Consider the following 106,257-nt stretch of genomic DNA (forward strand, 5'->3'; position numbering starts at 1 on the left):
TGCAGATTTTATTATTCTTTTTATTTAGCCAAAAACTGTGCGACGTTTCGACCTGGGTTGGTCTTTTCAAGTGGTAAGTGGCTTGAAAACTGAGTATAATCATGTTTCACGTTTCAGATATAAAAGCTGAAACGCAAAGCTGCACAGATTGGAATCCGGATGGTGTCTCCCCACAACCTGGATCAGACGGACCGTGGACGCATTGAACACTGAGGAACAGGGTGCGCATGCACAGCATCCATTGCGTAGCAACATACAAATGCAAGAGGAACGACTATCAAGAACATACCAGGATGAGTCAAGGGATAGGTGAGAGGCTGCGAGAGACCGTGATGACGTCACACAGACATCGCGTGGCAACGGGGAGACAACAAACCAGGCTCCATAACGTGATGACGTCGGAGGACGCCACAACGCGATGACGTCAGACACGCTGGAACATTTGATTACATTAGAACTTACCATTGGAGGACAGATTGCAGCAAGTTGATCCAGCTGAAGAAATGAGGAAGTATAAGGACACAGTGATTCAAGGCAGGTGTTTAACATCACCAACAGAGAGCACCATGGGGGTTTGCAGGGGTATAAAAGGCACTTTAGGACACTCAGTTTTCATGCCACTTACCACTTGAAAAAGAGAAACTCAGGTCGAAACGTCGCACAGTTTTTGGCTAAATAAAAAGAATAAGAACATCCGCAGTGCCCTGTGTTGTCCTTTTTTCGTATCATGCAAACTGGATTACCAACAGGCCCCCCCCTGAGCACAGGAGCACCGGTATTTATATATTTTACATTTTTCTTGTATGGAGTGCAGCAGATATCCTTTATTTCATGTTGACTTTCCTGTCTATTACTGCTAGCACCCTCGAACTTCCTTGGCAGCATATTACATATACTGATTAGCTTTAAGCTTTTAATTAGTATCATCATTGTTGGACCAGCCTTTCACAGGTGTGCCCGCCTTACCTTTTGAAATCCTTTTTCTCATTTGTTTATAGTGGACATCCCTTGGTTTTAAATTCATGGAAGGCTTGGTTAATCTGTCTTCAGGTTTAACAAACAGAGCAGGGATCAAGATTTTTGACGATGACTAAATAAACAGAAAATTATGTAAGTCAACGCCAGAGGAGGCCTTTGGTCCAGATAGAACGATTGACCATACCAAAGATTTAGAAAGGTTGAAAAATAAATAAATAGAATTATATTCTCATCGTAATACCTGTATACAGAGTATTATAAACAGAAACTTATTCCAAGAGGCGTTAGGATTAGAAATCGTCCAACACTAGGGAACGAAAATAGTGCCTTCTGTGAAAATTGGTGCAAAATTTTAAATAAAGCATCATTAGACCTAATTCTGTTAGCAATAGAAGAAGTTGGTTTCCAATTGAGAAAGGTGAGACATGATTTAACATAATCAAAGTGATATCACTCATTAGAAGAGTCGAACACAAAATTACAAAAATGTAAGGAAGATTTGATTAATTTCAGGAAACAAAAATTCAAAAAAGTAGTTAATAACTACAAAGATAATACTGTTTACCAATGGAAAAAAAACAAACAAGAAAGACGCCCTAATTATAAGTCAAGAACCAAGACCTCAAATAGAAAGCAGGGAGTACCCACTAGTGACTCAGATACAGGCTCATCTGCAGAGGGACCACAACAGCACACACCTGGAGGATCTTTTTTAGTGAGAGGCAAAATAGCCCCCACAACGCAAAAAAGACGCAAAACAAGGAGAAGCACGGACAAGGACACCGCCAGTACTTCGGTCTCATCATCATTAAGTACGCATCATTTGGTTATTAACCTGTGTAATTATCAACTGTCTAATATGGACATTTCTATTCTGTGCGAAGGTCCATCATTTGTTCCCACCACCAGGCCAAACCAGTTTGAATTAGAGGTGGAATTATTTAGACTTGAAAGGAATCTTAACCTCAAATCTTTTTTCTCCAGTAGCACAATGGAGGGGCTGGAGCAACAGCAACAGGCACAGGTAAAAAAAAAACACATGCAAACTAAAATCTAGGTTTATAGCACCCTTCAAGAATTCTGCTGTTAATGTTTTCATGAAGTTAGTAAAAAATGATTTAAAAAAATAACTTTACGAAAAAACATTTTACACGTTTCAATTTAACTTTAGGTAGCATGGGTCCCCCTGGTCCCCTTGGTCCCCTTTTGCCCTCCCATGGCCCCTCACAGTCCCATCCGCTGCGGAGGGGCGAGGGTACCGCTGGGAGGTTGCGGGGAAGGCAGGGACAGGTGCCAGTAGACGCAAGGGGAACTGTGGAAGCAGAGGAGGTGATCAAGTCGCTGGCGGCACCCGTTGCATGGTGCCGCTATGTTTGAATGGGTCGCGCATGCGCAGGGACACTTGTGCATGCGCAGAAGCGTAAGACAGCCCGGCGGCCATTAAGGAGCTTTGCACATGTGCCGAAGGCAGCGCAAGCAGAGGTCAGTGCAGGGAAGGTTCCCAGGGGGACTACAACCCCAGCAGCCATTGGGGTTGCAGATCCCGTGGGCCCTAACAGCCAATAGGGCTGCAGTAATCCCTTGCTCACCAAAAAGATACATATCGCGGGCAAAAGACATACTAGTCAGTCGGAGCTGTGACAAGGAAGGGGTTGGTTGTGTGTGCAGGAGTCTGTGGCTCCTGCACTAAGCCAGAAAGCCCCCATTAGGCCCCAGCTAGGCCCCGACTCCCTTCAGCTTGTGGTTGCTGCAGGGACAGGCCCATAGATAGGGACACTGCCCCTGTAGCAATATAGTGAGAGACACCGCCAGGACGCGGCTGCATCCTGGCCTCAGGCGCTCTGGGACCAGACACCTGCCATCAAGAGACTCTCTCCATGGTGGCGCCATCCACCCGAGACACCACCCAATGTGGAGGCTTCGCGGAGGACCTCGTGGATCCTATCTTCATCATCTGCGCGCCCGGGTGTGGACACACCCGGCAGGTACCTTTATCCATCAGTGCACTAACTCAACACTTTAGTGAGGGCAGCGCTGTCTCACACAGTTGGGTGGGTTTGGTCTTGGGGACACTGGGAAGGTTCGGTGTCCAAGAGCACCTCAGCACCTTGGGGACGGTATACCCTATGGGGTGTGGATTTATCGCTAATATTAAACTTGTTCTGCGTCACTCAGTTGGTACTCTTTATTATGTGTCCTGTAACGGGTTTATTCTACTTATAGAATCCTGTACAGGTGGAGGCACTACCGAGCACCGATCCAGGTCCGCCCCAGGTTCCAAGCAGCGGAGGGTCAGTAGTCTTGTGAGCCACAGGTATTGCACCACACATACGCTGTAGCTACACATCTCCCAAGGGGGTGGGGGAAAGTGTGTTACATTTAGAAGAAAAGAAAGTTCTAAAGAGACTGACAGAAAACAAGGAGATTCTTTTTTGAAATAGCAGATAAACTTCAAGTGGATGACGTCATGGCCGTGCACGCCTCCGCACGGGCGAAGGCACTATGGACCTGGCCTTACTCAGCAGCTACAATGTATTTTTTGATTACTAAGGTAACATTACATTGTTACAGTTTGCAGCTCAAACTGCTGGCAACATTGGTAACAAATTATCACCAACAGGAAAGTGTTGCAAATATCTTGCACTGCTGGGAGTTGGGCTAAAACCTGCTATAGAAATCAAAGGGTGCTCAGTATATTAAAAATGGCATTTAGTTGAATAAAAAAAAAAGATTTAAGTATTATCTAATACTACAGAACTGATTTATTTAAAAACCACATCTGTAGGATATTGCTTGACTTGCTCCTTTAAAAGTATATCTCAACTTTGAACAACATTTCACGAAAATGTGGCGTGTTGGGAAATAGCAGAAGGCCTGTGTGTACACTTCTTTTCCATAGTCTGCCGTTGCAAATTGAAGTGTCATATTTAATTACATATATGACCTTTCTGCCTGACAGCTCTGCACAGCTCAGGAAACGGATATTATTTAAAATCTCTGCCATCAAGAGGTCTTCATTCCAAGCTACTGCTTCCCCATATCCACCTGAAATAAAGGTTACATTCATATGCACTGGAGTTCTGGGTAAAAAATTATACAAAAAGGAAACTGACCAATTACTGTAAAACTGATGGGGCTCTGAGTTTTTAGGGACAGGAAAATCTCATGTATAGCTACAGGTATGTTTTTCTAGTTAAATGTGTGTTGCTCTTATAGAAATATGCAGAGTGGAAGAATATAAATGTACCATCGAGACATACAATAATTAAAAGAGTGAATGTAGTTAAATTAATGGAAAAGCTTTCAGCTCAACTGAATCAAAAATTATATCAATTCTATAAGGTGTGGGAACTGTGGCCCCTTTTTTTTTGTAGGTAGAATACTGATCATGGTTGACTGTTATCCCTTGTCTCTTTTACCTTTTAGCCCCTAAGCATTCCCTCGCTCACCTTCCCATTTCTTTCCTCTCTGGCCCCATCTTTATCTATCCTTTTTCGTTATCTTTTCTATGTTAAAAAAAAAAAAGAAGAAGAATTTGAAATTAAAAGAATCCAAAGAGATTTATATATAAAAATTAAATTGATATGCAACATACAGAAAATAGTAAAGAAACATTTTATGAAGATAATTGTTTTTACTAAGATAGATGTATAAATATTGTTCCTTTATCAAAATTGTACATGCAAGTAAGATGTTAATTTAAGTAAAATAATTAAAAAAAATACAAAAAAAAAAAAGAATTATGCAGAGACCGTTAATGATTCAAAATATAGAATAGAGAAGTGCAAACCCGTCACAAAAGCTGGTAACACGTGTGAAATCGTTAAACTTCCCAAATATTTGCAGTTTCAAAAAATAAATTTAAATTTTGCAAAAAAATGCAGCCAGTTGGCAGAAAGAGAGAGGTAAAAAAACAGGCACTCATTTTTAGTGTAACTAGAGGTAACAGCGACACTAGTTGCCATATTCAACTTGTGGCCAGATATATTCAAATGAGACCCATAGAGGCCAAAAATAATTTGCATGCATTTTTCAAGACAAAAGTGGTCTGTTTGTGGGATAACCAGACCTTGGGAGGTGGCTGAAGCATTGATCCTTTGTCTTTCCATCTGTCCTTGTATGTTATTGCTATGAGAACCAAATGATGTCATAACATAATGCACAGAAATAAATTGTGACGGTGCTCGTCTCCAATCAGGAAGCGGACCCGCAGGGCTGAGGTAGGGATGCAGAGTAACCGACCAGCGCCCAGGGACAGAGTCCTGTTAGAGTATCTGAAGTCAGTAAGCAGGCAGAGGGTCAGGGCTGGCGGCAGTGGTGCAAAGTCCAGTAAACAGGCAAAAAGGCAGGCAGAAAGCAGCAAGGTCGGGGTCACGGTCCAGGGTCAGCAACAGGGGAATCCAAACAGACGAAAGAGTAAGCCGTGACAGCGTAGACAAACAGGAACTGCAAACGTTAGAACCTTGCTCGGCGACTCCCACTAGGAACTGCAGCCTTATATAGCAGGCTGCCAGTACCCAAAATGGCCACAGTGAGCAGAAAGGGCAGACGACTTGGAAAACCCGAACTGTAGCAAAACCCGGCACGGATTGAGCAGAATCCTTACATGAATGTAGTGATGAGTGCTACTGTAGGTGCCAACAGCAAAACACGTCTCCAAAAATGGTCAAGTAATCAAAGAAAAACATAAGCTCCTCCACTCAATACAAATACTAGCACCAGCGTTAGCAAAAAAGAGAAAGAGCCTCGCTCTACTATCGTTATTGACTAGTATTAATTAATAGAAAAAGGTGCTACCTAGGAGCATAAATCAGAATAAACAGAGTCCCAAAAGGAAAGGGGCAAATAAATCTATATAAAAGGTGCACACACAGTCTTAGTAATACATGAATAGATAAATGGAATACAAAAATAGCTTTTAATACATATAGGTAACTATATGTAAGTGATTTGTAACTGGATGGAGCAATAAATGATACAGTGTATATACACCACATAAAATATCGATCGCACAGGAAGGGAACCCGCTCGGTATTTATAAAAGATGCAGTAGATAAAGTGTGTAAGGAACCATAATATATGTCAAGTGTGATAAATATATCTTGATAGTATATAGCGTAATTGTGGTTCCTGATATTGATAGAGTGCCTATTACGTAAAACAGACAAAGTAGCAGTTGTACTGAACTAGAGTCTCAATATGTCAAAACAGATCTTAGTTATAGGGATCCCAGGGATGCAAAATAGCAAATATAAGTATAGATAGAGATACTAGTGATCTATCTGTAATGTAAAGCTGTGTAGATCAGTGGTTTTCAACCTTTCTTTGGTTAAGGAACCCTAAAATTAGATTATGACTTCCCCCCCCACTCCCGTCTCTCGCCTTTCAATCCATCTCTCCCTCTCCCCTGTTCGTCCCTCTATATCTCTTCAACCTTTTCACACTCCCACTCTCTCTGTTCCCCCTTACACTCCCTCCCTCTTCCCATGCTCTCTCCCTCCCTCCCACCTCCCGCTCCCTACGCTCTCTCCCCCTCTTCTCCCCTTTCACTCCCCCCCTCTCTCTTAGCTAGTAAAATGACTCCGTTTATAGCTACAGTGTCTCAAATATAACTGCAACAGCAGTAAGGCTAGAGCTGGTAGGATGTTACCATGTCATAGCTATGTTGTATCAATAAGTACTGATATGTAAAGTAGACCCTAATCATATAGACCCAGCATATAAATGCAGTATGTGTAACCTTATAGTAAGTTAAAGGCTGGTACCGCTTTCTCTACTAGCTCAATAATAAATATATGTCCAGTGTACTAAAGAATAGTAAGACTGCTATCTACATAGATATTGCCTTGGTGGCAATCAGATGATGAGATGCCAAAGTGGGATGTCAGACACCTAGCAAGTTAAGACGATGCGCTATCTGAACATTTCGATGTCACTGCCACAGCTTCTTCAGATGTAGCAAGACTTACTGTTTTCAGGGCTGCGATCGGGCGCAGCCGTGCAGTCCGGTAGCCAAGCTGATTGTGGCCCCGAAAAAAATAACCGTTCCGGGAGGATTAACTCAGCTAACAGGGACGGATTAAGGGGTGGGCTGGCCAAGCGCTTTCCCGGAGGGCCAACCGAAAAGCGGTGCCAAGAGAAGCTGCTGGGCACTGTAACAGGGGACTTATCCCTGTTCAGTAATGTTCCTTTAATCTAGCAGTGTGGTAGTTAATTACTAAACGCCACCTGCCTGATTAGATTGTTTACAAAAAGCCTGCATTTGAGACAGGAAGTGACTCTCTTTAGCTCTGACTGAGAGCTGACCTTTGGAGACACCACAATGTCTTGAGTTCTGCCAGCCACACAGCAGAGCTGATTGCAAGACACCCAATAAGACTTCTAAACCTGGATGCTGATATTTTTCTGTGCACGCACGGGTGCGGTTCCAGGAGAGCAGAGAAGCTTACTCTACAGCTGATAAACAGATAAGACTTTCATTATTAAGAGACTGCTTATATCTGCTTATTTTCATGCTATGTGTTTGGGATGGGAGAAATGCTTAACTAATGGAGATGTGAACTAATTGCAAGGATTTCACTAGAAATACTCCCAAGTGAATGGAAGCTTTGTTCCCCCTGTGTTTCGATAATTTCCTGATAAAAAGGAAAAGGCACAATAAAGCCTATTATAATTTCACATTATAACGACTTCAATTGTGTACCTCTGTGAACGTCCGTCTACATTTGGTGTCCGAGGTGGGACAAAAGGTGTCTTTGTAGTTAAAAAGGATATTTTAAAACCAGAGACAGAACATAAAACACAGACAAAGCTCAGTTTTTAGCACATCCAGTGAGACTCATACACGGTACAATGCCTAAATATATATGTATAAATATCTAATAAGTAAAATGGTCTTTTAGTTTGACATTTTTGGCCAAAATTGTTGTAAGCCCCTGAGCCAGCGCCAAGGCAGACCACATATCATGATATGTGGTCTGCCTTGGCGCTGGCTCAGGGGCTTACAACAATTTTGGCCAAAAATGTCAAACTAAAAGACCATTTTACTTATTAGATATTTATACATATATATTTAGGCATTGTACCGTGTATGAGTCTCACTGGATGTGCTAAAAACTGAGCTTTGTCTGTGTTTTATGTTCTGTCTCTGGTTTTAAAATATATATTGCCATGCTCAGTAGCACTCCTCTGTGACACTCATATGCTTATATATATGTTGTGGTCATTTTGGGGGTTCAATAGGAGCTTGTTAGGTGTCCAGTATAGTTAAAAAGGACCAGAGTTTTTATGTGAAATTTTTTGTTATGCTTTTTGCCTACAAACAGTCTAAACACCACGGATGGACTCTTTTCCCCAATCCCAAGAGACTGCTGAAGCAGGTAAACCTTTAATTGCCTATCACAAAGTGTAATACGGTCATTGAAATAGGGGTTTTGCCTTCCAGCCATAGTCAGGGTTCAAGAAGGGAGTCAGCCCTTAAAAAGGGATAGGTGTTTGTTGTTTTCAAAAGTTTCGCTGAAGCAGTGAATACAGATGGTGACCCATGAGGGGTACTGATTTTGTAAATAAAAGTTGCCACACCGCATAGGGCTACCAGCTGTGAATGGAGTATATGCAGAAAAGTGTGAAAATTGATACAAGTCTGTGCTGAAGCAGGGGAATTTTTAGCAAACAAATGCTGAGTGTAAAATTGCCCTATAAAGGAAAAAGGGTTTTCAAAGCCAATTGCTGAGTGTTGAGTCACCCTGCCGGGAATGAAAGAAATAGTCCACTGCAAAGAATGTTTTTTTTCTGCAAGTAAAAAAGTATGCCTATTATCTTGGGAGCAAAACAGACACCCAAAGAGTGAAGTGTGAATGCCATAATACCCAAAGATGAGACTGAAAATTACTGAACTCAGGCAGAAAACCAAATTCTGTTGCTGAAGCGGAGGGATTGCACCCAGCAAGTAAATGGTGTATAGCAAATAGACTTTTTTTTTACCTAGCAACTGCACATCTTGTATACCTGATAAAAGAAAATGCATGCACAGTACAGCTGATATTGAAAAAAAAATTACCCAAGAAAGAAAAGTCTACAGAGATGCCTGTGAGAGCTACGACATCTACAAGCAAAATATGCCCATCTGTAGGACTACCACAATTGGGGGTTCTAGCAAATACAGTGGCAACAGCTGCAATAGCACCTCCTGAGGTCAGGAAGAAAATTACACCGGATAGCCTAAAAATGAAGGACAAGATGCAGCGTTCCTGTAATGAACCCTACCCCACGGAAGAGTGGCCCTTCCAGTCCAATAAAGAGGAAAACATCTCTTACGGGGAACCCAAACCGAGTCACACTCACAAAACACCCCAAGAATGGTGGGGGTGCCTGAACTCGGCACGAACAGAAAAGACCGCTCCCTATGATGACGAATATGATCAGCAGGAGACAGAGCGGGAGCAGTGGATCACCGAATATTTCTGTCAGCTAAAGCAGCTGCAAGAAAAGCCTGGCGTATATAATGAAGCTGCTAAAACTTCAAATGAAGATGGAAACCCCAGTATCCCTGAAGGGACGGTGTCATCCAAATCAAAAAGGAAGAAAAAGAAAAGCAGTTCTTCACTTACCGTGGAAGGACCAGACACGTCCGCAGATCCTGTGGAGGAAAAGGGGGACCGAGTTGCCCTGCAGCCTAGAGAAAATGGAGAATTTGTCCCACGGTTAACCGAATATCCAGAGGGCCCAAGGCAGAAGTCGTGTACCCCAAAGAAGTGTCTGTCCGGTGCCAACAGTGAGGAACCCTCAACTAGTCATCCCAGGGAAGCGGAGCCGGAACCAGTGAGTGACGATCCCTTGACCAGCCCTGAAGACACCCTGAAAATTGCCAGGCATGACTGTGATCTGCTCTGTGAAGAATTAGGAAGAGAGAGAAAAAATAATGCTGAGCTACAGAAGACTGTGCTCGCAATTTATTCTGCGGCCAAGACCGAATTGGAGGATCTCAAGACTGAGCTAGATACTGCATAGGCTACTATCTCCGCCATGGATGAAAAGCAGAACCAATCTGTTAAAATGGTGGCTATGCTAAAGCGGAAGAATGAGGAGGCACTGAAGCAGATGACAGTCTTCCAGCAAGAGGTTCACACTCTTCGAATAGAGCTTGATGCCTCACATCATGAGACCAACAGCTGCCGCACAGACCTGGAAGTTTCCAGAAAGGAACTACACAGTCTCACTGAGGAGCTGGACATTGCTAAAGAAACTATTGGTAATCTTGGTACAGTTCTCAAAGTCTCTCAGAAGGAGCTTCAGACCCTCAACCTAGAGAAGGAAGTCTCACGCCAGGAGATAGTCATTCTCAAAGCAGATGTGCGTAAATGGAAGGAGGACTGCAAAGAAGCCCTGAAGAATACAGAGACTGAAAAAGGAGAAAGTTCAAGATTAAAAAGAGAAAACTTAAAACTGAAAGAAGAAAATTTTCAGTTAACAGAAGAAGTCAAGGAAAAGTTTGACGCAGAGCACCGACTGCAGAACCAACTGCAAGGTCTGCGTACACACCTCCAGTATGCTGAGGAGAAGCAGCAAACACTACAGGAAGAAAAACTGCAGGCTGCTAAAGAGGTAGAAGCACTGCAGGAATGTCTGAATACCCAGTACGTCCCCACAGAGCAGTATGAGGAGCTAAAGGCCACGCTGCATGTCTTCAGAGCATCGTTGGAAGCGGAGCTTCGATACCAGGTGACTCTGTATGAGAGGGAGTGTGAGAAAGTTCAGAAACTGGAGCAAGAGCTGGAGAGACAGAGAGACTGTTCCATTCCCTTGAGTCAGTACACCAAGGAGAAAACAGACGCAGCGGCAACCTTGACGACAAAAATTACAGAGCTCCAGAATATGAAGGAGACTCTGATACAGATTCCTCCAATATGGAAAAAGGTATTGGCTCTGCCCAAGCACCAGTATCCCAGAGTAACTAATGCCCGTAAGGACAAGGGTACAGTGAGAGTTGGGGACTCCACGCAACTTCAAAACAAAATTACGAAGTTTGAGCCACCAAAGAAAGCGCTAGCCAAACCTACAGCTGCCCAACAGGCAACAAACAGAGGTAGGAGTGCAGAATCAAAGCCAGAAGAATCCTTAGCTGAAGAAGCTGAACTGGCGACTCCGTGGTGTGGAGAAGCTGCAGAAAGACCACTTCAAGAGCAGAAAATTCTAAGGGCTAGTCCTAACCGCTCTACAACTGTTGCCATACACTTTGTCTACAAAAAGAGGAGTGCCCGACGCAACAGAAATCTCAAGACCGCGCACGCGATAAAAAGACTTTACGTGGAAAAAGTCCTCCTCGAGCGACTGAGGGGTGCTGATCTCAAGCATCTTCGGGAGGAAACAAAAATAAACTGGAGAAAGGGCTCCAATCCCAGCGGGACAGAGGGTTCTCTTCCTCCATCCACTCTCATTCAAGTCACAGAGATATCTAGAATGAGAGTGGAAGGATGGGCTTTGGCCGTGGTAAGCCCGAGCTTCCCACAAACAGGGGAGGTATGTAACAGGGGACTTATCCCTGTTCAGTAATGTTCCTTTAATCTAGCAGTGTGGTAGATAATTACTAATTCATAATAACTAGCAAGTTAAGACGATGCGCTATCTGAACATTTCGATGTCACTGCCACAGCTTCTTCAGATGTAGCAAGACTTACTGTTTTCAGGGCTGCGATCGGGCGCAGCTGTGCAGTCCGGTAGCCAAGCTGATTGTGGCCCCGAAAAAAATAACCGTTCCGGGAGGATTAACTCAGCTAACAGGGACGGATTAAGGGGTGGGCTGGCCAAGCGCTTTCCCGGAGGGCCAACCGAAAAGCGGTGCCAAGAGAAGCTGCTGGGCACTGTAACAGGGGACTTATCCCTGTTCAGTAATGTTCCTTTAATCTAGCAGTGTGGTAGTTAATTACTAAACGCCACCTGCCTGATTAGATTGTTTACAAAAAGCCTGCATTTGAGACAGGAAGTGACTCTCTTTAGCTCTGACTGAGAGCTGACCTTTGGAGACACCACAATGTCTTGAGTTCTGCCAGCCACACAGCAGAGCTGATTGCAAGACACCCAATAAGACTTCTAAACCTGGATGCTGATATTTTTCTGTGCACGCACGGGTGCGGTTCCAGGAGAGCAGAGAAGCTTACTCTACAGCTGATAAACAGATAAGACTTTCATTATTAAGAGACTGCTTATATCTGCTTATTTTCATGCTATGTGTTTGGGATGGGAGAAATGCTTAACTAATGGAGATGTGAACTAATTGATGTGGCGGCGTCATTTGATGCCACAACGCTGCAGAAACAGGAGGGCGACGCTGCAGGAAGAGGGTAGCAACATTTTTTGTCTGCCCTGGGCGCAATAATGTCTTGATCTGGCCGTGTCTGCGGGTGTCCATGTTTCTGAATGAGACCCGGCAGCGTTAGTCCTGTTGGGCCATCAGAATAGAAGTCGATACTAACCTTTTAGATGAGCTGCCCAGCCGTCTCCGTATACAGCTCTGAAGGTAAGAAGCAGCCTCCTTTCTGTCCAACCCCCTGGATGATGTAGATGCCTGAATATGGGTTTCTACATCATGATGGAGAATACTATAGGACCATATTCAGTCATCTACTGTACATCATCAATGTGGCTGGAGAGGACATTTAACATGACCTCGGCAGACACTGTCTCCAGGGCCGCACACTTTTCACTTTTGTGTCCTCGGCTCCGGAGACAGTGTGTAACCTGTCGGTTAGTGAGGTTGTGAACTACAAAGAGATGCCGTTTGCGGATATAATAAGCCAGCGATATACCTTGGAAAATTAGCTGTTTATACAAAGGCTGCAGAACTAAAGTGCACACTAAGATATTCCTCTATGAACAGGAAACATTACTCGATTAACGATCAGTTGCAGACTTAGTCAGCAGACTTTATTTACATTGTGTTATTTAAAATGTGTTGACTCACCGAAGGATGTGCTACCCACAGTGAGTGTATTGTTAGAAGTGACAAGATAACAGATAAACCTAGTTATCTAAAATTAGCGCTATCACATTATAACACAAAAGCAGCCATTGTTTTAGTGTTTATGTGGAATTCCCCTAGATATATTTCAGCTTTTTACCTCATACTTACTGTAAGCCTTCCTCCTCTTTTGTACTACGTTACCTGACCTCTTACTAAATGGATATCTAAGGATCCCGACCAAGAATTAACCACCAACAGCAATCAGGCAATGGATAGTGTGAAGTCAATAATTCGGGTATCAAGTATACACTTATGCAGTGACGCTTTCAGTAACAATGGTATGAATTCCAGCAGTTTGTCAAAACCAATACTCCTGCAGGAAAACAAGGTCAAGTTTTCAGGATATCCTAGCTTCAGCACAGGTGGTTCAATCAGTCCCAGCTTCAGCACAGGTGGCTCAATCAGAGCCAGAGTCTTCGAGTGAGCCATCTGCGCTGAAGCAGGGATATCCTGAAAACCTGACATGTTGGGGGGAGCTTGAGGACTGGAGTTGAGCGCCCCTGTCCTAGAGTGTGTTTCTCGGCACTGTGATCTGGCCGCGGTGATACCAGAAATCACCGGTGACGCCGCGCAGCTTCAAAACAAAACAATCAAATCCAATGAAAGCGCACATACCAGTAGTGACATAAGCGCCGCGACGAACTGCAAAGCGCCCGTCTCATGAAGAGATTTGAGATTTTGCTTTTCACAGGCGACGGCCGCGTCACGCGATTTGCACGGCCAATCACAGTGCATCTTAAACCAACCAACTGGTCATGTCTCCTCTGCAGAAGCGCTACAAATCGCTTTTGTATGTGCACGTTGCCTGGCAACGTCGCTACGATGATGTCACCGGATCGCTCTGCAGCTTCTGGTATAATTGAGGCCTAAATGTCCCCAGCTTGAGTGTCTGTGAACGGCTCTGAGAGAAGCCGCTTTACATTGTTGTTCTTTTCCATGTCACTTGCATGAAGAGTGACTGAGATCTAGGGATCGTCTCAATGCATTTGAAGTGGGTGAACCAGATTCAAATCCTCATGTCATTGTGGGCCTTTGGATCATATTATTTACTCAGCTGTAAGGTGTCCGGGTGTTACCGGACCTTATGAATGATTAGATATGGTCTTTCCACTCCCTGTGCCTGAGGGGAGAACTACTTTATTGTAAGCTTTCAAGATCCGGGACTGAAATTCTGCGCACAGCACTGTATACACTGAACCACTAAGAGAACAGAATACTGTAACATAACATCATTAAACAGTACTGCTAAAGGATAGTCATTATACAACAGGATTACTTACATGTTGTATCTACAAAGTACAGTCAATATCCACTGATTTATAATCATGTCTTGGAAATGGAAATTTTTTTACTGAAACCGGCATAACGGCCAAGTCTGCATTTTGTTTTTTGTTTTTTTCATTTCTTGTCTGTTAACTCTAGAAGGATATACTGTAAGGAAAAGGAAGTTATACTTTTTAGATATTCTGCATATAAAACTGACCGCTTCATGTACATGTATACGCCAACTAATTGCCAAGTTACAGGAGAAAAGAAACGGTCTGCGGTGGTCGCAATGTTATTTTTTTTACTTTAAGACCTTGTTAATGCTGTTTTTCTTTATAAATCTGCTACTCTGTTCAGGAGATGTTAGCATTTGAAATATTTATTTATAAAATATTTTAGCAGGAAGTAATACATTGAGTTACCTCTCGTTCTCAGGTATGTCCTGGGCACAGAGTTATGATAACAATACATGGTTATATTAAATGAGCAGAGGTTATACATTCAATTCACAGACATTCCATGGACAGTTAGAGATATGATTATGGGTGTGTGTAACAGTCACAGACAAGACTAAAATTGTGTTAGAAGAGGTAGGATAGGCCAGCAATGTGTTAGAAGAGACAATCTGTGGCCGGGTAAGTTGAAACATTTGGTACAGGGGATAAAAGGGCTGGTGAGTTTCAGAATGAAATAGAGCAGCTTTAGCATTACCAAACATCAGCAAACAGCTCACACCCTTTGGCTGCCCTTCGGCTGTCCACCTTTGGGCCGATACAGATGTAGACTGGAGGGGTTCAGATTGAATCCAGCTGCTGGTTCAGAGCCCCTTGTCCTCCTGGGGTCATTAACTTTCCAGTGGGTCAGTGGGTGGGGCCAACGATACACATAGCAGTTAGCAGACGCCGATGTTAACCCTTAGCACGCTGCTTCAGTGCAGAGGGGAGCAGCTCTTGGGGGAACCCTTGCAGGCGATGGAGATGTTGACTGAGGAGGGGGGGGGGGGGGTTCATATGAAATGCCTGGCAGGTTTAAAGGGAGCTCTTAAAGTGCAGCCCATAGGCTACCGTAGTTTGTTTTTTCAGTGCGTGGCCAGGGGAAATATTAAGACCGCCATTTTCACCAGCCCTCTACACTTTGGGGGTCCTGCAACATGTTGTGTGACTTTGTAACACGGGGGGACTTCATGTGAAAATGGAAAGTCTGAAAGGAAGGAAGACAGGAAAAGAAGTGAAATATATAACTGAAATATATGTAGGTTTTTTTGGGAAAAGGAAAAGATGAGCAATGAAATATGCAATTAAATCCCAAACCTTTTTTGTACCTCTTCAGTGCCACAACATCCTGCAAAATTCATTGCAGGCGACTCTAGGTGTGACAGGGAATTCCTGAGCTCCGCTCAAAGGTAAACGACAGTACGTATACAATCCCTCAATTTTCCTATTACGCAAATCTTTTCACCTATGACATGACCCCCGGGACAAGAGGGAACAATGACTTCCCCACAATAGATGCGAGTCCCATGATGTACAGAACTACACAATCGGACAGTGGTGAGAACTGGGCAACCTATATTCATTGCAGCACATATAAAGGGGACTGTGTATCAAGGCAATTTCGGCACAAAACCAGCAGAGTTTCCACCCTGCACCTATAGTTCAAGATATGTTGCCCCAATTGTGTCCCATCTGCCCAGCTTGCTCCATGGGACGTGGCAGTAGGAGGAGTTACATGGTGCTCAGATTACAATAAAATGTATCTCATTCTGTTGCCCTGCCCAGCTTGCGCCATGGGATGTGCCAGGAGGAGGAGTAGGGGAGGAGCCACATGGTGCACAGATTATAATGAGATGCATCACATCCTGCGCCTCCGTGCGCTAGCCTTCTTGCCTTTACCTGCCTAAAAATCGGCCATATGTGAAGTTGATAAGTCTAAAATTCTGCATCCGATGTTAGAAACTGTTCTTACGTACGATGTAACTGTGCTCCAAAAAACAAAAACTGAGACGTGCGTGTAAACATACTTTTCCCTACTGTATGTTGATACATAGACACCTGAATATGTACTTGTGTAAGTAGAGAGAGTCTCCCAGTTTAGGACGTGCTGCTCCTCCAACAGGAAAGTTCCTGGAGGAGGGTGTTTCGTGCGGGCGGGGGGTTCGTGCGTCCACATTTTTTTAGCACTTTGCAGCTAGGTGTTTTAAAACAAGCAATAATTTCAATTCCTGTCTGACCTTGTTTGTCGCCTTGTGATGCTATTATCTTCATACACAACAATGTGCTAAATCTGTGTGCTAATTCATGTACTTTCGATATTGTTTTGGTCCCTGACCCGGTTTTTATATTAATTAATAACGTACATATTCTAATTTAGTGATATGAGTGGGGTTGTGTTTTAATGCCTTTTATACTTTGTGATATTTTGATTTGAGCTGAATAAATACGGAATATAGTTTTTATGCAGAGTTTGGATCCCTTCTGTTTTAGGGGTCTGTTGTTTACATAATTTAGCACCATTTTTCTGTTCAGTTAAAGAGTTCTTTGGAGGTGTCTGGCCCCTTTTCCTTTTCCGAGCTCCTTACCAACTCTCCAATTCGCAAAAACGTATAGTACACCTCAGTGTCAGGCTGACCTCCCTCCACTGAAGAGGTGATGAATGTCTTATGGACAGAAATAAGAGAAATGTGTTCTGTATATATTATTATTTTTTAATAAAATTTGAGCACTCACAGGTTCCCTTCATAATGATAAGGGAACCTTGTAACTGGCGTATGCTAGTTTTTAATTGCACTAAATCACAGAAAGCGTGACGCATCATTCATTTAACTCTTTAGACACAGTCACTTATTTCATTAAGTTTAGTCCATTGGACAATAATACATTGTGTTTATTTTATGTAGGTATCAGCTATATTTGGAGTTTACCTTGACGAGGTTAGTAGACTTGAATCATGTTTTGACCATGTTTTGACCAAAATAACTAAACAACTCCTTTGTAATTAGACTTGGTTTCAAAATTTAGAAAAGGCAACTAAAAAATTGCAAGCCAATTTGGGAGAAGCGCTAGCATGGTGCATTTATGTTCCATAAAAGATATGTACTTTACGTTTATGAATGGATTAGGATATAGTTATTATATTCTGACTTTTTGTTCGGGTGATACAGAATTTGAGAACATGTCGAGGTTGCATTTGCCGGTGGTCCTATTTCTCCAGACTACTTAAAACATTCATTATTTTTTTTTAAATGAATACAAATCAAAAATCACATTGTTTAGAAAAAAAGAAACCTTCATATTTAAAGGCGTTGTATGGATTCAGCTCTTCAAATTTGGCACAAATAAATAGTTTGTAGGTAATAAAACATACATTTTTGTGCAATAAATCCGTAGGTATGAATTCCTGCCTAGTACATCATTATAGCATCTGATATTCATCAATATAATAGTTCATGGCCCTGATTCACATGAGACCTCACAGACTGCAAACTATGAATTGGCCAGTCATAGTAAGTTGAAATAGATCATGCTGTGTTCTACCTCCCACCAACAGGACCCTTAACCACTTCAAGGCTTGCGGAGTTTTCCACTCCTTACAAAGCAATATGTGGATAGATCATTGATGTGTTATGCAGACTTGTCAAAGAAGTGGATGCCTATGCCACATTCCAATCCATAGACTAAGTTTGAGACGAGTCACCGGTGTGGAATAGTGTGCGATATTTCTAAGGCGACCGGGAAGACTCCGAAAAAATTATCATCCAGACACACCACTGTAGAAAAAAAAAACAAAAGAAGGATTATGTTCCATCCCTCATGTAGTGGGACCAAAATTTAGATCTGTTTCGTTGCCATACCCCTCTAGCAAATCATGACTTCACCATGGTAGAGTGAACCTACGGAGAAGTAAACACAACCCCCCCCTTAGAAAACAAGCAACAACAATAAAGTATGAAATTCGTTATTGAACGTAACAAGAACCTGTGGATGTGTGGGGGTTTTATAGCCAACCTAGGTTAGCAGCTGGCCTCAGTAACTACTCTAGTTCTAACCGGACAGTCAGAACCTCTGTGTTCCCCTACTGCGAGGGTAACTGCGGGAAGGATTCATGACATTACATTTTGTGAAAAAAGTTAAGTGTATATTCGCAAATTTCCCAACATTCAAAAACTCAAGAAGCACTTATTTTTAACCTTGCACGTTAACGAACAGTATTCACTCAAATCTTTTGCCAATTTGTGAATTTCTTTAAAAATATGCAGGAATTATGACAGAGACGAACAAGGACAGATTTGCACATCTCTACTTGAAAGAATATTTTAGAAGCCGTCTAAATGTGCCAGAAAGATATTCAACAGTCGTTGTTTTTTTTCCCAAAAATTTTTATTAGGCAAAGTTCAAAATTACAGACATATGGTAAACAGTAGCTGCCTAATACAGAGTTTTTGGAGAATATGATAAACTAGAGCCTTCCATTGCTCAAGAAGTCGACCATCACCCTGATTTTCCTCAAACTGAATTGTTCGAACAGTTTTGGTTCACATCCTGGGGGGAATTTCGGGTTATTTATAATCGGGTGAGCTGTGATCCAGCAGACGAGAGTTTAAACTTTTTTGGTTTTTTAAACTCTGGAGAAAAACTACAGAGATAGGCTAATATTGTATCTAGGAGCAATGGTAGTACCATAAATAACTGCCATTTGCAACAAAACCTATATACATGCAGTGTATCTATCCCTCAGTATACACACATGAGAGTTAATTAGAGGTGAGAAACACCCTTTTCCAAGGGGTTTCAATGTTGCAATTTTGGTATTTACAGAGTTTCTCCTTTGTTTGTTGATTATTCTATCCCTTAATACTCTAACCAACATAGATATGGGCAGTTATTTATGGTACTACCATTGCTCCTAGATACAATGTTAGCCTATCTCTGTAGTTTTTCTCCATTGTAAACTTACATTTTTGTCTGGATGTTAAGATACGAATAGTTGAATAGATTAGCTAATCATACTTACCTTAATATCCCAACTATTCATATCAGCCACAACAATATGGGGATTTTTAATACTGCATCTGTGTTTTTAAAGGTCGATATAGACGTAATAAAATGTTATTGTTTTTGACTTCTGCGGTGATTCTGACAATACTTACCTGTTTATGCAGCAATTCTGCAGGACCATCATTGTGTCCACCAACATACTACATATGATTTGAGTGCTGTTTATAGAGGGCTGCCTTTCTGATCAAATTCTTTTTTTGATCAACACTGTTAAAACCTTCCCATTTATCCAGATCTTTTTTAATTTTCCCAAGTAGGGCCGGGTAGTTATATCTATATAATGATTGGTAGTTTCCTCACTCCCAAATATTTGATATATGAGGAACTCCACCTGTAATTGAAATTTAATTTAAGCAATTTAGCTTCTGGTTCTGATAAATTTAGGTTCAGGGCTTCTGATTTATTGTTATTGATTTTGTAGCCTGAGATTTTGCCGAATTCTATTAGTTCCTTATGGAGATAAGGAAGGGATGTCTGGGGATGGGTTAGGGTCAGAATAATATCATCAGCAAATAATGAGATTTTGTAGTTTATTTCGCCAATTAGTATGCCCTGGATGTTCATGCTATCACGGATTATGGCCGCCAGGGGTTCGATTGTCAAAGCGAATAGTAGGGGAGATAGGGGGCAACCCTGCCTTGTGCCGTTTTTTATATCAAAATTCGTAGCTTCGCTACCTGGGAGTTTAACCGCCGCAGATGGGTTGCGGTATAGTGCCTGGACTCCTTCTAGGAATGTATCTTTGAAACCGAATTTATGTAAGGTTTTAGCAAGGAAAATCCAGTCAATTCTATCGAACGCCTTCTCTGCGTCCAAACTCAGGATAACTGCCCTGGTGTCTGTAAGGTTGATATGATCCACTATATTTATTATTTTACGGGTGTTGTCTGAGGCCTGACGACCAGAGACAAACCCAACTTGATCGATATGTATAAGTCTTGGTAAGATTGGGTTCAATCTGTTTGCCAATATTTTGCTGTACAATTTGAGATCGTTGTTCAGCAAAGAGATTGGGCGATAACTCCCGCATTGCATCGGGTCTCTGCCTTCCTTATGGATAATTGCAAGGTTGGCCAGGGACATTGATGCTGGTATTGGGCTGCCCTCCATAAAGGAGTTAAATAGGTTCAGCAAGTGGTTAGACAAAGTTGGTAGGAATCTTTAATAGTAGACATTGGTAAAGCCATCAGGGCCTGGGGCTTTGGAGATTTTTGATGTTTTTACTGCGTCTGCCAGCTCTTCCGGTGTTATCTTCCCATTGAGTAATTGATTGTCCGCTTCTGTTAAGCATGGGAGGTTACAGCTATCCAGATAGTCCGAGATTGCCGTGGCTGCTGCCGTCTTTCCAGTTCTATCTTGGGTTTCTAGGTTCTATAGATTAGTATAGAATTTTGTAAATTCTTCCGCGATTTTTTTATCGTTATATATTATCTCCCCAGACCTGTTCTTAATCGCAGTGATTTGGGATCTTTTATGGACTCCCCTGAGCTTGCTAGCTAAAAGTCTGTCGGCCTTGTTGCCCTTATCGTAGTATCTCTGGTTAGTCCATTTGAGAGCTTTTTCTACGTCTTCCAGTTGGATATTTTTAATTTCATTTCTAGCAGCGGTAAGGAGTTTGTAAATTTTTCTAGATGGGCTAACAGAGTCGTTGTTTTAAAAAACCATTCTGTATATGGTTGTGGACGTTTGAATAGTTGGTTGCAGGAGAGCTGTCCAGCATGACACAACACATTGAGTCTATGGCACACAAAATGAACCACTGATCATTGTGATATTCCTGCCCACACATATTATAATATTCTCCAGCATCCAGATGGTTAATTGCATTCAGGGAACAAGAAAACCTGAATACTGAGCTTTGCTGGTCATGTCAACGATAGACTTGTTAACCAGAAATAAAATACGGCCAGCAAAGGATAACATGATCTATAAGTAAATTAACTTTGTTGTAACTGAACAGTCAGGGTTTGGCACCAATACAGTAGAAAGCCTCATTTGAACCAGTATTTTTCATGATCCATCTCTTCCAAACATTTGGTTAGATCATCAGTATATGGTTTTACCATTTGCACTTTCCTTCTTTAAAATAGTTCCCAGCGGTTTGCTGTGCATTGGTTCAACTGTGTTCAATAATTATATTAAATATATACAGATTTAATCAATGTATGCCACACGTTCTACAGTAGCTTCTTAAAATATTTGAGATGGTGTTATAAAGAGGGATTAGAGGTGCATTTCCTCTTTGGATCGCTGATCTCTCAAAAATCAGACAGGGAGGAGTGACTCAGTGAGTAAAGACAGTGTTTGAATCCCAGTGTCAGCTCCGTGACCATGAGCAAGTCACTTTATCTCCCTATGCTTCAGGTACCAAAATCTTAGATTGTAAGCTCATCTGGGCAGGGACTGTGTCTGTAAGGCTGTGTCCTCTGTGCCGCTGACCGTGCTTGGCGCGGTCAGCACAATAAATGGGAAGGTTTCCGGCCATGCTCACGCGAAACGCTCAAGGCGCTAATAAGCGGATTCGCGTAGTAACAGATTGCGTTATAACGGTGTTGAGCTGTACCGATCTCTTTATGTGGGAATGGCCCAGAAGTGCTAAAAGAGCTTAAAAATATTTGCTCCCCTCCACCACACTTTTGTGCATTAGATCCACACTCAGGCTAATGGACGCAGTATTGCATCAAGGTGCTGTGCACATGTATCAGGTGGCAATTTGGAAACCGGCAACTGGGAGTCAAAGGGAGTGTGACATTACAGAGGTAGCAGACGCCACTAGCCGCGTGGGAAGGAGCGGTGTTACCACGCGATTGCACCTGCTGACACGTGCCGGGAGTTGCAACATCTGTAACACAAAATGAGATTTACCAAATCTTTCCCCACCCCATCACTTTATTAAAGGTTTTCTTCGTGTCAAAAATCTGTCGAGTCTGACGTTTCTAGGCAATGTACTGTATGTACAAACTCTCTGCCATTATTCCCGCTAAAGCTTTACCTTTGTGAACAAGGTTTTCCATGAAACTTGATTCAGTGCGACTTGTTATACCTTTGAAGAGACCAACATGAGATCCTCAGACAAACCTTTTGATTTCAAAAAGGTGTACACTAAGCTCCGATAACCAATACCAGAGCTATAGCCCACGCAACTGCCATTCAATGTCAATAACACAAGATCGAACTGTAAGGATTCACCAGACTTCAATAACCTACATCATAGTTCCATCTAGGAATAACTCCTGTTGGACTAATAAAAAAAGTGTCACAACTTTGACTACAATGAATCTACACTTCTACAGCAGCTACTGGCACGTCAAACTATACCCTGAAACGTGACAAATAAATGCACAAGACATTTTAAATGGTTTTATTATTATAAACTTAGGCATGGTTAAAATGATTTTTGCATGTGTACTTTGATATTTTCTGAAAAACAAAATATGTAGAACAGAAATGTTCCACTTTTTCTTTTCTTCTAACAGTTTGCAAGGTAAAAAAAAAAAAAAAAAAGGCAAATGTTAATTACAATGTTTTATCGCAGGTAATAAAATAGGCTTACAAAAAAAATCTTCATCTTTACAGGCCCAACAGTTGTTCAACAACACTGACTCTGGTAACAAGTAAGTCCTCTGCACTAAAAATAGTCCTGTGTACACCACGATCCAATATTTTGAATGTTTTTCTGTTACTCGTACAATTGATTTGTAATCACACAAAAAAAACATGTTTCTGATCAGTTAAGTATAGAACTGTAAAATTAAACAAAAAAAACTGTGTGGAGAATTATCCTTATTTTTGTTTTTTCAATGTACACAATGCTGTTCAAAGGACAATATAGCTTAAACCCTGCCCCTAAATAAAAAAAATATTACAATACAATTGAAGAGTGAATTTGCCTAGACTGATTCAGGCAGATCTACAGATCCATGTATTCATGGGTACTGCAACATGATACAAGTAGCCTAGCACAGGGGCAGCAAACTCCAGTCCTCAATGGCCACCAACAGGCCGGATGTTGGGGATATCCCTGCTTCAGCATAGGTGGTTCAATCAGTGGCTGTGCTGAAGCACGGAAATCTCTAAAACCTGGCCCGAGAGGACTGGAGTTGCCCACCCCTGACCTAGTAGCACAGACGTTATTAGACTAACTGAAGGGATGCATGTTGACACAGAACCCCTACTACATAACAGGACCAATAAATCCCACCCAACAAATCCAGTCTGTGGGACACAGCATTGAAACTGCAGTTACCTGTACATATAAATGTACACAAGTATCGTGCCAATACTGTTGCCATCGACTCGTACAATTTCAAACATAAGACATTGCAAGTTGTACTAGAACAATGCCATATTAGAATATTAAATATCACAGTAATCTAAAACCATGATTCCTTTACTCCTAGCAATTAAGAGGTTCATATCAGTAGCCCCTGAAATTTGCAGGCTGCAGATTTCAAATGAGAAAATCGGGAGCCTGCAAAGCTGAAGGCTTCCTGATCTCCAATGAGACTGGTATGGGCCGGCCTTCTCGTGTGCATCTTCAGAGGCCTGGAACTCACTACCGCCAGAACTCAGGTGTTTACCACTGTTTCGGGCTCGGTGTAAGACTTACCTCTTCCTTTTTATATAATCATTTGAAATTTGTTTAACTGCAAAGTATTGAGATGCCCCCTTAAGTGGAGTCGTGGTTTTTACCCCAAAAATAAGTCACAATGATGGAATTGAAGGGTATGGTTGGATCTCTGTAGAATAAGACCAATGAACTGGCTCCTAAACCCAAGTAAGTTCCATTGGTCACAGTGCTTTTATTGAAAAGACTTTGGGCAGTTCTAGCATTCCCGGAATTATCTTCATTACTTGGCCACTTATCTCAGTATGGCAGAGCACTTATTTCTGGCCTGGAAGACACAACCCGTTACATTGTTCAGAATGTGAGATGCCCACTACACATTTCTGCTGCTGATAGGAGGCTCTCCGAGCTCATTCAGACGGGTTTCCAAGAAGTCCACGGACAACTGTGAACAGCATAAGTGACATCTCGGATGCCTAAGGGCAGTGCAACATATTCTGAACCAAAGTTGCAAAGTGCTCTGTCCCCTCTTACAAAAAAGGTATCAAACATAACTGTTGGGGAAAAAACAAATATTACACAAACTCCGGCACTGGGTTTCGGTGCTTTATAGTTACGAAAAACACAGCATTTACACAGGCAGTAATGCAGATAGAGATATATATAATATATACACACACAAAGTATGTACAACACAAAGCTCAATCATTTGTCATGAAACCGTTATTTATAATATCTGTACAAAACAGCTGCAAAAAAACTGTAGCTATATACACATTAAAAAAATACATAAAATATTTACCTTTTAGATCGTCACTTTAGTTTTTATTTTTTTATTCAATCTTTTATCTCCTTCACAAACGGTCAGAAAAATCTGACAATTTACTTGAAATGCCTGTCATGTTAAAAGTGGATTGACCTTTTTCACGGGAACATTTATATACGCAGACATCTTAATGCTCTTCCTATAATGATGACGTACTGGACTTTTCTTACCAAAAAGGTCTATACTTTTAATGGGTCCTTTTTGCTACCCAATCACGCGTCTTCTCTTACCCTTCCACTGCTAAAGGGACCTGTAATGCGTTGATCGTCCCTCTGGCAGCATAATGGTCAAAGATCCCCATAAGATCTTAGCTATTGGATACTTCCCCTGGAAGTTATTGGAGTTTTACATTTTGTTTGACAAAATGCACTGACGAAGGTACAAATTTAGGACCGAAACATCAGAATGGACTTAAATTGTTTCAATACATTTTTTTTTTATGGTACCCAGTTTGCATATTGACCTCGTGCCAATTTTCTGGCGAGTGATGAAGGACGCTAGTTTTCAACCGGAGGCACCCTCACTGCGCCCTATTTTCATACTTGCACTAGTATGTGCTGGGCCTTACCTCGCTTTGTGGTCAATACTTTTCAAAAGGACACAGTGGGGGGGAAAGGGGGAGAGACACCCCATCTCCTTTCTCCACGTCTCAAATAATTTTCACGTTCCGGAAGTTTGAATCTTTTGAAGATCGTCAATTACACAAGCACATTTTTTTTTTAAATAAATCAGTTTCCCCGTTACAACTCAACCCCCTTATAACGCTGTGCTTGGGGTCCAAAGAATCACATCGCGCTATAAGCGCATCGCGTTAGAAATTATGTACAATTGTATGCATTGTACAATAAAGTATTTAAGATAGCAATAACCGTGTCGTAAAGTTTTCATAAATACAAAAATTGGGAGCCACGCTTGCATCGCGTTATAAGCGGATTCGCGTTGTAGCGGATCGCGTTATAGCGGGGTTGAGTTGTACTTTGCGCAGCCCCTTTCATATATATGTTTTCTTTTAAATGTAAACGGTTTATTATAGCCGACTTCCCCCTTACAACGCTTCCTCTTTTTCACGTTGCTTGGGCTTTACGTATAATTACCAACCTTTATAGCATCGATGGTGTTTATTAAATATTATACCCCTATTACTCGTATTTGCCATCAGCCCTTGAGAGCCATGGCTGCGACTCACTTCCACCCCTGATGTCAGGAGACGCTGGATCACCGACCACTGCGAAATGTCTGTAGCAATAGGGGCAGTCAGACTCCAGACAGCAAAATGGGTAGGAGCAATGAAAGGGGACTCGGCGTTACCATCAAAAAGAAGTTAGGAGCAAAGTACAAAAATCCTGGGTTATACCTGGAGGTCAACAAGGAACAGCCCAATTGAAGTGGGTTTCATGCAAAAGGCAGAATGTGCAGAACAGCCGCTAACGAGTTTGTGATCATAGGCCGTTTGTAGATATTTACGGAAAGAAACCTACTCCCGACATGAGCGAAGTAAAACATACATAGAACATAAATGTGCTACAATTAAAAGAAAAACAATTAAAGAGAAAAAAAAAACAAACGGACAGTAAAAAAAAAAAAAAACACACACACACACACACACACACGTTAAGTTTTAGTTTTATCCAAGAGTTTCCTTGTTGCTTCCAGCATCCCATAGCAATGGTAAACCGGTTAGACTAATGTATTGCACAGCTGATATTCTGTAAAAGATGTTCAAGCTTGCACTGGCTAGAAGGGATGTTAATGAGGCAATTTAATTACCCGTGCCCATAATCCTGGTATCTGCAGATAAAGCATTTAAGTTAGTTTAAAAGCCGGGGACAGATAGGAGAAACCAGTGGAGCATGTGCAGTTTTAAAGTCACCGTCCAAATGACTGGTAATATTGGTCATATTATACTGGCAAATACCATTAACCCTACAAGTGCCTTAAGGCTGCCTGTACAAAGAGCGTCAGTGGCGGAGGCAGTTCCCTCATCTATTTAGACGGCAATAACACTGCCTGTTGTATACATTAAGTAGTTGGTGTACAAACTAAATACACAATTCAGCACCAAAAAGCTTCGGTCACAACAATTATTTAACCTTTCACCGAGTTACTGACACAGCTGGCAGCAAGAGAGTTAAAGCATCACCACATTACGCTCACCAAAATCTGCACCTGCTGAAGCAGTTCCAGATACATTGATAACCCTATAAGTGGAACTAGACATATTTGGTACCTATAACCACGCTGGGTTTAACTGGGACCAGTAGGATGCTCCAGTTGCTCCCAAGGGAAATTGCTACATGGACAAATCCGTTTGTGCTTTAATTAACACGGATTCACACAAGAGTAGCAACGCCAATTCTCACGCCGCGCTGCTCACCACACGCACCCAATCTGCACACGAATCCCTGTGCAGCAACCTCTACACCCAGGGCTATTTTCATGGGGGCATTAGGGAGAATCGAGTTGTGCAACCTTTTGGGTCAAATCCCATAATAATTATTACGAATGAGGCTCCAATTCTAACTGGGACCAGATAAATGTCTATTTAAAGTAAACGTGCTTTAAAAAAAAAAAAAAAAAAAAAACATTTTAGAGTAAAAAACAAACAGACAAAAAAAAATCTTTGCCTAGGGATTTCCCTACAAAACCACCACTGTCATAGTCAGGCTAAAATAACTCCATATGCCATTGTCTCTACCCATACCGATGTAGTTGGTCAGGCACTGCAAGTTGTAGCGTTCTGTAAGAACTGCCTTTCTGTGGCTCAATACATCAGCGTGGGTGGTGACAATGGGTTATGGTTATAGCCTGCAGGTATCAGGGAACAACCTGTGCTATACCACATCACTGAAACCAGGCGTTCAGAGTATGGATTCTGTGCTGACACTTCTTGGTCTTACACATTAACACTTCCTAACCAGGAGATTGCACTTTATAAACACAAATCGTTTCTATTCCAAACATTTTGAACCCTGCATCTATTTTTTTTTTGTGCATTCAAAATGCATAAGAAGTGGAACCCTTTACATTTTCTGAACATTTTCCCTTTAAAGTATATATTTTCCTTGAATAACCACGAGTAATTGTGGTAGAATGCCTTCCAATTCCAAAGCATTTCACAATTAAGCTTCAGAGACATTAATGCAGCCCCCTCGGGTGTGGAATACCTTATTCCAATGGAGGCCTATGTGAAAAAAAACAGCAAAGCACAATATATATCATGTAATATTAGACCAGAGAGCAAGGCATATAGATCACCGAGGAAGTGTCACGGCAACTGGAAACATTGTTCCCCTTTTGCACTTCTGGTCATTAACAAAACGTATGTCACTTTATTTAAACTACCATGCATCGTATGTGGGTAACTACTTTAAAGTGTTGGGGGTCTAGCTTTCTAGGATCTAGGAGTTTGCACCAGAGTTATCTACTTTCTTATGTGGAATGTGGCATTGTCTTACAATACAAAAATAAATAAATAATAATAAAATAAATAAAAGGCCCACATTGAATATGCAGTGAAGTTGGTTTTCCATTGCAGGGAAGCTCTGGACCCCATTCAAATGAATATAATAAAAAGTAGAACTCTATATACCTTGCTCTCGTGTGATATTGCATAGCATATGTTTGCTAAAACAGACCATAACTTGCAGGGGAATCTCGGGGGGAAAAAAGAGAAGACTTGAAACATTAAAAGAGGGTGTGGATTTCCGTGTTACAAAAAACAAAAATCGAAGCTCAGATGTATATGGGGTTAGGAGACAGTAGTCGAGAAGGGCTTCAAACCAAACATGCTATGTGGCTGATCTACACATCCCAAGAGGTTGTTCTGCACATTCTGTTACCTTAAACCAACTTGTACCCTTTACTAGAACAATGCATAGAATACCTTAAAGCAGGGGTTCTCAACTCCAGTCCTCAAGGGCCAGCAACAGGTCAGGTTTTAAGGATATGCCTGCTTCCGCACAGGAGGCTCAAACAGTAGCTCGCACTGAAGCAAGGATATCCTTAAAACCTGAACTTTTGGTGGCCCTTGAAGACTGAAGTGGAGAACCCCTGCCTTAAAGGTTTCTTTCATCTTGGGTTTAAGAACCAACATGGATCTCCCAAACAAACTTACAGGATCCACATCCTGCTTTTTCAAGCCCTGGACGGGAAATCCGAAAATAAATGGAGCATAAGAACCATAATGCATTGCGAAGCGGTCCTCTCCTATCGTGTGACGCCGGGGTTGAAATAGAAAATGGCAACAAGTCATTTAAACTATTGACATGAAACAAAATCTAAAGACAAAAACACCCATTATTGTTGAGGATCTTCCTAAAAACAGCAAGACGAGCTTTTCATCACCCCATCATCATTCTTTATCTTTTGGTTATGTACATCTGCAACCTACGTGTAATATATCAACAGGCATTATAGAATTCCTGAAATAAAATATTCCTGTTAATTTCCCCCCCCCCCTTGTCCATTATCGAGATATTTCCAAACAATATTGAAGATTCTTCTTTTTTTTTTTACCTTCCGTTTCACAAACTATGACAAATTCACCCGGAAATGTGGACAACGTACTGGTCAAGGTGGTGTCCCATGATGTAAACAATACAGCAGTCTCCATTCTCTTATGAAGCCGGTAATAACATGGAATCCATATTACAGAAATGGGAGTTGGTCAAATGTAAAATGTCTCACTCCGCCCCAGTGACAATGTGGTTCAAAGAAATTCGACAGAGAAATTAGAAATTCTCCTTGCCCGTTCTAAAATATTCCGGCACTCTTTTAATGACTCAACAACAAGAGTATTCCGAAGAGAAGAATCCCCTTGTCTAGGGTCAAACATTCTAGAGCATGAAGTGAAAGGAGAAGGTTGGATGAAATGTCCAGATCTTTTAGCTCTGTCTTGGTAATCCAGCAGTTCCATAGATCTTCAACCCCACAACACATTTATCCACACGTTACGACGTTATGGACACAACCATACTTCTTTCTCCGTGAGCGGAGCTGCTACGTGAGTTGGATATTCAAAGGCGGTTTATATTTGCTGCTTTCCTCGGTAATGTCCCCGTCCTGCGCTATGACCGTATCTTCATCTACCAGCATCTGGCTGGTAAAATTATTCATCTCCAGAAGGCCACTGGGTTCCACCACCACATTGGAGCTGGAGTGACAAGGGATGGAATACTGAGGGATAGTCTGAAAGTTTAAAGGGAAACAAAGAGACTGTATGTACCCATGATGGCATCACACAGTTTACCTCTATGGCAATCACTGAACGAAACAATGCACAGCGAAGCAGGGGGGGGGGGGAGGGAGGGGGTGTTTTGTTGCAAGAAAGTGGAATAGGAATTATTCTATTTTTCTTTAGAGGAAAAAGTTCAAAGGGGTTGAAAAGTATAAAAATACTGTGCATTCAGCCCTATAAACATTTGAGGAATAAGAGATATTCTAAATTAAAAGTAGCCACTCCGCAAAGACACGTTTTCACTGCTGGCTATGTTGATTTTACCCACAGAATATACATTTTTAAAGACTATCCTTTAACTGGTTTCTGTAATGCTGCCTGGAAGGGTTTAGAAAGCTGATACTGGTTGGGAAATCATGATGTATTGGTAGGCATCTGTTTTCCAAATTGTATGCATGGTGAGAGCAGACACTGAAGACTCTGCACATTGGGCTAACTCCCATAGCACTGCTTAGTAAATATGGCCTGAATGCTTTTAAAGCATTTTAGTTTAGCCTTAATCAATGTTTGCAAGGTCTTCCATTTCTTTCAGGCCACTCACCCAGTAAGTGTACAGAGATAGAAAAGAATCCCCTTATCGCGGCACAAAGACACCCAATAAATTAAAAGTCAATTTTATTTATTAATTAAAATATAGGTGTAAGGGATTGCGCCCGAAACAAAGAAACGAATAGACGTAGAAATAAAAGTCGGATAGGCTTTTCTATGTCTGTTCGTTTGTATCGGTCGCAATCCCTTACACCTATATTTTAATTAATTAGTAAATAAAATTTACTTTTCATTTATTGGGCGTCTTTGTGCCGCGTTAAGGGGATCGTCTCTATCTCTGTACACTTATTCAACCTTCCCCAGTGAGCAACACCCTCATTCAGCTGTTTGGGAATTTTTTTTTTTTTTTTTTTTTTTTTTAAATCGGTTCACTATACGCCTCCCCTCCTTATTACGTTTGAGCGAAGTTTATCTCCATGCTCTCACACGCGTACCTGTGTCTACTCACCCAGTAAAGCAGTTTATAACATTTTAGTGGGACACAAATGTTTGAGTTTCACTTAAATGTACTTGGGAATCGCCGAGTATGGTCATGAAACCTCCTGTATAGCCCCCATGATCACGGAACAGTACAAATGTATTACTTGGATTGTAAGCTCCCCGGGGCAGGGAGTTCCTTTCCTATTGTCTGACTTTATATTGTTGCACTTATTGTACTATAATTCCCTGTAACGTATGGTCGTTTGCCGAGTACGCTGCGGGTGCTATAGAAATATAGATAAACATCCTACAAAGGCTGCAGTTCTCGTCAAGACAGAGGACTGTGTGAAGACCTTAATAAGGCGATTTGGAGCAGCTGGATTCCAAGGTGAAGCCTTAAAATGTATATATCACTTTATTTAGCAGGCTGTATAGGGGAGACTGCATCAGAGCACCTATAAGCAGCAGCCTCCTTGCACTTATAACGGCTCCGCTGCAAGCGGGGGCAGGAAGGGTGTTGCTCAGGGAACATTCAGAAACAGCAAAAAAACAGGGGTGCCCAATGCTACATCAAATTGACACAACATATATGGTAATAAGTATAAAGTAGTGCTACCCCTCATAGAGAAGTAAAAGGAAGCGTTCACAGTTTTAGTGTTAGGACCTGCATTTTTGGTTTACCTTGACGTTTGGTATGCAGGCTTACGACGCTTTGGCCAAAGGCTTTAACTAAATAACCAAAAAATTACTATTATTATTGAAGTATTTAAACTTTATACTTCTTACCATATATGTTTTGTAAATTGGATGTAGCATTGGGCACCTCTGTCTTTTGTTGTATACATTTGCCACGCTCAGTCGCACTCATTTTGGCATAAATATATATATTCATGATGTGGTGGGTGCAGGAGTTTGAGCTACCTGGGAATGTGTGTATGTTAATTCATTGAGAAACAGGAAAGGGAAACCATTGAGGCGCTCGGGCAGCCCTCGAGTCCTGCTGCGGGCAGTCTTACCTGGATGATAATTTCAGAAGGCACTTCCTCAGCTTTCTGCGGCACATTCTGGATCTGGATAACCTGGCTGGCAACCGGAACGTCGACTTTCCTGGTCAGAGGTGGGGGCGGCGGGAGAGGGACCGGTAGGGTAGTGGGCGGAGGGGCGGTGATGATGGGCGCCGGGAAACATTTCGGAGGAGGTGGCACTGTGGCCGTCACTGTGCTTGGTACAGACAACCTCGGTACCTGGGAGGGTATGGAGGCCTCCGTCAACACGGGCATGGGTTTTATAATGGGGGTAACTTTGCTGGGGGGATCCACAATCATGTGTTCCACATTGGTGTCTATGTCTGCCTCCATCATGGACATTTTCAATATATCTGCCACCGACGGCTTCTCCGCCACAGGGGCACGGGGCAGGATGCTTGTAACCGCTTGGGTTAGTTTGGGCAGGCATTCGGTAATGGCCGTCTTCGAAACAGTGGGAGGATGACGTCCCTCAAAAGTGATCTTGGTAACGGCTGATCCTTGCGTTACAATTGGCTGCGGCACCTAACGGGCGGGGAGGGAGAGAGGGGACGCAGGAGTAAATCACACCACGGTAAGAAAAAGACGGGATAGAAAAAAAGCCAAAATGTACATAAATAATAATAATAATAATTAAATCTAGGTAACATGGGATATATGTTTCAGTGTGTGTCTCGTCTATCATAGTTAGCCCCTTGTAAGTCTTCTGCAAACCTAAAGATAGTTTCAGTCCATCGTCAACATTAGAAACAAATAAAACAGCGTTGTTTTTTCTTCTGGGGCTCCACTTTTTAAACGCAGCCAACGTCCGTCTGCTGCTGCCACATTCTTGCCTGGTGGGACTGTCTCTCTAATTGGCACTGGCTTCCTGGATGACTATAGGACTTGACATTTTAGTAGCTGTGCTGGTTCTGGATAGTGTGGGATATAGTGCAGTGATATATAACCATGCTGTGTGCAGTATTAACCCTTTACAGTGGGAAACCTGTGGCAGGTGATGGACGTGTACACGCCCATCATGGAATCCCAAGATCTGGCGGTCCTGGAAAGTGAAGCTTTGTTACAGTCGGATACCTTTTAGAGGATCAACGTTAAAGTTATTCTTAGATGTGTGAAGCGCTTTCAGATCCGCACATGGATGGGAGATCCACGAGTTCTCAAAAGCCATGTATCCTCACTCCAGCTATGAAAAACCTGGCCCCTTAAAAAAGGTAGCACAACCCGCAAATGAATCTTTACTTGTGTAGCGCTATCCATGTACACAGCACTTTCCAGCAGCAATACATGTGACAAAATAATAGTAGGACACAATGGGAATAAGCGCTTCAGACATAAAAGTAACGTTAGGAACAGGAGTCCCTGACCGAGGAGCTTGGAACCCAAGTGGGACATTCTTCCTACTTACAGAGATAGTACAGGGCTGTTATGGTATGGTTGCCTGCAAGGGGTCAAGGTCAGTGCACGAGCGGCCCAGCGCCCGCCAAAGACCACCCACCAAAGACCACCCAGCACCCGCCAAAGACCACCCAGCACCCGCCAAAGGCACAGCACCCGCCAAAGACCACCCAGCACCCGCCAAAGACCACCCGCCAAAGACCACCCAGCACCCGCCAAAGACCACCCGCCAAAGACCACCCAGCACCCGGGAATACAACGGCTGAAAGATACCGAGTATTATTACCTGAGTTGCAGGCTGTTTCTCCGATGAGACCGGCAGCTGCATCTGAGCATGCGAGAGCTGGGACTGCATGTATATCTTGTGCTGGCTCTGCACCTGCTGCAGTTTGGGCAGCTGCTGGGTGGTTTTGACAGCCAGCACTTGCACTACAGTTTGCTGCGGCTGAGTCACCATGGAAGGGAAGTGCCTCTCCTTGACCAGCACGTGGCGCTGCGTGTGCTGCTGCAGGTGCTCCTGCTGGAGCGGGGTGATTTTCTGCTGCCTGAAGGACAGCTGAGCGGTTTGCTGGATCTTGTGCTGGATCTGCTCGGGCTGCAGCTGGATTATCTGCTTCTGCTTGGTCTGCAGGGACTGCACGGTCTTCAGGTGGAGGTGGCCCCCTTCCTGGTGCAGGTGGATCTGCTTCTGCTGCTTCTGGGCCAAGGCGGACCTGTAAAAGAGGCCGGTCTGCGGATCCAACGTGTCCATCTCTTCCACCTCCCCTTCCTCCGTGACGGTCTCCTCGGTGCGCTTGGTGAACGCCGCGTGGCTACTCAAGGCCTGCGCAATAAAATGAGCAAGAGGCTCAAAATCCAGAAAATGACACATTAAAAACCTGATTAAACATTCTGGAACAATATAAAATCAAGCATACGCATAAATCTAGAGTGGTGGTAAATGGCCTTGAAAGAGAAGATTTTAGACATATTTCAATGTTACCGGACATTTATTCCTACAGCCATGGTATATCTTCCCATATGCTACATCCTCAAAGATACAGGATCATTTTAAAAGGGGGGAGGGCGGATATGTGAGGGTGTGCGCGAGGATGATGAGTGAGCGCGCGCTTAGATCTATTTCTGTTTTAACAATTACCAGTTCCGATACTTTATAGCAGGCAAACAAATGGCCCCTTTACACAAAATGTATTTGAAATAAATGTGGCCTTTGCTTCCTTGCAACACTGCCCGCCTGATCACAGAACCTGTATATAGCGGGTCACAAAGCGATGTGCCCATGTGGCGACAGATACCTGCTGCATGATGTGCGTGATGGCTCCGCTGGAGGACGTGGGGATAGACTTCACCACCACGGAGGTCTGGGCTGCGGTCTGGGACTGAGTGACGTGCTGAAGCAGGGTGCGCGGGGTCTGGGACGGCTGCAGGTGGTGGTGCTGGGACGGGTGAGTCACATGGAGAAGGGAGCTGAGGGGCACGTCTCCTGCACTCACGGTGGTGGTGGCCACTTGCCTTGATTTCCCTGCGAGTAAAAGCACAAATGGAGCTGAAAGAGTTTCCGCCTCATCCCAGTCACACACAGACACACAGACACACACAGACACACACACAGACACACACACAGACACACACACAGACACACACACAGACACACACACAGACACACACACACACAGAGACACACGTCACCTTTACGTTAAAATCGCATGAAGGACGACAATTCCCATTTAGCTCTGTAGTATTTAACAGGTGCAATCCCACCGATTGTCGAACGGTTTGCAAAAGATTGGCTGGCTAAGTGGTTCCTCAAACTAATCTAGAACCACAGATTTAGCTTCCTATATTTCCCTTGAAATGCATTTCTTAGGGGCCTCTGAATGGGGGGGTTTTCCTCACCCGCAGCCCACCCTTTCCTTACCAGAGAGATAAGGGGAGGAGGAGTGAGCAAGCTCTTACTGGGAAGACTTGTTGAACACACCGTGATATCAGACAAAATAATTATGTCACCCCATGTGTGGCCAATGGTGGTTGGCCATGTCGGTCCTTTCTTCCAGCTAGTAACAAAGGAGGGAGAGAGTATGGGGTATATCTCCAAGGCTCCTTCATGGGTAGGACCCTGAAAGGTTCGAAAGCTTACAACATATTAACTACTTGTTGGTCCAATTAAAAAAAAGGTATCATACCCCCTAATCCCTCCTTTGTTACTACACTGTATGTGGAAACCCCGTCTGCTTTCAGAACTGCGGTTATGTACTGTGGGCACCTCTAGCCTAAAAAGAACTAGAGCAGTAGTACCACCTAGAACCCGAATGAACCAGCGACAGATACATTTGTTGGTCTAAATCTAGGTGACCGACACTTTTTTTTTGTTCCCTGAAAATACTTTATACTCAAGCCAATTAAAGGCAGTTCAAAAAATTAAATAAGACAATTCAAAGTATTTTAAATAGTAGCCAAACGCTGGAGCTTTTTGCAAGCTTCGTCTAATCCAGTGGGGTTTTTTTTTAACCGCGGTTCCTAGGAACGTGTGAAGGGTTCCATGGGCACCCCTAAAACTTTCAGGTAATTTGAAAATTGAGTCAAATACAGAAGAATTTACAATGCATCTGTTCTCAGACACGCTATTAGAGAGGGTTGGGGTTATGCAAAATTTTACAATATAATTATTCCTAATGAGGGGGGGGGGGGGGAAAGTTGAAAACAATTGGTCTAGTCTATCACAGAAAAACAGTTTCACACACACTTTCCCACTACACTGTTAACCTCTTCTCTGCCAATGCATTGTTGTTCAAGAGATCAACCCATTGCTGCAGAGCCCCCTGGCAATTAAAGGGTTACGGTACCACTCGGTGCAGCATTAATCATACCACCAATAAATTACATTTAACAACATGACGAGACCCCAAAGATTTAAATTAATGCCTGAATAGGGTTACTGGCTGCGCACATCTTTAACCCTGGTTGTGCTGAAAAGCGGTGTAATGCGGCCGTCAGAAGCTTATAGAGGTCCATGTAAGGCTGCGCCTATAGTGCCTTGCTAAGACAACATCGCTCCGAAACAAATACATGGACCCCGTCGCAAGCGCTTATAGTAAGCGCAACGGAGCGACCAAAAATGTTGAAGCCAGGTAAATTTGATTTTTTTTTAGGGACAGTCGCCACATGTGACTGTCTCTAAACCAATTAAATTGCGCGGCCCGCCCCTTTTAGTGACATCACTGGCCTTGTCGCCAGCGACGTTGCTAAACAACAAATTACAACTTTCGGCAGTGGCAACGGCATCGATCGCGTCGCTGTCCCCAGCACTATAAGCGCGGCCTTAAAATGGACAAGCAGCAAAAGGTGACACTGCATGCTGATTTGCATGTCATTTCCCAGAATTCCTGGCTGCAGTGGAAGCATTGTATGCTAAGAGATGATGGGGAAAGCAGGAATGAAGATCTGCCTGAGACGTGTGAACGTGCTCACAAGCGATATATCCAACATATGAACACATGATGTTTAAGTACGTTTTTCCAGTTATGGGATAGTGAAGTTTATTGGAAAGGGAATGTGCCTCTTTATCCGGCCCAGCGCTGGGGGAGGGGGGCGGGGGGGGAATCTCACCACAAGTATGAATAGGTCGGAGGTTTCAAAACCTCAGTCAGAATAGTTACTGGAATTGGGAAGTTCTGCATTAAGGTGGTTATTACCGCAATAAGACGGTGACTATCATTATTGAGATCTCCAGCTCACGCTGTACAAACTCCATAAAGGTTAGAGGAAAATCTAAGGGCTGTCTTCAGTCTCCTCCAAGTAAAATGGTCTGTTGGTGGTCTGTTGGTGTTGGCCTTTATTACAATATTAAAATGAAATGGTCACGAGCAGGTCACCGTGCTTTAAATGTTACCCCAAAATCAGGGGGGGGACAACTCCAGTCTTCAAGGGCCACCACCAGGTCAGGTTTTCAGGATATCCCTGCTTCAGCACAGATGGCTCAGTCATAATGACAGTCCGTAGCCCGGGGTAATAATAAATTATACCTTTTAATTAAAATAAAGATTTTATTTTTATTATATAAAATAATTATTTTATTTTAATTTTAATTATAATGTGTATTGCTATTGCCAACGGACACATACACACACCCCTATACCATACTAAGTGAGGTTATTGGGAATAGGACTCAGATACTAAGTGAGGTTATTGGGAATAGGGCTCAGATACTAGGTGAGGTTATTAGGAATAGGGCTCAGATACTAGGTGAGGTTATTGGGAATAGAACCCATGACCTTTAATTTGCTAGACCAATTCTCTACCTGCTACGCCACAGAATTGGTGTGATGTCACTAACACCAAAACCTAACTTAACATTTTGTACACAGTGCAGTCCACTGCCCTGTGCTGCAGAGGTTAAGTATATGTATAGAGTCTGTAACATCACACCTGTGATGTAGCAGGACCTTCCATTTGCTAGACCAATTCTTTACCCGAGTTCGATTCCTGCATGTATATTATATTAAATGTATTCATGTTCAATTCCCACATGGTGTAGGGGTGTGTGTATGTGTCTGCTAGCAACAAAAGTATTGAATGTTTAAAGAAGAAAAAAAAATTCCCACGTGGTATAGGGGGATGTGTGTGTTCATGTGACCCTACTCTTCCTCTGCTCTCGAAAGTCTACTGCAGGGAGGAGAGCTGCAGAGAGAAATGCAGATGCCGGCAAGTCCTTGCGCGGTGACATTTATGCGATCTCTGTTATAACGCGGTCTCATTCTGTGGACCCGAGGACCATGTTATAACGGGGTTCAGCTGTACTATGTGCTTCATCAACCCCACCCACTGACATGAGGACAAAAGGGTTCAGATTGCCTATGGCGTAGCTAAAGGGCATGAGCCATTTGCTGCCATTCGTTGATGTTTGGTAATATTAAAGCTGCTTTATTTCAGTCTGAAACTCACCAGCCCTTTTATCCCCTGTACCCAATTTTCCAACTTACCCGGCCTTATACTGTAGATTGTAAGCTCCTTGAGGCAGGCTTTCTTCTAATACATTGCAGGCTTATCCTACCTCTTCCAACACAATTGTAATCTCGTCTGTAACCGTTACATACACCAATAATCATCCTCTAACTGTCCATGAAATGTCTGTGGATTGACTGTATAACCTCTGTTCATTTAATGTAACCATGTATTGTTATCATAACTCTGTGCCCAGGACTTGAAAACGAGAGGTAACATTTTACTTCCTGCTAAAACATTTTATAAAGAAAGTAAATAATATTCCCACAGTGACCCTGTCCAAAAACCAAGAATTGTACATTCCTATTTGCCATAATGTTAAATGCAGAAATGGTAAAAATCGCATCAGGATTTACATTCTCATGGAGAAGCCTTCAGTTTAGGCTCAGGCACCCTTGGGTGACCCAGCACACTAGTTTAAAGACCAATTCTATTTTACAAACTAATCTCTGTGTGCCTGGGAGAACAGCTTTGCAAGTCATGGAAGTTTTGGCAACTAAGGGGCATAAATTGAAATAAATACACATTCGTTTCCCTGTTGGGTATGATCCCTGAACAGCAGCCGGCAGCTATCCCACAAACAGCATGAAACGGATTGTATCTGAGTAAAGGCTCCAGATCTTGCATGGCCAACTGCTTTCATTGGATTACAAATTTGCATCTTCAAAGCAGCAGAACACGTAGCACTGCACAGGGAACATGTGCCCCAACATAATGGCAGCGTTTAAATGCCCCAACGCGCCAATAGGAAGCCGTGATGCAATCCCTCGCGACTTCCTATTGACCGCTCGTGACCGGGACATTTAAACGCCAGAGATACCGGCACCGCTTACGGAGGTAATTATCTCTGGAAGCAGGGGGTCCCTGCAGATGAAATTAACACTGTTCAGCTCCTGAGACCCCGTTGCTTCAACCGTGTACTAAAAAAAAAAAAAAAATGCGCAGTTCTACGTTTTGCTGCTTTGAAGGTCCAGCCCCCAACATAACAATGGCATAATTATCTTTAACCGTCACAGTTCACACCACCAGAGCGTTACCGGACCTCAAGGGGCCGACAGATGTGGGGAACAGATGGGGCCGGACCCCTAGTCGGAGTGGTCAGCTCAACCACCCCATGGAAAGCCAGCAAGTGCCCATGACATATCCGATACATCATAATGGCACATTAAAGGTTAAAAGACCTCTATGAGAGAAACATCCGCTTCTACAATTTACCTGTATAGAAACATTAGTCGTATCACAAAAGGAATCGCTAAAGATAAAACACTCCAAGGCATTTGGTTTAAAAAACACTGGTTAAAAAGAATAGGTCTATTTTTATGTTGTCACTCCACTTCATTTAACCCAGGTGGTGGACAACTCTAGTCCTCAAGGGCCACCAACACCGCAGGTCTTCGGGACATCCCTGCGTCAGAACAGGTGGCTTAGACGAAGACTGTGCTGAAGCAGGGATATCCTGAAAACCGTACCAGGTGGTGTTGGTAGCCCTTGAGGACTAGAGTTGGCCTTTCCTGGGTTAACCTAATAAACATGCCCCTGTCCCTCGTTCACTTTGGTCCTTGGTGGGACTGCCCCATTAAACAAAAAATCGGGACCTGCTGTAGATGGGGCGGCATTATTAAAACGCACCAGTGTTATAAAATAAAGCAGCTTGTTCTTTCACAGTCTGGTTACGTTGCCGTGAAGATCTCTCCCCCCTTCGGTGCTGAACGAACAAACATGGCTTGGTGAAACCCTACCTGTAGTTATGTATTCTGCGACCAGCTCAGACTCCACCACGGCGATGGAGGTGCTCTCAGCCGGACGTTTATCTGGGGCCATTTGAATAGGAACAGCCATCTGACTCAGGTCAATGGTCGGCTGCCGGGATTTACAGTCTACTCTCTCTTTCACTGAAGGACAAACGAAGAGGAAAAGCCGCTCGCTGAGCACTGCAGTTCTTGTCAATTGTAATTCCATCACTACCGTTCATTCTACCAACTATATAGATGGTCTTGCAAAGTGCTGCCATCTAGACATCAGCATAAATAGCATTTCATAGCCATAATGAGTGCCTGAGTGAGAGGTGTGATGGAGCGAACATTGCAACCATTGGGAACATAACACGGACATATGAGGAGATCTCACAGTTAGTGGAGTATTTAGCCATATCATCCCCAAGAAGTAATCGATGCCACCCATGATAACCCGGATACTGAAACATTATCTACAGTAAATGGAACACACTTTTCTGAGAAGCATTCAAGTATCAGTGGAGCACAGATAATGCATGAAATGGCACGTTAGGTGAAGCCGTTGGATCCGTGCATGGTGATGAAGATACTCGATATAACAAACACCACACAAATCTTTTTGTTCACACTTTGCCGACCACAAAAAGGTACGGATATGTTGTAAGGTAATGATTTAATGGGGTGTACAAGGAACCCAAGTTATTTATATGGTCTTCAAAATGGGGGAAAAAATACATTTTCTGTAGGGAAAACGGTGTGTGGGGCCAGCACAAGGAGATATCAAAAGCAATAAAGCAGAGTTCCTCCAACAGGACAGAGAATTCTACTCACAAGTCTCTTAATGCCGTGTTTTCCATTTATTTAAAAGGGGAGTGGAGAGTGCAGCATGTCAGGTCCCATACAGAACATTCATCACCTTTCAAAATACACATCACGGTGCTCTATGTATTTGGCGACTTCCTTTACTACGGCATCAAGAGTAAGAGTATCCCCATGCCTCTAAATCCTAGGAATGAGATGGTGTCGCACCCTGGCCGTACCCACCTGTAGTCTGCTGGAGCTCCATGATTGCCTTAATGGTGGAAGTTGCGGACTGGGACTCCCCAGATAGGTCTTGGTATATGATAGTAGGACTGGTCTCCATGGCTATTTCATGTTCTGACCAGTCGTGACCTCTAGAAGCAATGACATGAACCACAGGCTGGGAATCTGAGGGCAGAGAGAAAGGGATTAAAAAAAGGAGCTTATTCCTTACCCCCACCCCCCTCCTGTCCGGCACCCCAGGGGAACCCCTGACGTCGTTTCTGTGTCATATGCGGTTTGCTTGATTTCTAAGGGAGAATGCGTTCTGCGTGCCGGTGGAGCGCTGAATGCAATCTGATCGTGTTAGGAACAGAAGGACTCCTCTTCCGTTCCGTCATTAGTGATGTCACTCCCGAGGCGTGCACGCCAAGGGTTAAATAGCGGTTGTGCCGATCAGGCCACCGACACAGAGGAACTCACTACTGTAGTTTCATGAAGAGCCCATGTGCCGGTTATTACAGTAAAGGAAGCGCTGCTTTCGTAAACCCTACATGCTACATTGTGCAGGAGAGTCTCTGTCAATGTCTTGTATAGCGCATGCGCAGAACGCGCACCCTGCTCCCAGGAGTCACGGTGTTCACTTAACCTCTTCATTACCATTAAGTCATGTGTTCCTGGCACAAGTGCTTGAGATTGAACAGTTTAATGGGTAGTTAGAGGAACAATCCATGCAGTTTATTTTCTCCCTTTCATTTTTTTTTTTAATACAGATTTGAACCATTCATTTCAGATCCGGGGACTCCCCACGCCCGGAGATACTCGCCTCCGAAGGGGGTGCCGGTATCTGCAGTTTTCACATGGGCCTCATGACGCCGCGGCTTCCTATTGGCCCACAGGCTACGGGAGCGTGGAAAAACGCACATAGCGTGAACCCTGGAGCAGCTACCGGCACCCAATACCGCGGCAAGTATCTCCGGAAGCAGGGGATCCCCAGAGCTGAAATTAACGAGGCTCAGCTCCGGAGACCCCCTGCTTCAATCCTCTATTAAAAATAAAAAAAAACACGGCTTGGATTGTCTCTAAGGGGAGGCGTGTGGGCGTATATATATTTGTCATCTGCCCTGTACACTGTACGTATTGGTCGTTTCAAACCGAACAATTTTGTTTTACCAGCCAATGTGGACATGTAAACTGCGGCACCTTGGGAGCTCTGTGAGGACTCGGTAGAGGACGAGCTGCTCTCCGTGTAGCTCTGTGGGTCTTCTTTCACTTCCTGGATGGTGGCGCTGGTCGTCTCCACCACTCGCGAGGCCTGTTGCAGAGTTTCAGTAACCAGCTGCCTGGTTTGCTCACTCATCATGGCGGCTTGGAATGTCATTGGCTTTGGCTTTATGAGGACCTGCAGCAAGAGAGCCCACCAGGAACAAGAGACGTCACGTTGGACTTGGCATGTCGCCAGCACGCAGCACTTTACAGGCCGATAGAATACAATCCTGTTTCAGTGCACAGTACAAGGAGATCGAAGGTGACTAGCCCAAGGTCACATGGAACTTCCCCTTGCCCCATTCGGTTAAATGGAGTTTGGTCAAAATAAGGGTGTCTGTATATGTAGAAAATAGGTTCCTACAAGATGCTGTATGAAATAGCTTGTCACGCCATATGCATATTAATAATAACCCAGAGGGCGAAGATTTAACTACATACATGCAGGTGAGTAAAAGTCAGTGGGAAGGCAGCATCATAAAGCCAGTTAAGACAAAATGGAAACAATTACGTGTTAAACAGCGAGGCTTTTAAAATCGGTACAAAAAACGGAAACCATTTCTTATTGTTATTATATTCATCATTCGTGCGTCTGATATTTAGATCCCACACACCGGACTTGGCCTTTCACACAGAGGTAAGCCGCTCGCAACATTACATAGCAAGAAGAAATACAAAGAGGTCATTTAATGAATGAATGAAAAGGTGCAGATTTCTCCGGGATGGACGTTGCGACGTGTACCTGGGTTTTCCCTTGCTGCCCATACACTATTTTGGTTGGGATGATTTTGGTCGCTTGCTGAACAGCGGACCCCATTCCTTTGGGCTGAGTAACGATCATCTTGGTAATGGGTCTTGTAGCAGTGATGATCGCTGGCTTTGTCCCCGCTGACATTGCTTGTAGAGCTTTCTCCCCCTAAGAGAATGAGAAGGATAAGCATGTGATGTAACTGAGCGAGCACACGGTTCTTATCATTCCAGCCTGTGCTTTACAATACGCTCTGCACCGTAACCGCTTGGGTGTCCCATGGCACAGCGGCTAAGTAATGAGGTCTGGCAACCAAGGGTTGGGCAATAGACATGTCTCACCATGATAAAGATATTAAGACGTTTATTGTGATAACTATATATACTGTGATAAACGTGTTAAAATAAAAGTCTGAAAACGTTCTAGTAAATCTAAATAAGCCGTGTTCTCAAAATAAATACATTTTCTTTAGATTTACTTGAAGACCGTTAATGTCAAACCCTTTCTATGTCAGGGGCACATCACCTTTTCTCACCTACACTGCTCCCATCACCTCAACATCCCCCTTATTCATCCCCCCCTCATCCCATCACTCACCCCATTTAAAAACACATTTCACCAATATTGAAAATATATTAAACAGATTTTTCGACAATTAAGAATTGGTTTTAAGGATTTAAAAAAAATAAAAAAAATCATAAAAGGGTTGAGAGATGGGGTGGGGGGGATGTAGAGCAGGAACAAGATGTTACGTGCCCCAGGGGGAAGGTGGGACACAGGGCGACGTGCCCAAGGGGGAGGAAGGGAAGAAAGGGCGACATGCCCCAGGGGTGAGAGGGAATGGGGTTATGTGGTACATGGGAGAGAGGGGACAGGGTTAAGAGCCCCAGGGGGTGGTGGGGCCCTTATGTGCTCTCTCCCCATCCTAACAGAAGCTCCTCCCATTCCCACAGAGTCTGCATTCAGCAGCAGAAAGGGAGGGGGACTCAGGAGAGAGGCGGGAGAGAGGCAGTGAGAGACGGCACAGCTCGGCTGCTCGCATACGCTGCACTTCCGACCACAGCACCAAGTAACATTGCGATAGTAGGTAAGCTCCCATACCCAAGAGATTATATTATCACGATATTACCGAATTCCAGTATATCGCCCAACCCTACAGGCGCCCCATGATGAAGTAGCTATGTCATGGTCTTTCTTCTTGTTTGCTACAGGAGATCCTGTGGAGCACTAAACACCATCATGTCCTGAAAGGGAACTAAGAGAACTCCTGCTCCCTTCACGCAATCAGTGTGATTAGCGCTGGAGAGCAATCACATGACGGCGACATGCAGGAGGGTTCAACAAAGTGAGTCAGAACAATGACAGCGATGATATATGGGCAGTGCTGCCTTGCTGAAATGTACAATCCTAGATAACGGACATATATGCAACATTCCCATTGGATACTTTAAATAAAGGCGACCATGCAAAGTTTTGGCGGATTTGGTTTATTTTTCTTTTGAAATGAAGCACAAAACCCTTTCCTTTGTGGACTCTACGTGTCCTCTGCTCTTATCCCACCCTGTACTCAGATCCCCCAAAATAGTTAAGAGACGGGGTGCACTTCGGCTGTGCAAACTCTTGTTGTACACATTGTAAACATGGCGAGTTTTGGGGTGTTACAAACTAACTTTAATACACGATTCAAAAACCCTTACAGGTGTCAGATTTGGGTGAGAGGCATCAATTACCCAAGTGTAACTCCTTAGAACAGATCACTGGCATTACTGCACTTTGTCTTGGACTGACCCTTTAAAGCTCCTGCAACTCTTGATTCAGATCTTGCTGTGCAACCAGAGTATACATTTTGTGCCCCACAAGTGATGGGGAAAGTAGTATTAGGCCGCGCGTATAGTGCCCGCGACGCGGGACGTCACCCGTCGCCACTAGCGAAAGTTGTATTTTGGCATCGCAGGCGACCAGGCTATTGATTGGTTCAGGGGCTGTCACATGAGGCGACAGCCCTTGAAAAATCAAATATTGCCGGCTTCAAAAAATCACGTCGCCGTCGCGCTTATGACAAGCGCACGCGGCGGCGGCGGCGACAATGCATTTGTTTTCGGGCGACGTCACGTCGCCGGCACTATAAGCGCGGCCTAAGAATGAAAGATGACCTACTGGAGATTTAGTATTACTGCATACCTAATAAAACAAAGTTAGGGCAAAACTTCCTACTCTGTGGCAATAGTTTTCCAAATCTGAATCTAGTCCCGTCCAATGTAGTAACCATTATAGATATTCCGAACACAAGTCAACTTGTGTGTGCACATTTTAATGGGATAACAGTGCAGTGACACCCACTAATAATTGTATTTTCTGATATTGCGCTGGCAGTGTACGCAACCTAGAATTTTGCAGGAGTCACAGCCGAGAAGAGCTTACAATCTAATTTGGGAGATCAGGCGACTTGCTCAATGTCACAAAGAGCACACACTGGGATTCAAACTCATTTCACCAGCTTCCAAGGCACCGACATTGCCGCTGAGCTTCTGTACACCCTCCGCCCCTTAGAAACACTTCTCTGTGGTGCAGAACCGTTCACATCGCTAAATGCGGATTAAAACCATGGAGAGATCAGAGGTTGAAATAAGCAGAAAAGGCTCTTCTGCTTTCAGAAGAGGACAACAGAACGCACTTCTGGCCAGATCATGTTACTCCTCGCAAGGCAGATGTTAACCAACCATAAGGGGCTGCAACCCTGCCATCCCCTGCTGCAATGAGAAAGTAAGGAGCGTCCTACTTACCCCGGCGTTCAGCAACGTTGTCACCACATTTTTGCCAGGAAGACCTTGTATGGTTGTTCCTTTGCCTGTGGTTTTCTGCACCACTATGACGTTGGGCTTCGAGGTCATCGGGATGGTGGTGATCTTTGTTGTAGTACCTTTAATGAGGGAATAACACCAACATGAGTGATGGTAAGAAAACATTACTACGACCCACTTCTGTCCTTTCAGAACTGTCCAGGGTCTGAAAACACAGCCAATCCAATTCCAAACAAGACGCCTAGTGCCAGCATTCACCCATTTAATAGCTGTCGTTTGACATTGGTTATAGCTGGAGATGCACGTGAACAAATAAAATAGACTATATATTAGAGACACTCAAGTGCCTAATTTTACACAAATTATCTGCGATTGCTCTTCCATGACACTTTAGCTGAAAAACAGAACCCACATGGGATGTGCCATTAAGGCTGCAATACTCAGAATAATTCAGCCACAACTAGTGGGTCATTTAGTCCTAAAAATAAAAATAGAAGCTATTGGGCCTTTTCTTCCTTTCGATTGATTGGGCAATCCATGGTGGCCAAGTTATTCCACCCATGAAAAGCTGCTCTTAAGGGAACAAATAGAAAGGGTACCAAGACGGCAAGAGTGGGGGATCTCAAAGGGCAGGAGTAGGGGCGTCATAGAATGAAACCTATTTGGGGAGTGCAGCAGACTGCTGCCTCAGGACCATCATGTCCAGATGAAGCGACAGTCGGTGCCTGGAGCCCTGTGTTGGGCAAGTACAGTAGATCTAGACAAAATGTTCAAACACTTTTTTCGGTGTATCCTGTTCAGTACCTGGCTGCGAATTCAATATTTTGTTATAACATGTACGTCCTGTAGCCAGAATCCTACTTCCTTCTAGCACACACTTTGCAGCTGTAATAAAAGTAACAGCATTCAGTCCTGGAAAACCTCACCTAGTATATTTAACAACCGTTTAAGAACATACACCCAAGTAAAACCAGTGCTGCGCCGTATTGCATTGCTGGCTTCTCTGGGAGGGAAGGGGTTAAGTTTGGATGTGTGCAGGGACATGGAAACCTGTACAGAAGAAGGATGCCAGCTCGTCATAGAATGGTTTGCGCTGGATGAAAGATATGCTTCCTCCTCTTCGGGGGTTAACCGCAGTGGGAATATTGTACATAGGACTGTGGTAACGTGGCAAGCAAACCCTCTGGTCATTATATATTTCTCATAAGGTTCTCCGGCTTAAAGCAGCAACCCGCCCCTTGGATCTATTTTATTCTTTTATTTAACATTTTCCTTCTTGAAATCTTAACATTTGTTGAGGGTCAAGCAGGAGGGAGGGGGGAGAAAAGAGGTGGCGGGGGGAGGGGAGAGACAAGGGTGGGGACGGAGAGGAGGTGGGGAGGAGTGGGGACAGAGGAGGAGGTAGGGCAGAGAAAGGAGGAGGAGCAGAGAGAGAGAGAGAGAGAGAGAGAGAGAGAGAGAGAGAGAGAGAGAGAGAGAGAGAGAGAGAGAGAGAGAGAGAAGAGAGAGAGAGAAAGAGAGAGAGAGAGAAAGAGAGAGAGAGAGAGAGAGAAAGAAAGAGAGAGAAAGAGAGAGAGAGAAAGAAAGAGAGAAAGAGAAAGAAAGAGAGAACGAGAGAGAAAGAGAGAGAGAAAGAGAGAGAAAGAGATGCTTACACACTAAAAGAAATTGCATAGACACTCGTCTTACATACATGCATAGTCCAAGGATAGGGAACCAAAACGTCAGTCTAATAAAGTGGTTTTTTTAAATGCAATACAAGGGTTTGCACAATTCTTTAACTGCATATACTGCCTACTGACCATTTTTGTATATGGAGCGTGCGCACACACACAATTTAGGACTGAATAAGATACACTGACTGCATTGGCCACCCAAAATTGTAATGTTTATTAAATGAATAAATAGCTGCAAATACTAAGTTGCATTTGTTGTTTTATCTTGCTGCACCCTGCTTTCTATTTCTATGTAACTCACAGCATCTCCCTTACACTTCATCATCTCCCTCTACATCTCTGCACCCCTACCTCTCTGCGCTCCTCCCCACCTCCTGCACCCAACGCATCTTCCCCACTCCAACCCGTTGCCTCTCCCTGCTATTCCCATCGGCTTACCCCCACCTGCCCCCTCACGGAGGTTAGGACCACTACCTCAGCCTCGATATGTCTCCCCCCTTCATCCTACTGCCGCACTGAAGCAGATGCAAGGAGGAGAGAGCAGGACAACTATTTCAGCTCCGATTCAGACCCACAGCTGCCAGACCCACTAATTCCTGCAGGAGGTCGTCCAAATCATGCAACAAAAACCTTAAGATTGTAGTTCAGAGCACAGGAGAGAAAAAAAAAACCTGGAGGCATTGCTAACACAAAAACAGGCCAAGAAAAGATCAGGAGACACAAAGCAGTTACTAAGGAAATAAGAAATACAAGCAGTCCTCGTTTTACAACGAATGGCTTATCCAACGCTATGCAATGGATACCTATATTCATTTTTACAACGCCCAAACTGCTTATCCAACGTTCTTACAACGCTTTGCAAAGTTGTTTATGTGAATATAATATATATATATTATACTATATAATATATTATATTTTTATATTATATTATATATTATGTTATATTATATATATATATAATATAATACAGTATATGCACTATATAATTTATGTGTGTGCTTCATAGCTTATTGTCTGCGTAAAATAGTGTGTATTTAAGCATTAAAAATGCCTTCAGGAACGGAACCTTTCATTTAAACAGTGTTCCTATGGGAAAACGTGTTTCACTTTACAACGTTTCGCCATCCAACGCCATTTTGAGTAACGCATTGTGTCGGATAACCGAGGACTGCCTGTAAAGTCACCCCAAGATGCAAGAACAGAAACGGAACATACAGAACTGTGCAGGACGAGTAACTGAAGATGTAAGAAAATGTAACTGCGACATGGTGCAAAGTATCGAAAAGAAGAAGGAAGTTTAAAGAAAAATCACTGGGACCCTTAATGCAAAACATAATTCCGACGTAATTCTATATACACAGTACAGACGGGCGGACATCATTCCTTAAATCCTGCCCACACACTTACCGGACACAATGTTGCTGCTAATGATCTTGCCTCCCAATGAGGCCAGTGACTTGGGCACGACCGTGATGATGCTTCCGCTTGTGGTCTTGACGTACGTAGCCCCTGGGGTGGCCGCCATACGTGCCCCCAGCGTGGAGCTCAGGGCCGGGCGAGTGTAAGTGGCTTGTGTGCCTAATAAATGGGGAGGGAGGTTGAGACTATGACAAAAGGTAAGAGACAATTCGATAATCATAACATTGCAGAGAGAATCAGACTGGTCTAACTTATAGCAGGAAGAGTACGTAACCTCTCGGCTGCTAAAGGGCCGAGCAATCCACGCAGAGCACTCAGCAGCTACAGCATCTTCCCATTAACTGGACAGAACTAGCAAACGCTCGTTTAAAAGAGCGTACTAGAGACTGCTATTTACATTGGGTAAGGGAGGAATATACAGCTCACTGATCTACCCCAGCAAGTCCAAAAGACCAACGTTAAACATGGAAGACAAAGACGTGGATGTACCCATTGGGCGACAAGGGAAATCCCACGTGGGACTCCGAGGTCCCCACCATCCTGGAACGGCAGGGAGAACCTAGACATGGCGGGTACACCCTGGGAGAATGACCCGCTCATTAAGTGCGATGGGTCAGCTTAAACTAAGACCGCGCTTATAGTGACGGCGACGCGGCCCGAAAACAAATACATTGCCGCCGCGTGCGCTTATAGTGCACGCGACAGCGACAAAGCGACGTCGCGATAACCTGAAGCCGGCAAAATTTGATTTTTCAAGGGCTGTCGCGTCACGTGACGGCCCTTGAACAAATCAAATTGCCGGAATCCCGCGACCCCGCTGCCCGGCGAAACATAACTTTAGCCAGGGCGACGGGTGCCGTCACCCGCCGTGTCACCGTCGCCAACGACGGCACTATAGGCACGACCTAGGGGGGAGGGGTCAAAAGACCTCAAAATAGTTACCAATTTACAAAACCCACCGGTGTATGTTCAGCTTGCTAAGACTACGTAAAAATGGACAACACAGACATTTAGTCAATTCACCGATGTAGTTTTTGCTTAGCGAGTATCAAATGACCGGTGCAATATTTTTTACCCCCAGGTACATTTCTGTAATCTGTTCCAGGCTACACATGGGCAATTACCCCATCACCCTTTCCTATACGTGCGCGTATTCAACACTGCGCTACAGCCACTGGAAATAGGGAGACGCTGGATTTCATGTGAAAATACTGTTGTCAGGTTACATCAAATAAATAATTTGGAGGTACAGCTTGAAGTGCTCAATGTTCAAAAAAAAACATCAGCAACAATAGTACACACACACACACACACACACACACACACACACACACACACACACACACACTTTGTGCCAAAATCCCTAGCTGAGACGCTCACATCCTGTGGATACTGGTGACAGAATGAAGGATCTGTGCTACAGTAACGCTGCCAATGATCACATCTTCCTAGCAAACCGACGGCTGTGTGGTGAGCAGCGTTGGTGCCATGTTCACGTGCCGAGTGCTCTAATCTCTTTGCCAGAAGGTGGTACGCAGGTAATCCGGGAAACCTGCTAAAACCCTTCATCCTAAAAAACACCTCATTGCTTTGAGTTGAACTTGAGCCACAGGCTGCTATTCCTATTCGGTTTAGAAGAACCTCGCCTAGCTCAGCATGTTGGCAAGTGGCTAGTTGATGCCAGCTTTCTCTGTCTCCCTGCTGCATCAAGGCGGCTTCGGAGAGGTTTATCCGGCTTACAAGGTGCAATCCCACGCAGCTGCCAAAAAACAACCTTTTGCAAACCATGTAATCATTTGATCTGAAGTGTTAAAAGCAAAGATTTGGCTTCTTGGGGCTCTGAATAGGGGATTCGACTAAGATTACACAGACAAAGTCCCCTTCTCTTTTAAAGTCTTGTTAAACACACAGGGACATCAGACAAAATGGAGCAGCCAGAAAAAAAAAAAAAAACCCGCCTCGTCTCAACTCACCCGGTTTACAGACAAATTTATAGGTGTCAGATTTGGGTTAAAATAAATAAAAAGCCATCAGTTATGCAAATGTAACCCCTTAACCATGTCACTGCCATTAGTACATTTCGGTATTGGAGGGATTACCGTGTAAACGCCTTCGTCATGCAGTTTACTTTTTGCTCCAGTTGAGTTGTTAAGGCCGTGTTTATAGTAGAGCCGGCAGTGCGTGGGCACGACGTCACTTGCGCGAAACATGTATCGGGAGGCGTGGCCGCGACGCGAGCTGTTCGCCCTCATTGGCTGAACCGCACTCGTGATGCGGACGTCTCGCAGGGAAAACACAACGTTGGAAATCTTTTTTTTTTTTAAATCGCGCGCCTGGACACTGCGTTCGCGCGCTCTCTACGCGCCTTCATTGATCTGCGTATGTTTGCTCCGGCGGCACACGGCGTCGTACGCACACATGCCGCCATTATAAACCCGGCCTAACAGAATACCAAAAACAATGGAAATATAAAGAGATACAGAGTCCGTTTTCAATCAAAGATTGCAGCAAGATGGCGGCACAACAAGAGGATGGCCTCTAGATTTGCCTCTTTTTAAAACTACCTCCACCCTACAATGGTTTGTCTGCATCACACTCCCAGCCCCAAAGCCTTCCCCCTTTGCATACGCCGGTTAAAACAGTCGTGTGGCCTAGCACTTGGACAACAGAGTAACAGTAAGAGACGAGCTTACCACTGGGTGTGGTGACCAGTTTCGTGGTCATAATGGCCCCATTGCTGCTCACCACCATTATGGGAGAATTGCTGCTGTTTGGCAGGGTGGCAGACATCGGTTTGGGGAGGATTTTACTGGGCTGCATCTGCTGAGTGATGATTTTAACACCTGAAACTGGAGAAGGTCAGTCAAATTAAACAAGGGGGGGGAGGGGGAAATATGCACAACACAAATAATAATTGCTGTACATAAAGAAACAATAGTCCCTATTAAAAACGTTGTGAGGTTACTTCCCTTATCACTGATCCCCACACCCCGAGGCCCTTACTGTCCCCCAATATGCTCATTCTGCACTTAGCTTGCATCCTCTTACTAGATTATTACTCCCTGTATTATATGGCCTTTATTTGTACATTGTTGACCCTATATAGAAACAAACACACATGCATGTCAGGGAAGTTCGGAGCTCTTGAGCTTCCCTGACATGGAAAAGCGGCTTCACAGCTCACTGAATAGGGGACCTGAACACACAACACAAACGGATATGGAACATGACGTCTACCCACCAGATTCCTGTTTGATGGGCATCGTGTGCTTGATCCCAGGGGGCATTTGGGATTGTGCGGCAGAAACCTGCTGGGCCACAGACGCCGGCTGAGCCTGTTGTGGTATTTGATGCAGCTGCGGCTTGGGCGATTGCTGGTACTGCTTGGGGAACTGCGCTAGGATCTGGCTAGGAGAAGCAACCAGGCTCTTGGGGGAGGGGAGCCTGGATGAGGCCACTTTGACCACCGATGTTGAGAGACCTTCAGTGGAGAGAAAAACAAAAAAAAAAAGTGTCAATGGTGTGCGAGGTCAGAGGGCACAGCGGCCTTTTCTGGTTGTACAGATGTAGCAGACTGCTGATATCACAGCGTTCCCATAGCATTCAATGTACAGTAGTATTGGGTATGTAGGGGGTAGTAGGGATATGATACCCTTTATTGGACCAGCAAGTAGTTGATGTTACAAGCTTTTGAACCTCTTAGGATAGGACACGATGAAGGACCCCGCGAGGTTAGAAATCTTGTAACACATCATCTACTTGCTGGTCCAATAAACATTTATCTTACCCCCTACTCCCTCCTCTGTTACTACATGGAACAAAGGACCAACACTGCTCCCACTCGCTCTTTCTTTGCCCACTATAGGATCCCGTGGCAGTGATTAAAGAATACCCCACGGCATCCCACTATTACACACCAGCGGGGGCAATAAACGCTGCTACGTCTGTGCAACTACATAAGTCAAGATGAAAAAGCGGTGCAATCGCTACTGAATTTGGTCTACAAAATAAGCATAAAGCGCACACTGCAGTCAGCAAAATCCATCCCCGGTATTTATTTGGAGGTATAGCGAGTATCTGAATTGGTGTCGCCGTAATTAAACCCTTGTCCTGCAAAACGTGACCGGTCACTCGAGCAGTGAAAGGGTTAATTCGGAGTGTTACCACGACAAACCGAAAGAAGCTAGAAGCGGAAAGTTGCCCCCCCCCACCCCCCAAAAAAAAACACACACAAAAAAAATATATATTTTCTATAGGCAACACACGTTAACATTTGGTTAAATGCAATAGTTTAATTTAATTTTGATTTATTATTTGAGATCATGTTGCGGTTTAGTCGTCTCTATTCGAACCCAGGCCACCTCTTTATTCCTGACCTACAAGGAACGGCATTCCTACAGAATATTTTATTAAAGAATCGCATCCGTGAAAAAGGTTGCATTGCAATTTTAGGAAATAAATGTTTCAAAAAAGAGCAATGATCCGTGAGACCCAATGTCATCCCATCCCAAACAGCGGCCCCTGTAAGGCAGGGATCAAGGGCCCTGCGCAGCCGCGCACACTCCTGCAGCCCGAGCGATGTGTGAACTTGGCTGCAGGAGATCACGGACACGTTGCGGGGGCGTCGCGAAGCTGGTTCGCCCTCATTGGCTGAACCAGCTCACGTGCGCTGACGTCATGCGGCAGCCGCCTGAAAATACAAAAGGTGTATTTTCAAAACGCGTCCGCGTCACCGCGCCTGCACACCTGTAGGCGCACACGCACGCGGGTAGGTCCCATAAGATAATAAAGCAGAGTGCTAGCCGGGTGCGCACATGCACGCCGCGATGCCGGCACCAGAATCTGGGCCGATGAAGCACCAAGAAAGAAAGTCGGTGTAATAGGTTTTCAAAAAAAAACATTACTGAAAAAGAAAATAGACACGGAAGAAAAAAGTGGCACGGCTACCACGGAGGACTGGAAGAAAAGCAAATACTGGTAAGAAAAAGGTCTTTCTTCCACGTTCCCACGGTAGCCCTAATGGATGGGATGTGCCAGTATGATAGCTTGAGACTACACAATAGTCGGCAGAAATTGACGTCCAAATTGAGCGTGGGTGAGAGCAGGCAGGCAGGGGGGCGCAGAAAGAAGAGTTCGTGCATCCCTGCCCTAAGGGACTCACAAACTTTTTGAAATTCTGCCTTCATGGTGGGTGGGGGGGGGGGGGGGGTCGGCTGTTTGCCATTTCCAGCAATGGTTTTTCCGATGGAGCTTTGACAATTCTGATTCAAGGAGTATCTGGGAAATAGTTGTTCCAGTCTGTAGGTTCTGGCTTTAAGAAGATCTCAAAGGATCTAGGACCTGAACACCTTCAGGCTCCTTTTTTTGGAGTAGGTCCACGTTTTTCCCTGCTGTCAAAGCTTCAAACAAGTAGCGGCCAGTGAACAATGAAACTAATGTATTGTTACAGGTATCCCGCAGCCTATGTCTTTAGCCACAAGGCCCGTCAAGCCGAGGAACTGCCACTAACCTGTCAAAGTGTCTTCAATGTCATCCTTGAAGATATTAAAGCTCTTAAGGATCTGCTGACAGGGCACACAGGTCATTAAATCTTCTTGTAGGTTGTGACTCCAGGTACGCAACAGTCTGGATAAACCTGCTATAGCCGTGGCCGGTTTGAGTATAGAGCTTACTGCTTCTTAAGCGATCATTCATCCTCCTTTCCATGGGATCCTGAAAAGATGAACCACCCCACCAAAGGGCACCATGGTCCGGTGTGCCAGACGTGTGCCCGACGTGTGCCCGCTGTGTCAATCCTGGGAGTCTTATCCCAATGTTTTGCATCTAGTTCAGAAAAAGGAAGCCTGTGATCTGGACCGTTTGTCGGATTAGCTGCCTGGTCTCAAACTTGATGGATTTAAATGGCATACAAACAGGAACAACGTCTTTGGAAAACCAGCTGGAAAATTTTATTTAAAAAAAAAAAAAAGAAGAAGTGCAATCCCATGTAGCTAGCCAGGAAACAACCTCGTGAAGAATATAACACTCTTATTGTCTTCCCTAAACAGATCCAACTAAGCTCAAAGCAAAGGTTCGACAACTTTCATGTTGAGTTTCTTAGCAGCTTCTGAATGTGGAAGTGTGTCTGAATAAGGGCTGATATATAGAGCGTGCGGCCGCGCGTGCCTATGCGAACGTGCGTGCACGTGCCGCATGCATTTCCTGTATATTGTGCCAGGAGCTGCAGGTAATGTATGTATGTGTGTGCATATATGTGTGTGCATATATGTGCGTTTACATATATGTGTGTGTATGTGTTTACATATATATGTGTGTGTATGTGTTTACATATATATGTGTGTGTATGTGTTTACATATATATGTGTGTGTGTGTGTGTGGTCGCATGGGTTGTGTAAGTGAAAGGAAGTCCTAGATAAGATTTTTTTTAAAGAAAAAAAAACTTTAATAAATTTTTTTTTTACTTCTGCAATCATTGACACACACACACACACACACACACACACACACACACACACACACACACACACACACGGTTTTCCTCATCGTCGCCGCTGTCCGTCGGCTCCCCTCTCCCAGCCCTTGTACAGAAAGGCTGACTAACGTCAGCCAACTACAATTCCGCGCACGGCGCTATAGAACGTGCCTTAAGGGTTTTGTTTACCCTTGGCTCACCCTCTCCTTATCAGAGAGCCAATACAGATAAGCGCAGGAGAAGGGAGGCAGCTCTGGCTATGCAAGCACCTGCTGAACACACAGCGACAGACACAAGGGAGTCAGAGGAAATCAAACATCTCCCAAGTCTACATAACATTAAAAAAATATGTATAGTTACGGGCATTGATCACCTATATTCAACTCGCTTGCATTGGTTCACTTTGGTCATGCAATGGATTACACCTTTAAAACCCCAGTTTACACCCGAAAGGTGTTTGGTTATGGCAGCTGTTTTTTTTTAGGCTTTACCAAGCCTGATTCTGAAAGTGCAGGCTAAGCCGTGTGCTCGACAAAAAGTCCCTCCAACCTCTGCCCCTCAGAAGGCAAGAGCCAAAGGAACATGGAAGCATTTTAAAAGAACTACAACTCCCAGGATTCCACGCAGATAATTCATGGAATTGGTGCAAGGAATATCAACGATCAGATCAGAGATAATCAGAGGGAATAATTATGGAGAGAAGGGGAGAAGATTCAACCTGTACTACATTTTGATTGGGCGAGATACTCATATTTAGCTAGTACAAAAAAAAGTGAAACATTTGCCAATTGTCATGCAAGAGAAATACTAATTCCTCAACCAGCTCCAGTAAAATCAGATTTCTTCTTGGATTAACAACAAACAAGAAAATATGTGGACAAAAATCTAACGGAGGTAATCAACCTGTATGTCCGGCCAACACAATACGACAAAATACAATGAAGAAAACAGGGATACCGCCCCCAAAATAAAGAGGAGCTCTTCAAGTGGGGCTCTACTTCCACCAGTCTCTTAAATCAATGATCATTTATTTGGGGAACAGTGGAGAGTGCCACGTTTCAGGTCCCACATGGATCTCTCATCGGGACACGAAACGCTGCCCACTTTACTGTTCCCAAAATAAATAATTGATCCTAAATACTGCTGTCTGGATCTCCACTTTATTTTTTGGGGCTATCACCGTTTTCTTCCTTGTATTCTTGGGATAAGCATCCCCTTCATGGGCATATCCGGACATAGCTTTCCTTTCTATAGAAAGTGTAGAAGGGCGCACAGTCCTTCACTCATTTCTTTTTGTCTAGAAGTTCGACAATTGGACCGAAACGTTTGACAGTCCAAACTTCAGACTTGAACATCTGCAGTTGCTCCAGGTGATGTAGACAAGGATGTATTTACCTGCACAACATACTGACCACCCCATGAGCTCCGTGATAGGTTAACGTACCCAGTTGGGCGTCAACTCCCATTGACTGCATAAAGCCATACCAAAGGATTGATGAATGCCTGCTGTGAGGTAGTGTGTTGCCATGGTGCTGTTTTCATCTCTACCAAAGAATCTCTGGGACACCTGAATCGCCCCAAAGGCGGCAGCCAAAGGGCAGGTAAAGGGCGTCGCCATTTGCTGCCGTTCGGCTGCTGTTACAGCTGCTCGATGATTGGGCTGGGAGAAAATATTTCAGATGCATATTCATGCATTTCCGCCTCCACACATTACCCGCTCTCACAGATCTACCTCCACATAACCCCACTCCTCTTCCCAAACGCCAACTCCTTCAACTAACCAACAGCTATCCGAAACACACCGACCTTCTCGTTCCCCTGTACCTTGTGTTTCCACTTACCCTTCCTTATAGAGTGTAAGCTCCTTGGGGCAGAGCCCTCCGTACCTACTGTAACAATGTATGTTGGTTACTTATGGTTTTCTCGTCCTCCAACCCCTATTGTACTGCGCTACGGAATATGTCGGCACACAATAAATAAGAATAGTAATAAATCTGGGGGGGAGAGTGAGCATTCTGTACCCGATGTGATAACCCGTGAAACTCACCTTGCCTAGAAAGGAGGAGGAGCTTGGAGCATTTTAGGATGGAAAGGTTTTGTGCTCACCTTGTGCTACTGTGGACATGACCAGGGACGGGCTCGAGGACACCACCGTGGTGACGGCGATGCTGCTCGGGGAGAGCGCGGAGCCGCCGTTATTGCTGCTGCTGATGACCGAGGACTGAGGAGGAGACGGGATCACCACCGGCTGCTTCTGCGTGGCGGCCGAAATGGCAGACGTGGGGACAAGTTTGGTGACCGCGGCGTAGTTGTGGGACTTCGATAAGATGTTGGGGACAAACGTCGAACTCGGAGAGGTCGTCACTATTATCACCTGTGAAACAAAAAACCGTGGCATGGGAAATAAGGACAAATCCGGAGCAATTAAGCGGAACCAAAAAAAAAAAAACTCCATTTTCCCCCCCCTTACAATTGTAAAAATGTCACACCGTTTGCATAACGAGCATTAAATCATTTACAACAGGGGCGCACAAACTACGAGCTGTGGCCGCCCTCTCCTAAGACTCGGCGTCAAATTACGTCGCGGGTCATGCGACGTCACGTGATCCCGCCGCGTCATTGGACTCGCGTTGTCGACGAAGACTGGGCAGAGACCAGGTAAGAGAGTTAGAGGCCTCACGCCTCCCCCGGTATTTAAATGAAATGCCGTGGGGAAGAGCGCGGGACCTCTGTGACCGCCGCGCGCCCCCCTACAGATTCTCAAGCCCCCTACTTTGCGCACCGCTGAATTTACAACGTGATAAAAGTCGCTCCATATCAGAGACCCCTTACTCCATTTCAGATCCATGTCACATTTAGCGAGACCCCAACTTACTTTTTAATTTAAAATGCAACATGTGCATAAACTGACATTTCAATGAAACACGCCTTCCATTGGCCTCCAACAATTGCATTTGGCCAACATTTGATGCTTCTTCCTCTGTAATTTTGCCAAGATCCGACCTTCACCCTGTCAAGCTACTGCCAAAACTCTAATTCCTGCCCTTCTCTCCCGTCTGGGATATCTGTAATATTCTGCTCACGGGCTCCCGACTTTCTCCTTTGCAATCTATCCAAAATTCTGCTGCTAGAAAAAGGTTGCTTTCTCCCAGAACAGTCTCTGCTCACCTCCTCCAACCTCTCTAAATCGAGTTTCAGATCACCTACAAAGTTCTCTTCCTTACCTGTAAGGCTCCCCACTCCTCTGCTCCCCACTACACGAGTTTTAATCTCATACCCTTGCTCTGCTCATTCCTGCCCTCCTTTAAATCCCCTTTCATCTCTAATGCTCTCTCTCCTTACATCTTTTTCCCTCACTGCCCCTTACCTGTGTCACTCTCCCCCACTATGTAAACACCCACCACCTTCAAGACCAACCTTAAAACTCACCAAATTAAAAGGAAGCCCTCCAATAGCCCAGACTCATGGCTAGTGTCCCACACCCAGTTACTCCTACCAACCACGGTGGCCAAGCACTGCCATCTACCGCACTTATTCCCTCACCTGCAGTCTCTGTACGTCTCCCAACATTCCACTTAGATTGTCAGCTCTCCTGGGCAGGGATTTCCTTTCCGATTGTCCGATTTTGTTTGTGCACTTATTGTATTATAATTCCCTGTATTGTATGGTCTTCTGTAAAGCGCCATATAAACATCTACATACATAGGCAATTTCAGTCTCTGCTTGCAGAGGAACCTTAACAAATCTAATCTTTATCAGCAACGCCGGGAGAAGTCTCGCGGCCTCTGTACCCATTCCTAATACAAGCCATGCACATGCGGCATGAGAGACCATTAAACTTTACTTTCATCTTCTGCATAGTGGTTTTATTTACTCCCACAAAACGATTGGGACTTCTTTACATGGTATACATCTTTACTTGTATAGAGCTGTCCATCTACAATCTACATAGCGCTTTACAGCTGTAATACACGTGACATAATGGGAATACAGACATAAAACATTAGGAAAAATCCAAGTGCGTAGGGAGCAGTTACAGAGACAGTAGGAGGGCGTTCTGATAAGTGCGCCTGCAAGGGGCTACGGGCAGTGCCTCCGAGATGCGTAGTATCAGCCAGCGGCGCTACCCATATGCTTCAGTAAAGAGGCGTGTTTGGAGATGGGCCTTTAAGGCACTTGCGGAACATCCTTCAACATTCTCTCCCCAATGACAACAAAAGGCACAAGAGCCTTCCCACCGCCATCTTTCCCCTTCTCCTTAGAGGGCTATCCCAGCCACTGACCTTCTGTGTGGAGGTGTTTGTGGTCTGGGTGGAAGGTTTGGTGAAGGTGATCTTCACCGGAGACATGTGCGGGGGTAAGGAGTTGGCGATGCTCTGCATGATGTTGCTCATCTTGGGGCTGCCGCTCACGGGCACAGTGATGGTCTTGGAGACCGGTGGGGAGGGTTTGGGCACATCCTTCAGCACCACAGGGGACGAGCTGTTCGAGTTTGTGCGTCTACGTTTACGAGGCTTCTCGTCGTCGTCTGAGCAGTTGACGCCTGCAGAGAGAGGGTGAAAGGGAGCTTTGCTAAATACATCGCCGGGTGTTATATAAAGAGCTGGTGGCAGGCGCAGGCAAAATATTAGAGAGAGCGTGCTACCCTGGATTACAAGGGACTCCCAATTGGTTTCTCTCACTTCCTAAAAAGAACCTTTATCTCCAGGTCACAGGGAAAAACAAAAAAATAGGCACACAGTTTTCTGAGAATGAAGATATCCACAAACAAATTATTCAATAGGAACACTATTCTAATGTTAAAATCTACGTAAACGCACGCAGACCCCCCCCTGTAAAATCAGAACCCAAGCCCACCATATATAATCTGTGTCAATAAGGGATTGGGCAAAAGATATAAATCCCCAGTGTGACATCCAATGTCACAAATTATATAGTTAGATACTTCTGGTTTTCTTTTCATAAGCGAGGTTCAGTTCGTTCAATTCTTTGGCCATTTTAAGCCTGCAAACCTCGACAAGGTGTCCCCTCTCTTGCTTGTCCTAACACTACCTGCAGAAGGCTCTCTGTAACCCATCAAGATCAAATGATACATTAGTTGTAGTATATAAATGTTGGGCACAAACTCATTAAAAGGTGTCGTCCCTTGTAACTCCGGCGGCACACGGTTTCATGGACTAGCTGTGGTTGACTAGTGGCTTCAACATGCTTAGAATGTGTACCTTTATTTCCAAGCATTGTGAATCACTTGTACGATTGAAAACGTTTTTCTCCGTTGTTACGGGGCGAGAGATCGGTTATTATTCATGTCATTTCTATAGTCCGATCCAAGGTGGTATGGTGCTCAGTCACAATATGAACTAAAAGGAAAGTCCTTTCCAAATCTTAAGAACACAATGTCCGGATAAATCATAAATCAATAAATCATATCTCCAGTCCCATAATAATATAAATTATATGCCCGGGAGGATTAAGCAACTAGTGGTGCAATATAATTGAAAAATATATATGGTGAAAAAGGCAACAAAATTTTTTTTTTTTTACCCACCATAACTTAAAATGTGATATGGTAAACCTACCCAGCCTAGAAATATTGCCAAGCAAGCATAAAGCAACCTCACACTGATGATGCCCATCAAGGTTGAAACATTTCTGTGAGTGGTTTGACTTGCTTTGCTAGTCCCATGCTGTGCTTAAAAGCTGTGTGAACTGCGATGCATTTGCTTAAATGGGCTCCATGTGAATGGATATTCCAGGCAAAAGGTGACACATTGTGTGCCCATTTGCATGTCATTTCCCAGAATCCCTTGCTGCAGTGGGAAGCACTGTATGCGAGGTGATAATGGTGAATGGCAGGGCTGCAGACCTGTCTAAGACATGTGAATGTGCTCACAAGTGATATTCTTTATTGGAGATAATGGCAAGTCCATAGAGTGCAATTAGTTGAAGAATGACATCCAAGTACAATCTGTGCAGAACGAAGCACAGCTAATGCAGCACAAAATGGAGGATCAAACGCGGGCAACGCCCATAAAAATTTAGCATTTATTCGGCTCACATGGCCAGCTTTATCTGTTAAAGCGGTCCGTGTGAGCCGAATAAATTCTACATTTCTATGGGCGTTACCTGTGTTTGATCCTCCGCTTTTGTGTTGCATTAGCTGTGCTCCGTTCTGCACAGATTCCGCTTGTATTTCTATCACGTCATTGTGACTGATGTATGCCGTGCGGGAAAATCAGGAGAGATAACACGAAATAACACAAACAAAAAAGGTGAAATATATTACGGTAGTTAAACGGCCTTTAAATTACACGGAGTCAAAATATTCTCAAACACACTAGAAGGGGGAAAGTTTGGCAATCTTGGTAATATTTTGTATGTTACCCTCGCTCGCCTCCACTAGAATATATTGCGGAATGCGTAGGTACTTTATAAATACATTATAATTTAAACACTCAGGCAACCACCACCACGATTAAAGAGGCAATCCGAGCGGCCACGTCATCTTTAGAACATAGGACTGAAGCAGGGGGTCTCTGGAGCTGCACCCTGAGATAAGACATCGGTAGTGGGTGCCGGTAGCCGTTCAAGGGATCACGTTATTGCTGCGTTTCACAGCTCCCGCACTCTGCGGGCCAATAGGAAGCTGTGACGTCATCCAGTGCGGCTTCTTATCGGCCCAAGTGACGCGAGAGCTTTAAACTTTGCCGAGATCCCCGGCGCCCCCTCCGGAGGTATGTCCGGAAGCAGGTAGCCGAAAGTAAATGGGGGTTCAGTTCCAGAGACGCCCCAACTTCAATTCTATGTTAAAAAAATTAATTGCAAACCGGAGACGCGGCTGCACAACATATTACACGGATGCTTTAGGCCGAGTTAGGTGCGTGAAGACAGAGCGTGTGGCCTACTGCAGAGGCGATCCGTGGCCTGGGGTTCGGGGGGAGGAGACGCGTGCCCGGTTCCCCTCATTGGCTGAACCGCGCACGTGACCTGGCCGTCACGTGGCAAAAATCAAAAGATTGCGTCTGCTCGGCAATCGGCCCGCTCTATGGCCCGCCTGAGGCACGGCCTTTTCTTCGCGCCAAAGCATGGACGCGGCTTTGCAGCACACGACGCGACTTACTTTTGACGTAGACTGTGCTGCCACTTGGGAGCACGACGACATTTGAAGCCGGACTGGCCGGGCGCGGGGACTTCACGGTGGCGATGCTGCCACTGGGAACTGGGGTGGACGTGGGTGTGGGCGTAGTACTGGTGTAGGAGTAGCAAACCACCACTAGAAGAGACAGAGAGAGTACATTTCATTCCCATGCTAGGACTTCGTTAAGAGTAGACTGGGGAGAAAGGCAAATGGAACCTCCCCGGCCAAATAAAACATGTATGCGTACAGCGTCTTACGAGAGCTGCTCTACACTACTACATCCCGGAGGACACAAACTCAATGTTATCCCAAACACACACTTTGGGGAGCGGACTCAAACCTCAAATGCAAATAGAAGTTTTTGATATACTGCACAATGTGTTTCCTCATTGCTGGGCAGAAAGGCTTCGGATTTGGCTGATATTACTGAAGCAAATACTGTACAAGATTTTAAAAAAATAACACGTGAGTGACATGCAGAGATTACGGAAACGACGCGATACGTCTCATAATCTGTCACGTAACGCTCGTTTCCAGCTCCTTCTATAACCATTCCCTAAAACGCAAGCTGACAACACAACTTGGAGCAAAGATCTCGGGACATTGAAATTTGCCCGGCGCCTGAAACAATAAATCGATCATAAACAATGTGGAATCTGACCATATATAAATGTCCAGTCCTGACGATCCGGTAATCTTCAGATAAACCACACAAACCGTCTCACAACATGTGAAAAAAAGAACACAAGAAATATCACAGCATATAACTGTTAAACACTGCAGCATAAACAATACGAACATTAACAGACTGACAGACTCATTGTTACTATTGTTAGTCTGTCAGTCTGTTAATGTTGGTACTGTTTATGCTGCAGTGTTTAACAGTTACAGTATATGCTGTGATATTTCTTGTGCTCTTTTTTTCACATGTTGTGAGACAGTTTGTGTGGTTTATCTGAAGATTACCGGATCGGCAAGGCTGGACATTTATATATGGTCAGATTCCACATTGTTGATAATCGAATATTGTTTCAGGTGCCGGGATTATTTATTTGTTATACGTCATTGTACCTGACTTGTACTAGTCAGTTTCTTCTCGGCAGCCTGGCTTATACAGTATGTATAAGGCTAAGGCCCCGCTCCCTCAGTCAGCGTGCCCACACTGCATGCAGGCAGCGCGCTGACAGGCAATTGACCGCTACCTGCGGTCTGTAGAGAGCGGGAGCGGGGGGGGGCGTGGTTTGAGCAGGGGGCTCTCGTGCTGTCGTAAGCCCCCTTCCCCCCGTCTATCCCTCTCTCACTCCAGGAGCCCCTCGCACTCTGAAGCCAGGCACAGAGGGAAGGACACACACAGGCACTCACACACACAGGCACTCACACACTCACACAGGCAAATACACACGGGGGGGGGGGTGATTCGGAACGGGGGTGGGGGGGATCGGAGCAGGGGGGGGGAATCGGAGCAGGGGGGGGATCGGAAGGGGGATCGGAGCTGAAGGGAGAATTCGGATTGGCTGCTGGGATGTCACGTGACGCGACAGTCGCCAAAACCACAAGCTCCTTGTAGCTCCGGCTGGCTGACGCGTCACCGCACGCAGTCAGCCACGCCGGAAGGAGCCAGCGGGGGCATCTAGAACGGGGGCAAGCAGCTGGTGGCCGCAGCGGGACCAAGGCCCAAGTGTTTTGTTACCTATCACTGTATATTAGTAACACGTAGTTTTTAGACCATTAGCGCTATTAACACAATCCCTTTTTTACACATTGAAATTTGCACCAATTTTGCATTCATACATCTATTTTGTACGGTTTTCCGAAACTGCTCTCAAACATAGCACAATTCTCCATAATAAGGGTGTCTTAAACCCGTGTAGAGAAGGCCAGACGTTAAGTGCAGCTGGTAGAGTATTTGTAATGCTGAAGTTATTTACTGTGACTCCATTCTGTAAATGAAAGAAAGCATCAGGTCTGCCGTTTGCAAGAGGTTAATCTTCAGCGGGAGGTAAACATTTTAATGACACCAGCAAAAAGCACAACCAGTGATTAGTGTACAAGTCTTTACCAGACCATGCTGCCATTCTAGATAGTCTTCCTGTCACAATGCAGGTCTAGCAAGCCGTGTTCTCGGGCCTGAGCACCAGGTAACCCCACATAACATGAACTCGCCTTACCTTCATATACCTATATACTGCAGATGGTGATTAAGGAGCTCCTTCTTCAGTCCCCCTCCCAAGCACTTTACACCAGACAGTGTGGAACAGTGACCTTGTACTTTGCCAAGAGCAGCACATGGAACTGCAGCCCAGCAAGTGGACAGCGGACATGTCTATCGTCTCCAGCAACACATCAGCACAACATCAGTTTCTCATGCACCCTGATTTCTTAACCCCTTCCCTACCAGAGGGAGCTGCAGGAAGGGGCTTAAATTCGGCTCCCATCTCTATGCAGAACCCAGGGCGTGACCGACCCACCTTCCTTGTTGCCGGTCTCTGCAGGGTCTGGGAGCGAGGAGTTGTGCTGCCCAGCAGAGTTGGCGATGGCGTTGGCAGTGCCGGTGAAGGCCGTCTGCGGCACCAAGCGCGGCATCAACGGCACCAGGCGCCGACCCTCAATGGACCACTCGGCAGAGCTGTTCGGACCAGACATGCTAGAAAATCAAAGGCACGTTCACAGCAAGATGGAAAGTAAAGAAACACCACGTGCTCTACTCAAAGGTCAAAATGCTGCGGGTTACGCAGAGCTTCAGAATGTGGTCAGAGAGGAGAAGGTGACAAGTACACACAGGGTCGCGTCACGGCCCGTGAGAATTTCCCAGATCGGGTCTGGCTTGTGTCAAGAGCTGACTGAAACTGCAACCAAGAGAGGAAAACGGACTCTTCCTTTCTTGACATTTGATGGTTGGGGTGAGAGCCAAACGCTAACAGCTGTTTCGTGTGTGTAGATGGAAAGAGAAAGAAAGAAAGGAGAAAGAAAGAAAGGAGAAAGAAAGAAAGGAGAAAGAAAGAAAGAGAAAGAAAGAGAAAGAAAGAGAGAGAGAAAGAGAGAGAGCGAGAGAGCGCAAGAGCAAGAGAGCGCAAGAGCAAGAGAGAGAGCGCAAGAGCAAGAGAGAGAGCGCAAGAGCAAGAGAGAGAGCGCAAGAGCAAGAGAGAGAGCACAAGAGCAAGAGAGAGAGCGCAAGGGCAAGTGAGAGAGCGCGAGAGAGCGCAAGGGCAAGTGAGAGAGCGTGAGAGAGCGCAAGGGCAAGTGAGAGAGCGCAAGGGCACGAGAGAGAGCGCAAGAGCACGAGAGAGAGCGCAAGAGCACGAGAGAGAGCGCAAGAGCAAGAGAGAGAGCGCAAGAGCAAGAGAGAGAGCGCAAGAGCAAGAGAGAGAGCACAAGAGCAAGAGAGAGAGCGCAAGGGCAAGTGAGAGAGCGCGAGAGAGCGCAAGGGCAAGTGAGAGAGCGCGAGAGAGCGCAAGGGCAAGTGAGAGAGCGCAAGGGCACGAGAGAGAGCGCAAGAGCACGAGAGAGAGCGCAAGAGCACGAGAGAGAGCGCAAGAGCAAGAGAGAGAGCGCAAGAGCAAGAGAGAGAGCACAAGAGCAAGAGAGAGAGCGCAAGAGCAAGAGCGCAAGAGCAAGCGAGAGAGAGCGCAAGAGCAAGAGCGCAAGAGAGAGCAAGAGAGAGAGAGCAAGAGAGAGAGCGCAAGAGCAAGAGAGAGAGCGCAAGAGAGAGAGAGAGAGCAGAAGAGAGAGAGAGCAGAAGAGAGAGAGAGCAGAAGAGAGAGAGAGCAGAAGAGAGAGAGAGCAGAAGAGAGAGAGAGCAGAAGAGAGAGAGAGCAGAAGAGAGAGAGAGCAAGAGAGAGAGAGAGCAAGAGAGAGAGAGAGCAAGAGAGAGAGAGAGCAAGAGAGAGAGAGAGCAAGAGAGAGAGAGAGCAAGAGAGAGAGAGAGCAAGAGAGAGAGAGAGCAAGAGAGAGAAAGAGAGCAAGAGAGAGAGCAAGAGAGAAAGAGAGGAAGAGAGGAAGAGAGGAAGAGAGAAAAAGAGAAAGAGAAAGAAGAGAAAGAGAGAAAGAAAGAGAGATATATATACACACACACACACACACACACACACACACACGTGTGAGTTTCCACCTTTAATTGCCCAAGGCAATAAACTCTAAAGGCCTTCAAACTCCAGCAGATGTTCTCTCTCCAGGCATAGGGAGCAGAGCTCCTAACATTGTGATAATTGCAGGGTTAATGACTCACTTGTGTGCGATGGTTGTGAGCCTCTCATCATTCACTGCTCTCCGAACCTCTGCTCGATGCCGCTCTGTTGAAATGCTTAACAAAAACAAAAAAATGGAATTGGTCTTTGGATTATTACATTCAACGTTATAAGACCTGCTAACCCGAGCCCGTGTCCAACTCTCTGCTCACAAAGAGCTTCGGTGGTTTGTGCATCTTCATTGGCAACAGAAGCGAGACAATAGGACTAAAATCAGGGAGAGATTCACCTTAAAACCTTGGACAGTTCTCCCAGAAGCTCTTTCTTCTCCTTGCTGAGGTCCCCCTGTGCACGGAGGGCGCTGATAACCCCAGCGTACGCCTCCAATTCTGGCAAAGAAAGGACAGACTGAAGTCAGGAGTACCGGTACCATTGGAAGGGGCAGCACCTCCCAGAACAAAGTTCGGCTAATGGCTGGGTCATGTTTAACAGATTCAAATGTACGGGCCTGGAGTGGACATCAATTTATTTTTTTAGACAATATACTCTAAGTGATACAATGTTAAAAACTAAGGAAAATGATTATGTTAGACATCCATTAAATATTTTTATTTCCCATAATGTGGGATGGCCTTTTTTTTTTAATTATTAAAGATAGGTGAATAAGGGGGTACAGGTATTGGCCATTGTGACCAAATAAGCCAGAGATGAATAAAGGCTTCCTACACCTCCCCCGCGGGTAATCCTGTCTAGTCCTCATTGTCCTTATACGAGTCATCTTCCCTACTCATTTGAATGGAACTGAACTCTTCTACAGCGCAAGGAGAAGCATATTAGAGGGGGTCAGACTACTAGGGCATCTAGTGCCCACCAGGGGCCCTAGAAAACCCTCTACCATGGACCCCTTGACTTTTCACCCAGTCCCTCCAACTTTCTCCTTCTCCGCCGTGCCCCCCCCCCCCCCTCCCCTCCTGATAACACTGTGCCGGCTGTGACCTTCAGCTACGGAGAGAAGGCATAGAGGGAGTCAGGACTCAGAATGGTCTGCATGGGCGTTATTCCCCCCAACCAGGAACTTACCCAGTTCCCCAGCAGGCCAACCCACTCCTGAAATAAACCTCTACCACGTGTAATACAATATTCCCAGCAGTACTGCTTACTTGGCCGCCTGCTAGAACCAGTGACACTTGCTGTAAAAGGTGAAATACCCAATGTAGTCGGCGAGAAAAACGGTCGGAAAGAAATTAATATGGTCTAAAAAAAAATCGGCTTTCATAGACTAATCTCACCAATTGTAGCAAAGGTTTTGCCGCTTTCCATTTTGGGAAACTAATTATAAATTGCACTCTCAGGGGCTCTGAATAGGAAAATGTTTTTCAATCAAGTGTTTTCTTTGCCATTAGGCCCACGTCCCCCCTATCCTCAGAGAAACGATAAGGGTAGATTGTCTGTCCAAGAACTGCAAGGAGGAAATGACCTTTCATAGTATGATGCAGAGATCCACGAGACATTACTCCATCCTTCTCACCAACGTAGCTCATAACCCCCGGGTCCCGGAGAAGATAAGTTCACCCCGTTGTATAGGACAATGTCATACATGTTAGTATCTCGTCAGCCGTAATTCCAGTGCTGCAGAGTACTGACCGTTACAACGCCCGGTGAGGCGCCAGCTATGTCACGGCAAAACCGCTTGTCTTCTAGGGTAAGGGTCTCCAAACTACGGCCCGGGGGCCACATCAGGCCCCCCCACAAGATTTTATCCGGCCTGCAGCAACTTGAAATATATATATATATATATATATATATATATATATATATATATATATATATATATATATATATATATTCTCATTATATATTATTTCCCAGTGTAAGCACGGCATCCTTTCTTTGTAATTGTCACATTTCTCTTTTGTTCTGAATCATATCATGCTGATTAGCCCAAAGAGATCCAAATAAAACGTATTCATTCATAAAATATATTGATTTTTTTTTCCTTTGGCCCGCAAAAATGTGTAAAATATACGATGTGTCCCTTGTGCTGAAAAGTTTGGAGACCACTGTTCTAGGGGATGATTGGGCTAACCAAATCGAAGCAGGAGAGGAACGCCCTCCCCCCCCCCTTCAGTCAGTCGGGGAAGCGGTCATGTGACTGCTGCTGAAGCGATCACATGACCGCAAATACCAGGAGGTACATTGGGGTTGCTAGGTGGCTTCTCCAAAAATGCAGTATACAATGGCGAAAGGTGTGACAGTTTCCTCCTCTCCATGGCCCCTACCCCAGGCTCCTGACACCTTCTCCTGATTTGGCTGCTGCAGGGTAACACAGCCAATCAGAATGGAAGAAGCTGCCCACCCCCCTAGCAACAGCAACCCCCCCCTGGGAAATCCCGTGCCCCCCCCCCAAGCCAGTCAGGTCAGTATATCCAGAGGTAATCCCGTACACATACATGGATAGTCCAGTTCATTACTGGACACCTCACAACCCTAAAGGTACATCTGGCATGAAAAGGTTAATAAAAGATAACACTGGGTTGTTATCACGACTATATTCACGACTGCACAAAAGCATTAAGTGTCCCAGGGAAAATAACAGTGGTACAGAAACCCTAACGTGGATTTGTGTTCTCTCACTGAGGGAGGATCCCGAGCCACTGGCCAAGATCCCTCTACCACCATCTCTCCCCGTCATCGAAACGCTCTGCAATTCCAGTAGGAAAACAGACTGCCTGCATATTTGTGTTTATATGGCAACAATATACACAGAGCTTTATTAAACAGACAGAGTACAGGAAAATATACCATAAGCGCACGGTAGGAAATGAATCCCTGCCCCAGAGAGCGGGAAGTGCAAGTAGCCGTTTCCCCATAAAAACACAATTGTATGTATAGACGCCACTCATAAATCCTCAGCACATTGCTGCTGGTCAGTGTATATCTGGCACCTCTCCTCTGAGGCCGGGATAAGTGGCAGGGGCTGTGGGATTCCAGAATTTGACCCTTTCCTTATAAAAAAGAGGCCAGCAAGGCTTTGCAGACACAGCCCTCGCCCCACTTCCCATATCCTTCGTGGCTCTCTGAAGGGCAGGGATGGCCAAGGGGAAGGAGAACACTTGATTGACAAACGACTTCCCCAATCCGGGGCAGGAGGAAAAAACAATACAAAATCATGCCTTTAAAAAAAAAAAAAAAAAACACATGTTTTCATCTCTTTAGGCATGGTTACATAGGTCTACGGAAAAGAAGGAGTTTGGTCCGGGGGCGTGAGCATTCAACTAAAACAGGAATAAAATAAAATACATTTATATTTAAAAAAAATTTTTTAAAAACTAATAAAAAAAATCCTGTTTCAGTTACTGTAATAAAGCATTAGTCGGAGTGCGTGTTAACCTTTTTACAGCCAGCAATGCAACACAAAGCAAGAGAGGTGATGATTGCCAATGGCTGGCTTCCAGCCACAAAACATAACGCTGTATACACACGACGCAGACTCCTGTGCTCAGCAGACACAAACCCTCACTGTGTTTACAGCTAAACACACCGAGCCAGGCCTGCGAGAGACGTCCCAGCTCCCTCTGCTGGTCAGCACTACGCATGTGCACATACCAAATGGGCAGAACCCGGGGAGGGGGGAGAGAGAACTGGGGCTGATCCTTACCCAGCTTACGGAGAATCCTCTTGCATTCATCCCTGCTGAAGTCCAGGAGAGTTGGCCACACCACAGGCATCCTGCCCTACTCCACACACCGCCCTCCCTGTAACAGAAGAGGTTCACAGGCTGCTTACTAAGTACATAGCCTTGGGCATCAAGTAAACGTGTACGTTATAGCTTCATGGCTGACAGCCCTAGAAAATACATAAGTGCAGCCCTTGTGAACCACCATGGTAGTTACATATTGTATTTATATAGCGCCAATGTACGCAGCACTTTACAATACAAGGTAAATACATTACAATGGGGAGAAGTGCAACAGATACATGACAACAAAAGGGAGACCCTGCCCCAAAAGATATTATAATCCGATTCTAAGCCACATACTGCACTAAATTTAATTGCAGATATAAATATATAGATAAGCAATGTTACTTTCACTCACTGCCAAGTCTAACATACACATGCTGCAAATTAAAATGTGGGACGTAGATAACAAGAACGGACGAGGAGGATGGGGGGGGGGTGATGGAGGAAGAGGAGGAGGGGGTGATGGAGGAGAAGGGGGGAGGAGGGGGGGGTTTGGATGATGGAGGCGGGTACCTCTCCTGGAAGGCACAAGATCACAACAGAGGCAGGATGGAGAGGCAGCGGGTGGTTACGTCACCATGGAACGCTCACACCGCAAGGTTCTTAACCTCCCGGGGAACGTTCGATCATGGAACGTTCGGGGAGCCAGGCAGCGCAGATCCGATTTGTTTGATTGCGGCTCCCGCTGTCAAGATGGCGCGCCGGTGACATTGCGCATGCGTAAGGGCTGCTGGGAGTTGTAGTCCCGGCTGTCGATTGGCTGCGAGTCGGAAGCTCGTGACGTCTTTTGCTTACAAGGTTACAGTTTCTTTGTAAGCTCTGGAAGGAAGCCGGACAGGGACAATGTAGTTATGTTGTGCTTGGGAGCTGCAGCGCCTCTTAGATGTTACTGCATGTTGGGAGGGATGGTGGGCATCCCTCCGTCCACCCCCCCCTCAATGGTTTTGGTATCTGGAGATTGACATCTCTGTGATTGTCCAATTATACTGATTCAAGCTACAAGGACTAGAAGCAGCGAGATTTGGGCCCAAAAATTGAATCCTAATTGAAACTTGGAAAAAAAACAACAGTGGGAGGGCGGTGCACTGCTACTTCAAGAGACAAAACACAACTTTTTGGCAAAAGGTAATTAGAAAAAACGGACATACTGTATACATAAACAAGCGCACTCTGACTCGTTTAGTTCCGATAGGAACTTTGTCAAAGAGTATGCAATATATACTCTATATAGAATATAATATATATATACACGCAGACGCACACACATACAGTACTCTCCTACACTTCCCAGATTAAAATAGGTACACACATGTCTATTGGACCTCCGAGTCCCTCATATACACCCCACCCCTCATAGAAACCCCCCAACACCCCCCTCATAAAGAACCTGCAACACCCCCCCCCCCCCCCGGCCGAAGACTCTCCATACCCCTTATAAGACCAACCAACACCCCTTGTAAGATCGTGCCATGGCAACGCGACGCCGTGTGACGTTACGTTGTCAGCAGCACATGCGCGTTCGGCGCTTGTCTGCTGCAAATGCGCGCTTGGTGCTTGCTGACCCAAAATGTTGCCACCTTAGGTGACAAGGCCTATCGGACCTAATGAGAAATCCTCCACTGCTAGTAGCTTAACACTGCTAGCCGTAACCTGTCACCTTAACCGCTTACCCTAAAACTCCTAACCTTAACCCCTGAAGTTAACCCAAAATACTAACACTAATCCATCGAACCACTTACCTTCACAATGAAACGGCCGGCGGCTAGCTGTCCCCTACGGCTGATCGGCAGCTGTGAGATGGTCACGCCGAAATGTCCCATTCACATAGCGCTTCACAGCAGTAACACGTGACATAATATTATAACACATAATAGGAATATGCGCTTCCGACATAAAACAATAGGAAAAGGAGTCCCTGTCCTGAAGAGCTTACAATCTAAGTAGGGAGAGAGAGAAGGGGTGTGTTCTGGTTAAAATAAGCATCTTAGACTGCACTGGGCTCTGGGGAGAGCTCCATTTTAACCTCCAAGGCACTTCATATTTCTAATGCTTAAATATCCTGAACAGAACATTTAAAATAATATATTTAAAAAATCAGCATTGGAAAGAGATCTCTTAAAATACGCTTAAAAAAAATGGCGACAAGCACGGACTGCTGCTTTAAGACCATATTAAATATGAAGTCCAAATCCATGTGATTGAGCTGGCTCCTAGGCTGGAGAGATCAGCGAAATATTAATACTGACCACCACATCTGTTGACAATTATCCAAGATATATATATATTTATATATAGCCCAGTCAGCACTTATGGCTGCCAAAAAAAAAATACATTTTACTATTGCACATAACACCTGCTTTACTCCCTTTCAAAGGAAATGACTTTGATCATTATCAGCAATAATGGAGAGGCCAAAAAAAAAAACAATCCAGGAGACGCGTTAAACATAATGCCAGATTAGTTATTATAGGAAGGCACCCACACATCTATAGAGAAGGCTATTTATTCTTGTCATTTCGGAATGAAACTGCACCTTTTTTTGTTTCCCACACATCTTCACTTGAAACGCAGTGAGAGCAGGGGTGGAAAACTCCAGTCCTCAAGGGCCACCAGCAAATCAGGTATTCAGGATGTCCCTGCTTCAGCACAGGCGGCTCAGTCAACACCTGTGCCACTGATTGAGTCATCTGGGCTGAAGCAGGGATATCCTTGAAACCTGGCCTGTTGGTGGCCTGTGAGGACTGGAATTGGCCACTCCTAGCGTGGGGATATTCTGTGAGACGTGTGGACAGATGTCTGAGTGTTCTCCTTTCTTAACCACAAACCTTTCAAACGTTTGCTTTCCCCAATATCAAGATTTCATTACAAACGATATTTCCGAGAATAATCCCAAGAGGGTCTGAAGAGGCAAATTATTTTGTGAGTAGAGATGCGTGGGATAGTTATATAGGACAAAGAGTAAGGTTAATGGCATATATCTGGAGATGCTGTTCTGCTCCTCCTCAGTGTTTGGGGGGGGGGGGGGGGGAATATGTTTTTTTCAAAGTGTCATTAATGCAAAACTGGAATAAAATAAACAGCATTTTATATATATATATATATATATATATATATATATATATATATATATATATATGTATATATATGTATATATATATGTATATATATATATATATATATATATATATGTATATATATATATATATATATATATATATATATATATATATGTATATATATATATATATATATATATATATGTATATATATATATATATATATATATATATATATATATATAAAATTCAGTGGTTGACAAATCACCAAAAAATCTACTCGCCACACAAAAAAATCTACTCGCCACCTAGTACCAAACGTGTGCTGCTTGGGCCAATATTTACTCGCCCGGGGGTTAAATCCACTCGCCCGGGGCGAGCAAATGTATAGGTTTGTCGAACACTATATATATATATATATATATATATATATATATATATATATATATATATATATATATATATATATATATATATATACACACATATATACACACATATATACAGGCCATGTCAGTAGTTGCTATGGGGTTTTCCCCTTCACCTTGGTACTGCACTTGAGTAACAGCAGGGGGTGGTACATCCTGTTGTAGCTGAGACAACAGGGTGCCCGCCTTTTGGCTGTACTTAAGAGCAGGACAGCCCTAAAGTTAGCGAGTTGTTCCTTCCCACTTGAGTAAGGCAGGTCACACGACTGGGAGCCTGAGATTGGGGCCTACCCATTGTAAGGAATCAGGGGGCACGTCCCTTGCGGCGTGACCCCACCTTACCCACTACCAGTACTGCAGCGGCTGCTGCCCCTGCCCCCCGTCGCTACCCATGCCGCCACCCAGCGCATACCTTGAACTCCGCCGTGGCCGCCATCTTGGATTCTGGCGCTGGTGTTACAGAGCACGCGCTTCCTTCTAGGATTTATAGCGCGCGCATACTGCCTGTCTCCGCCCCCCGCTCGGCGTGGGAGTCTTCACCACGTCTCCAGCACTCTCAGCTGTGCTCTACTACTTGCTGGTCTCTCAGCCACTCACGAGCAGCTCCTCGACACGCCCCCGCCATGCCCCTCGTCCAGATTGGTCACTGTCGCTTTAAAGATCCTGCTTTGCTATCACTTCCTTGCTCTGCATAGCTCCTTGCTTCCTGTGTTGCCTGGAACCTGTGTCGTGCGCTCTTTGTGTTTATTCCTACAGCTATTGACCTGGCTCGTCTGACTACGCCCTCTGGCTGCTGAACTCGGCTTTCCTACTGACTACTCTAACCTCTAAGACCCTCGGACGAGGCTACGGATTTGGACTACGGAACATTCTATATCCTCGGACTCGGCAAGTACTTGACCATTCTTAATCTATATCCAGGCCTGGCCACGCTTCTACGCCACATCCCAGACACGCCCCTTCTGCTGTCGGTGCGTATACTCTACATCCCACCTCAGTACAGGGGACTGGTCTGGTCTGCGGGCTGCACAGCGTGACACTCATGTGCTCTTCCCTCCGGGGAGAGTGAGTGTGGACCATACCTCTGCCTCTGTTAGGGAGGTGGGGAAGAGCTAGGATAGCTGCGGGTGCCCTTGGCCTGTAGTGACGGTCCAGGGACCATGTCCAGTGAGAGCTGATCTAAGGAGACTGTATCCGGCAGAAGACTACTGAGTAACTGTTACTGCAGAGTGTAGTAATAAACCTGTTTTGCATTATACCTCCTACCTTGTGTGTGACCTTACTGGGGGGAGAGGTAATAAGTTCAACCGTGGGAGATCACCTTCAGTTCCTGGAGTCAACAGTAGATGGAGGCGCTGCACTGCTAAGGAGATATGTTGGGTATGAACCCCAGAAGCCTGGTCCGGTGTCCCCACTACCATCGGTGGATGACTCAGTCCTCCTGTTGCCAGCAGGTATATGCACCACACACGCTGAAATGGCCCCTATCTGCGATTGAGTGGATAGCATGGCAACGTAACATCAAGTGTCTCCGCGGCATCATTTGATGCCGGGGACACGAGCAGGCAGGGGGGCGCAGCGGGAAAAATTTGCGGACCCCTGCCTTAGGGGGGCGCGAGATTGTTTAAGGGGGGCGCAGGCAGCAGGTGGCGAAATTTACCAGGAGCAGAGAAAAGCAGTCTGGTAGCTGCAATTTCTCTTCCGGCCATTAGGTGGTGCTGTGCTACACAGCTTTGGCAGTTCTTCCTTGTTGCATGCAGCATGATGAGTGTGAGTGTCAGTGTGACATGGGGAGGGGTGGTGACAGTGTGACATGGGGAGGGTCAGTGAGAGTGACATGGGGGGGTGAGAGTGTGGGGGGTGAGTGAGTGTGACATGGGGAGGGGGGGTGAGAGTGTGACAGTGACATGGGGAGGGGGGTTAGAGTGTTACAGTGTGACATGGGGAGGGGGTGAAAGAGACATGGGGATGAGGGAGACACTGGCGGGAGGGAGAGAGAGACACTGGCTTGAAGGAGAGACACACAATGGCTGGAGGGAGAGTGAGAGAGACACTGGGGGGAGAGAGAGAATGGCTGGAGGGAGAGTGAGAGATACTGGTGGGAGGGAGAGAGTGAGAGAGACACTGAGGGGAGGGAGGGACACTGGTGGGAGGAAGAGACACAATGGCTGGAGGGAGAGTGAGATAGACACTGGGGGGAGAGAGTGAGAGAGACACTGGAGGAGGGAGTGAGACACTGGGGGGGAGGGAGAAAGAGAGAGTGGGGGGAGGGAGAGACACTGAGGGGAGGGATAGAGAGAAATACTGGGAGAGGGAGAGAAGTGTGAGACTGTGGAAGAGGGGAGAGAGGTCCTGATGTGGCGGGAAGAGAGATTAATAATACAGCATAAATGGGGACGCTATTAGACAAATATCATAATATTTATTTTTAAGTGATGTAATTTGTTATAAATACTTTTTTGTAGACGCGTGGCGGGGCGTCACAAAGCTGGTTCACCCTTAATGGCTGAACCAGCTCGCGTGTGCTGACGTCATGTGATTTTGATTACATCAGGCAGGGGGGGCCTGAGAAATTTCATGGATGAAAAGGGGGACTCGGCATAAAAAAAAGCTGTGTGTGCTGTGCACGCGCATAGTAAGTGAAACTTCTTTGTGTGTTGTCAGCAACATATAAAGTAACAATAATATTATTACTGCTTAGAGCATGAGTACATTTGATTGGCGGGGTCGTGTTTATTGGCAGCAGTACCAGCATCATGGATGTTGAGCGGGTGGGGGAGCTCACAGGGTGGGGAGGAATAGGCACATTATTCAGGGGCGTGTGCGTCAGAGTGCGCGTGCGTCAGTGTGTGTATGTATGTGTTTATTGGCAGCAGTACCAGCATCATGGATGTTGAGCGGGTGGGGTAGCTCACGGGGGGGGGGGAGCTCAGGGGTAGGGGGGGTGGTGTGGAAGCTCACGGGAGGGGGTGGTGAGGGGGGCAGCTCACGGGGGGTGGGGAGCAATAGGCACATCATTCAGGGGCGGTGTTCAGCGCATCACTGGGGTGTGTGTGTGTGTGTCAGTCAGTGTGCGTGTGTGTGTAAGTCAGTGTGTGTGTGTATGTATGTGTGTCAGTCAGTGTGTGTATGTGTGTCAGTCAGTGTGTGTGTCTGTGTGTGTGTGTGTGTGTGTCCTGCCCCCCCTCTCCTGACTCCCCCTCTCCTGACTCCCCCCCTCCTGACTCCCCCCTCTCCTGACTCCCCCCTCTCCTGACTCCCCCCAGCACACTTGTCCTCCCCCCAGCACCTATATCCTTTCCCTGCCCCCCTCTCTCCTGACTCCCCCCAGCACACTTGTCCTCCCCCCAGCCCCTTTCAGCCTACCAGATCGCGACACAGAGGCGATGGAGTCAGTGTCGGCGAGGGGAGGGGGCAGCGCGTCATCGTCAGCTGGAGCCGGCTGATGGTGCTGTGGGGAACGCAGCGCACTCAACCCCCTCTCCCCCCCCCCCCCGTTACGGGAGCAGGAGCCGTTCCATGCCTCGGCCGGGGGAGGTCAGCAGGGACACAGGAATGCACCGGGAGGAGAGGCCACAGGAGATCAGGGCCTGCATAGGGCCCCGGGGAGCAGTGTGGGCTGCAGTGTCCCTGTGAGGAGAGCCATGGCGTCTTGAGCGTCGCCATGACTACCGTGTATGCGCGGCATATCAATGGGCGGGGAACGGCGGCAGTTAGGATTGGCTATATCTCCTCGGGCTGCGGTCTGGCACCAGGTCTCCGAGCCGTGGCGTCCGGTGTGGGGGAGCGTTAGGAGTGGCGGCGATTACATTTTGAGGGGGAGCGGCGGCTGGTGCCGCCGCCGCCGCATGTCAGCGGGTGGGGGGAGCAGTGCTCGTTAGGAGCTGCGGCGGCGAGTAAATGTTGAGCGGGTGGGGGGAGCGTGTAAGCGGCCGTGTGGGGGGGAACAAAGATGGTTAGGAGCGGCACCGGCGGCTATCGCCGCCGCCGCCGCATGTGATTTGCCAGAACACAGCCTGGCCTCAACTGCCAGCACTGTGACGTCACATCCGTTTCATTTCTGTCTCCACAATCCATTTTGTCCCATTAGGAATGAGGTGCCACTAAAAAAGTTTCACTTCAAAAATTGCTCACCCCTGCCTTAGGGTATCACCCTGTAGCTGCCAGAAAGGATACGTTCCCAGCTGTCCTCAAAAGAGGGGAGCAGAGGCTATGTTGGGGATAGGGGGTGCTTCCTCAAACTTGAGGGCACCCCGTCAACAGGTCCCAGTGGAGGTGGGAGCGGCAACATTCGCAGAGACAAGTGCATTGCCTTAAAGTGACAACAAGGAAAATAATTGTGCCTCTTTGGGGAATGCTGCATGAGCACCAGGAAGAAGTTGTATTATTGGACTGTACAAATAAAGTTAAAGAAAAGTTCCTAGTGCCCTCTATCTGTTTATTGCTCACCATACCAGCCTTGCACAAAGTCCAATACCCTGAGAACCTGATGAATAAGGTAGCAAACAGCTGAGAATTGCAAACCCCACTTTAAAGACACAGAAACACTTTAGTGTGACCTCTCTTCTATTGGCCAGGGGTAGAGGTGTTACACTTATTTTAGCATGGAACCCAATATTAGTTATTTTTTAACTTGATTATCTTGACGCTACATTCTTTCACTAGAGTTAGAGTGACCAGATGTCCCGGTTTAGCCAGGACAGTCCCGGTTTATCATGTGTTGTCCCGGTTTCCAATTAATTATACATATGTCCCGGTTTTTACTTGCGGTCCCGGTTTTTAGTGCTGCAGGAGAAGGATGTCGGCTGCGGAGAGCGCTGGCTACTCTCCCAAGTGGGGGGTGGAGATTGCAGGAGAATGCCGGGCTGTGATTGGAGGATACCGGGTGGGGGGGGGGGGCGGAGTTTTGATGAGGTGCTGCAAGCCAGGCCCTTCCCTCAGCACCGACCCCTCCCTTCTCTCCTCTAGTAATGCCGGGCCCTCCGCTTCCTTAGGCTCCACCCCTCTGTCCCTCCCTTCCTTAGGTTCTGCGGGCCTGCTGGGCTCTTCTGTGCACCGGCCATGCTGCTCCAGCAGGCCAATCGCCGGACCCCAGGTAACCCACATGCACCCTTATACCCCCCTCCCAGACACCTTACCCACCCCAAGGGGGGAGAGGCCTTATTTTTATGTGTGTGTTTGCAGAGGTGGGCTTATTGTGTCACTGTGTGTGTGTGTCACAGTGTGTGTGTGTGTGTGTCAGTGCGTGTGTGTCAGTGCGTGTGTGTGTGTGTGTGTGTGTGTGTGTGTGTGTGTGTGTGTGTGTGTCTGTATTTGTGTGTCTTTGGCTGTATCCTCCCCTCCAAATTCCATCAACATGGCTTTGCGACGGCACGTAATGCACATTGCCATAACAACGAGACGCTCCGCTGCATCAAGTTGACATGACAACGGGACGCATTATGGCGCCGAGGCATCACGTTATGCACCATTGTCATGGCAACATGTCACCGCCTGACGTTAGTGTCTCATTGTCATGGCAACGGGGTGTGTCACGTGATGTCATTTGTTTTATAAAAAATTTTTTAATGTGTACCGGTTTTTTATTTTGAAACTCTGGTCACCCTAACTAGAGTGCATCTTTAATAAGAAGGTACTTGTGTTCTGTTGTGTATATATTCTTCATTATCATACTTTACATTTCTGCCATAACTGACTGTGAACGCAACACAACCTTAGCGCTTATACAGCCTTAGTCACAGTATTGTATATACACGTAATTAATACAATACCAATGTATGAAATTTCCAGTGTCCTGCAGCCTAGAAGACTTGAAGGATTGTCCAAAAAAAATCCTTCTTGATAACCGTACGAGAAGAAAAGTCCTCCTTGGCGCTTGAACTCTGGATGACGATGCAGGCGTTCTCCAGTGAATATGGAAAGAAAATAATACAATATTGCTTCAATACCTTCTGAAAACAGTCTGCGGTTTCTGATGCACCTTTATGGTACTAGTTGTTTAATCTATATAGATATGACACCAGTTGTTCCTTAAAGAGTGTGCTTTATATCGAATATTTCCCTATTCTCTGCCATAACTGATGAAGAATCCTGAGAAGTTCGAAAGCTTGTAACCTATCAACTATTTGTTGGTCAAATTAAAAGGTATATTCCTTCTACCTCCTCTGTTATTTTACAACTTGATTTCAACATGATATCTCCTCACTGTTTTTCACATGATCTTCAGAAAAGGGCAAAAATAGTATATCTAACATTTTTAGATCTCCTCACTGGGTTTTGTTTCAGGTTATTAGGGTTTACATTGTGGTATCATCTCATAGGGTCAAGGGATTCAGTAACACGAGGGACTAATCTGAAGTTTTATATCCCTGTGTAATATGCTGTGAAGTTCCCTTCCTCCTCTTTGGGACGATTTAAGTCCTTTTCAAGTAAATGCAACTGGGTAAGGAGGTATCACAGCTAATGAATAGGAGCCTATAATGAAAATAATCAAGGAATTGAAAGTCCAGTGAAGCCTTTTAGGCAACTGGAGCTCAAAATCATTGAGACCCTGCAAATCCATAAGAGTTGACGTATCATTCATAAAAAATGTATAATACGTCATTAAAGTATTCAATAATGGCACCATCAGGTGATCACTTGGGATGCGTTTCAACTACAAGGATCTCCAACATGGATGCCCACTGACTTCGCTACCTCTACCAACATGGCCGCCGAGGCAGTAAATCTGCCTCTGCTTGAGCTGGATTGCTCACACCTGCCTTCTCCCTTTATTAGGCTTTCATTCCCCTCTCTCCTTGCCTGTGCAAGGTACTCCCTACCTTATCTCCTGTTGGAAGCCCTGTTGCTGTGTTGCCTGCCTCAGACCCCTGCTTGCCACCGGAGTTCTCTGCCTAGCAGGTCTGTCTCCTGGACAGTATAAAGTGACGTACGCAAACATAACTCCAACATGAATAAAAGAGCAGGTCCTCTTCTTCGTTCACCATACAGTAGTTCACCACTCCCACAGAGAAGTGATCGTGGTCTCCCTTAGAAACTAGCAAAACACGAGTCGCCAGCCCCTAGCCGTCAGCGTGCCATCCAAAGGGATGTTCTCTATATTTTTTTATTTATAGAAATAAATGTAGTGGTGAGTGCTACAGTAGGTGCTAACAGCAAATCATTCCTCCAAAAATGGTCAAGTAATCAAAGAAAAACATGAGCTGCTGCACTCAATACAAACACGTACGGTACATAAAAGGTTGCCGACTTTCTGACATGTTCTTATTTACTTTTAAAATGTTTTACAAGGACATAATACATTGAGAGATATCTCTCGTTTTCTAGTATGTCCTGGGCACAGAGTTATAATGACAATACACGTTATATTTACAAACATTTAATGGATAATTAGGGAAAATATATGTTATGGGCAAATTTAACAGTTACAGATACAATTAAAATGTGAGACAGTTGAAGTCTTGAAATTACTTATACTGGTGGCAGCTTTGAGAGGCTCTGGTAGATTGTTCCAGTCGTGCAGTGGACAGTACTGTAACAGAAGGAGGAACTACCAGATTCTTCGTTGAACCTTGGGACTGTGAACAGTCTTTTGGAGTCAGATCACAGATGATAAGTGCTTTGTGTGGTAGAGGTGAGGAGCTTGTCCAAATAGGTGGGTAACTTTCCCAGAAAGTATATAAAGGCAAGACAGGAAAAAATTACTTTGCACCTATAGTAGACTCAAGTGATGGCCAACAAGTTCTTGAAGCATTTCACAGTGGTGTGGTTAGATTGTAGGACAAAGATGCATATTGAGTTTTAGAGGGTGTCTAGTTTGCTAAGACCAGGTCCCCAGTGGCCGGTGCGGCATGTGCTGCTGTGTGCGCGCCACACACCACAGCACAACCCTCTATTGGGCAGGCCCCAGTGGGCGTGTGTGTGTGGGCGAGCAAAGCGCTATGATGCGTACGCTGACAGGGAAGAAAATTATTTTATCTTCCTGTACCGCGACACGGTCACGTGGTCGGCAGGCAGCCAATGGAAGGGCATATATGCCCTGCCATGGCAGCGTCCCCCGTCATGGCCACGCATCCCATCGCTCCCCTACAGACCATGGCCGCCCATTCCCATGTCAGCAGGGAACTCTAACAAATTCTCACAACCCAGGGGGAGCATGTAGGAAAAAACAACAGAGAAAACACAAACTAAGTGCAGACAATAAGATTCAATATTGAAGCGTGTATTTAGACTTGGCTCTTATGTGCAGCCTACTGGAGCAGATCCTGAAAACACTCTATTTGTGAAAGAGGGCCTTTCTTGACATCCATCTGAACCAGGGATACCACGTGGGGTTCGTGCCACCTTGGAGAAGATTGGATTCAGAAGGTCCACCATACAGTTTCTCTCCACTGCACGCTATCTTCCTATTTCTAGTAAGTAGGATTTTTTGGGGACATCAACATTGGAGGGCATTCATTGCTAAACGTTACTGCGCAATGTTCTGTCCCCGTTTTTGTCTCACTGAATAGGACAGCTGTTGCAGCAAGGAAGAACTTATACAATATATTGGGGACTGAGTTCATTTCAGCTTTATCATCATCTGGAGGAAAGGACTTTCTTCTTTCTTCAACCACCATTGGTTATATCCTTTGAGGACTTTTTATATATTTGCATATTAATTATTGTTTATATTATTCATTTATGCGCCAGGGTTTAATCCTTTTTTTGTATCACTAGCTTGTTTTTGGAGACTATTTGAGATAGTCCTCACACTAGGTAACCAGGCAGCTCCATTCACAGTGATTTTCATTGTCACCATTCATTGTCACCATTGTGCACTGCACTGTTTCATTTTGATCTAGCGCTAATTTATAGCATCACCCATATTTGCACCACTCAACAGCGATGGCCTGAAACCCCCCTTGGAATCACGGTGCAAAAGGCTTCTTTGGACAATATAGAATTACCGCCTATGGGTTAAACATCTTATACTTGTTAAAAAAACATGAACAATTTATTTTCAATTGTATATCATAGACTGTGCAATGTTAGAATAAAGTGTTTGTGGTAGAGGTAGCAATACACTGGGAAGCAATCTCTTGCAAACCCTCACACAATTAACATAAAGTGACTAAACCGTTTGGCATCCACAGTCCACTAAACCCTTTATTTATTTTATTCTCCCTATCATGTTATCCCCATAATTGAGAAGGAAAAGAATTGGATCTCCCAGGCGGCCGTGTGTCTGGTAATCAACGTTCGCCATCTCCAAAGGTGAGATCCAGTAAGAGGCTGTGCTTCCTGGAATATAAAAATAACATCCAGGGAACTTCACCAAGATAGAATGTCATAAATCCAAACCGACACCACTCAGCTTGTCTGCAGGTAGGAAACTGTGCAGCTGTTTCTGACATTCACTAGAAAGCTGCCAAGAAAGTAACATATCATTTCTACATATTTACTGTGTATTTCATGCCAGCAGACTATTGCTTGCTAGTAATGATGGAGTTTGTTCTTCTTGTTCTCTGTGCTGGTAAACATTAAATGATATGGCATGTTGGAGAAAGGTTTACCACACGCACACAGACACAATAAACATGCTGTGCAGTTATAATGACACGGAGTATCTCTGCCGTTGTTCATAGCAAAACAGAGTTGTACTGTCACGAGTTACAAAGTGTATCTTTCCCCCGTGAAACGCAGTCTTCCAAAGAAAGGTGGCCTTAGATGAAATCTACCCCTGTCATCCAGGTGTGGCAAAAGTTACTGTCCCCGGTGCACAAGCAAAAGTGTGCTGTGCCGGGGACAGTGTCTGCCGCGATGGAGCGGTGAGGGGCCCATGCTTCCGCATGGGATCCCATGCTTCCGCATGGGATCCCATGCAGCGTTCATCCTTCAGTGCAGCGACCGTCGCTGCCGTGTGACAGCGGCATTGAAGACAGTAAGATAAGCTAACATCTGTATATTATCCCAAACTCACAATCCCTTGATAAATGTGTCAATAAGTCTTTTGTTTTCTGGGAACCGCTGGATCTATGGAAAGCTTCCCCAGTTTGTAGCAGGAAAGGAATGGGAATAAGGAATGTGTGCGGGCAAAACACACTAGGTCAAAAATGCAGACATTGATTTTTTTGGAGTCGTGTTTGTAGGAAAAAATTGCAAATTTTCATCAGATTTGTATAACTTTTGCCAAATATCAACAAGACAAAACACAAAAAGGCAGGGGCGCTTTTGTAACAAATGTAGTAGTGTATTATAAGAATATATGTAATGAAACAAACTTGGTATTGAAATAAAAAATAAAACAGAAAACTTTGCCTGTGTGAGGTTCACGCTTCTTAACCCGGTTGGGGGGTGAGGGGGATTGGGGGGGTGAGGGGGGATTGGGGGGGTGAGGGGGGATTGGGGGGGTGAGGGGGATTCTGGGTGGTGTTGGCCACTCGCTGGAAAACGTGCTGCTGCTTCTCTCAGGGTCACTGGAGCTGGAGCCGCCTCTGGAGCCGATGTGGTACCGCTGCACTGCTTCCTCCTATTGTGGCGCCTGTCCTCTGGTTGGCTTGCACTCAGGTGGTGTTTCGCCTCCATCTGGAGTTTCTCCCGTGCTGTGGCTGGCGTCCTGGATCAGGGTTGCCAGATAGTTTCCACAAATACAGCCCAATAACATCACGAAAATAGCCCAAAACTAGCCCAATAATAAATGATCACAGAGTAAAAAAACGAATATCGGCTCAAATGCGTTATTTACATCAGTTATGCACATATATGACAATTGCAGTACAGTACATGCATCGATAAGTGAAAAAAAGGTAGTGCTTCACTTTAAGTACATTTTCACTTTACATACATGCTCCGGTCCCATTGCGTACGTTAATGCGGGGTATGCCTGTACATAAACACACGCACAAATATATATATATATATATACATCACACGCACATATACATATATATATATATATATATATATCACACACACACATATATATCACACACATATATATATATCACACACATATATATATATAAATATCACACACACACACACACACACACACACACATATAACACACACATATAACACACACACACACATATATATATCACACACACACATATATATATCACACACACACACACATATATATATATATATCACACACACACACACATATATATATATATATATCACAACCACACACACATATATATATATATATATATATATATATATATATATATATATATATATATATATATATATATATATATATATCACACACACACACACACACATATATGTGTGATATATATATATATATATCACACACACACACACACACACACACACACACACACACACGTTAGTCTGAAGCGTGGTCTCCGTTGGAAGGGGAACTGAACAGCTGCGGGCAAGTTACTGAAATGAAGAGATTCCCTCCAAATCCTCCTGACATCACAGGGAAGGTGAGAGATAACTTAGATTGTCGGCGGAGTGCTTCTCCGCAGGGGGTCTGCACAGCACTCCTCCGCCAATCTAACTGCAGCGCTCCCACACTCACTTACTGCAGGCCCGGGGGGGGGGGCGGGGAAGAGGTTAACACATAGGAGTTACCTCTGAAATGCTTCTCTCAGACATGCGGTCTAATGCAGACCCCCTCCTGATGCGGCGCCGAGGTGAGAGTTAGATTGTCGGCAGATGTGCAGACCCCCTGCGGAGAAGCACTCCTCCAACAATGTAACTGTCTGTGCAGGACACAGACCGGACATCTGGGACTGGGAGGGGGAAGGGAGGGAAAGGCACTGTATGGGCAGTGTATTGGAAACACTTCACTGCAATATTCACAGTGGCCACTGGGTGTCACTATAGCTGACAGTTTTGTAAAAGTAGCCCAAAAAATAGCGGCTGAAAATGAAAGTAGCCCAAAAAAACGCAACCCGCAACCAGCTAATATTTCCCGCGGAACAGGGTCTAAAACTAGCCCAATTCGGCGAGAAACTAGCGGACCTGGCAACACTGTCCTGGATCTCTCCGGCTTGCTCTCCTAAGTCACCGGATGTGACGCGGTCTCTCAGTGATTCCGGTGTCTCTGGTTGGATATTCCCCTTACAGCGGGGGCTGCCCGTTACTGAGCACTTGTATGGCCAACAGCACTTGTATAGAAGCAGATTCCTCTCAGGCTGCCGTTTTTTGCAAAACAAATGTTTGCTGAGTCACTGTCCACTGCTGCAGACTAGAGAATGTCAGTTTGATTGACGATAAAGAATCCTACGCGTTTCGGCACTACTGCGCTTCCTCAGGGATATAATGAAGCACTGCTCAATCCTCTTTTTATGTATGTGATAAAGTTATGAGCCTCACCAACATTCTCAATAACGTTAAGCTCTGATGTGGTCTTTGATTTATATATTCTATACACAGTAATATATTTCCGATTGGCATTTCTTGGCCATACTGGGTGCTGTGCAAAGTTGTTCGGGTTTGCTTTGCAAATGTACATTTTTACGAAGGCGTAAAAAAAAAATAGAATTTTCACTAGTTTAAATGTTCACCGTCTTTCAGATTCATGAACATTTGTTTGCTATGAAAATAGACACATTTGTGAAATTGTTAGATTTTGAAGGGGGATTTTTTTCAAACTCTTGCAAGTTGCTCATTTTTTCCACTGGTGGTGAAAGTTGGAGATTTGATCATTCGGAAACAGGTTCTGCCCCTCTCTGCTATTTTGCTAACTTATACCCATCCATCTGTCCATTCACAGGTCATCACAGTTTATTGAGTAGCATATAAAGACACTTAAAGAGCAAACATTTTAATAGGCGCACATTTAAAGCACCAGCTGATTGCTGTTTAAAAAAATAAATAAATACTTTTGGCCCTTTCCAACGCTGTTTTTATTTTTAATATCCGTTCAGGAGAAACAAGCGGTTGAAATATCAGGTGTCCGGGAGGGTAAAATGGAGCTCTCCCCTGAGCCCAGTGTATTCCCATGCAGTTACTATGGTAACCTCAGGTGCTACTAATATTACATGAGTTCAACTCCTACAGTCTCCGGAGGGGGGGATTGCTTCTTGAACGGTTTGGATGGCAGAGAGGCCAGGAACATATAGCAATGCATTGCTGGTTCCTCCACTTAATGATGCCCCCCGCCATTTATAACTTCTGACACAAAACAGCAATACATGCTTTTTAACCACACTTCGCACATTTACAACACACAAAACACAAAACACACGCACCGATACAAATGCAGTACGGCCGGATTGACCAAGCTCCGTTTAATGGGGGCTCATAACATGGCGTTACCTAAAACAAGAACAGGCGTCGTTTTCTCTGGGGTTCACGCGCATCCGTCACGCTAATTATATGCAAAACAACACCCATTGTGTATCTTAGTAGTACAGGCTGAATGTCATGTTATTGTGGCGCAATGTTGTGTTAGCTTCGAATAGCATGACACTGCTATGTATGTCTTAGCCTTACTCCCATCCAGACCCAGACAAAGAGCTGTGGTGGGGGAGGAGTTCTGTAATGGGATGTATCTACGTCAATGGGTTTGATACTAAAAGAGTAGAATTCTCCTCTTCCTTCCCCACCACCACCGCTCTTTTTCTGGGTCTGGATGGGAGTACCGCCATGTTTATGTATGACTAAATGTAACATTTAATCCCAGCGTTAATCTTAATGGACTTTAGTGCGTAAGAAATACAGTGTTTCCTGTCTTAAATTGGGACTTAAAGAGACTGCAACGTGGTGTGGGCATTACAATGGTTACATTAAAAGAACAGGGTTATATAGTCAATTCACAGACATTTCATAGACAGATAGAGTTGGAAAATTGGGTGTCACGGTAACTTATGACAGGGTTATAATAATACACACCAAAATATCTCTGGGTTGAATTGAACACGACTTAGATATGATAAATTATAGTTTATTCCTTAAATAAGGTGAACACACAAGATATACAAATAACAGGCAAAATATATACTTACTTAGGGTTGGACAAGAAAGCAATCGGGATACAGGATTGACAATTTCTTCCACAATACAGGTTCAGATGTAGACATCACGAAAAGACACGAAGAACCACTGAGTGTAGGCTGGACACTGGTTTATATGCAATTTCCAGTCTATACCTTATTATTGAGTGTAGGCCATTGGAGAACAATTACCTGCACCCAATCTCTCCTTGCCACCTCACCTGAGGGGCACCTTAACACCCGCCCACTGGGTGGATATTATTCTAATCAGGGGGCTTAATTCCTCAGCTCCCCTCCCACAAGCCTGGCGTCTTAAAGTCTAGCTTGGCTAGGATACCCTTTGTCCAAGGTGTGAATTACAACACTTAATCTCAAGTACTCATGTCCTGCATTCTGTTGTGCTTACATACACAAGCAGGGTGGGGGAGTCTTTGATCAGGAGTTTATGATTGACCATTTGTCTGCTATCCTGATCATTAACATAGCATATGGGCTCTGAGTTTTCATATCAGACCCAAAATACAATTCATAGTTTAATACCTTCACATATTAAAATAATCTGTTCTGCTGGGCCCAGTGGGCTGATACTCATGCCAGAGGGGATTCTCCAGGGTGGCCAAGTTTCAGCTCTCCGCGACCCCCAGAACCATAGATACACAAATGCAGTTTAAAACACTTTTTAATTTAATACAGGATTCTCTGCTTTAAAATGAATCTCTGCTTTTCACTCTTTTCCCATGGAAATTAACGGGCTCCGTCGCCATAGGCTTTTAATGGAGCAACTCCGCCGTTTAAGTCAATGGGTTCCGCCGCCATAGACTTTCAATGGGGAAACTCCGCCATTGTAGTCTATAGGGAAAACCACCAATCTTTACAGTTGCCCACATTCCGTCTGGTTGGTCGGAGAGGGTTGGAAGTGGCCATGCATTCATGCCGGAACCGTGGCTACATGCGACCCAAATCCCAGGCCTCTGGTCCTCCCAGAACCAGAGATATGGACTTACACTTTTTACAGTTTCAGACTTAGCCGTTTTAATGCCACGCGGCTCTCTCCCATTGGAATCAATGGCCGGCGCCGCCATAGAAAATGCATGGGCGAGCGCCGCCATTAGATTCAATGGGACCTCTGCTCCGCCATTAGAGTCAATGGCGCGACCCTCTTGTTGAGCTCGACCCTTTACGGGGGTCCTGGATTCTTGGACCCGGTGGTGGTCGAGTGTGGGGAGGCCTAGGAGCTAGGGGTAAAAATAATTTTATTTGTAGGTGCCCTAGAACCTAAGGTTCCCACGCCAATTGTGGTTGAACTTGAACTCAGTGATAAAGCTCTTTCAAAGACATTGTATCCGCTCTTGCGGTCTGCGGTTTGGATGGCTGACAACCTGTTCCTGGAGGTCGGCGTCGAGGAATCCCCGTTGAAGTCAATGGCCCCATTGACTTACAATGGGAAACCGCCGCTCCTCCTCTCGGACGCCACCTGCTGGTCTTCGCTGGAAACAGGTCCAAAACCGCCAGATCTGCCATTGGAATGCATGGAGCTGCAATGGCGACCTATGGGAGGCTGCAAAATGGAGCCTGAAAAGGTGGGAAAGGGGAACAAAGGGCTATAACCACTGAATTAACATTAACCCCTTCCCTCCCGCATCAACCCCAGTGTATGTGTTGGTGCAAACACTGGGATGAGAACAATACACATTTACAGGGACATATACATTTGGATTCTGAAGCAGGGTAAAAACACATTACTGGACCGCAGTCCAGTTAACCCCTTGCTTCCCAAGTGAGAGCAGGGGGTGGCCAAATGGGGTGTAACCCCTTTAATACCGGGCCAAACCCCTTCTCCCATGACATTGGGTACAGGGGATAAAAGGGCAGGTGTGTTTGAGATTGAAATAGAGAAGCTTTAACAGCACCAAACATCATGTTGTGTACAATAGAGAGTGATTAAGGTAACATTGCCTGTTAGTATCTTGTGGGCTGCTGATTACAACCCAAGCCCTGATTCTTTGCCGGCTCAAGCCAACTGCTTAGTGCTAGTGCAAACAGTTCTCAGCATGCAATAATTTATGGCTTTGCAGATTGGACAAAAGTGGGATCATTGTGGTAATAATGTGAAACCTATGGAAGGATCTTCAGATTTCAGGGTAATTTTTCCATGCCAGCTGGATGGAAACCATAAATCACACATATAGCTGAGGACACACATCACTGTCTGGGCTATGTCTAGTTCTGTTACACTGACACAGGCATGTTTTCCAATGTAACAGGAGCAAGAAGTATTTCAAGTGAATCTGTGTATTCCAAATACAGGGCCATATAGCGACATATATAAAAAAGCAGAAACTGCACCAAGCCATATATGTTAGTACCGTCTCATGTTAACTGTTTGTTATATAATTGAAGATTGTGTTTAAAAGCTTTTAAAATGTATACTACCAACTGTCACGGGAGACCAGGTTATTTACACCTGTTTACTGGGATCATTTATTGAGCAAAACAAGGTAGTGAAATAAATTTTAATTTTTATTCGGCATAAATTCGCTTACACACAATATACAGACAAAAAGACACACTTACTTTGGGGCTGGGGTTGAAAACGAGACTTTCCTAGGTGCAGGGAACTCTATGGGAGAGTTTTACCCCGACCGGGACTTATCCCGGAATATCCTGGAACCCAAATCGGCATAAAATCCCAGACGCGACTGCAACGGTCAATTCTGAGAACTTGGGCGCAAAATGCTGGACTTAGTTTCAAGCTTTTCAGGCTTGAAATCGAGCCGGTTGCTTTGCTATTACAAACAAAACATCTTTGAAAAGCCCGCCCGCGCTCTTTCGGCTCTGACTCAAGGGGTACACACCATCTGATTAGCTCACGGCTTTTTATAGTATTCTCTGCTTCATTCATAAAATAGAAGCAGACAAGACAGCCAATCAGAGCGTGGGAACTTTCTCAAGCAGCCAATCAGTGCCAAGCCGGGTAAGTGCGGAATTTGAAATAGCCAAAAGACATGCGCAGGCGCCCCTAGGTCCAGCAGAACAAGGGGCATCCCGGGGGACTGCAATTAATCTCCGGACCTAGTACTCCGCCTTTCCCTGCTGACCAAATTCCGTTCACACCTTTGGGCATCCTCTGGCTGCTTTGAACTCCGATGTCCAGCAGACATACCGGCGCCTATGGGTTTGCACGGGCTGCCTGTTTGGACATCGGTTCTGAATGTAAAATACACTGAAATACATTTTAATAAACACTGAGTCTCGGGGAACCCCATCAGTTATGTGGGAATTTAGGTGAGGATCTTGGGGTTTGAAAACTAGGAGTCTGGGAGACACTGTATGGCCCCAGTGCAACTCACCGCGAGTACCCGAAAATAGTGCGAGTAGGGGAAAATTATAGGGCCACCGGTAACTTTGTCCCCAGACCTTCTGCAATCAAAATGACTTGCTTTTCACCCCAAAACCCTACCTAAGACATAGACTTCCAAAGTTTGGAGTCTCTAGGGTACAGGGAACAGAAAAGATGTTCTCTCTTTATTTCTGCCTGCCTTATTCCCCCCCCCCCCCCACCACCCTCCCACCATCAAACTTATATACGGTTGGGGAACCCACAAACCCTATACTGGTTGTGGGTCACCTTGGCACTAGCTGGGGTACCCCCCTTAACCTAGGGATTCGCTCAGCTATAGGAATAGATATTTATGACTGTGCCTCATTCTCCTTTCTCGGCTGTGCTGAAGCAGGCTACCCTAGTGGTGAGTCGCGCTGGCGTTTTCAAGGGGAGGTATTGCCGGGACAATGTGCCTACATGTATCCAAGAATCGGGCATGATTCCCGGGTTCATTTATTGGGGACCCGGTAACTGCGGAACCCAACCTCCTAGGCACATTCTGTCAACGTTCCTCCACAAACCTCCCCCTCCCCCCTTGAAACTCATACACTAGCAATCCCTGCTTGATGGCATGCCTGGAAAGGGAAAAACACAAAAAAATTGTTTTATTGCACAAAGTACAATGTGATCATACAATGTTACAGGGTCCAAGAGCTCCGGGACCCTTATACACGGAGCAGGGGTAACCAAAAGGGCTTGACCTTTATTATAGAGCCTGGTCACCCCCACACCAACTTTTTTCCAATATTAGTACTCGAACTACTACTCGTACTTTCACAACAAAATAAGGATTTCAGGACAAAAAAAAATAACTCTTTCCCCCTCCCTCCTGATGGTCCACATGGCAACTCTCCGCTTACTCACTGATGTCTTGTGAGCACGGAGAAATAGGTACAAAGAGTTTAGAAATATTGAAGTAGATGCATGTTAAGTATCAGTAAAACCACTGTTTCCAGTCCTAATGGCCAACATATAAAACCTATTTTTTTTTATTGATTTTGGTAAGAAAATGTGGGGAGGTCACAGTCATTATCTTTCAATGACTTGTATAGGGTTAAGGTACTGTTGTGATTCACAACAGAGGGTTTGGGAACCCTTATGGGTTAACGTGATGCCTCCAAGGTGTTCACCCCCCAAAATATGTCATGGCAGATTTCAGGCAGTATAGCGGGTTCCTGAGTCTATGTGGGGACTGTGCACTTAGTAAGGCACCAAACTGCACCTTAGGCTTGGTCCCCGCTGGCTGCTGCAGCGCTCATTATGGCGGGCGCTGCGGGGGCAAGAGACGCCCCTCAATGGGGCCGGGCCCGCTGCGAGGGGGGGTGCCGTGCTGCGCGGAGAGTTTTTCAGGCCTACATTAAAATTGTGATTAGACCTAGTGACGTAGCGCTAGGCCATGCCCCTCGGCGGTTCAGCCAATGAGGGCGAACCTGCTGGGTGATGTCACGGCCGCGCCTCTGTCACTCCCCCGTCATGCCCTCCACTATCTTTTCCCCTGCAGCTCACTGCAGACCGGGGAACTAGGCTGCATGCGCCGCCAGCCTCGCAGGCGCGCCTGCAGCGCAGGCACTGGGGCCGTAGCCTTAGCGTGGGTGATAAGACTGTCAATTACAACAGGAGCTTCCGAAGTTGTTCTCCACAATGCTCTGCATCCACTGTTGCAAGGCATTGTGGGGTGTGACTTTAGTAGCTCCCACAGGGATTGACAACTCATCCTGTCTGCACACACAGAGGGGCAGGTTGGGGCCCTATTAAGCATTTGTGCCCTCCACAAGCTCAGGACACTGCACAGCCTTGGATCGGTCAAACAGTTTTGTTAGTGAAAGTCTGATGAGATTTATTAACTAGGGATTCACGGAAGAAACATTTTCTCGCATGAGGCTCACAATGTATAAAAGGTTGGGAACCGCTGGGTTAAGGAAACTTCTCTCTCAAGCAGAAAGTAAAAAGTTGGAATTTTTCCAGTGTATTATGTTTAGTCTTCCCATGGATAGGGAAAGTTGGCTGGTATGTTTCCCATGCTTTGCACATACTGTAACTCCCGGTTTGGAATAGGTTAGTGTCTTTAAAAACTATGTACAGGGTGGTTTTTAATAACCGATAACACAGACATTGGTGCAGCAGAAATGAAAGGGGCGATCTCATGTTTAACCCTTTGAGTGCAGATGGGGCTGTGGCACTTGTTCTCTCCCACGTGATCACATGAACATTCCGTCACTGATGACGGAACAGAAAAGTAGTATCCCCTACATAACGAGCAATAAGATTATCATGTGGCTACTACGTCATCGGGCCCCTGGAATGCCAGATCCCTACATCCATAGCCACCCAGGGGTTTAATTCTATATATACTCTGAAGTGGCCAATATCAATGGCGAGTTACACCTCAAATCTTTTAGTATAATTTGCTTCCACAGAAAGATTCAATCATTTTATCAGCTACTTATGTTTATTTATTTGACTAATAATGGCTCTATAATTACTTTGCAAACAAAGAACAGAGTGAAAGGAACAATTTACCTGGGACTTTGAGGGTTGACAAACAATCGGATCAACAAAAGAGATTTGCTAAAGATTGCAAATACCCTCCAATGCTTTTGTCCAACACGGGCATGTTAAAATTTAAAAAAAAGACTCTTATACTTGGCAGATATTTAAAAAAGGATGTCGGCCAGCTCCTTTTACCCTATAAAAAAAAACCCTCACTGTCCTTAGTTTCCTTTCATCCCAGAACATAAAGCCGCTGGAACTCACGTCATATGCACCGTCCTCTTTCCTGCTTTGGTCTTGTTCTGCTCCGAGGCTGAAATCTCTACGGCCCCAGTGAGTGTGCATGCGCGAGCAGGGGAGCGCCTGGCGGTGCTGGTGGCCTTCGCCCAAGAGATCTGAAGACTTCAGAGCACTCGCGATGGGGAGGTGTGGCGGGGGCGTGGCCATGATGTAATGCGGTTGGTTCGCCCTCATTTGCTGAACCTCCGCCGTGACGTAACCATCGCTCGGTTTTAGCACCAAAAGACAAATTTCTTGTCTTTTGGCAATGTGTTCACGCCATCGCGCTTTGTGCACGCGCGTCACTGACTGGGGCCGGCCCTGTAGAGGTCCGCCTCTTTGCGGTCACGATCACTGGAGACGAAACCTGAGGCTCTGCTCTCGCTTAGATAGAGGATGAGACATGCACTCAGTCACAATGGTAATAGAGGTGGGGTACTTAACTGCCGGTGCGCTGGTCCTGGGGAGCTCCTGAAGTCCAAATATGTTACAGTAAAATGAAGAAGCAGGCACACGGTCTTAATAATGAGGAGGTTTAATATGCCATAAAGAACAACGTTTCGGCAGTCTAATACTGCCTTTATTAAAGTGAAGGCCCTCAAGGTGTAGGCTCTGCGCTCGCTAACATCTTTAACCCTTCATTCTTGTATGCTGTTCATTCGAACAAAGTGCAGCAGCTCTATAGGGCCGGCCTCAGGGAGCACGAGCGCGATGAAGAGCGACCGCGCGGCAGAAATTTGATTTTGTCGCTCGACGGCCGGGTGAGGTTCAGCGAATGAGGGCGAACCAGCCTCGTGATGTCGTGACCACACCTCCGCCACGTCCCCCCCCATCACACACGTCATTAAAAAAAGAAAGCCACGGATCGCTCCAGCGACAGCAAAGCGCTAGGTCGCGCGCCTACTATAATCTCAGCCTTAGTTTCAATCTTTACCATAATTTGTTATGATTCTCAAACCGAACAAATAGAATTTTGGCCAAACCGGAACCAAAACAGGCGTGAAAGTGCCCACCATGAATGACAAGGACATCCAAGTCTGTCATTTCCTTTTACGTTGTCAAGCACTACATGCAGTGTTACGGTCACAACAAACCAACATACTTTTAATGTTCTAACATGTGCTTTGACGGTAAATAAGTGGAGATTTGTTGTACATTGTGATACCTTATAATGGATCAACATGAAAGTAAACAGTAAAGAGCAGTGCTGTTTCCAGTTTTCACAATTTGTTGAGTTACTAAATAATAATGAGATTGGTTAAAAACTGCCATGTGAAGTGAATAATTGTAGGATAAACCTTCTTGACTTTGCTATCTACATGGGGAGTAATCACAGACTGGACTTGTTCTGCCAGAAAACACTGTTGGAGGCCATTATTAAACTAGTCCCGCCCCCCCCCCCCCCCCCCCCAGCTCACGGGTGGCCAACTCCAGTCCTCAAGGGCCACCAACAGGTCAAGTTTTAATGACGGAGCCACTGATTGAGCCACTTGTGCTGGAGCCGGGATATTCTTAAAACCTGACCTGTTGGTGGCCCTTGAGGACTGGAGTTAGCCATCCCTGCCCTAGCTCACCCCTTTCTGGAATCACACTTGGTCAGCCTCTTCTGCGTAAAATAAATTGTTCGGCCCTTGGTATATGAGGATAGAATTACTGAGCTGTACACTATTGTAGGTTCTATAACTGGGGATACTCTACACCAGGGGTGTTCAGACTTTAGGAAACTAGGATCTACTTTTGGCAGCCTTATCCTATTGTGATCTACCGCCACTGCACACCAATCATTATTATTATTACAGAATAATAAGATATCCTTTGGCTCGTCATACATTATTAAACAGACGTAGATGCTTTATGGGGAGCTGGGGGAAAGAGAGACAGGGGATTGGGGGAGGTGTCTGGATTCGGAGCTTGGCACTGCTATTACAATCACACAGAGGTCCTTGTGCATTGCCAATTTCAACCTAATACAGTACAATGTTTCGTAGTAATGGTAAAAAGAAGGGGTTCTGTAAAAGTGAAAGAGGCAGCAGATGTAGATATGCAATCCAGACTGACATTTTTAAAGACACTAATGGGACAACAACCTTTAAAATAAGAGGGTTTTTCACATGTCGTATTGACAAAATGATTTACCTCCTTTAATTGTACTTGTAAAACGTTCTATGTAGGGATAACAACCTGGGATGTTAGAAAAAGTATCCAGGAAAATATTCCAAATGTGCTTTGCGATGATGCTCATTCTGGAAGCCCTGTTTCGAAACACATTTTTTTTAATCCCAATTCAGATATGAATAAATTAAGCTTTTTAGCTATCGAATTAAAACAGCAAATTTGTGAAAAATCCTTTATTTTTTTTAAATAAATCAGTTCTGTAGTATTAGATAATACTGTCTGCATTTTTTTAAATTCCTGATGCCTTTTCTTATGATTTTTTTTATTGTACTGATCAACCATTTAGAAAGTTATATTCACATCCTCTTTTCAAACAGCCTCTCACACACACACCTTTTTGAGCTCTGCCTTTTATCAACAAAGTATCACAAACAGATCTGTTGCTGTGTTCCAAACAGCAGATTGTCTATTAATCTGAAAGATGTGACAATAATGTGTTACGCTTAGTAATATAATTTTACAAAGCAGCTGCAGCATTTCACAGACTGGAGCTCAAAGTTAGAAGGCGGCCATTTCGTTAGGCACACAATCAGGATTTTTACAGATTTATACAGTAACAGGAGCACGGAACAATTGCCATCTTAGGAAAAAATGTAGAAAAGTACATTGTCACATGCTTTACATATAAAAAGAAGAAAAACAGACAGGAAAAAAAAGTGTTGGGGAATGCCGTATTGCTGCTTTAACCTTGGTATGCATGCGGTGGATATATACATTTAGTAGGAGATCACCTATAAGGCTAAATGAGCATTACTTGTTTACCTGTTATTTTTTATTTAACCATTCTAGTTCCTTGTTATATCTTTCAATGGTCCTCCTTACACGTGATATAAAAAGATTGCTTGTGACTGTACACCAGCCCCAGAATAAGCCCATGCTTCGGCGAAACGCGTGTCGGCATGACCAAGCACGGCGCCGCTCGTTTATTGAAGATCTCAATTGTTGAAAAATGCTGGGACTCTGTCAGTTCATGCACTTTCATAATCTTTGCCAGGACTCCTTAGTGACTTAGGGTTCTGCTTGTGTATACAGTATGTTTTGCTGTATGTGTGTGGAGGCATTATTGCTTTGTTAACATGGGTTTGCTGTTGTAAATCAAATTGTGTGTACATTACATTTTCATATTTGTCACATGGGTTTCTCCTATATTTGATGCAATATCAGTTTTTTTTATATCGTGCTTTTGCTCTGCAATATAAATTATATTTTTAGATTAATATGTATGAACGGTATTTTCTAAATGTTGCTAATTAATCAGGATTATTTTTCAATTGGGAGTACTGTTACAAGCAGTTTTTTTAGTAGTACAGTAGTCTTTAATTGAAACACCGTCTCTTGGTTTGAGTTGCTGATCTGTAATATTTTGCCTTGAGCGATGCTTGAAGCTTTTTTTCTTTGATTTCCTTTTATTTCTCAGTCCATATTTTATAGTTCTATTATGATTAGTAGGTGAAATGGAAAATATTTTGGTGACATTTGTCTTTTCCAACCTAAGAATATTCTTAATGTTCTTAATTCTTTTGTAGGTGTGACGGGGGAGGGGGGGTGGAGGGGGGGGGGAACCAGGCTATACAATAAAGGTTAAGCCCATCTGGTTACCCCTGAGACCGTGGGGTCCCTGGCAGCTACCTAGCACCATAAGCCATGGGCCAGGGATTATACATGTAAAAATAAAGTGACCCTGCTTTTCCTGTTTGCATGTTCCCTTTGCCCTAGAAACGTGAAACTTCTTGCGTGTAAGTTTTATGTGGGATATTTGGGTTGAAATGCAATTATTTTGTTTGCAGGAGTTTGCCGATGATACCGGTATGCAGGCACCATTTGCCGGTACGCGGGTTGAATTACACCGGGGCTGCCCAGTGTTCCCCAGACTCCTGGTTTTCGAGCCCAGATATCTCAGATCCGTCTCCCTTATAAGTATAAAGTTCCCCAAGGTCCATACTTTATTAGAATATGTTTTATAATGTTTTGTGCTTTTACTATAAATGTTTATTCAGCCAGCCCAGACACCCATATAGGTGCCGGGAAGTCTGGATAGATATCGTAGTTCAAAGTGGAGACGGGATGTTGAGAGGTGTCGGGGTGCTAAGTGGCCATGGGGAGGGAGGGGTACTGAGACCCCATGCGGGGAGGACCCTCTGGTCTGCCAGACTCAGTGGAGCCTGCCCAGTAGGTAGCAATGACTGGGGAAAGCGGCAGAATGTTGGCGCATTTCCCATTGGTCATTTCGTATGTCCCACCCACAGGGCATCCCGACCCAGCTTGGCACGACCCCTCCTCTGACATCAGCCAAAGGATGAGCCCCTATTCCTATTGGCTGGTGGGGAGGAATTCCCACGCTCTGATTGGACGCTCCTCCTACTTCCATGCTGAACATAGAACAGTGGAAGGTACAGTATGTAAGAAGCCTGAGTCAGAGAACCAGACAATCCTGTGATTTGTACTGGTGAAGCAAAGGCGGGCTTTTCAAAGTTGCTCTGTTCCGAATAGCAGAGCAACCGGCTTCATTTTTGGAGCTAAGAAAGCCTGCCTGGATAAGGCTAAGTCAGACACGAGTGTTAGGAATCTGATTTCTCAGCGCCGTCCGCGCAACACACAGACTACCCTCAGGGAGACTCAGGGCGCACAGCGCAACCTCCGCTTACCTGCCTCCAGGGGCCATCAGCTCGTCTGTCGCTGAAAGGTCCCTCCCCTTGGCGGTCCCACCGCTCCTCCTCCTTCTCAGTGGCAGGCGCGGGTCCTCCGTCCCGAGCGCACACGTGTGTCCTCCTCCAACGCTGGTCACGTGCACACGCAGCTTACAGAGCGCACACCCAGCATCCACTCTTCTACTTCCACTCCTGCTGTGAGGCTCCGCCCCCGTACACCGCACGAGTGTAATCAGAGTGCTACCAGTACTCACCTGGGTTGTATCAACCTCACCTATCCAGAGAGGCTCCCTGCAGTCCTCCTGACCCGCCTCCATCCCTGATTGGTCAGCCCAGCCTTATCTAGCATCTCTGAGCCCTCACTCATCGCTCGACATAGTCTCTGTATGGAAGTGTTTGGTGTACTCTCGGTTACTACAGGTTTTGACACGGCTCGTATGACTACCCCCTTTGGCTCTCGACTTCGGCTCTCCTTGGACTACGTATTCTCTGGCATCCCATGATCACGGCTTGGACTTCAACCTTCCTCATCTCTCCGCTCCCTGACCTCGGCAAGGCAATCACTATACTACTCCTATACCCGGTACCGGCAAGTATTGTCTACGTTACTTACATCTGGCCTGGCAACACTTAATACCACACTCCGGACACGCTCCCTTTGCTGCGGGTGCGTGTATTCCTACCTCCCCCTTCAGCACAGGGGACGGGTCTGGTCTGCGGGCAGCACCGCGAGGTCCAAGTTCTCATTTTAGAATGTTGCGGTCGCAGCTAAGGATTTTAGCCGAAAAGAGGACCAGGAAGCCCGGGTGGCTATCCCGGTCAGGGTAAGCCTTCCGAAGCAGGCGCCCTGCACCTATTTTAGCCTACTTTTCATCCCCAGAGCCCCAGTAAGTGTGTTTTTCGTTTTTGTGTATTCATTGTCTGTACGTGGGTTTACCTGAATAAACTACATTTTATTCCACTACTGTGTTTCACCTAGTGAATGATCCCGGTATAAAAGTGTTAAAAGTCCTGGTCTCCTGTGACAGTAGGTAATACAGAAGAGGTTTAAATTCAACTGTGGTTCCAGTCGCTTCTTCCACACATCTAATTTACACTCCCTCCAGATTTTAATCATGAGGAGAAACTGTCTCTCTCAATTTAGCTCACTTGCATTGGCTGCTTTAGACCAGACTTCAGCTACAAGTACTGGAGATTACAGAGCTTTTCCTGACATGATCCTCATCTTGGCAGCACTGCTAGCTTAGGATCTTCCTGTATTTTTCTAAAGGAAATTACCAGTTTGGGATTGTCATTTGAAACGGCATAGTTCAGTAAAGTCTGAACTAAAATCAGGGCTTATATGGCGGTACAATCTAAATAATTCCCAGTACTCATTTTGCAAACTCTGTTGGCTGCAATTGGAGCTGGAGACGGTGCCAAAGCTATCCACTGTAACATCAACATTGTGTTGCCCTTTAGGGTTGCAGCTCATACAGGTCCCTGTGCTGTGAAGCTATCTTGCCTTGTCCTACAGAAGAGTGTGGCTCTATTCAAATATATGGGACTAATCGCTTGGCATACTGCACGCATGCACGGAAGCGCCAGTCACTGCGCGCATGCGCACAATGGTTAGGTCAGAACACCGCTCACTGCTTGGCTCAGAGCCACACAGAGCTCGATCGCTCACTCAACTGGTACAGGGAGCAGGGGAGAGGAACACAAAACAAACTACTGCCAAAAATATCAAGATAGGATGCGCTTCACCCTTTCACTGCCACAAACAAGCCGCTCTCCATGAATGTCTGTGCATTCCAATAGGGTGACATGAATGGCCACCGGTCCCTTGTATATAGGGCAGAGTGACATAGGGACTGAATATAGTGCAGAGTGACATAGGGACTGAATATAGTGCAGAGTGACATAGGGACTGAATATAGTGCAGAGTAACATAGTGTCTCCTTGTCCCTCTCTCCCATCTCCTGTTACCCTTTCTACTCCTTCCCACTCCTCTCCTTCATCTTCTACCTCTCTCCCCTTGCCGCAGCGCGTTCCCCGCAGGTCTCGAATACTCACGCGCTCCCTTAGCCCCTGCTTTGATCCTCCCCGCTCCCTCTCCCCCGCGGTAGCTCCTTTACCTTCCCCTGTGGTGCCATCTTGCCGTTGCCTCCTTCTCGCGTGGTGCCCGCGGCGCAGCGTTCCGCGCGCCTGGTGACGCGTCCGGTACGTGCACCCCCTCAGCCCACGGAGGTCCCCTTTACTTTGGAGGTTGACGCCTCAGACGTAGGAGCTGGCGCAGTTCTGTCCCAGAGGACTTCTCCCCAAGAGAAACTCCATCCTTTTATTTTTTTTTCACGGAAATTTTCAGCAGCAGAAAAGAATTATGATGTCGGTAATCGTGAACTTTTGGCCATTAAGTTGGCTCTCCAGGAATGGAGACATCTTTTAGAGGGTTCCAAGAAACCGATCGCCATTCTCATTAACCACAAAAATTTGTTATATATTGAGGGTGCTCGTCGCTTGGGCTCCCGCCAGGCTCGCTTGTCACTCTTCTTTTCCCGCTTCAACTACACCATCTCTTATATCCCTGGTACCAAAAATGTTAAAGCGGACGCCCTTTCTCGTCAGTTTGCCTCTGAAACCGAGGCTAAAGAAATCTCAGAACCTATTCTCCCGGCCAAATGCATAGTCTCTGCCAACAACTTTGATGTATTGGACGAGATTCACAAGGCACAAACACATATTCCCAGCAGGTTCAGGGTACCAGAAGGACGTCTCTACGCGGCTCCACATTTCCGCCATAAAGTCTTACTTTGGGGTCATTCCTCTAGAGCAGTTGGTCATCCAGGCTTCAAGAAGACAGCTGATCTCATAAAACAGACTTTTTGGTGGCCTAAGACGAATCAATATATTTTCAATTTTACTTCCGCCTGTCCTGTATGTACCCAGAGTAAAACCCTCCATCATAAGCCTTCTGGACTTCTGCTACCCCTTCCCATTCCTGAACAACCCTGGAAACACATTTCGTTGAACTGCCTGTGTCCAAAGATGAGCACTATTTTGGTCGTGATTGATAGATTTTCAAAGCAGGCTCACTTTATTCCCCTCCAGGGTCTTCCCAACTCAACTACCTTGGCGGACGTCTTCTCCAAGGAGATCTTCAGGCTGCATGGCGTTCCCATTTCTATTGTTTCAGACCGTGGTCCCAGTGCATCTCAAAATTCTGGCGAGCTTTCTCTCAAAGATTGGGTATCTTGCTCTTGTTCTCATCTGGATATCATCCACAAACCAACGGCCAAACTGAAAGGATGAACCAAACTCTCGAACAGTATCTAAGATGCTTCATTTCTGACTCACAAGATAACTGGGTGGATCTTCTACCATGGGCCGAATTTGCCATTAATTCCTTAAAGAACGAGTCTACTCAGGAGTCTCCTTTCTTTATCAACTGTGGCTTTCACCCCAGTAGTCTCCCTCTCTCACCTTCTCCTTCTGGTGTTCCTGCAGCCGACTCTCATATCACCAACTTGCAAGAATCCTGGAAAAAGATTCTCAAGTCTTAACGGTCTTCGGTGGCCAAGCAAAAGACCAGGGCTGATCGTCACCGACAAAAAGGTCCTTCGTTCAAACCTAGTGATCTGGTCTGGCTGTCGTCCAAAAATATTAGGCTCAAAACTCCTTCACCCAAACTGTCTCCTAGATTCTTGGGACCATTCAAAATCCTAGAGAAGGTTAATCCTGTAGCCTATCGCCTCGAGCTTCCCCCCTCAATGAAAATTCCGTCAGTCTTTCACGTTTCCCTCCTTAAGGAGTTTGTGTCCAGCCCTCATTTCCCGGATCCCTCTCGGAGACCTAGTCCAGTGTCCACCCTGGGTCAACAGGAGTACGAGATACAGTCTCTCATCGACTCGCGTGTCTCCAAAAAAGGACTTCAGTTTCACCAGAAATTCCACCTTAAGCCGTGGTTGGATCACTCGGAGATTGATCCTCAAGGGGGGGATACTGTGACGACTCAGGATATTCCTTCCTCTCCTTGTCCTTCTCTCCCATCTCCTGTTACCCTTTCTACTGCTTCCCACTCCCCTCCTTCATATTCTACCTCTCTCCTCTTGCCGCAGCGTGTTCCCCGCAGGTCTCGCATACTCAAGCGCTCCCTTAGCCCCTGCTTTGATCCTCCCCGCTCCCTCTCCCTCGCGGTAGCTCCTTTACCTTCCCCTGTGGTGCCATCCGTCCCGTTGCCTCCTCCTTGCGTGGTGCCCGCGGCGCAGCGTTCCGCGCGCCTAGTGACACGTCCAGTACGTGCACCCCCTCAGCCCACGGAGGACGCGCATCCATGCTCCTCTCTGCCTTTGCTGGCCATCGCGCGGGCACAGGCCTCGCGTGCATTCCCCTCCTCTTGGCTCCGCCCCCCTCCTGCGGTCTTCCCCTGCTCCGTGCGGGCCGCGCCTGGGTTGCAACCTGTGCGCGCGCATCCCCAGCTCACAGGGGGCGCGCGCACAAACTCTTCTTATCAGGTTCCCCCTGTCTCCGCATCCCAAGCTGTACAGGCCATTCCCCTGACTGCCCCTTCTGTCTCCTCCTCTTCTCTCCCTGACCTATCTCTTGCTTCTCCCACTTCTCTCACTCAGAAGCGTGCGTACAGAGCTCCCAGGCATTTGCTGTGGAATCAGGTTGTATTCTTTCTTTATTTGTTATAATTTTGTGGGGAACTGTGGGGGAGTATACTGCGAGTTTTGTAGAGGGTTTTGGGTGTATTTTGAGGTTTAAAAACCGTTTTTGGTTTTCACCCAGAGGCTGCAGTGTTTCAACCCAGCAAAGCTACACTTTAGCTGGCTGGTAACTGTAGTCTGATCCCTCTCTCCTCCCCCACCACTGGTTGTTTGTTTTACTTCTAATTTACTTTAATTTAAGCCTGATTCCTTCCTTTGTCATTTGCATTTTTGGGAGCTCTGTGTCTTTCTTTCTTTAAGACTTAAAAATTGTGGTGTGGCTGATTGTAAGAGAGTGAGTAAATAATAAGGGAAGAAAAGAGAAGATTACAGCAGGTTTTAAAAGCTGTTTTTTTCCTCCCTTTGCAGAGAGGTAGTTAAAGGGACAGTTCCTCTCTGCACCTCTCTCTCTCTCTAAACACTACCTCCTCCCTTTACTTAGAGGCTTATTATTATCATGCCTAAGGAGAATAGGAGTAGTGCAGCAACGGGGGCCACACCTGGATACTGCACCCCAAAACCTGGGGTCCCTAGGAAAAACATTAGCCACAGCCCTAGGCCTGGTACATCCAGTGCCCTGGCCACACCTCCCCCGGCTCCTGTTGTCAGTGTAACCCCTGCAGTCCCAGCTCAGTCATGGGCGCAGGTGGCGGCTGCAGGCATTGACCCCAGCAACAACAATGCTGGGGCCACACCCTGTGTGAGCAGGAAACTTGGGGTGAGGTGCCCAATGTCACCTGGCCTGAACATGGAGATCTATGTGAGGGCTGTGGCTGATATGGTGGGTCCCTCTGCTGTGGTGGCAGCCAGTAAGATGTATGGGAGGGGCGTTTTCTTCCTCCGTATGCTGGCTGCCACCCACACCCTAGTGCAGAAAGGCATTGTGGTAGGAGGGACCAACATCCCCATAGAACCCATGGAGGTGTTAGGCACCAGGGTCATTCTCTCCAATGTGCCCCCCTTCCTCCCAGACAGTCTCATACGCCCACCCCTGCAAGCCCTGGGAGACATTAAGTCTCCTATAACAAAATTACCTTTGGGCTGCAGGGATAGAGCGCTGAGGCATGTGCTCTCATTTAGGCGGCAGGTACAACTGCTGCTGCCGGGGAACGCAGAATCTGTGGAAGTTTCTTTTGGGGTGCCCTACGAGGGCATTACATACACGGTGTACTATGGCACGGAGGGGGTTAGGTGCTATCTGTGCAAGGAGCTGGGGCATACTCGTAGGAGTTGCTCCAAAGGGAACAGAAACCCCATCCCAGCTCCTGCACCCGCCCCTCCCTCTGCCAAGACACCCGGTACCGCTGTGCCCACCACAGGGGGGCCCTCGAGGGCCCAGGTCCCCTCTGGGACCACAGGAGATGTCGCTGTCCCATCTCGAACAGTGACGTCTGCGCCCACCACAGCGGGGCCTTCGGGGGCCCAGGCCCCCCCTGGGACCGCAGGAGATGTCGCTGTCCCATCTCGAACAGTGACATCTGCGCCCACCACAGCGGGACCCTCAAGGGCCCAGGTCCCCCTCAAAACCCCTAAGACCTCTAAGACCCCTGGTACTGTGGGAGATGTCGCTGCCCCGTCTCGAGCAGTGGTGTCTGCACCTCTCCCTGGGGAGTGGAGGGAGGGGGAAGGGGTTGCCCTGGAGCGGCCACCCTCTGCTGTCGCTGTCTCCCCCCGGGAAAGGACACCCTGTGCCGCTGCGCCCACCGCGGCGGAGCCCTCGGGGGCCCAGGTCCCCCCTGGGACCACAGGAGATGTCGCTGCCCCGTCTCGAGCAGTGACATCTGCACCTCTCCCCTGTCCACCCCCGGGAGGAGACACCCTGTGCCGCTGTGCCCACCAGGGCGGGGCCCTCGGAGGCCCAGGCCCTCCCTGGGACTGCAGGAGATGTCGCTGCCCCATCTCGGGCGGTGATGTCTGCACTTCTCCCCCAAAAAAAGTGGGAGAAGAAAAAAGTCACCCTGAAGAAGTCACCCTCTGTTGTCGCTGTCTCCCCCCAGGAGCACCCTACCCCCAATGTAAGCACCATACAGGGTGCAAGGGAAGCGGTGGGAGGCTCCTGCTGAGGAGGTAGTGGTACCTTTTTTGGGGAATCAATCCCCAGGAAGAGGAAATCAAAAACTAAGAACAAGAGGGTGATTGAGGAGAGCGAGGAGGGTGAACCGTATTACGTTCACCCTCAGATGTCTCCGAAGCGGAATGCAACATCAATTCCGCATAGGGTGGCCCTGTCCGGCCCACAGGTTAGGATTAGCCAGTGTGAGCCGGACCCCATAAATATGCAGCCCCCCCCCTCGAAGATCTGGAGACAATGCAAGGGGAAGAGGAGGTACCCGGCGTCCCTGGGGTGGAAGATCAAAGTGCTCAACAACAGGAGGCTTTACCCCTAGAAATGGACGTTGGGGAGCCTTCCAACACCCCTCCCAGTTGGAGAACATCCCCCGGGGACTTGTGCTTAGGTGAACCTTTCACACCGAAAGTAGCTGTCTTTGGAGACTTGGGGGTCGACCAGAATCCCCCTCCGGCTGTACCGCCTTCGGGTGGCACACCTGGGGCTAAAAAGACCCGGTTTGTGTCACCGGAGGGAGGAGATGGGCTAGGGCTGACCCCCGTGGTT

General features: G+C 45.5%; 1 protein-coding gene across 11 annotated transcripts; it reads right to left on the reverse strand.

The window, feature by feature from the left end:
* Positions 1-22,664: 22,664 nt before the first annotated feature.
* EMSY (EMSY transcriptional repressor, BRCA2 interacting) lies at positions 22,665-71,251 on the reverse strand. 11 transcript variants are annotated; one of them, XM_075592672.1, is made up of 21 exons: positions 71,050-71,251; positions 70,453-70,549; positions 67,084-67,183; positions 66,836-66,910; positions 65,079-65,236; positions 62,593-62,745; positions 59,756-60,015; positions 57,579-57,846; positions 52,241-52,480; positions 51,693-51,848; positions 48,988-49,158; positions 46,709-46,789; positions 45,887-46,023; positions 43,098-43,271; positions 42,263-42,491; positions 41,114-41,278; positions 40,076-40,228; positions 34,631-34,857; positions 33,622-34,182; positions 31,932-32,465; positions 22,665-29,897 (listed from the first exon to the last, which is right to left on the reverse strand). In XM_075592672.1, the coding sequence occupies exons 2-21, from the start codon at positions 70,520-70,522 to the stop codon at positions 29,709-29,711; spliced, it is 4,101 nt and encodes a 1,366-aa protein (XP_075448787.1). In that variant the 5' UTR covers positions 70,523-70,549; positions 71,050-71,251; the 3' UTR covers positions 22,665-29,708. The 11 variants fall into 11 exon arrangements, with proteins under 11 accessions (XP_075448787.1, XP_075448789.1, XP_075448788.1 ...); XM_075592674.1 differs by having other exon boundaries at positions 42,293-42,491; positions 65,079-65,254; XM_075592673.1 differs by having other exon boundaries at positions 33,622-34,158; positions 65,079-65,254.
* Between the last annotated feature and the right edge of the window lie 35,006 nt (positions 71,252-106,257).

The sequence above is a fragment of the Ascaphus truei genome, chromosome 3 (genome assembly GCF_040206685.1).
Source record: "Ascaphus truei isolate aAscTru1 chromosome 3, aAscTru1.hap1, whole genome shotgun sequence".
Classification (NCBI taxonomy): domain Eukaryota; kingdom Metazoa; phylum Chordata; class Amphibia; order Anura; family Ascaphidae; genus Ascaphus; species Ascaphus truei.

What these genes read in the sequence shown, in the direction of transcription:
- EMSY (XM_075592670.1), bottom strand. Translation starts at nt 70,522, where the DNA reads ATGCCTGTGGTGTGGCCAACTCTCCTGGACTTCAGCAGGGATGAATGC. An exon ending in CATGTCCACAGTAGCACAAG is followed by an intron (nt 52,481 to 57,578) that starts GTGAGCACAAAA and finishes TCTCCACTGAAG; the next exon opens with GTCTCTCAACATCGGTGGTC. An exon ending in CTTCTGAAATTATCATCCAG is followed by an intron (nt 29,898 to 31,931) that starts GTAAGACTGCCC and finishes TTAAACTTTCAG; the next exon opens with ACTATCCCTCAGTATTCCAT.